At 34.2% G+C, this 125,585-nt stretch overlaps 11 protein-coding genes across 13 annotated transcripts in view; 4 read left to right on the top strand and 7 right to left on the bottom strand.

Annotated features, from left to right (window-relative positions):
- Positions 1-8,948: 8,948 nt before the first annotated feature.
- LOC141661990 (uncharacterized protein At4g14100-like) lies at positions 8,949-12,461 on the bottom strand. The gene is made up of 2 exons (XM_074469030.1): positions 11,916-12,461; positions 8,949-9,399 (listed from the first exon to the last, which is right to left on the bottom strand). The coding sequence occupies exons 1-2, from the start codon at positions 12,379-12,381 to the stop codon at positions 9,182-9,184; spliced, it is 684 nt and encodes a 227-aa protein (XP_074325131.1). The 5' UTR covers positions 12,382-12,461; the 3' UTR covers positions 8,949-9,181.
- Positions 12,462-17,165: 4,704 nt separating this feature from the next.
- Positions 17,166-22,538, top strand: LOC141661989 (glycine--tRNA ligase, mitochondrial 1-like). Its single transcript, XM_074469028.1, has 9 exons — positions 17,166-17,472; positions 18,309-18,691; positions 18,860-18,977; positions 20,043-20,237; positions 20,409-20,633; positions 20,894-20,953; positions 21,074-21,154; positions 21,343-21,748; positions 22,145-22,538. The coding sequence occupies exons 1-9, from the start codon at positions 17,185-17,187 to the stop codon at positions 22,360-22,362; spliced, it is 1,974 nt and encodes a 657-aa protein (XP_074325129.1). The 5' UTR covers positions 17,166-17,184; the 3' UTR covers positions 22,363-22,538.
- Positions 22,539-24,629: 2,091 nt separating this feature from the next.
- On the bottom strand, positions 24,630-27,813 carry LOC141661351 (floricaula/leafy homolog). The gene is made up of 3 exons (XM_074468339.1): positions 27,354-27,813; positions 26,675-27,033; positions 24,630-25,097 (listed from the first exon to the last, which is right to left on the bottom strand). The coding sequence occupies exons 1-3, from the start codon at positions 27,790-27,792 to the stop codon at positions 24,732-24,734; spliced, it is 1,164 nt and encodes a 387-aa protein (XP_074324440.1). The 5' UTR covers positions 27,793-27,813; the 3' UTR covers positions 24,630-24,731.
- Positions 27,814-33,145: 5,332 nt separating this feature from the next.
- Positions 33,146-37,849, top strand: LOC141661986 (pentatricopeptide repeat-containing protein At5g50990). Of its 2 annotated transcripts, XR_012550191.1 has the most exons (6): positions 33,146-33,324; positions 33,494-35,490; positions 35,709-35,760; positions 36,012-36,161; positions 37,218-37,423; positions 37,715-37,849. XR_012550191.1 is itself a non-coding variant. In XM_074469025.1 (2 exons), the coding sequence occupies exons 1-2, from the start codon at positions 33,261-33,263 to the stop codon at positions 35,008-35,010; spliced, it is 1,581 nt and encodes a 526-aa protein (XP_074325126.1). In that variant the 5' UTR covers positions 33,146-33,260; the 3' UTR covers positions 35,011-35,621. The 2 variants fall into 2 exon arrangements, 1 of the variants encoding a protein (XP_074325126.1); XM_074469025.1 differs by lacking the exons at positions 35,709-35,760; positions 36,012-36,161; positions 37,218-37,423; positions 37,715-37,849 and having other exon boundaries at positions 33,494-35,621.
- Positions 36,654-38,202, bottom strand: LOC141661988 (uncharacterized). The gene is made up of 6 exons (XM_074469027.1): positions 38,044-38,202; positions 37,671-37,929; positions 37,509-37,545; positions 37,294-37,399; positions 37,026-37,136; positions 36,654-36,904 (listed from the first exon to the last, which is right to left on the bottom strand). The coding sequence occupies exons 1-6, from the start codon at positions 38,200-38,202 to the stop codon at positions 36,788-36,790; spliced, it is 789 nt and encodes a 262-aa protein (XP_074325128.1). The 3' UTR covers positions 36,654-36,787.
- Positions 38,203-39,289: 1,087 nt separating this feature from the next.
- Positions 39,290-43,638, bottom strand: LOC141661987 (sec14 cytosolic factor-like). Its single transcript, XM_074469026.1, has 6 exons — positions 43,353-43,638; positions 42,647-42,914; positions 42,524-42,560; positions 41,013-41,118; positions 40,646-40,756; positions 39,290-39,786 (listed from the first exon to the last, which is right to left on the bottom strand). Exons 1-6 carry the CDS (start codon positions 43,545-43,547, stop codon positions 39,670-39,672), a joined length of 834 nt encoding a protein of 277 aa, XP_074325127.1. The 5' UTR covers positions 43,548-43,638; the 3' UTR covers positions 39,290-39,669.
- A 6,652-nt stretch (positions 43,639-50,290) lies between these two features.
- Positions 50,291-59,189, bottom strand: LOC141661985 (chromophore lyase CRL, chloroplastic). Its single transcript, XM_074469024.1, has 9 exons — positions 58,802-59,189; positions 58,135-58,184; positions 57,896-57,956; positions 57,764-57,799; positions 57,568-57,618; positions 52,958-53,050; positions 50,963-51,067; positions 50,718-50,810; positions 50,291-50,577 (listed from the first exon to the last, which is right to left on the bottom strand). Exons 1-9 carry the CDS (start codon positions 58,961-58,963, stop codon positions 50,440-50,442), a joined length of 789 nt encoding a protein of 262 aa, XP_074325125.1. The 5' UTR covers positions 58,964-59,189; the 3' UTR covers positions 50,291-50,439.
- A 730-nt stretch (positions 59,190-59,919) lies between these two features.
- On the bottom strand, positions 59,920-67,188 carry LOC141661984 (succinate dehydrogenase assembly factor 2, mitochondrial). Its single transcript, XM_074469023.1, has 5 exons — positions 66,960-67,188; positions 66,754-66,876; positions 66,252-66,378; positions 60,362-60,430; positions 59,920-60,252 (listed from the first exon to the last, which is right to left on the bottom strand). Exons 1-5 carry the CDS (start codon positions 67,067-67,069, stop codon positions 60,106-60,108), a joined length of 576 nt encoding a protein of 191 aa, XP_074325124.1. The 5' UTR covers positions 67,070-67,188; the 3' UTR covers positions 59,920-60,105.
- A 3,436-nt stretch (positions 67,189-70,624) lies between these two features.
- Positions 70,625-71,089, top strand: LOC141659144 (uncharacterized). Its single transcript, XM_074465895.1, has one exon. The coding sequence runs from the start codon at positions 70,625-70,627 to the stop codon at positions 71,087-71,089; it is 465 nt and encodes a 154-aa protein (XP_074321996.1).
- Positions 71,090-81,858: 10,769 nt separating this feature from the next.
- LOC141661493 (uncharacterized) lies at positions 81,859-84,424 on the bottom strand. Its single transcript, XM_074468517.1, has 4 exons — positions 84,103-84,424; positions 83,097-83,355; positions 82,736-82,930; positions 81,859-82,573 (listed from the first exon to the last, which is right to left on the bottom strand). Exons 1-4 carry the CDS (start codon positions 84,309-84,311, stop codon positions 82,178-82,180), a joined length of 1,059 nt encoding a protein of 352 aa, XP_074324618.1. The 5' UTR covers positions 84,312-84,424; the 3' UTR covers positions 81,859-82,177.
- Positions 84,425-121,059: 36,635 nt separating this feature from the next.
- The window catches only part of LOC141661981 (calcium-dependent mitochondrial ATP-magnesium/phosphate carrier protein 2-like), a 4,710-nt gene continuing 184 nt past the window's right edge, over positions 121,060-125,585 (top strand). Inside the window, exons 1-4 of one of the 2 annotated variants that reach the window (XM_074469020.1) lie at positions 121,060-121,746; positions 123,485-124,267; positions 124,379-124,469; positions 125,130-125,585. The exon at positions 125,130-125,585 is cut by the window's right edge and continues 184 nt beyond it. In XM_074469020.1, coding sequence (XP_074325121.1) covers positions 121,299-121,746; positions 123,485-124,267; positions 124,379-124,469; positions 125,130-125,322 — 1,515 coding nt within the window. In that variant the 5' untranslated portion in view covers positions 121,060-121,298 and the 3' untranslated portion in view covers positions 125,323-125,585. Of the gene's footprint in view, positions 121,747-123,470; positions 124,268-124,378; positions 124,470-125,129 lie in introns of both variants that reach the window. The other variant, XM_074469021.1, reaches the window with a different exon arrangement.

Below are 125,585 nucleotides of genomic sequence, written 5' to 3'. Positions count from 1 at the left end.
CTCTAATTGATTAGAAAGTATTTCTACTTTCTTAACAGATTCAGCTAGTTCATTTTCAACAGATATACAATGTAGCTTAATTTTCTCTAGGTCAATCAACTTATCTTCTAACACAGCATTTCTATTACTTAAAAACAAATTGTTCTCTTTAATCATACTATTTTCTTTAGCAAGAGATTTAAGAGACACACGCAAATGATACAGTTCAGTAGACATGTCATTAAAAGCATCATTGCACTCTTCTTTAGTAAGCTGTGTTAAATCAGTAGTGATTACCTAGTTGCTTGATGAACTAACTTCATTTTCCTCAGAATCAGCCATGAGAGCCAAGTTGACATATTCCACATCTTCATCCTCTTCTTCTCCATCAGCTGCCCAGTCTTTTTCTTGAGTAATGAAAGCCCTCTCCTTTTGCTTGAGCAGATCAAAATATTTCTTTTTGTAATCTACTTGGTCAAATTTCTTCTTTTCAGAAGTTGGCTTTCTGCACTCACTTACAAAGTGTCCACTTATACCACAATTGAAACACTTGAACTTGGATTTGTCCACCATGTTCTTATGAGGTTTAGTGGCTCTAGTGTTTTTCCTAAATTTCATCTTTGCAAATCTTCTGGACAGAAATGCAAGATGCTCATCAATACCATCAGAGTCATCTTGGCTGGAGTTGTCTTCATTCTCAGCAACTTGCTCCTTACCCTTGCTTGATTCTGATTTGCTTGTGCCATCTTTGGAGTTTAATGTTGATCTCACAGTTTCTTGTCTGCATTCTTTCTCATTTTCAGCTACCAAGGCAACTGAACCTCCTTTCTTTCTTCCCTTCTCCAATACCTCATCCTGTTCCAGCTCTAGTTCATAAGTCTTCAAGATTTCATATAATCTTTCAAGAGTGAAGTCCTTATAATCTTGAGAGTTTCTCAAGGAGACAGTCATGGGTTTCCATTCCTTTGGTAAGGATCTTAAAAATTTAAGATTTGAATCCTTCACCTGGTACACTCTACCATACAGCTTCAGTCCATTCAACAGCTTTTGGAATCTATTGAATGTGTCATTTAAAGATTCATTTTCTTCAAAATGAAAATACTCATACTGTTGAATGAGAAGCTGCATTTTGTTTTCTTTTACTTGTTCTGTACCTTCACACAGTAGCTGAACTGTGTCCCAAACCTCTTTGGCAGTTGTGCAATTTATCACATTATCAAACATATCCTTGTCAAGACCATTAAACAAAATGTTCATAGCCTTCTTATCCTTGTGGACATCTTCTGTGTCTTCCATTGTCCATTCTGCTCTAGGTTTTGGAATGGATTGACCAACAGCAATTGTGGCCGTAGCAACTGTGGCTACTTTGTGGGGAATGTGAGGACCATTCTCAATGCAGTTTACATAACCTTCATCTTGGGAGAGTAGATGAAGGTGCATTTTCACCTTCCAATGGTGATAACTGTCTTTGTCAAGAACTGGGATTTTTACTCCAATATCCTTCTTACTCATCTTTGTTAGTTTCCAAGATCTTTAAACTCTTTGTGTGTCAAGAGCCTGCTCTGATACCAATTGTTATTCCTAGTGGACTAACAATGAGATTTACAGAAGGGGGGTTGAATGTAAATCTCAAAACTTTTTCAAGTTTTGAGCAGTTTTAAAGGCTTTGTGTTCAAGATAAACAAGTGTGTGAATTGCTTTAAGCTAATACAGACAGATATATATTCAAGCACTAATGTAAAGAACACAACAGACCTTAAAAACTTTTCTGGTGGATTGTTGTTCCACCAGAGATGGTATTTCAGAAAATCTGTGATTCAAGAAGTTGATCACAGCTGCGTCCTAGTACAAACTAGATAATTTTTCTCTCAAGATTTTTCTAAACAGCTCTGGAAAAATTCTTGGTCTAATTACTAGCTGCTACTTGGTTTATATAACACCAAGTGTACAAGTGAAGACAAAGATAAAAAGTACAATAATAAAATAAGTTCTCCACTTGTTTCTTCTCCATTTTACTCCAGTGCATTGTTGACTATTGCCTCTTTATACTAGAGTAGAACGGCTGCTTTTTCTGATGTTCCTGAAATAGGCTACCACATCTCAGTTGTCTCTGTCAACCCATGTGCCTCTGTTTGTAGGTACAACTACCACTTGTCAACTGCTATTTAACAGAACATCCGTTGAAGCCTTCATCCATTGATGGTTTTATCCGTTGATGTGTTAGCAGTTGAAGGTCTATCCGTTGATGTACTCATCCGTTGAAGGATGTTATCCGTTGAAGCTTTAGAGACATCCGTTGAAGCTTTGTTTCTCATCCGTTGAAGGTCTTTAAGTTATCCGTTGACACCATTTCATTTATACAAAATTACAAGGCATGAAATACTTATAATTGGCCTTCCTATCTGCATATCCTCTAGTAGTCAACATGACTTATAATTTCCCTCAACATTTAAGAATTCATATCTCAAATTCAGAGACTGAAATGTGCTACAACACTAGACTTATTTCTAAGTAAAGCTACACCATCAACGGATAGCCAAAATGGTCTTATCCGTTGAGGCTACAAACACTAGATTTCTACTTAAGTGTTTTGTTAAACATATCATCAAACTAATGCACATATATTCCTAACACATTCCTCTCTCGAACTAGGGTTTCTAATCGGGGGTAACATTTTGGAGAAGCTGGTCACATTTTGGAGAAGCGGGTCACAAATTGGAGTTAGGGTTTCTAAATGGATTTCGAGCTAGGGTCAAATCAGCTTTCAGTTCAACATTAAGGTACTAGATCTATCTCTCTCTCTCTCTCTCTCTCTCTCTCTCTCTGATTTTGTGTGCATCTCTCTCTCTCTCTCCCCCTCTATTTCTGTTAGTTTCTTCTCTAATTTGTTACATGCGTATTTTTGTATATTTTATACATGTATGTTACATGCATATTTTTGTGTAATTTTAATTGTAATTGGGGTTTTTTATTTTTGTAGATTTGTAAGTGTGATTTTTGTATTAAATTTGTTTCTCGATATTTGTTTTTATCCGATTGATTTTCATATTAGGCTTTAGTTATAACTTACTTGTAAATCATCGTAGTCAAGTGAATAAAATTGATTGTGTAAATAGATATTTGTTGTCGCTATAATGCAATTGTTTATGAGTATTTACATTTATGTTAATTTGACCTTTATTCCTCAGAGTTTCAACCATTTACGAGTATTTACATTTTTGTTAAACATCAACTGTCACAGTTCAGTAGGTAGGAGGAGTGGGATAATACGGAAATGGGTGTATGCACATGTATATTAATGGTCATATAACATGGATTCGATACGTATAATCTAATATGGATTTACGATTTCAGGGTTGTGTTGTTATGCTGTGTTGTTATTAATACATATAATCTATAATATTGGTTTAGGATTTCACTTCTGCGTTGTTATTAATACGTATATCTAATATGGGTTTAGGGTTTCACGGTTGTGTCGTTATTAGTATGTACAACCAATGAAAAGGAGAACATAAAATATAACCTCGGTCTGCTCAGGGCTTCACGGTTGCGTTGTGTTATTAGAACATATAACCAATATGGGTGTATGGTTTCACGACTACGGTGTTTTCTTTTAGGAATATAACATTATTGTCCTGTTTTAGTGATGGACGATGATCTAAGTCAATAGATAACCCTTCCAAAATACAGTACACCTTACATTAAGGGGATAAAGGATTTTTTAGAAAATGCATTTCCCAAATTTTCCGTAGGCGATGAAATGTTGTGCCCTTGTAAGAATTGTAGAAATGGCAAGTGGCATACTCAAGATCTTATTTATGATCATCTTATTTGCCACGACCCTTGTCCATTGTATGCGAATTGGATTTGTGAGGTTTTGAGCAAAGATCATAGGATAGATATTGAACGGGCAGAAAATATGGGTTTTGAAGATTCCTTTACCTTCGGAGATAATTTGGGCGAGATGTTCCATCGTACTAATGATACTACTGGACCGAATGATGATGCCAAAAAATTTTATGGCCATCTTGAAGAGGGAAAGCAGCCCTTATATCCGGGCTGCAAAAAAATTTCCCGCTTAAGTTTTATCATTAGGTTGTACTCTTTAAAGTGCATTCATGGAATTTCGGAGTCGGGGTTCGGGGATTTATTAGAGCTGATAAAAGATGTTTTTCCAGAAGCACACATTTCTTTGTCTTTTAATGCGACAAAGAATGTTATTAAAGATTTAGGGCTCGATTATCAAAGCATACATGCCTGCCCCAATAATTGTATGCTGTTTTGGGCTGAAAATGAAAAAGAAGAAAATTGTAAAACTTGCGGTGCTTCAAGGTGGGTCGTGGTGGAAAAAAAAATCGCCGTGGACAATAATGATCCAGCTGTGGATCTTGAGGATGGTGGATCGGGAACTCAAATGAAGACTGCTAGTAAGGATGGTGGATCATGAACTGAAAAGGTATGTCATAAATGTCATAAAGCTATCATTTTCATATTTTCTAAATTCTTCCCCAAATGTTTCATCGGGGTTGATAGTTTGTAATACATATATACACAAACATTGAGTTTTACATGATTTATGTTTCAGAGAGGGAAAACTGAGAAAAGCAAGGTGCTTATTGGACGTGGACCAACAACACGGTCACGAGCCAATAGTGTTATATCACAGAAGCAAGGAACTGAGGATGCTACTGAGAAGGAAAATCAGTCATTATCACATATGGAACCTGCAGAACCTCTGATTCAGCTACCGTCTATTGAAGCAAATGGTTCAATGGAGGCTTTTTGGGCTATGCGAAAGCGCTAAAAGGAAGCAGCTGCAGCGACATCGAAGATTTCTCCATGTACAACTGCAACTACAAAGACTGCTACAGAAAATGTTATTGAAGAAAATGTTTTTCCGGACATTGAATAAGAGGAGGAAACATGTATCTTCTTTCCTTTATTTATGAGTACATAAAATGATTATTTATAAAGGAATTATTCCTTTAAGGCCCCTTAAAGAATACTCACTTTGAGGCTGCCCACATTCATATATTTGCCATAATTGATTAATTTGCATCAGTTTAGTAAATTATTAAAAATTGAGGTTAATTGGCATAAGGTTATTTATGTCATTTAAGTTAATGAAATTGAGAAGTTAACCATGGTTACTTATGTGATAGATGTCAAACTTTTTGCATAAATTTAATTAGCATATGTAATCTATAATGCTGTTAATTGTTATTTGTGTTTTTATATAATTATTAAAACACAACCCCCATGAGAATTAATGTATTCTTTATGACAGTAGGTCCTTTAGAGTGTCCATAATCCAAGGTATGTGTTATCTATATTTATCATTTCAAAAATAAGGGCTGCTTATTATAAGGACACCCATTAAAAAAAATAAAAACTAAAAATAAGACATCTTTATATATCAATCTTTGAAATACGACATATTAGAAAAACACCCATAAATATAATCAAATTTATTATAATATTCCTACTTTGTTTGATTTTCCTGCAAGTAATTTTTGCTCATATATAGTTGAAGTTCCTAAAAGGCTGAGAGGACCGACGAGGGTTCATACAAGAAATATGGACCATCGAGTTGTTCTTCAGATGAATGAAAGGTTCCAGCCCGTTTCAGATGAGGACAAAGTAATTTCTGAACTTAGTAACTTCTTGGGGACACTTGCGAAGCGATGCGTGTCATTTACCTATGTTTCTTGGCGTGATGTTCCGAAAACTTTGAAAAATACACTGTGAAATTATGTCAAGGTATCACATACATTGTTTAATTATCATGATTTATTTATCTGCAACATTATCTTTGATTAACTGTACTTGGTGTTCTTTATTTTGTTGACTTTTTCCAGCAAAGATACATTATACCTGATGAATGTGAAACATGAGTGTTGAAAACCATTCAGTCATCTTGGAAGACACGTAAGAGCCGAATTAAGAAGGCGCATTATAAATCATTTAAAACTGATGAAGAATGGATGGAAAATAGGCCAAATGATATTCCCCTTGAGAGTTTCAAGTTGTTGCTGGAGTACTAGAATGATGAAAGCATTAAGGTTTTCTAATTCCCCCTGCACTTTCATATTTAATTCTGTATTTATATTTGATCTAAGTGACATAAAGGTATTTCATATTTTTGTAGAAAAGAGCAGCGACAAATGCAAGAAGTCGATGTCAGTATACAGACACACACACTACTGGTCCAAAGACTTTCGCACAAATTCGAAATAATATGGTATGGTCAGAATCTCAATTACGCAAATTAACCTCAATAAGCTAGTTGTTACGCAAATGTATGAATGTGGGCAACCTTCTGGTTACATATATTACTATATATCTAGAAATTAATTTCTATATTTCTTTTGGCTAACTTGTTCATTTTTTTCAGAAAAAAAGGACAAAGAATCAGCGTCCACCACCTGAAGCAGAGGTTTTTGTTGAGACTCGTGAGCTTACTGATGGTCGTGAGTATAAGACCAACACTGAAGAAATAAAAAACAAAATTGTAAGTGTTTTTTTATTAATCTTAGTGCTTCTGAATATCCGCTAATGTCGCAAGATGGTTAATTAGTTGTGTTTTATGATTTATTTGGTGTTTAGAAGTTTTATTTATGTACTTGCATGCATTTTTTATTTAATGATTACTAATTGTGAATTTAGTTGGATTAAATTGTTCGGTTATTTTGAAATTAGTTAGTGAAGCATTTAAATTATTGTGTGACCGAGTGTTCGTTTGTTTTTCTGGTATGTAGAAAAAGATTAAGGAAAAAATCAGTACGAGCGAAGATCCCAACGAGGAACTACTTTCTGATGGTAAAAAACATGGGCCATCTTGGCTCCATGGAAGATGTCCTGATGCTGCAAAAGGTTACTCCAGTACTGCTGGTTCGACAAATACTTATGTACATGAGTTGGCAGGAAAGATAAAGCAGACTCTGGTGAGTGAAGTCGAGGCATCAATGACGAAGAAGGTACAGGAAGAAGTGGATATGCAAGTCAACAAGAAGGTGCAGGAGAATATGGTCTGGTTACTTAAGAAAATAGCCGACGCAAATCCAGGCATCACAATCAACCATCAAGATTTCTGCACAACCAGCGATGATCACGATTACCTCACACCAGTTACCGGAGGCTCTGGACTTTAGATTTCAGATGTGCACCTTTTTACATATCTTATTTTGCGTACTAGTAACAAGTGTTATCATACTAGCTTTTGGATGTTTATTTATCGTCCTAGACTAAGTACCTGTTCTTTGGAGTATGTGGAGTATGTGGAGTTGGTGAATTGTGTGAAACCGCAGTATTTGGTGGGGGTTTGTGAAAAATGATATGGAGTTTGGTTGAAATTGTTTATTTGGTTGACTTGGATGAAAAACAGATTTTATGGCATGTTGAATTTACAAACCATTCCTGTCAATTTTTTTTGAAAAATATGTTACGTTAGGTACTAAAAATGTTACAAAGAAATTGGTATAATACAAAATATTACTGTTACAATATGCATCAAAGGTAACATTAAAGTATGTCTATAGTATCACATTATGTATGTTACCTTTGCAAACAAATAGGGCACAAAAATGGGGCCCACCAGTGGGGACTACATGTGGGCCCCACCGGTGGGCCCATTTTTTTCGAAAATTCTGAGTCCAAAGGTAACATACATATTATGATACTATAGACATAGATTAATGTTATCTTTGACAGCTATTGTAACACAAAAGTGAATGTTATACCAGGGCAAAAGTAATGTTACCTTAGGGGCCAAAGGTAACTCGAAAAAAAGCAACTTAATTTTTATGTTACCTTAGGTCTTTTTCTGGCTGTGGTAACATTTTTTTGGGCCTCTTGTAACATTTTCTTGGTGTTGCTGTAGGTCATTTATGGTGTAGTGCATAAAACATCCTCTATTTGGTAGTCGGTTGTTCGATACAGTCGTTTGATACGATAAATAACAACCGTCAGATAGATGAGAACCGTTGGATGCAATAATAAAATAATATTATATTAAGATTTAAACTGCTCTCATGGATCCAGAGTTCAAACCCCGTCAACAACTTATTATATTTAAACTTTTATATTCTTTATTTTAACAATTTCCATAGGTTGAGGGTTTGAGTCCCGTGAACAACATATTATATTATATTATTTATTTTCAGTCAAGTCTCAAATTATCACACAACATTTATTATTATAACTTATTATGTTCTTCAATTTATTTTCCAACTATTGAAAATATATATCAAAATATAGTAATTTTAAGATATAATTATATTATTAAAAATCTTGTTAAAAGCAATCCGTGTATCACACGGGTTATATGCTAGTATAAATTATATGTATATATACATTTAATATTACAAAAATATGTATATTTATATAAATGAATATATAAATATCTTATATATATTTAAATAATTATTAATAAATTTATTTATTTCGTGTTATGTCGTGTACAAATCTGTACCCGTTTAGATTTAGCGTCTCATCGTGTCTTGTACTTTTGTGTTCGTATCGTTAAAAACCGAACACATATTCATTTATATTGTGTCGTTTTATTATGTTATATACTAAATTATCCGCCTAGTTATGATATTATATTGCTCATTAGATTTATGAAGAAATGCTAGTGACTTACGAAATAGCAGTCCCTATCGATTTTAACAAAAATATGTTAAATACTACTCCCTCCGTCTCAACCAATTTTTTACACTTTCCTTTTTGGATATCTTATTCTAATTCAATTCTTTACATTTCAAAATTTAATCAAAATAGTCAATGGATCCCACCACTTTCCCACTTTTCCTCCTTTTTCACACTACTTTTACTCCACTATCTCTTTTTTAATATTAAAAATTAACGGATCCCACCATTTCACCTACTTTTCTTTCTATTTTTCACTATTTTATACATATTTCTTAACCTACGTGCTTAAACCAAATGTAAAAAATTGGTCAGGACGGAGAGAGTATAAGTAAGATTGAATTTCAAATATAAAAAAGTATGATTATATGGTTATATGGAGATTACAAATTATTTACAATATTCACTATTCAGTATTATCTTATTTATAGTACCATATTACATATGTACACATCAGGTGTCATTCCGAACACAATTTTTTCAATTTTTCGAATGAGAATAAGGTTGTGTATTTCATATAGTCATACTATTCTCGGCCCCGACAAAGGAGTGACATTTAAAATTCTGCACCAAAATTCATCGCAAGAGATCGTACTGAGGCCCTATCGGAGTTACCAATAAAAGTTGATTCAAGTGTTCTACTAGAACTCTTTTTATCCATTTCTTTCTCCTTCAGCTTAGCAGAATCAGTGAAACAATATACTGGTGCTTGCCAGTAACGATGCTCAAGCACTTTTCCCACCTCAAATGTCATCACATGTTCTATGCCGCCTCCTGCATTTTGCATCCACATCTAAATTTTAACTCTTGATACTGTTAATAACTCAATAAATATATATCATGTTCGAGAACATTTGTTTAATTTGAAATGATATATGATTTGAGTTGTTATTCAAATTCTCAATTTAATACTAATGTATGAATGTTATGGATTTTCAATGAAATTCAAATTCATTTTTTTATTTATTAAAATATATTATTTGACCAAATCCTTAATTTCAAATAAAATCCAAAACTTTTAAACAAGCAGATAAGAGATTGATAAAGAATTCTTTATTTCACCAATTAATCTAACATTTTCAATATCATGTGTTCAACTTTAGTAATCTGCAGTAGTCGATCAGTTACATTACTAATTTGGGCACGAGTTTTAGTGCATATGCAATTTTATAACCTAATCGATGAAATTTGAAGTTTATTAAAATTTGAAGTGACAAGATTATAATATATCAAGTTATGGAAAATGTAAGGGACTCTAATATTTTGTCAAAAAATTTCTCCAACTCTGATGCTTTATATATATATAATTAGTAGGGGCGGATAAAACTGGATATCCGTCCGATTTTACAATACAAACATGATATTTGGTTTTTCATCACTAAAATTACATTCAGTATCCGGATCCGATTTAACCGGATATCCAAATATTCGGATATCCAATGAAATCGAACCGAAAATCGGATTATCCAAATTCATTTAAAACTTTCATTTTTTATGAAAATTACGATTTACGAGATAAGTAATACATATTCGAGTTGTAAAACTAATAATGCATGAAACTATACTTTTTCATTATATTATTACTTGGGAAAAATGGCGACACATAAATTAATTTATTATAAACATCGGTTCTAAATTTGCACACATGATCGATATAAATATATTACTTATTACATATTTCCATTAATTTTGTTGTTATCCAGTTTTAGATTACTCGTCAAACATAAATTATTATTTTTTAGTATCACTTATTCAAATCTGCAAGTATGGTCAATATAAACATATTGATATTAATATTACACACTTATATCAAATTTGTATATGATACTAATGAAAGAATGATAAGTCAATTAGATATTAACGCGAAACTTTGGAAGTCTCAAAGAGAAAGAGTCACGCTGTCACTAAATATTTTTTTAAACAAAATCTAAAAATAAATATAATTTATCATGTATTTATATATAATTTATTTTTATTAAGAAAAATAAAAATCGGATCGGATCTGGATATCCGGTTTTATGATTTTTTTTGATCTGGATCCGAATCTATATAAAAAACGGATCGGATATTCAGTCCGAATTATTCGGATCGAATATCCTAATTATCTAATTTTTTAATCGGATGCCGGGTCGAAAATTCGAATAATCAGTTTTCGAATTTTTATGTTTGCCCCTAATAATTAGTTATTTTCATAATAATATTATAGGAACCAAATGTAAATATATGCGTTCATAAATAAAAAATCCTTCATGTATTAATCACGTCATTTGATACAAATTTTGGAAAATATTTTCGGAACACCTAATATTATTCTTAATTACTCAAGTTATTATTATATATGTTCTTTATTTTTTGACACTTTTACTTTTAAGAAATATATATCGGTGGTTTAACCGTATAACCAAAATTAATATTTTTTGTTGTGAATTAAAATTTTGATTGTTTATTTTTATTCATAACTTTTTTAAAAAATATTTTTTTGATAATTACAACACACATATACCCCGAGGTTCGAACCCATAATCTCCCTTCGGAAAGCCAAGAGCTCGAAATATTACACCACCACACACAAAAAGAAAAAAATGCATAAATGGAAAGTATTAGACCATCTCCATCTCAACTACCAAATTTACACCATTTTAGTATAAAACCAATCCAACTCAAAAAATTACACTATTTTGATGTGACATTAAAAGTTACACTAAATTTGGTCTCACAATAAAGTTTTAGAGCTTTCGTATATTCTTGTACTCATTTATTAAAACAACTTTGTTTCATTTATATCCTATTACTTTATTATTTTTAACTTAACTTTTGTACTCTGATAATAAAATAATCTATATAGTACAAGAATGAGTTATACGATGCACGGTTCCAATTAATATTTTTATATATTTAATATTTTATATAATTTTATTAAAATTTTAGTGTAATAACTAATTACTAAATTAATATTCAATACTTATAATTTAATTGTGTATAATTTTAAGTTTTGATCAAATAATATAATATATGATTGATTATATTTGAACAATTTATCTTATTCATTAATAATAATTAATTTTTTTTTATTGGCGGAATTCGATCATAAAGTACTTTTTTATATTAATAATAATCTAAATATTTGTTGTTGGCGGGATTTGAAACTAAAAATTTTAGCACACATGTGAGATGAACTAGAACTACAACATAAATTATTAACTTTAGCTCTACGGTCAGAAAGTTAAAAGAGTCGAAAATTAAAAAATAGAGCAAGAAACGAGAAACCTATATATAAACACAACACTAACCTTCCAGAAAAATCCAAGCAACGGGTCTTTTAGAAACGACATCCTCGTAGTAAATCATAAACTCAACCTTGTTCCACACGTTACATAAAAACCCATCCATGTACTCTTGTCCAATGTACTTGGCACCCAGAACCCAATCAGGTCTGACAATTCCCACAGAGAACTGCTGAACCAAACATTCTTTACTTGAATCCAAAGTAAAGTGAAAAGAAGTGCCGTTGTTCCATTCCGGACCATAAAGAAGCTGTCCTAATTGTCTCTGAAGTATGCTCATGCTTATGCCACTAGGCCAGTTGTACCATAACTCGATTATTTCGCGTTGAGTTCGGTCTCCATTTTCGGCGATTAGGGTTGCGTGGAATTGTTCTGGCCATGGAGTCGGAGTTGGATCGGTGAGGCTTGTTGATGAGGGTATGGTGGTGGTGAAGAGAATGAGAAAATAGAGGATGGTTATGGTATGTGCCATGGAAAAATGATTATTTTGAATCTGGATGTGAGAATCGAGTTGGGGAAATAGATAAGAAATGATGGGTTCCTGTTTGATGCCGTTGGTATATTTTGATATCGTGTAATTTCGTGTTTCATATAATGAAAAATAAATACATATCCGATCCGTTTAACATTCGTGTACTTGAAGGTAAACACATATTCGTAACACATCGTTTTGTGTACATTTCGTATATAAAAATAAATTAATTAATTAATTAATAAATATATAAAATATTATATAGTTGAATATAATTTTACATATATATATATTTATATATATTAAAAATATATATTTTTACATATAACAGTATATTTTTGGATATATTTTTATAAATATATATGAATTTTATGTATATATATAATATTATAGTAATATGTATATTTATATATATGAATATATAAATATTAAAAAAATATTAATAAATTTATCATTTCGTGTACTTTCGTGTCGTATCGTGTATCCAAGGGTAAACACATATCCGTGAGTAAACACATATTCTTACTCGTTTAGATTTCTTATTCTTTCGTGTTGTGTAATTTCGTGTTCGTTTACCAAAAAACTGAACACATATCCATTTATATCATGTCGTTCTCGTGTCGTTTTATCGTGTCGTATATTAAATTGCCAGCTCTAGGTGTAAGATGTGGTGGCTATGAAAAATGTACATCTTAAATTCTTAATGCATAAATAAATAAAGTATAATAATTGATACGAAGAGATGAACCAGAACTGCGACATAAATAGATACACCCATCTCGGAGACAAGCCCTGCTTCCAAAGTTTAAAAAATAAGGAAAGTTAAAATTATTTTACTTTCATTCATTCCGAGTTTTAAAAAGAAACGAAAGTAACTGATAATAAATACAAATCTGACATATTTTTATTTTAAAAGTTTTCCCCCAAAAATAGAATGAAAGTATTTTATTATCTAATCATTTACTTCATTACCTTTTAAAAACTCAAGAGTATATGTTACATGTGTATTGTCTGCACAATTTGTATGTGTTCATTTTCGTGTATATTTCCTCTGCTAGGTTTTTATTCGAGATATTTTATAAATTATATATATATAGGGTGGCAATCCATGAAGGGCTCGCTTAGATAGAGATTCATAAAGAACCATTATTTAAAAAATGTAAATACTTAATTTATTTCATTTTTCATCATATATAGTTACAAATTTTGATTACCAAATTAAAAACGAAGTTGCACAATTTTTTTATTTAAAAAATCATTGAAATTTGATTAAATAATTTAAAGTGGTTCTGTAGTAGAATCACAGTAAAATCACTTTTATCCAAAATTATTTCACAGTAGAATCAAATTTAAAATCACTTATTTTTTTTTCAAGTTTCAATTGTTAAACGTTTTATTATATTTAAATATAATTATTATTCTACATTAGCAACGAATTTGATGAAATTCTATAATAAAATCAAGGTTCTCAACGGTTTTCTATATAAGAGGGTTCTCTTCTGAAGAAAGGCCTATATATATATTTTAATTTTATACATGTCACTAACATTAATAACACTCTTTTTTCCATCCCCCTAATCCCTTTCTTCCTTCTTTTAATCTTGTAACCTTCTTTCAACATTTTTTTAAATGCCCCTTATTGCTTAAAATCATGGTTGTAAAAATCGGCAATCGGTACTAATCGATTTAAGTACCGATTAGGGATTAATCGGCAAATCGGGGATTAATCGGAGGGATTAATCGGAACAAAATTCGGATATATTTAATTATTCTAATAATATTTAATATATTTACCTTATTTATTATGAAATATATATTTCAAAAATAATTTATAAATATTAATCAGATTTCAAAAAATAGATCGGCCAAATATTTTTTAAAGATTAATCGGGGATTTTTTTAAAAATCGGAGATTTTTAGAACACTGCTTAAAATAAACAACCCGCAATCATCTATTTATCTATTGGATCATGTTTATCTTTTGGCTTTCGGAAGTCTAATTTTTAGACAGAATACATAGATTAGAATGATATCTTCTGTTTATCTCCTTGAAAGTAACAGTTACGTATGATTTTCACTAGTTTGTAGAAGAGTTGCAAATGTAGAAGAGTTTAAATAGACATTTTAGAGCTTACTGCTGACTGGGAAATTATGAAATTTAACTTTAGACAAATAACACTTATCAGCATTAAGATAAGTATCGTGAATGAAAAACTGATAGCGATAAAGAACTTGCAAGTGTTGCTTCGCTACAGAACAGGAGAGCACGAGTATATGGCGCCGGCGGTCTTGTGTACATATTACATGGGTAGAACTTTTAGCAACCATACATTCTTATTTAAATTGTGTACTATTGGTACTCCGTCCCAACAAATATATTAATGAGTTGGGGCAAGGTGTATATACAACCATGAAAACGGGTCACTTCCCTTCATCTCATGTATGCTCATAATGCAGGTTGATGATGTGTTTCTGTTTTCAGGGTGTGGTCCGTAAGATGCCTGTGTTGATTTTCTTTTTAGTTGTCTTGTTGTGTTTCTTTCCTTTTATTCTCCTTTTTATTTCCTATGACTAGTCGGTTGTCCTCTAGTTTGGTAGGGGAGGTAACTATCATAGACTACTTGGACACGTAGAGGGTAGAGAGAAGGAGAGGATATGACATGGTACTTTGGTGAATGACACGAGTAAAAGTTTAGAGGATGAGGTTGAGTTGTGGGGCCTATGGCTTACGGATATTCAGCTTTCGGTGATAACTTCTTATCATTCGTGATTTGTAGACACTATACTTTACGGACTCTGAAGGCGTGTCATGCCTACGAGGTCGTAGGCCTTTTATTATTAATAGATTTCTTACATCCATAATGGAAATGAAATGGGAGAGGCCACATTTTAACTTTAGGGTTTTTACGGCTACAATCGTAGGGAGACTACAAATCTGATGCCATCACAAGTGTTTAAGACAAAATTAACTCTTCGCATAACATCACACTATGACGCTTATCCAATTGTGCTGTATACCTTGTTACACCACATTCAACCAAGTTCATCGTATTATACTACCTTTTGTCCACACCGAATTAGATTCACTAGGACTAGGTTACGAGAATAAAATTAATAGCAATGACTAGAGTAGAGTAACTGAACATTCTAAACAAAATACATATTTCTAGGGAAGATAAAGTGGAATGAGTAACTTCTTTTTTTGCTAAAGAATCGATAACTTTTATGTCTTGTTTTCCTAGTCTAAGGCTGTAATTCGGGCCGAGCGAGCCGAGTTTTGAACTGGGCGTAATTCGAGCCGAAATTAATCGAGTTGAGCTGAGCCGGCTCGTTTAGTTAAACGAGCCTAAACCTCTGCTCGAACTTGACTCGTTTAATTTTACGAGTCGAGCTGACTCGTTTAACTAAACGAGCCGATTTAACGAGTTCGGCGAACCGACACGTTTAATTTTACACTTAATCGAGCCTAAATCTCTACTCGAACTCGACTCGTTTAATTTCACGAGTCGAGTAGAGCCGACTCGAGTAATTAAACGAGCCGGAACCTCTGCCTGAACTCGGCTCGTTTAACTAAACGAGCTGAGTCGAGCCCACTTAAACGAGTTCGAGCCGGGCGAGCTCGCGAGCCGCCCAACCTGAATTACAACCCTATCCCAGTCTATATGAATATCACATTGCTCCAAATTATGTTGTGATCAGGAATTAAATCCACAGGAGGAATTTGGATTTCTTATTTCTAGAACTGTAATCTTGGAAGATCTTGGATTAGTTTGGGGCCATAGATGCTAAATATCTTTTGCTGACATTTGTTTATTGATTAAACATATTGTTTTGGATTGAGATTTCATCGTGACGACCAAATTCTCTGACCCCGAATTTGGGGACGTCTCACTTTTTCTTCCTTCCAAAACCATCGTATTTTAACAAACATCGACTTGCTTTTCCTTAGGCTTATACTCATGCCTTGTATACTGCTGTTTAGGGACAAAATATTAATATCAGACTAAGTATAGTTCTTATATTATTGATCTAAACTAAAACTAAAACTAAAATTCTAATTAAAACATAATTATTTTTTTTTTGCCAGAAAACATAATTATTTTTTAAACATACATATAAACAAATATCAATAAAATTATATCATTAAATCAGTAATATGTTTTTTTCAAACACCTCTTATTAAAAAATCATGAACATATACGTGTATCAATATCATACATCATCCATATCCAGTATATACTGCTTAGATCAGTGTCTGGAGGGGGAAAGATGTACGCAGATGCTATTTCCGTGAAGACCCCAACTTAGTATAATAAATATATAATGTGGCATATATATGTGTGTTTGTGTATATATATGCGTGCAAAAATGAAAAATAATACCCAAAACTCACAAAGAAAATAACAATCATCCCACCTCAACATTCAGTCTCTTAACCCGCCGAGTTGACACATTAAGTTGACATCGTTTGGACATGAGATTTTCCTTCATCCCTGTTTTCTGGAACAGTCATTGACGGCCTGAAACGATCACAATAGAGTTTGAATCTCGACCGGAGACTTTCGAGTGGAGTGTCAAATCAAGAATTTGAGCCTTGAAATTGAGAAAGAGATCAAAGAAAACACTGTGTATCAATATATTTGTATGAAATCATTTTATTCAAAAATTTTAATATTACAAATTTAACAATCAAATTCAATATAAAATATTAAAAAATTACAATTAATATTAAACATACGCTACGTTTTTAAAATCCAGTAAATAGTCACCATAACACACAGCACAAACAAAAAGCCCTACCATATGTTTTTGTTTAGTCCACAAGCGCAGCAGCTGAGGTCACTACTAAACCCCAAAAAATTATCCTCATTTATTCACACACACAAACACAACCGTATGGCGGCGGCGATACCAGCAGCAGCGCAGGATGCGCAGAATCGAGAGGCGTTTCGTCAAGCAGTGGTTAATACTCTAGAACGGCGTTTATTTTATATTCCATCGTTTAAGATCTATAGAGGTGTTGCTGGGCTTTTTGATTATGGGCCTCCTGGTTGCGCTGTCAAGGCTAACGTTCTCGCCTTTTGGCGTCAGGTTTTTTTTTTTTTTTTTACAATTTTGAAATATTTGTATTGATTTGGCTTAATTACCTAGTTTTAAATTGAGTATGGCTCTGTTTGTTTCTCGGAAATTGTTTGGAAGATTTTCAGATTTTTCGATATTAGGAAAATTGCTTTTTAGGTTTTCGTTGTTTGGAATTAGGGAAATTGAATGTTTTTCGAAAGCAGGTGGATTCGATATGTTATATGGTTGTTATTGCATTATAGTTTATGTAGGGAATTTGATTAATTTGTACTGAGGACAGGTAGTCGGGTTTTTGTGAGTAGGATGTGGGATTATCGGAATTGGGAATAGGTAGTGGAGTTGTGTTTATTCCATTGAGTTTGTGCTACTTGCGCAGTTCACGATCTTTAGTCTTGTTTTATTAAAATGTGCTTCCGTGTTACTGGTTCTGTTTTGATTAATTTGTACTAAGGGCAGGTAGTCGGGTTTTTTGTGAGTAGGATGTGTGATTATGGGAAATTCGGAATTGGGAATAGGTAGTGGAGTTGTATTTATTTCATTGAGTTTGTGCTACTTGCGCAGTTCACGATCTTTAGTCTTGTTTAATTAAAATGTGCTTTCGTGTTACTGGTTCTGTTTTGATTAATTTGTACTAAGGGCAGGTAGTCGGGTTTTTTGTGAGTAGAATGTGGGATTATGGGAAATTCGGAATTGAGAATAGGTAGTGGAGTTGTATTTATTTCATTGAGTTTGTGCTACTTGCGCAGTTCACGATTTTTAGTCTTGTTTTATTAAAATGTGCTTCCGTGTTACTGGTTCTGTTTGTATATGGCATAAAATGTTTTGTGTGTGATGTTACATTTCAGCATTTTGTTCTTGAAGAGAACATGCTGGAGGTTGATTGTCCGTCGGTCACACCGGAGATTGTGCTTAAGGCTTCGGGTCATGTCGATAAGTTTACAGACTTGATGGTGAAGGATGAAAAGACCGGTACCTGTTACCGTGCTGATCACTTGCTTAAGGACTTCTGCAAGGAGAAGCTGGAAAGAGATGCTAACCTCACTGAGGAGAAGGGAGCAGAGTATAGACATATCCTTGCCGTATTGGATGATCTTTCACCTGAACAACTGGGTGCAAAGATTAAGGAATACGGGATTACTGCTCCAGATACGAAGAATCCGCTCTCTGATCCCTATCCTTTTAACTTAATGTTTCAGACTTCAATAGGCCCATCTGGTCTGATTCCTGGGTAGGGATATCATTCTGACACACGCTCACACTCACATATATTTATGAGCTTATGATTTTTTGTTACAATAAGTGAATTGGTATTGACACGGTGATTAGGTCGTTTAGGAACTCTGTTTTGTTATTCAAGTCTTTTAGTTGGTTAACTATCTTTAATTACTTGCTGTAGGTACATGAGACCTGAAACCGCACAAGGTATTTTTGTTAACTTTAAGGACCTGTACTATTACAATGGGAGCAAGCTTCCATTTGCTGCTGCTCAAATTGGTCAAGCTTTTAGGAATGAGGTAGCTAATCATCTGACATTATATTGCACGGGCATGAACAGTAGTAGCTATAATTGTTAATAGATATTAATCATATGTTATGATATGATATATAATTTGCTTTCTTGTATCTGATAGTGAATTTGATGGGATCAAATTTGTTGGCCACTATGCTTTTGAGTTTTGAGCACCAAACATCAATTGTGATTTTCTCTGTAATATTAAAATTATGCATTCAGTGGATGTATAGAAAGTTGAATACCATGAGACAAGTTTGTACTTCAAATTATACTTGTGTGGGTTTGAATAAATTACAATGTATATCACACTTGAAGGTGGTCAAAACAATTATAATTTGGTTGGTTCGATACATTATTATTTTGTGGGGGACAGGAGGGTAAATTCTTGCATGAACTTGTAAATTCTGAACTCATAGTTTTAAAATTAAAGATAAAAATGGTTACCGGGAAGTACATGCTGTTCCTAAAGAAGTCCTCAGGCAAGGATAAATAAATAATAAAATGGCCGCTTGCATGTTCTGCTGCTACTTTTTTCATGTTACAATATGTGGGCACTTTTTTTCAGAGTCATGACTGAATCCAAGACCTCTGGCACTCCTCCATGTTCTCGTTGCAGCTTGAGCAATCTCTTAATGCTTCTGCTAAAGGATTGTTAGATAATGTTATTGTTAACAGATTCAATAATTTTGAGGAGGCATGTTGATGAGGAGTTGTCCTGCATCACATGCCATCAAATATTTACATTTTTCTCATCATCATGCACACACACACACACGTTAGTAGTTTGAGTGCACACGCGCTGTTCTGTTGCTCTGCTTCTTGTACAAACAATTAGGGCGTGTCGAGCAGTGCCCCCACATCCTACATTTGTTCTCTATAAAGGTTTTCTTGTACTTAGAGTTCATTTCTCTCCCAAAGATTTTTAATTGACCCATTAGCCCCAGAGTTTATTGTGGGCTTTCTTGTGATATATTTATGTCTAGTGGAGTGTGTTTTTTCCAATCATGTTACTTTAAGCTAGTGCACAAGTATCTATCTTGATTTGGATTAATTTGATTTGTTGTAGATATCACCACGCCAAGGTCTTCTCAGGGTTCGTGAGTTCACACTGGCTGAGATTGAACATTTTGTTGACCCTGAAGATAAGTCTCACCCAAAATTTTCTGAAGTTGCAAGCTTAGAGTTCCTGATGTTTCCGAGGGAAGACCAAGTGTCTGGACAATCTGCAAGGAAAATAGTAATAGGTGAAGCAGTTGCCGAGGTTGGTTTGACTGATCTGATTTCATGTTTCCCAATCCCTTTCATGTGTACATACTAACAATAACACTATATATGTGTGTGTGTGTGTGTGTATGTATGCATGGCACTACTTCTTTGTGTGTGTTCTCATGGTCTTTTGATATCTTCATTAATATATTTGTTTGTTCATTAGGGAATCGTCAACAATGAAACACTAGGCTACTTTATAGGGAGAGTGTATCTGTTCCTGACTCAGTTGGGAATTGATAAAGATCGGTTACGTTTCCGACAGCACCTGGCGAATGAGATGGCACACTATGCTGCAGACTGTTGGGATGCTGAGATTGAATCTTCTTATGGATGGATTGAATGCGTCGGTATCGCTGATAGATCTGCATACGATTTGCGTGCTCACATGGTAAGTCTTTTCAAAGTTCAATGTGGTAATTTATAATGTAAATCTGTTTTATCTGAATGAAGTGGTAAAGGATATTGTTGATGTCGGGTTCTTTTACAATTCTTGTGTTTTTGAGTCGCATGAAAAGTTAATTATGCATGAGGAATTTTAGAAAAGAATAATAATTCGGTATTATGTATCATTTTTACCTGGTTCTTTAATTTTTATTGTGAATATATTGTAATTTATCTGCTAGTTACAGAATCACCATTCCGTTGCAGGATAAAAGTGGCGTGGCTCTTGTGGCTCATGAAAAATATGCAGAGCCTAAAGAAGTGGAGGTTTAATTCCCCCTATCCTTAATCTCCCTTGCCCCCAAAGCTCCCTGTTTGTGTGTGTTAGTTATATTGTGCATTGTGCGAGTATAACAGTGCTCTCCATTCTATGTTTTATTCTTCCAGAAACTTGTTATAACTCCCATTAAAAAGGAGTTAGGCCTTGCATTTAAGGGGAAGCAAAAGATGGTGGTTGAAGCGCTGGAGGTACGCAAGCAAATTTATATTTGTTCAAGTATATATTCAACTTGCATATGGTTTAAAAGGCAAAGATCATAGGAAGAAATGTTTGCACGTTCTTTGGTAAAAGATTAAGTTCTCCGGCTATATGCATGGAAAGAATTGTTTTTGTTTTCCTGAACGATTGATATATGCATAACATGTTCCCTGTGTAGGCCATGGGGGAAAAAGAAGCAATGGAAATGAAAGCTGCTTTGGAGTCCAAAGGAGAGGTGGATTTCCGTGTTTGCACTCTCGAGAAAGATGTCACTATAAAGATGAACATGCTGACAATCTCGAAGGAGAAGAAAAAGGAGCACCAGAGGGTGTTCATCCCTTCGGTGATTGAGCCATCCTTTGGTATAGGAAGGATAATCTACTGTTTGTATGAACACTCATTCTATACAAGACCGGGTAGAGATGGCGATGAACAGTTGAATGTTTTTCGTTTTCCACCACTGGTGGCACCTATAAAGTGTACTGTTTTCCCTTTGGTTCAGAATCAACAGTATGAGGAAATTGCTAAACTCATTGCTAAGTCATTGACCGCTGTTGGGATATCTTATAAAATTGACATAACAGGTATGAACTCTCATTAACATGCAATTATGAAACTGATGATATGTAGTCATATCCTATAAATTTTTCAAATACCGGTGTCTCAACACATGCAACTGGTTGGTCGTTTAATAAGTTGGAGAACTTGAGTTGTGAACAAATTGGCTCAGTCTTTCATCTTCTTGTTTTTCAGAACATATGTAGGAACTTCTTTTTTACTGATACTTTAGGTATAAGCTTTTTGCTATCTGGCCATTATAAACAGGGTTTGGGTTCCATATATCCTCTTGATTGATGTGCTATGGAGTATTATAAATTCATTTTGGTGATAATTTCAATTCCAAACATTTAAAAATAACCTGCAGAAACTTGTGAAGTAAAATAAATTCAGAATGTTAATACTTAAACATTATGTTCCAGGTACATCAATAGGTAAGCGATATGCCAGAACAGATGAATTAGGTGTTCCCTTGGCTATTACAGTAGATTCTACAACCTCAGTGACAATTCGGGAAAGGGACAGCAAGAAGCAGATCCGGGTGAGCATAGAAGAGGTTTCATCTGTGGTGAAGGAGGTGACAGAGGGTCTGAGCACATGGAATGATGTACTATGGAAGTACCCAACCCATTCATCATAATTGGGCTGGCCTAAGCTTATGCTAAAGGGGATTAGGTTCCCTTCTCTTCATTGTAACCCTATAATATCTTGTTTCTTTATTTTGACCCCTACAATACTTTACAAAATGGATATATGTCTAATAGACATTTCATCAACTACTATTCAACTTTAAATCCCATGTTTTTCAGCTTGAAAGTATTGACTCTATTTTGGCCACTAATCTCAAGACAATCTTTAGACTTTTTAGCAATTATGTAGAGTGTGCATTGCAAGTTTAACAAGTGCAAACTGCAAAGTGTGGATTTTAGCTTTAGAACTTTTCAATTTGTACTTCTGTCAAAACCTGTTTAACACTGTTTGTAAGTAAGAAGGTTGAGGTTAATATTATAATTTCTGAATAAATACTATTTATTGTCGGTATATTTTAATGCACCTCTACCCTGTTATTCGATGATCATCGACACCAATCTTTATATTGTAAATCATCATCGCTCTATTCTTTTACCTTTTAAATGTCAAACCCTTTCTACATACAGTATCCCTGGGTTTACGTATATATCATTTCAGTTATAATATTTCCCTTTTATCTACAACTCAATTCCTATCTTGGTTTGGTTTAGGAATTATGCTGATGATGATATACTTTGTTATGAATTACTAAATATCGGTCGGGCAACATGCAAAATGATGTTTAATTTTATCAAGATGCGAGTTTAATGTATGTTAATGTAATAGATAGGTCTGAAACTGGTTCCAGTGTTGTTAGAATTGGCAATATAGATTCAGGGTTCAGAGTTGGATGTCGATAGGAGGTAGATATAGGTTTAGTGATGATGATAGTGGTGGGAACTTGAATGAAGAACGCGAGATGACAATTTTAGTTTGTAAGGGTGCTTTGGAGTGTAGACCTCCAGTTGCAAAGTCTTGGAGAGTATTTTTGTTTTGATTGTTTCAGCACAGGGCATGACTTTGTCAAAAGGATAACAATGTAATTTGTATGGCTTGCAAGGATTGGATTGATGATGAGAGAGGACCAAGAAGTAATTTGTATTCCTTGTAACCATTATTACCATGGAGAATACATTGTTGCCTTGGTTCATTATGATGTGATCTGTGAGCTTCTATGTGAATTCAGTTTACCCTTCATTTTTTCTTCTGATATTTGGAAAAGAATTAGCGTGGAAAATAATCTGGATTCTTGACATCAGTATAGGAGTCTTATGGAGTTGTTCATTAGAATCATTAGTTAACGTGCTCCCAATTTCATGCTAACTTAGGATTCTAGTTCTCTGCTTTAACTTGTTGGATTTTGGTTGTTGGATAGCCAAATGGGCTTAATTTATACTCCTTATGTCTCATTGATTATGATTAGTATACGTAGCAGACGTGACACGAAAGTTAAGAATAAATGTAATTTAGTTTTTTTATTGAAAATGTAATTTAGTTGAGAAAAGTAAAAAAAATGGGTAAGAGCATCTCCAACCATAAGAAGCCCTTATCTAAAAGTCTAGGTGGCATACCAAAAATAAAAATTATAGAGAATATCTAAAAAAATTATCACTCCAATGGAACAAACCCTTATCTATAATTTTAGCCAACTTTTTTATATTGGCTATATTTGTTAAACCCCACCTAGCCTGTAGTGAAATTCCATGTCATCAGTTACCATATAAAATTAATACTTTCTTTTTATAATAACTTCAAATAATAATAACATGCTCTTTTTGAAATATAGCTAATCATTATAGCTAACTCCACCGAGGAAAATCACATTACAGGTTCAACAAATTTTACATATCGATTATTTTAAATTATTTTAGTCAATCATTTTACCTAACACCATTGGAGATGCTCTAAAGTGATGAGACCAATTAATATTTAAAGTACGTTTAGTGGAAAAAAGTAGTGAATATAAGTGGGTGTAGTTATTTTTTATATTATAAAACTTTATCATTTTTTGAACGTACACAATTGAGAGGAACGTCCCAAAAAGGAAACGGTATACACATGACAGAGGGAGTAGTATTTATGATAGGCATAATAAATTTGTTATAGCGCCTTAGGTTTGTACATAAACGATTACGAATCTTTACAAAGATCAAGTATAATTTTGGGCTGTTTTTTTTTGCCAAAATAATTTTAGCGTGTCCCCGTGCCCCTTACTAGATACTCCCTGCTTATTTTCATTTTGGAAGCCTAATTTCTTAAGTAAAGCAATTTCAACAACACAGAATTTAAGTAAAGAATCACATTTTACTCAAAAGTAATACTATATTGAAAGCTCCTTCAAGGGTTACAGGAATAGAAGACATTAAGCGTTCCTTCAAGTGTTACAGGATCAGAAATGCAAGATGTGAATCAGTACACAGGTTTCACTGATCCAACGTTTTAGAAAGGCAGGTGATGAGTACCACCAGTCGTCGCAGCTGCAGAAGCTGCGACGCAGCTGCGCTCAGCATGGCAAAGCTGGCGCAGCTTGGTTGGGACATACCAGATAGAAAGCCGGGGATGTGTGTTAAAGATGAGGTCGATATCCCAGCCTTTTTGAGCTGCAATGGCCACGAGAGGTTTGTAACAAGCCTGCCTCCAAGCTCCAACGTTCTCTCCGCGTTCTTTGTATAATCTTCGTAGTGCATTAGAGGCTTCCTCGTCCAGGCAATGAAGCGCGTAGCAGTGCACATAATGTCGCATTTTGGGCTTGTTAATGTAGCTTGCTCCTGCTTTCTTCGCGTACCTGAACACCTGGTTTGTAACCTGCAGTATTTAAAATGCTCACAAACCAACACAATTCAACCGATTAAACTTCTACTATGTATGCACCTTAATAGCCTGATCCCTCCGTCCCATTCAATTATATACATGTTTTTTTTATCTCAGATATGCATTTGAAGGTGAATTTAAGGTATATTTTTATAATTTGTTATAAAAAAAATTTTGTATTAACTCTAAATATTAAATTTTTATTTAGAAAAAAATAATTTATGGAACTATATATTAAAGGAGCGTTAAAATGCGTGTCGAACCCTCATCCCCAATGTATACATGTGACATAGGGAGTATTATTTTCTGACATGAAAGTTTTTTTTTACACATTTTTATGTTTCGGTCAACTCGTAACGTGAAGATACATTTCCCCGCATAGTGGTAGTATATATTTAAAGTAATACTAGATTTCCCAAATTTTTCCCAGATGACATGACATGACAAATGGCGAATTTTAATTTGAGACGATAATTACATACGCATGGTCCCATATTATAATTAAAAAAATGTTATTATATTTACATTGACACATTATTTGAAAAAAAGTTTGGGTAAATATTTGGGATACATAGTATTTCTCGAATATTTACGTGTTTTAGAATGTACGCCGAGATATATCGTAACTTCCGATGAATATAGATGTTGGGTAAAATCCAGCTCACATGAATTACCTCTACTAAATGTAGGAGTATAGTGACGTTATGCATTGGTACTTTATGATCTGGTATAAAGAGGGTTGCTTTATGGGTTAAAAAAAGAATCTGGCAAGATAAATGCAGGAAGGTCTGAACAGAGGCATGGGACTAGAAAAACTAAATGAAGTGTCGGGTCGGGTCGGGTCTGTAGAAACTCAGGGCTAATAGTGTAAGCCCGTACACCCTATATAGCTAAGCTTCATCAATCCCTTCCTTGCACCAGACTGTATCATGTTGTATCATGTTACCACATTCAATTAAAAGGTGTCCAATCAACAGTAATTTTGAATTTGACAGTTATTGAGGTAGTTAATATTCTAACTCTACTATACTCATTCCACTATTTACTACCCCCTCTACTTTGCAAAAATCCGCCTTTTGCGTTATCGAGTCGATTAGTCACCGTCAAGATTTTAATCCCTTTTAATCACTGATTTTCATAACGTGAACCACTATTTACTACCCTACCCATCTACTGCACAAAAAATGATTCATATCCAATTTTTGCATTATCGAGTCGATTAGTCACCGCCTAGCGATTAATCCATATTAATCACCGATTTTTAGAACAGAGTGAACCACTATCTAGTACCCCATCCGTCTACTGCACCAAAAACAGTTTATTTATGATTTTTCATTATCGAGACGATTATTCACCGTCTAGCGATTAATCCCTACTAATAGCTGATTCTCACAATAGAGTAAACCACTATTTACTACCCCTCTCTCCTGCAAAAAAAACAATTTATATCCGTTTTTTGCATTATCGAGCCGATTAGTCAACGTCTAGCGATTAAGCCCTATTAATCACCGATTTTTAGAACAACGTGAAAGACGTACAAATATTGCATAGGAACTAGTAATTGAGCATACCTTGGTGGGACATTTTTCACCTTTCTCCTTGGCAATGCTCTGGACTTGGACAAGAAAATCGCGGCACTGATCATAGAGATGGAACAAGTAATCCAGGCCGTTCTTTTTTCCCCGAGCCACTTCTCCTGGTTCCGTCACGATAAACGGATGCTCCCTTTGCCTCTCAACGGTTGCGACATTGTCATCATTAGTGTTAGCCGCCTGATCACTATCAGCTTCATCATCCTCCATTGATCCTATCTTCGACTTGGCCTTCTTTCGTCGTTGCTTCTTCTTTCCGGCAGCCACCGCCTCCCAAGCCCCTCCGCCGCCACTCCCCGCTGCTTCCTTCTCTTGTTGAACATGCTCCTCGGATAATCCTATTAGTTAATTTTAGTATTAAGGACTAATAAATAAATTACTACTAAAATCACACTTCTCGGAATTAAGCTTAAATTTGGACACTGAAGTGATTTAGTAATGTTTCGACTAAATTGTACGTAGTCTAACATAACTACTAAAATCACACTGTTTGAAATTAAGCTTAAATTTGTACGCTAAAGTGATTTAATATTTGATTGGACTAAATTGTACGTAGTTTAACATGATTTAACGACATTCACTTTATTGTGGTAAAATTTTCGTCCACGTTAGTTGTTCGACTTGTGATTGTCAAACGGTATAAATTCCAAAAACTCACCTTCTTGAGAGAGCGCATCAACAGCAGTATCATGAAAATGGCGCAACCGGCGAGAATCATCTTCATCATCGAGACGACGACGCTCGGCTCTAACAGAAGCTTTGATGCCATATCTTTCACCAACAAGAAGATCCCAACGAAAAATCTGAGAAAGACTATTCATCATCTCATCTAGCTCCTCATCTCTCATATCAAGAAGTGTGTTGACAGTGAAGCCCAACTCAGCAATCTTCGCAGCCGTGTAATACCTAATGCCGTAGGCCTGAAACAGCTCCACAAGCCCACTCACTTCCCTGCTTTCTCGGCCCACTGAAAACACCGGTGGTGGCGGCGCTTCGTAGAGCCTGTTTGGTTGCATTGCAGGTGGTGGTGGTGGAGGAAGACAGTGGTTTCTTGTGTCCCATTTGATCACAAATGCATCATTGTTAGTACGATCCATAACAATTTTTTTCTTGATTTCCTTGGAGAAATAGTGTGTGTTTTCTTCTTAAATGTCTTCTAGCTAGACAATTTGTGTAGGTTTAAATACACATTTGAGAGATATGAGAAGTTGGACTTTGTCCAGTAGTGATATTACTGTTTTATAAAATTAAAAGAGGCGCTAGTTCACGTTAAGCGATCAGGAATGATAGACTATTCGTAATTTTGATGTCGTTAAAAATTCTAAACAAAAAATTTGAGCGCGGATAAAGTAATGCCACCACTACTAAATTCACATCAATCTCTCGTATTACACCTACTCAGTGAAATTTTTTTGCGGACATATAATTATGGACATCTTTTTTCAGGACAGGGACATAATTAAGATAGGGTTGTTTGAGTAAATGGCCATGTCTTAGTAAATATGCAACAGTAAAACACGTATTGCAGATTAACGTACAAGTACTATTGCCTACTTTTTTGCTTTTCCTGCTCTTACCTGACTTTGGTAATTAAATCTAAAAAAATAATAATAAATTACTAATTATTGGAAATGTATATCCAGCAAGACTGCTAGCATATACAGTTCTTGGGGTCTATTATATGGTCTAGTTGGGTTGGGACTAGCAACTCCCTAACCGGATCATACTTGGGATACAAGTATGCAACACACAAGCATAGAGATATAATTCACCACTAAACAACATCAATCTGCATAACTTACCTAATTTCTAACCGATCCGAACCGAAACTGAGACGTGGTTCACAGTTCCGGTTCAACTACTTTAAAAATCTGCGTGTTACGGTTCAGTTACCTAACATTTTTCTAGCATATTGTTTACAATTATTACTCTCACTATAGAAAAGGTTATATTAACATATTTATCAATCTAACTATTCCAACTGAACTAATTATCCAAGAGACAATCAGGAGTGTACAATTGGAATAGGCGGACTGATATCAATATGTGTATATAAAACTTTTTAGCTAATATTTGTACAGTTGAAACTGAAGGGGGAGAGGGAGAGAGAGAGGGAGGGAGAGCGAGAGAGAGAGAGAGGGAGAGAGGGAGAGAGAGAGAGAGAGAGAGAGAGAGATTTCATAGGTCAACGTGATATGGAAAGAGAGATATATGCATACAGCAAAATATGCTTAGTGTAAAAGAGAGAGATTCTGATGACGAGGGTACAAAACTGCAAAGCCCTAGCTAGCCCTGTTATTAAGCAAATTAAAGCCTGTTATCGTACTTGGTATTAATAAGAGCTCTCTTCATTCATGACATTTGTCATAAGAGTATCTTATTATCCAGTCTCTCCCTAGATCATAGTGCCACCATCAGCTCATCTCTCACTTTCATTTCATACTTTCTTCAAACACTTGTATTATACCCTAGCTACTAAGGAATTTCCAACATAATTTTTGGAAGGTAAATACTACTTTCATAGCAAGATTTTTGTTTCGAGAGCAAAAAAAGTTGGGAAAAGATAAAACTGCTCATTAATGCACACTAAGAGCATCTCCAATGTTAAAAACCCTTAGCTAAAAATATAGGTCAAATACCATTTATACTCTTTATTAATTTGATGATAAAAGTACCAAAGTACCAAATTTTCCTACTTATATAAGTTGACTTCTATTCTCAATAAACTTTATTTTTAACACAAATTGACTTCTATTCTTTTTAAATTTTATTTTCTTTTTAGTTAGTGTTAATCCAATCGTCTATTTACTTTATAAAATAAAAATATTTTTTAAACGATTTGTAAATTATATTAAAAATTTATTAAGTTACGTTAAATTAAGTAAAATAACTTATATTTATTTTTAATTTTAGAAAAACTACAGACAGACTAAGTAAATTATTAATACGAATTGACTTATATTCTCTATAAACTTTATTTATTTATAAATTATATTAAAAATTTATTAAGTTACGTGAAATTAAGTAAAATAACATATATTTACTTTTATTTTGAAAAACTACTGACTACAAAGTAAACTATTAACATGAATCGACTTCTATTCTCAGTAAACTTTATTTTCTATAGTATTATTTTAAAAATAATTAAGTAATAGCAAATGGCTTTAGTAACGTTTATTAACTTTTAAACTGAAAATTATTGATTTAACGATTATATTTATTATTGTCCATCATAACGTTTATTTACTTTAAATTAAAAACATATTTTAAGAGTAACAAATGTATGGGTTGTGTTTAGATTATATTAAGTAATATTAAATTAAGTTTAATAACATCTATTTACTTTTAATTTGTAAATTAATTTTTATCGATAATTAAATAATATTAAATTATCTAAAGAACATATATTTGTTTTATAAGATAGAGATACAATTCGTTTCACAAAAATAAAACTAATATGTTAGATTTCTATATCAAGTAAAACAATTCAAAACTAGAATTATAGTGGAAAATTTCATAATTGATTCGATTCTTTTTAATCACATAACTATTTTTTGCAGGTACCAATTTAATATTAATATTAATATATTAATGTTAATTCATGTTTCACATAGATGATGAATAATTCTCTACAAATATTAATTCGATATTTTTAGTCTTGGGCTATCTATACTAATAAGAAAATAATGTTTAGGTCATAAATATTGGCACTCACTAGAAAATTATACAACTATTTTTAAAATTTTATGTAATAAAATCTCAACCGACAAAAAATAACTTCTACTCTCTGTAAATTATATTTTCCTTCACTTTTTATTTGTTGCTAAACATCCGAGCGTCGGTTTAATTTAAAATAATCGTATTAGTAAATTAACATGTCATATTTATATAAGTAAATAATTAGGTGCATGCATAACTAGAACTATACGGTGAAATTTTAGAGTTATACTTAACTTCAATTTTTTTAATTACATATTTTAACAGCATTTTCTATATTATATTTAGATCTGTATTTTGCACGTATTATGACTTTCAGTTTTATGTAAATAATAATGTGATACTATTACTTTAAATTTCGGACCCGTGCTTCGCACGGGTTACCAACTAGTATATATCAATTATAAATTTTTTATAAAAAAAGTATGCACTCCAATGTTAGCTAAAAATATAGTCAACCGTTGATCATATTTGTTAAAATTCTATATACCTGTAGCCAAATACAACATCATATGTTATTATATTAAAATAAAATATTCTATTTATAACAACGTGAAATAATGATTACATACTATTTTCAAAATATACCTAATCATTATAGCCAACCCCATTGAAGAAAATTTTGTTACAGATTCAATAAATTTTAGATAATCACTATTTCACACTATTTAGCCAGTCATTTTTGTTATTGTATGTACAGCCGATATCCTTCGGCTACGCTCTGGCTAAACCCTATGGGCTCATGTAATAGCCTGCAAACCACGTGAACCAAGTAAACCGCGGAGATGTCGTAAACAAGCATTAAAATAAAAAATCAATATGAGGGTAATTTTATATATTCGTCCTTTTTTTATGTGAAAGTTAAAAATTACTCTTGAAATATAACTTTGTCTTTTTGAATCTCTATTTAAAATTAAATCATACCAACAAAAGAGAAAAGTCCTAGCAGTATATAGTTATGTAGGTGAATATTTAAATTTCTTATAAAAAAGTTTTTTGAACACTTCTTCTCTACATTTAAGATGTGAAGTACTATTATTGCTCTTCATAATCAGTCTTTATAGTAGTAATAAAAGACTGTACTAGTACAGGAACTCTTGGAGAAATTAGGTTTACAGTGAACATAATAAGATAAGCCAATGACATGACGACACATAACTCAATGGCGCGAGGCAGTGTACGATACGCCTCTGAAATTGTCACCGGGAAAGAATGAATGACGTTTACTTGTGCACCGTGAAAAAACGAAGAAAAAAGAGATAAGCTTTACACATTCTTTTCCAGCTCCTTCATTTGTCCGATATCTAAGTTGAATGCAATTTCATCAATACTACTGGGAAGCGGGTACAAGCTAGTTTTCCTTTGGTATCTAGGAGAACTCAATACGGTATAATCTCGATAAATGAATATTCGCTAAACGAATAATCTCGTTAAATAAATATTTTTTTACAGTCTCAATATGATAAAGACAGTATATTTTTAATCTTGATAAATGAATAATTCGTTAAATGAATAAAATTTGAATGTATTCGTTTATCAAGTTTTGACAGTAATAGTTTCGCTATCTAAAAAAATATTATTTATTAGAAATAATATTACATTATTTCTATAAAATTGGAAGGAGGAAAAAAAAAATATTTTTGACGAGATTATTATTTTATCAAATATTACTTCATCTTAGTCGAGAGGTTCAAGTGTATTGCTAATTTATACATAGGGTGAAAAACCAAAATAACAATCATTTGGAGGCTTAGTGCCCAAAATACCATTTGGCGGGACGAAGTGCCCAAATTACTTGTTGAATACGCATGTCCAACATGTGAATTTCGTTTTTTAAAAATTTATGAAGGATACACATGTTTAACATGCGTATTCAGTTGTTTGTTTTTAGTGAATGCGCATGTCCGACATGCGTATTTTTTACAAAAAAACTGAAGGTTGTATACGCACTGCTATAATGCATAATTCATCGGTATTTTGGGTAGTCCGCGCGCATCTGAATATTTTGGACAGTTGAGACTGGAAAATGGGGTATTCTGTACCTTCTTTCTTTATACATATGCCGGTAGATGATTTATTTACCTCTATTAAAATAAGATCTTCTTGTTATTATTTATTCCGTCATACATTAATTAGGGGTTCCAATAATTATACCCAAATCCAAAAACTTTAAGTTCTGAGTTCAAGCTTGACTCAAAAATTGAGCTCCGCCGAAATTCAAAATTTGAATCAAAATATAAAAATTTATTTATCCAAACTCAATTCGCAAGCAACAATACTAAAAATTTATAAAATCTCGAATAAAATGAATTAAACTTTTTTTAGTCCAAATTAATAAAACCATAAATACATTTAATTTTAAAATTTATACCATGTTAAATTTATTATATATGAACAATGTTAAAATTTTAAATTATTTAGATTCACAAGGTAATTTCAACTTCGGACTCAAGTAAAAGTTAAACCTTTATAAATGAATATGTCCGAGACCGAATTTTTTTATTAATTTAACGGGATTATTTATTTATCGAAATTAAAAATACACTGTATTTATTATGTTGAAACCGGAAACAATTATTTATTTGACGAGATTATTCGTTTATCGAGTCCCCGGTAAAAGTTCGAAAAACATACTTTGTAATGACCCATGTTCACGTAATTTCGACCCAATTGGAAGCCCAAACAAGAACTATCAGTCCATGACCCGACTAAGCTCTGTCAATGGAGGTCAGTGTAACATTCATGGCGCCAAGCTCATTTTTTCAGACTTTTACTACAAATTATCTAAACCACTCTATATTTTTACACAAATTAATATATAAATGTAAATAATACTTGTTGAAAAAAAATGCTCACTCGTTTTTTATTTAGGCGTTTCAATCACACAGCTGCAATCATCAACATTTATACAGGTTACTTCTCCCTTTTTAGTTTCTAATTATTTTATTATTGCATAAAATGTTTTAAAATTGCATAAAATGTTTTATTATTATGTTGTTTTCGCTCGGGGTCTTGGTCTCGATTCTGAGTTCGATACTCGCTCACCTATTATTGACGCTGATAAAAGATTAATAATTTCAGATTATGGGACACATTTTAGAGTACTTGAAGAATGCAGAATTTCACCTAATTTAATAACTGCAAGCAGAACTCATTCTAGCATTATTAAACTCGGTTATGGAAGGTGCCCGTCTCTCGTGTCGTTGCTCGTATCGGTTTATATATCTTGTAATAGACCAGTTTTTGCTCGACGATTGTTTGATGAAGTTCATTGTTTGGAATTTGGTGTTGTTGAGTCCAATTTGATGATTGCGAAATTTATGAAGATAGGAGAGTTTGATGTTGCGAAGAAGGTGTTTGAGAAAATGCGTACCCGAGATTTGGTTTCGTGGAATTCAGTAATTGGAGGTTGCGTTAAAAATGCGCATTATGAGGAGGGATTTAGTTACTTTAGGAAGATGTTGAGGTCGAAATTTGAACCTGATGGTTTTACGTTTGCATCCATTATGACTGGATGTTCACGAACTGGAGCTCTTGATCATGCTAAGTGGATTCATAAAATGATGATTGAGAGAAAAGTTGAACTTAATTACATTTTGTCTTCTGCACTGATAGACATGTATTCAAAATGTGGACGAATTGAGGAGGCCAAGGCGATTTTCGACAGTGTTCAGAAAAAAGATGTTTCTGTTTGGAATTCTATGATTAATGGCTTTGCGGTTCATGGGCTTGCTTCTGATGCAATTGCAATATTTGCAATGATGGAGGAGGAAAATATTTCACCAGATGCTATTACTTTTATAGGAATTTTAACAGCATGTAGTCACTCGGGTTTAATTGAGCAAGGTCGCAAATTTTTTGATCTGATGGAAACCCGTTACTTGGTTCATCCACAAATAGAACATTATGGAGCAATGGTTGATCTTTTGGGCCGGGCCGGTCTTTTAGAGGAAGCTTATGATGTAATTAAGAAAATGCTGGTGGAGCCTGATGTTGTAATATGGAGGGCATTCCTTAGTGCTTGCAGAACATACAGAAATTCTGATATGGCTGAAGTTGCAGTAGAAAAGATATCCCGTCTTGAGAGTGGAGATTATGTCTTGCTATCTAACATCTATAGCTCTTTAAGAGATTGGGATAGTGCTGCAAGAGTTAGGGATGGGATGAAAAGGAAAGGGGTTCGTAAAGGTAGTGGAAAGAGTTGGGTTGAAACTGGTGGATTAATACACCACTTCAAGTCCGGTGATCATTCACACCCTGAGACTGCAGCAATATACAAGGTACTAGAACGATTGATATCTCGAACAAAAATGGCGGGGTTTATCCCTAGCACAGACCTTGTTTTAATGGATATATCCGAAGAGGAAAAGGAGCAAAATCTTAATTATCATAGCGAGAAATTGGCAGTGACCTATGCCATACTTAAATCAAGCCCTGGAACTGAAATTCAAATTTCAAAGAACCTTCGTACTTGTATTGATTGCCACTATTGGATGAAGATAGTGTCTCGAATATTAAACAGGGTCATAATTGTAAGGGACCGGATCCGCTTTCACCGGTTTGAAGGTGGTTCATGTACTTGTGGAGATTTTTGGTAGTCACTCTTAATTGCCTACCTGGTATAGCTCAGGATCTCTTGTAAGTTATTCAAAGTGATGCATGAAGGATGTGATAGCATGTTTTGTGACCGGGATGGGTTGTACCCTGTTTGCTCAGATTTTCTATAAGTTAATGCAAACCAGCTGGTTTGGCTTCTTCAGTGAGCAGAGTAACTGAGGTTGGTTTTTGTTAGGAGTCTGGTCTGCACTTAACCATCCATAAGCAAACTTCTTGCATGCTTCGCCTTCTGGTTCTGGGGTTCTCCCTTTTACGTTTTCAACCCTATTGATCCGAGTTTCCTTCAGGCTTGTTGCAGCATAGTGTGTGCAGCGTAGAAATTCAAACCACAATAAATTGATGTAGCATGTACATTTATTTTATACATAAGCATTGCAGCTGCTACTACTAAGTTTTCATTCAGAGTGCGCACTGGAGATGATGTGGAGACCTTTGCGCTGCTTAAGTGATACTTTTGAAAGGTTTCTTCATTATTACGTTATTTTTCAGTCAAGCATTGCACTTGCACTGTTTGTGATTATTAGTTGCTTTTGACTTTTGCATGTATTTGATGGAGCATGTACAATACTAACATGGTGACTTCTCATTTGAATAAGCAGACAGATTCTAAACTTTTGTTTAAACAAAGATGTATGAAAATATATTGTTTTTATGAAAGAATTTTAAAAAATATTTGCAGAAATTTGGAGTACTGTTAGTCAGGAACAAAGGGACTCTTATGAAGTACAAAGGTTTGTTACTTGTGCTTGACTTACTTTTAGTATATCACTGACCACAATTGCACTCAGTACTTTGTTAAAAATATATTTTATCTTTTACCATATTCAGATGTAGTTTCCCCCACAAACTAGGTTGTGATTGTATTCCAAACTCTGATAAAAAAGGTTTCCTAACAGAAAATGAAAAAGAATAATAGACTATTAGACCATTACTCTATCAAGAAAATCATCCAAGAGGACTAACTACTGCATGGCTATTTCAGTTCTACGGGATATCAGTATATCACGAGTGGAATGCTAAACCTGTTGCTCTGCAATTATTAATCCCCAGAGGCATCTAAAATAGTTGCAGTGCCAAAAGACTCTTTCTTTCATATTTTTGCACTAGAGGTTGCCAGCTGCGTGGCTATAAGGTAAATAATTTTATTACTCATATTATTCTAATTTTTCAGTCATATCTACAGGATTAACCATCTTATTAGTTAATAATCTGAACTTATCTAAAAATTGGTTTCTTACTAAATTTTTTGTAGCTATTGATCCTTGTATGGTTTTGTTTTGATCAGACAATTCTAGGCCATGATATCTCTATCTTTGGTCAATACTAGATCATGAGAAGTCGTAATTGCACTAGCTAAATTAACAGTAGGGAAAAACAATTGCAACATAAGTTTGGCGCTTGTTGGTCAAGTGGCATCATGGCTGATATATACGAGGAAAACCTGCAAATTACTTTCGACACCAAACATCCCCAGAAGATGGTTAATTCTGCATTTTCTGCAATTGCTAAAATGACTGCAATTGTCGAAATCCAGATGTGTGAAAAGTTATAATTAAGAAAGGAGGAATTTTAAACCCTTAAAATTTCTTAAACTTTGGTGGTGCGTTTGCAGTATGCCCTGATATGAGGTTGTAAAGAGTGTATCATTTAACATGTCCGATGATACTATTTTGCTTAAGTTTAATGTATATAACTGCATTGCTGAAAGAAAGGGACCAAAACATAGTGCCAAAGAACAAACTTAATAGTTCTTTAAAGTTAGCTCTCCTGGATAGGAATGAGGGGCAATCTGCCTCCATAAGTCTGTGGAAGCTGGCTTTCCTCAATGTCCTCAAGCAGCGTTGCTTTCAGTTGCTTATTTTCCACAAATACAATCTGTATTTAAATTAACCAACATGAGAATATAATAACTAGCTATGCTGTATATGCGCAATTTGTGCTTAACAGAACCTTCTTCCTTTGAGCTACTCGAACACACGTTAATCTTTGATATTACCTTCTTTTTTGTATTATTGTCAATGAATGGATAGACCATCTTCCAAACTTTCATGAAGACATATGGCACATGGACAATATACAGTTTCCCCAGTCTTTCAGGGTAGCAATCCTGCCATTAACACAAGTTAATTAACTATACATAATGTCAAATGTGATTAACATGTAATAATATCATTTTGTATGACTGCAGGAGCTCCCAGATTTTTAAACAGTGTCATTAATGTGCTGATGGTGCAAAAATATCGGAGTAAAGCTGATGACCAGACCTGCAATATGGAGAGAGAACCAAGCATTCCTCGAACATCACAATTTGAGTATCCCCATCCTTTGAGATCTGCAATGACTACAAACTTTTCCTGCCCCGTCGGCATTCTGGTTTGCCAAAGATTGACTTTGGTAAGTATGTTATTCGATCAAAATTATTCGTGTCTGTTTGAGATGAGTATTGTGTGTGTTTGAGATGAGTGTTAAAATGATATACCTTGAGCATAACTTTTCAAGTGCAAATACTGCAAAACCTGAAGTTTGAAGAGACTACAGAATGAGATTTTAGAACTAGCCGATTTAATCTAAGCAGAAAGGTTTTATCTTAAGCTTAGAAAACTGAAGTAATATAATCAGAATAGTGGAAAGATAAACATACGCTTCAACTCATCAACGCCTTTTTTGTTTTGGAAATGTTTGCAGCCAAAAATGACAGTTATTGGACGTCCTTGTTTATCAAAACCCTGCATAAACTGCTTATTCTGCGCAATCTCATTTTGGATTTCATGTATGGATATACGACCATTTGGGATGAATGATCTTTTCCATGCCAGATATTTTAGAAGCATGGTAGAACCTTTTTCTACATCATGGTCGCGCGCTCTTAAAAATCTTCTGAGCGTTAAGTTGTCTACATCCTGAAAACCAATCAATTTTAACTGAAACTTTGATAAAAATGCTAGTAAACACAAGTTATTACACAACTGCATATAGGAAAAGGTTCATATTTGTGCAATAGTTGGACTCAGAACCTTCACGGAGGGATCATGCTTTTCAGCAAAGTTTCTCATGGCATCCACTTTGCTTTGCTCCACCATATCATTTTTTCCATCATATTTGACAGTCATCTCTGCTGCTGCTCCTTCCTTTCTCGTTATTTGTTCAGAATCGTAGCCAATTCTTTGCTCCATCAGTACTTTTATCGCTTCCTGAACTGTCTAATACCGAAAAATATGTTCAGTGTATGTGTTTATAAACTTGGTCACAGACTAGGTGTATCTGTGTGTTAGAAGTTTGATGGTGGATGCATAAGAAGAAGATCTAGCTCAAGTAGAAGAGAAGGAAGGAGGTATAAATGCAGAATAAATAACTATAGATAGCCAGCTTTCTATCTAGCTTGTAAATAAATTTCCATTTGAAGAGTCAAAAATGGCTTACATTGTCAGGGTCTCAGGGAGACTTGGAATGTAGAATTTTATAATATCACATGATAGCACCAGTATGCATGTACTAGTAAAAAAATTCAAAGCTCATGTTACAACTACATGCTATGTAACCCGGACTCTTCATTTTATCTTGGAGTGCCCGTGTCAGACACTTGACACTCGGACATAAACAGTCGGATTTGGATACTTATTTTAAGCCAAGAACATGTACATTTTTCAAAATGTTGCCGAGTTTGACACTTGCACACGTATCCATATCGGACACTTACGCCGAGTCCGAGAAACATAGACTACAAGTGATATATGTCTGATTCATTGTTGGTCAACTACTTATATTAGCTGTTTGTTAGTTACTTGCTATAGCTACATAAAGTCAGATCAATCATCTAGAAGAGTAGAACTAAAATATCCAGATCATGTTAATGCCGACTCACATTTCTGATTTCACTCTAGTGTACAGTCTGAACAATAATTGAATTAAAATTTTTTCCCAGCTTGTGCAAATTATTTATGGGTCCTATGATGTGAAGTGAACAGAGTCGAATCCAGATGTGATATTGTTTTCAACTTTGTTTATTATGAGCAAGAATTTAACATGTGATGTTGCAGACACTTATGGATTTTATAAAAAACATGAAATTATTCGCAGGTAAGTTCAAACTCTCAGATTTAAATTATTATTCTTGGTAGAAAGACAACTTTTGGAGGGTCTGTTTGTCATATGTTTTTCTTAAATTCTGGTTAGAAAGCAGGTAATTTGGAGTTAATCTAGTATTATACGCGGTCTGGTCAGGAGCAATCACAGGAGCAATCGCTGAAAGTTTCCACGATACACAGTAGGATTTTTGATGCGAATACATAGAGGGTTCATCGCAATCACTTAAAATTTCCGCGATACACAGTAGGATTTTTGATGCGCATAGATAGAGGGTTCATTGCAATCACTGAAAATTTCCGCGATACACAGTAGGATTTTTTATGCGCATACACAGAGGATACATCGCAATCACTGAAAATTTTCGCGATACATGATAGGATTTTTGATGCGCATACATAGAGGGTCCATCGTAATCACTGAAAGTTTCCACGATACACACTAGGATTCTTGATGCGCATACATAGAGGGTCCATCTTTATACGTACAGCTAACATTTCTGCTAACTAATGAAAAGAAAGCATGAACATGTTGGATCTGCAAGCAGATGAGTAAGACTAGGCATGTTGGATAGGAACTAATGGCAGTTTGCCTCCATAGATTGCTGGAATCTGGCTCTCTTCAATGTCTTCCATTAGTGTCTCTTTCAATCTCTTGTTTTCCACAAACACCAGCTATGTATCATTAACCAACCAAATTACTCAGCATTAGTACTTTAATTTCAAATTAACATTTCATTCAAACAACTCATGATCAGTAACTTTCTTTTACCTACCGCAAAAGTTTGTTGTAGATGCACATGCTTTAAACGTTTTAGAGAGATTTTAGCCTAACAAAACTTTAAAAATCAAAGCTTAAATTCTTGATGATTATGTGAATGAAGGACTTCTCCAAATATTCCTTTGCAGAATATTTAGTGATAAAATTTCAGTTTCAAAATTATTTCACTTAGTTTAATAGATTAATGCATGAATTATCAAATAAGGTAATCTAGACACACGTTGGTGTAGTAGTATCTCCCTCATTTCCTCTACGAAATAAAGAACAGTTAAACCTCTTTAGAGTAATGAGTCGGAATAAAAAAAAAATATTACTTTAATTAGTTCATTACTTTACCGGGAGTAAAATACACTGTGTCCATTATATTGGGACCGGAGAAAAATACTCCCTCCGTCCCACTAGATTCTTAACATTTCAAATTAAAAGTTCGGCACGCATTTTAAGGCTCTTATTTAGTATAGTTTCATAACTTATTTTTAAAATTTTCTTTTTCTGAATAAAAGTTCAAACATTAAATTTTTATTCAAAAAAAAAAAATCTTAAAAATAAGTTATGGAACTATACTAAATAACTGCCTTAAAATGCGTGTCGAACTACCTACCGGGACGGAGGGAATATTATTTTAGCGAGCTTATTATTTTATCGGTTATGATTTCATCGAGGTAATATAGACAAGATGAGTCGAGTGTGTGAGTGTGTTTGATTAGTTAAAATAACGAAAGTAGTAATATAAACAGTGTTAGGAAATCATACTTTTTTCTTGGAATTATTGTCGATGAAGGGATACACCAGCTTCCATACAGTCATGAATATGTAAGGCACATGGACTATAAACAATTTCCCCAATCTCTCCGGGTAGTAGTCCTGCAATTTAACAACCATTTTGTCAAATTTTAAAATTCAAAGATTTCAAACTTTTGATCTCTTTTCATTTCTTGAACCTTCAATTTCAATTTTCTACAGAACATCAAATTAATAAAATAATGAAAGAGTAATTCAGTCGAAATGTCAGTTTTGACGTAACATCGCAAATAATTAAAAAGGTAAGCACAAACACTAAAATTTTGTGTCGTGTAAATCGTATTGTTTCCGAAATTGCCGAGCACAGGGAGACGGATACCTGCAAGATGGAGAGGGCAGCAATGTAGCTCCTGATGTCAGTATTAGAGTATCCCCATCCTTCTAGATCAGATATCACTACAAACTTTTCCTGTCCTGCTGGCATCCTGTTTTTTTATAGGAAGTTAAGGTTCTGTTTGGGATTGCTGTTAAAAATTGTTGTGCTGTTAGAAAAAGTGCTGGTGAGAAAAGTGCTGTTGTAAAAATTAGGTAATTTTTTTGATACGTATATGTGTTGATGCAAAAAATTAAAAATAATGATGTTTTTAGTAAGGTTTGATGGTGAAATCAGCATCTGCTTCTCGCAACACCTGAAAAGCAGTTTTTTGCTAAAAGCATGGGAGACTTGCTTTCTCTAACAACAGCTTTTAGGCCAAAAGCACTTTTCCGAAAAGCAGGTTTTAAATTTTAACAAACAATTTTTTAACTGTTTTTCAGTGAAAAGCTGCTGTTGCTGCTGCAACAACAATACCAAACACACCATAAATACCATTTACATTATTAATCAAAATTATAATAATATTATAATCATAATTGTGAGGTTTAAAATTAATATTATATTATAATAAAAGTTAATCTTATGACATTAATATATTTTTTGTTAGTTAAACACACTTACGTACCTAGATTCAGACAAAAAAAATTAATGTTAAATATATCCACGAAAAATTATGGACAAATGATTACAATAATCACTTATCATGCATTGACTTAGCCCCATTTGTTTAGCCATGAATGCTCATAAATGATTTCTTATGTGACCGAATCATACATTTAGTTTATTTGTTTATCATTTTGTTTAAATGATTCATGTGCTGCTACCTACCTTTTTATCATCCTTTATATTTCACATTTATATTTTATTATTATTCCTCTATTTTATAATATGTCGATTGATTTTTTTGCATATAATTCTAAGTTATTTAGCCGCATAGATAATATATATCTTTTAATTTTTTTTTTTCTAAATTAAAGTTTTAGTTATTTATTTTTATTAAAAAAAATGTTGAAAACTATTATTTTAAGTATGCGATCAAAACACTTAGAAGTGTGTGCATAAAAATCAAACGTCATATTAAAAAAAAAGAATGAGTAGCTCAATATTTCTTCATACATTCTTATATGGTGCTACACTTAAATTTAATATTCAATACTACATAGATTCTAATATTGTAAATATTCAGTCTTAATTTTTCAATATATAATCGCAATGTTAATCATTAAGAAATCATGAAAAAAATTATATACTAAACAATCTTATTCATTTAACATTCAGATTTTCGATTCATTTAGATTATTCAGAAATATTAATAATTCACATATAAATGTTTCAGATATGCCAAATGACCCTTAGTATGAGCCAGATTAGTATTAGAAATTTAGAATATTAACCGCTATTACAATTGTTTTAAGTTTTAAGCTAGTTTCAAACTTTTTATCAATTGAAGTTTAATATTAATTACTACTAATCTAAAAATTAGTGTTGCACTACTGATATCAAACTTCTGTTACCTGGAACATGTTTTTTCAAGCGCATAGACTACGAAACCTGCAATACATCAAAGCTGATGAGCTCATATACATTGCATTTACGGGACTGTAAAGGTGATGGAAGAGAAGTGATGATGAACATACGCTTGAGTTCTTCAACACCACCGCCAGGTATCTTTTTCGGAAAATGTCTGCCGCCTAATAACACGGTGATGGGGCGTCCTTGCTTGTCTTCTCCCTGTAAAAACTGCTTGTTTTGTGCCAGGTGATTTGATATTTCTGATTCTGATATGTAGCCTTTTGGCATGAACGTTTGTTTCCAGTTCAGATACTTTAGAAACATTGCATTGCCTTTTTCTATGTCATGATCTCTTGCCCTGAGGAACCTCCTCAGTGTAGAATTGTCTACTTCCTTCAATCACAAAAAAAAACAAAAAAATTCTGCATACTTATCGGCAGCGAGTTGAATAACATAAGATCATGTTGAGGACTGTAAGGTTTTAAAGCGACTCGTCACTTCATGGTATCAAAGCTTGGTTTGAGGAGGTTCTGAGTCCTCCCACCGTAATTTGTTTCATGTTATGATATCAAAATTCGGTTTAAGGAGGTTATGAGTCCTCCCACCGTAATTTGTTTCATGTTATGATATCAAAGCTCAGTTTAAGGAGGTTCTGAGTCCTCCCACCGTCATTAGTTTCATGTTGGGGCATTCGTCTTTCTGTGACATCTTAAGGTTAGCGAACGAGAGTTAAGCTAGAGAAAGATTTGTTAATTACCTTAACAGATGGATCATGCTTTTCGACAAGCTTTTCTCATACAGAGTTAAGTTAGAGTAAGATTAGTTAATTACCTTAACAGATGGATCATGCTTTTCGACAAGCTTTCTCATAAGATCAACTTTGAAATCCTCTTCCTGGTTGATATGGCTACCAATATTGTAGTGCATGACTAATTTGTTATCTTCATCTTGTTTATCTTCCTGGACTGTTTTATCAGAATCCATTCCAATATTACTTATTGGCTTCTTCATCACTTGCCCTTCCATTTTTTGCAGGGTTTTCTGGGATATATATTACTACTAAAGCTTGCTATATGCATGAACAAAATGAATATGGTACCACATACTGCAAATATATGTAGGCAAATTATCCAAGACCAATTTGGTTGGGATATGTTAAATATATGATCTTATTGGGGTAGATGAACTGGTTACTCAATATGATATCAGATTTTAGGCTGGCGGACAATTATACCCCAAAGATGGGCGCTGATGTTCCACTCTTCGACCCATAAATGGGCCTTCGAGTGAGGGGAGTGTTAAATATATGATCATATCGGGGACTTCCTCTAACACATTAAAATTTTAATTTTAGATGAAACTGATTACTCAACAGGATAGACAGCCGCAATATTTCATTACGGCTGACGCAAATCGCAATATCGCAATAAAAATTGGGTAAAAACTATCGTAATAAAATATTGTGACTGGTATATCCATCCAATGAAAGTTCCCATATATATAGAATAATATGTATTATTGTAACTCAAATATATGAAAGAGATGGAGAGGGCTCTAAGGAGCTGACATGGGGCTGCAAGAAGTCTGAAGACTTTAATATGTCAATATATTGACGATGATGTTACATAAATATATCTACACAAGATAGGATTTATTTTGATGAGCGACCAAGTTTTCCAGGCCACCGGGTCATGCAGCATTAAAAATCTCTGGACTCTCCCTCTACACAAGTTTTGTCTGTTTTCTAGTAGCAGTAAAAGAACAAAAACAGTTTAATCAATTATTTTACACGTTTAGGGTCATATATATATAAATCTCTGAATTTGACCTAACATGGTGGGACAAGTGATCTGACAATATTAAAAAACAGGCAAAAATAATTGAAAGTAATTTACAAGCGAAAATGTTAAATCGAGAGTTTTTTTTAATTTTTAGAGCAAACATGTTGTGAAAGGACATTATTACCCCCACATTAAATTTCCAGGGGTTATTGATGTACATTCAGAGTGGGCAGTTTAATCATTTTACGGTTTATTTTTGGCTTAATGACTTTTTGGCCCTTAAAGTACGGGTCGTTGTACTTAACAGCCCCAAAAGTATGAACTCATACCCTTTGGCCCTTAAATTATTATGTATCGTTCCCTTTAGCCCGTATCGGTATTTAAACGACATCTAGGCCCATATCGGAGGGTAAAAATATTTTTTACTAAATTTGCTCCCTGACGATTGATGTCTTTGTATACTCTTTGAACCCTAGAGTTGCGAAGACTTCAGTTCCTCTCAAATTAAACTTCATAAACTCAATATTAGTAGTGATTATAGTGGCGATTAACAATTTTCGAGCTTGGATTGTGCGGATCATTCAATACATATAGCGGTGACACTTCTGTTGGTATTTCTCTTATCCTCCTATTATGTTTTACTGATAAATAACGTATATTTTGATCGATTGGTTCAATATAATGCCTAAAACTCTTAGTATGTGTGTTCTTGTGAATGTTTATCCAGTTATTATGTTGACCCAATCTTTGTTTTCCTTTGATTTGTTTGTGTGTTATACCTAAAGACTAAATAATGTAGTCGGATATATATATTTGTGTGTTAAATGTGTTTACATCCATTTATTTTATGTTAAAGGTGATGATGTTGTAAGTTTATCTTTGTTTCATGGGGGGAAGTTAAAGTGGGTTCCAAGAACTGAATATGTAAGAGGTAAAGTCACTGTGTATCATATCCGAGACCTTGATGAAATTAGTTTAGAAAATTTTAGAGCGGGGACTAAGGCGTTGGGTTATGAGGGCTTTGGTTCTTTGTATTTCAGACTGCCTATGAGAGAGTTGGAAGTGGGGTTAGTGTTAGTAAAAAATGAAATAGATGTATCTACAATGAAGTCTTATGCTTTAGAGAATGTTAATAAGATAGATGTGTATGTCCATCATTCGAATGAGGAAGAATCGGTGTCATTTGAAGATCAAATTGTTCAAAGGGGTGAAGGAGATGACATCAATGATGTTGGAGATTGGAGTGATGAAATTGATGATTATGACTTTGTTGATAGTGACTACTCAACTGGCAGATGATGACCTTCTTTTTTCTAAGAATGTTGATGAGGAAGTGGAATGGATTGGTAGACTTAGGCAAGGACTTGGTCTAAGTGAAGAGAGACAGGTTGAGAGGGATGTGGACATGGAGGGTGAATATGACAGTGATGACCTGGAAACCATGAAAATGAAGATGCCAGTATGACTGAGAAGAGGAGAAAAGCATTTCCAGTGTTCAAAGAGAAAGAAAACCCAAAGTGGAGAGTTGGAATGATATTCACTGATCATAGACAGTGCAGGGAGGCAATATAGAATCATAGTGCTACTGAGGGGAGGGTCATAAGATTCAGGAAATGTGACAGAACTAGGGCCAGGGCTGTGTGTCAACCACCATGTCCTTGGACCTTATTTGTTTCATTAAATTTTGACAAAAGCATGCAAATAAAAACTGTGGGACCAGGTATATTTTATTCCTTTTTCTTTGTCTTCTCTATTGTACCTTTTGGATTGTGTATAGAAACTATGTATAATGTAATACATTATTGACCATTTCTTTATTGTAATTGTAGACCATTTGTTGGGAAAACACAACTGAAATCTGCACCTTTCTTGTCTCATGGTAGATCTGTAATCAACCAGGTGCTCTTGCAGAAGCACTACAGAAGATCAAGAATGAGAAAAAGACAAAGATGCAGGACCTTCAACAAAGGGGAAAAAGGACCCATGAGATGCAACTCTTTAACTTTTATCTAGTTATGCATTTATGCAGTTTGAAATGTTGCTAAAACAATTTATGTTTTGATGGTATTGATGTTTTCTATCTTTTGCTTAGAACTATGTAATGGGATGTAATGTTGGATGATGAACTTAGTAATGAAATCACTTTCTTTTGCAACTGTGATACATTTTCATTATAATATTTCAGTACAATGTTGGAAAATTTGAACTGCATAGTCATACATCAAGAGCTTCATTACTACGACAACAGATTTATTTAGGGAGTTCATATCCCTTAGTCTTCGATTCCACTTCATTGTTCAGCAACACAAACAACAAGATCACTGCAATGATGAGCATATACACCGAAACGGGGATTCTCTTCTTCACCTTCATTTCAGCAATAACATCTAATTTTGCCAAATCATCCTCTAACTTCTCTATTTTTCTCAACAATCCGGGAATTATGGTTCTGGACCTTGGGCACATAGGGGGATCGAACTAGAGATGGAAGTTACAAGAATTCCTCCTATCATCCTGCAAAAATTTGGGGGAAGAACTTAAATAACCTTTAAGCAAAGTTAACTTCATGTCATGTACAAACTTGATTACCATGAATCGAAAATAACCCCAGAAACGCCTTCCCGGATTCGCATCTGTCCATGAGGTTCTTAGGATTGTTGTGGCACCGCACTAACAATGGGGATTCATGTTCATGACCTTTTCCACAAAATATATACTGATACATACATTTATCAGTCTATTATATAACAACAGGGGCTATTGGGTTTGGCGGGAGATTATTCTGTGTTTTGGAGGGAAGCAAATTTAGTAAACGACGTTTTTACCCTCTGGGTTTGGCCGATATATCGTTTTACTGCCGAAAAGGATTAAAGGGAACGATACATAATAATTTAGAGGCCAAAGGGTATGAGTTCATATTTTTTGGGTTGGTAGGTACAACCGCCCATACTTTAAGGGTCAAAAAGTTATTAAGCCTTTATTATTTTTGGAAGTTAAAAATTAGCTCTGAACTTTACATTTTTTTATAAAAAGAATAGAAAAATAATCAAAATACACCATTTCTGGTCTCCAACTACCCAAAATACTCAAAGACGGAATTAACATTCAAAATACTCACTTAGTACATATATGAGGGATGCATAAATATGTTTTTATTTTTTACAAAAAAATATGCACGCATGACAAGCGTATCCGTTTTTTTTAATTGAGTACGCATGTTTACATTGCTTATGATATATTTTGTCAATATGTGAAGCATGTAGTCAAATTATAAGCATGATAATATTAGGCATTAAATATATAAGAAAAATATGAATTATGACCCTTATTCTCACAATTTGGAAGGAGAAGTATAAGCATGATAATATTAGGCATTAAATATATAAGAAAAATATGAATTATGACCCTTATTCTCATAATTTGGAGGGAGAAGTCCCAAAATCTCACAAGTGCTGTGATATGACCTTTTCAATCACTCAAAAACGTTACTAATACTTGCGTTTCTAGTTATTACAAAATAATATTGCTAGTTCAGTGGTTGAGTGGAGGATTTGGAAGCTCTCTGTGCTAAATAAGTAGGGTTCAAACCCCCAAACACCAAATTAATTTTTTGAACCACCAGGTGTTTTCTTTTAGACAAATGCATGAAACAAATGCGTTTAACTCTTAACGCAAAATTTAAATGTGTTTTCTTCCTTAATTCATACATTAATAAATTTAGTTTACAATAGTAAACGCATTAAATAATTGCGTTATTTATTATGGATAGAAAACGCAAAAAAAAAGTTGTGTTTCAGAGTGATAAAAAAGACCATATGCCCGAACTTGTGAGATTTTGGGTCTTTTATTCCCAAATTGTGATACTAAGGGTCATCACCCGAAAAATATTGAACACACATGTTTAAAATGCGTGTCCATATTTCTAATTAGTAAAAATGTTGAATACGCATGTTCAGGATGCGTGTTCATTATACGGTGGTGTCGACATGTATTTTAATTTTTTTTGAAAGAAGTATCAATATTTTGATATAACATTCATTAGACCGGAATTTTTTTTAATTAGTATACATCTCAAATGCAATAATATATTAAAATGATTAATTTGATAGTTTAACCATAAAATTATAAAATGCGTGCCTGAATGACAATGTACACAGATGAAGTAATATATAATAATGATTATTTTGGAAAATAAACCATAAAATAATATTAGAGTTTCAAAAACATTCTCAAATTGGTTACCAAATTCTAATAGGTGAACATTTCGAGGATACATGTAGTTCGAATAATAACATCATGCATTAATATATTATTTATAAACATGGATCTGTTTTAAATAGCATGATATAATATAATGAATATTTTGGTACATGAATTCCTTTCTTTTTTTGACATACTATAAATGAATTCTAATTTATCTAAAAAACAGCATTTTTGTGCTTGATGTCTCAAATTACAGGTAAGCTTTATTTATTTAAATAAAAAATAAATCTAAATATTAGGAGACAGGTCACGGGATCCCTATGACCTGATATTTTCTTTTTCTTGAAAGGACCGGACCTCATGGGTATGTTTCCTTTTTATTTTACAATGCGAAGGCGGATTCATGTTGGGGTAAAGTAGTTAAAAATGAAAAAATGTCCAAAATATACTATTTTTCAATTTCAAGTGCCCAAAAAAACCACCGGCGGAAGGACTGTCCAAAATACCGACGAACTGCGCATTTTACAGATACTTATTTCGTTTTTTAAAATTTTTGCAAAGAATATGCATGTCTGACATGCGTATTCACTATTTACTGTAGTAGTGAATACGCATAAAAAAAGGAATGCGTATAATCATGCGCATTCAGTCGGTAAAATGGGCACTCCCTCCCGCCAAATGGTATTTTGGGCACCAGCCCCCTAAATGTTGGGTATTTTGATTTTTTACCCGTTAAAAATTAGTGATTTTTATTAAAATTTTAAATTATAAATACATAGTTTTTATGAAGTGTTTTTACTAGAAAGTGATAAACGTCCCTATAATCCTTGTAATTTTTTATAATTTGAGTCATATTAAATTTTTTTATAGCTATATAATTACTAATTGAAGATTAAATGATTGAAATACTAATTTTGAACACATAAATATCAAAAAAAATTGAAAAGTCCAGTAAAAATGAAAATTTTTTTTTAAAAAAAATTGAAATACCAACTTGTAACTTAATCACTTAAGTACATGGTGCCGTCTCCGAATCCGCCCAGACTATGCAATAATAGTGCAGCATTATTGGGGACGTACACATTTCTTACTCATGTACTACTAAAAAAGCAGGGCCAGAAGGCAAAAAATATCAATGAAACGTACCAATACCGGTAGATATTTTTCCGATAATAGGGATATTTCAATAACACAATTTTACATGTTTTTCTCTGTGCTTCAATTTCTATAGATACTGAGTAGGTACATTTATAAATGCATATGGCTCAAGCCCATGTGGGTTTGTTTTAGCTGAGCTCACAAGCAATTTCGCACTCTCACAAAATCATACCCCATCATTTACACCACATTTTGTACTCTAATATTTATCAGTAATCTGCCAACAACTTTCTAATAACCTTCAATATAATTTTGGTGGTCAGTAGCTCAACTCTCATAAATGCGACCTTATTTAAGTTCATCATAATTATTTCTGGAAATTAATCTGCCAATTCAAAATTCCTCAACTTATCATAATTAAGTTTCATTATGTGGAGAGCGTGAGACGGTTCGGCTCGGTTTCTCGATAAAACCGGAACCGCAACTATAAATCTAATCGTTTTTTGCTCAGCCTCACTAAGGATGCATCATTTTTCTTCTTCGACAAAATTCTCACTGTCGATATATACAAGGTACACACTGGACCAGTTGTTAGGACTCTAGAGCCCTTTCGAGAAACATGAATGATGCAGCTTGTAATCGCAGCCCAGAATAAACAGCTCGAACTAACGTACTTGCTAACTCGCGTACAATCTTTACTAGCTTGCCAGTAAATTAGTAAAATCAGACTGCAGATTAGTTTTATACTTACAGTTGCAGATGTAAACCACTTAGATACGTTTATTCCAAAAAGAATTAGAGTTTGATTTTACATTCTATTTTCAGGATACTGCTGATCATTCTTGAAGGACAAAAGAACCCTCGATCCTTTTTTCCATAGACTGAGTATTAAAATTTAAAGGAGAGAACATGCCTACAAAACTCGAGGAGGGTGCAGGCCGGAACTCATAAGGACCGCCTTTTACTCCCCAAACCTGCAAGGTTAGTGAACAAGAAGATCATGACAAGTCTACGAAAAAAGGCCATAACAAAAACTTTTCCCATTTAGTGTACTACTACTCTACTAGGTAATTCAACTATTTATGGGGATGGAAGCCTATAGGCATTTACTAACTTGATTTCCGTCGTCATCATAACCCCTGTCCCATGAATGTATTTCATTGTTTTTCAAGACTGCAAGTTCTGATGTGCAATATGCTGCCCCATTCTGTTAGACACGAGACCATAATATAATGCAACTAGATAAATAAGAACTTGTTCTCAATACAACTCAAAGTAGTGTGCACAGCAGATATCATGTTCAGGAAGAGGTCAACTGCATAAAAAGTCAAAAAAAAATTGCAATTAACAGCTACGTACCCATGAATTGGGGAAACCATCTGGGGGAGTGGAGCCTTCGTATAAGCAGGACTTCCCTCGGTCACATCGTTTCAGATGTATGGTGGTCAAATGTTCTGCAATATCCTGCTTATAACGCAAAATTAACATAGCACACCTTTATACAAAGGATCAGTGAAACAATCTTGTGCACACTTCTAAAAGTGTCCCAAATCCCAGATAATTATCTATAGAAACCGTAAGAAACTTGGTTTTATTAAATTAACAAGACTCTGAATTTAGAAATATTGAGTACACTGGTAAGCATTATTGCTAACCACAATGATGACCACATAATGTCCTAGCTATATTTACAAATCAAGGGTTTAAAGGTAGTTCTGATCTAGGTTTACCTTTTTGTGGTAGAAAAGAATTCATCTGGATTGCTAACCATTACAAACAAAGATGACCAAAGGCAATAAACTAGTGTTTAGTGTTGCCTACTCTAGGGGGGTCGGGGATATTATTGTGCATACTTAGGTCTGGCACCATGATGCCATCCTGGTCATGGAATGACAATTTCAACAGTGGAGCAAAAGATGTGGATTCTAGTGATATGTATGCACTAAACTGTTAGCGGGTTGGGGTGGCTTCATTATAGGGTGGTGGATTAAAATTGGTAACAGAGACAAAGCTGCAATTGACTGGGATTTTAGGTACTAATAGAAAACTAACAATGACACCATACCTACGGTAAGAAAAGGTACGCTTCGTGCTTAGACAAACGAAAAAATGTTTCTTTCCTGTTGCATATTACTTGCACATAGCGCAAGCAAAGAACAGTTGTTCTAAGAGACCAAATTTCCCACTTAACAGCTTTGAGATTGATAGCATTTCTCTACGTAGCCATCTGAGTTTCATATTTTTAATATCACCATACTGTACAATTCCAAAATCAAGTGTCGATTTTTATTTCCAGAGCTTGGTTTGAGATATAATTATCCAAACAATTATAGCAAAACAAACAATTATAGCAAAACTACACATTTGACATGATAACAAAAGATATTAAACCATAAAAAATAAATGCAATTTGTGTGTAGGCTGGTGCACTGGTACAAAAACCACAAAAAAATCTGATACGAACCTCGTTACCACACACCAGCATATGTGAATTTTAACGTGATCTGGGAATGTGAAAAGGAGAGAGGGTAGAAAAGGTTGAAATGTTCAAGTACACAACAGATTAAGATTACAAGCCATCACAGCCTTACTTTTCACCAGCTACCTAATCTCCCAAGATCTAATATTTCAAGCAACATTTTATGCAAAGGGCAGTAAACACATAATAGAAACCTGGCCTTTGAACGCACTACATTGCAAGTCATATCGAGATGGACTTTTCATATTGTATACCTAAATGAAAATGGGAGCTGAAACTATTAATTACTTCAAATATATCCTAAATGATTTGGACTTTGGACAATCGAATACCAGATATTTCCTATAACACGAGTGCAAGTAAATAACAGGAGATCAAAATTTAAAAAGATTATAACAGGCTCAAGAAAGAAAGATGTCACTGCGCTTAGGATTACTAAAAAGTACAAGAGCCACAAAAGGATTTGAAATAATGGAGACCAACCCAGATATCAAGTATCTAGTCACACGTGTTCAATATATCGAAACAGATTCCAGTAGCTCCACTTTGTACCTTCTTCTAGTTTGGCTTCAGACTTTGAATTCATACTTAAAAAGTTTATACCTTGACATCTGGTAACACACTAGTATTAGTTCGATAAGAAGAGAACATCTGTACTTTAGGCCTATGAACTCAGGTAATTCCGTTGTGCCATATAAGGCTCTTGCCAATTTATCTAATATTGGACATGTTACTTAGGTTGCCACAATGAATGCAGTGTTTCTATCCATTTGGTACATACAGTTTCTTCAATGCCCACTCTTTGTAAAATCTAGGTGCCAGTACATGGATATAGGAAAACCAAAATTTGAAAGTTCAATGAACCTAAAACTTACCCCGATGACTTCTTCAGGCTGTGGCCTCTGGTCCTTTGGCCGATCACAGAAGTTTTTGTACTCCTCCGCATCTCGAATGGCATACGTACTTAACTGAAGAAAACAGAGATATTTGCATATTGCTTGTTAAGAACAAATATACAGAAATCCACTTGCAAAAATATAGAAACAAAACAAAAGGTTTCTTTTCAGGTTTTTGTGGGAGGTGAAACAATTCTCTACTGCTTGTTACTATGAAGTCTATAACTGGAATGCAAATTCACGCAGCAATACTTTTAACATTAAGAGCAAAATAAATTTATTCAATATACAACAGATAAGAATGGTCTCCTAAGATAGAGTCATGGATGATGTATCAAGTTATAGCTATTGTAAATTATCATTTTTAGAGTTAATTTCATTCTATACTTATTTATCTTCTTTTTCCAAATCCATATGCATGGCAGTTTTATTTTTATAATTGTGCAGTATAGGGAGAGTGGGTCTGATATTATAGTATTAGTAAATTCAAAGATGTTTAAAGAAAAAAGTAAAAAAGCACATGATTTGGAGAAATGTCTTTTCCTTAACGAACAAACCATGTGGCTAAGAACAATTACCAAGCATATCTTATTCACTCATTGTTCAAGTAATTTCGACACAAGTAAAGTTGGGAGTTGAAAATCGCTACGATAAAGGCACTCCTAGTCCTAGTGGTAGAAGTGATCTAGAGTTAGGAGATAATAGTCAGGGCTATTAAAATTATAGCATTTGTCTTAATATTGTCTTAATATTAGTAATATATTTTCAAAAATATATATATGAACTTGATTTTATGAATTAGTGCATATTTCTCTTCCAGTCTGGACCCGTTGATGCATGACAAGTTGACAATTACAATAACATTGATAAAAACTATACCAAAGATAAATTGGGTAGATTAACTGCAGAAAATCCACTATACCAAGGAAATCTCAACTAAACACACAAGGGTAAAAACCTATGTATAGCAACCCGAGACAAGGACTAAGTCAATATTCAATAACTATCTAATATTTCAATAATAACTAAGACTTAGATACTATGTTAGGGTTACATGGCTTATACAAGGAATAGAAACTCTAAAACATAACCTAACTTAATGGACCAAGGCCCAAAACAATGGGACCTATTATTTATTAGCTACATTTTTAATAACTTTTAACCCCACAAAAAAACAAACATGTAAATACACTAATCCTCTGCCAAGTTTAATTAAAATATTTACTATTAAAATAATGTTCCTTTTTCCATTTCCCAACACCCATACTTGCCGACATACGTTAAATAAGCCCATGATTTTCAGTTAAAATTGCTACAAGGAATTCAATCCTCAACATTATACATTATGCACTTTGATAAAACTACAGATACTTAACATGGAGCTAGAAATTAAAAAAAGAAGAAGTTATATTTATAAATTAAGTTATATTAAGGAAGGTGACTGATTTTAAACTCCTGGTTATGTTTTACACTTTCACTTCATAATATCTGTAGATTATAATTAATCAAGCTCATGTACTAGAAAAGCTGTTTATTTAGTACTACTGAACTAGTATAGAGCAAAAGATATTGATCAAGATAGTTTCCTTTTCATTAGCATAGGTTTAGGGTTCTACATTTATACAAGGCGATTAAATCTTTTAATATTTACTGTGATAATCTCTCTTTTTTTAAGGAAATGTTTTTCAATCTGGGATATCCTTATGCAAGGTTCACTTTCCTGGACAGAAAGAGGACAAGAACTAACAACTAAACAAGCGAAACGGAGGGATTAAATGTGCTATAAAAGAAGAAGGTCAATTGTCGGGCGAACCATATGGCCCCCAAAAGAACTGCTGTAATCGCTTCAACCCGGAAAGATAAAGAGCCGCTTCGCTTGTAACCGGTAAAAAGCCGGTTCTTAAGCAGGGGAGGTCAAAAAGCTTTAGCTTTCTGGTCAAAAGCTTTATTTTTTGCTTAGCGCTAACAACTATATTGAACTTATGAGATTTTAGTTCTTAGGTTGTGATCAGTTATCCATTCTTTATTCTCCAGGTGGAAGTTCCTAGGGATAACAATTTATTTGCAGTTGAAACACCCTAGTTTCTATCCGTGGTAAAAAAATTCCTAAAGTTAATCCACCCAAGTCATCTCATTTGACTGTTTTTGTTCCATATTTCTTTTTATTCAATCATTTTCCTGTAGCACACTTGCACTTAATTATTTTAATCAGGAATTTATATATTGATAACATGCAGTATAAATCTGATTGGTCGGTATCTATACTCTTACTCTTACTCTTTAATCTCGGGTCCAATTCCCTACACCTACATAATTAAATAAAATTTATTTACTTGGTTTCGCATCAATCTCGGGTTTGATTCCCTATAACTACATAACTAAACAAGATTTATTAACTTGGTTTCACTTCTTTGGTTTAACAACAAGCTCGAGTTCAATTATAGTTTCATCCAATTTTAGATACAATTCTTCCCATAAGTTGTGTTTTTTGAAATATGCTGTTATTCTAAATTAATTAGTAGATGGATAACTGTCTCATTTACATGATTTCTTTTATTATTTGCTCAAAACCTGAGGCCTTCTTTTATTACTAACTGGAGATTGCATAAGAGCTTCTATGCTGATTTGAGTATACACCTTTATCTCAATACCCTTTCGCCTGTCCTTCATTTTTAGGGTTGTTTTTGTGGTTGCAAAGTGAAATACATGGCAAAGGAAGATTTTTGGAAGGAGGACTCCAATGATCAACTTTATGTTCCTCCAAAGTCAAAGAGAATAGCTAAAACTAAGAAGATGGAAAATGATGGGTGGGGATCAAAACCCCTTATTGAATTTTTAAAAGAAATTGGCAAGGATACTGACAAGAAGATTTCTCAACAGGATTTGACAACCATTGTCAATGAATATGTCAGCAAAAATAACCTTATTAAGCCATCAAAGAAAAAGAGAGTTGAGTGTGATAGATGGCTTCATTATCAGTTTGGAAAGATGTTTGTGCTTCGCATAAAAATTTATGAATTGCTGTTTCCACACCTTGCTGAAAACCGAGATGAGTCATCATAGGATGAAGATTCTGCCAACTCTGAGGAGTAAATTGAGAGGACAGCGTCTCGGAAGCGAAAAGCTTTGGTTCTGGCGAATAAAGTTGCCCCGAGCTCAACAAAGGTTCCCGAGACTCCAAAAAGCTGCTTTGCATCTATAATTCCTGAAAAATCAAGCTTTTTTATTTGACGAGAAGTTTGATTCAAGAGCTTCTGAAGGATCCTGTAGCATTTGAGAGTAAAGTAGTGGGAAGCTGCGTGAGGATTAAATCTGACCCACGTGACTTATCCCAGAAAAACTCCCATCAGCTTCAAGTAACAGGTACTGCTTATTATTTGTATATAGGTGTTTTGGTGCTTATGCTATATGTTGTGTTTCCAAGTACTGCTTGTATTTTCACTTTAGTATAATCTTTCAACACATTCACTTGACTCATAAGGCACAGCTGGCAAACAGCACCAACCCAAGTTATGCAAAGGAACTCTTGTTGAAGGATTATGGTCATGTGGACTGATAGTGTTCTGTTTTGAATGTTTGATAGGATATTGATCAACATAAAACTCTGTCTATGCTTCCAAGGGATAATAATCAGCAGATAATTAATGAATTGATTTGTTCCCAACGTCTAACTGAGCTTACACTTGAAGCCTTTCGAGATTGTGATCTACATATACTTATTAGTTATATCCATTCTCAGCTACATACTTAAATAATATTTACTTATTATTAACTCATTACTCTTAATTAAGAAGATACTACATGTTATTGTGTTCTGAAATTTATAATATACAAGTATGTTAATATCAATTATTTATCTATTATACATATTATAACTACACCTTCAATATTAATATTGATACCTTTTTACGAAGTTTCTTAGATTCTTAATAATTGACTTTTTCTTTGAGATTACAGCCTAGTATTTTTTATTATCTACACCATTATAAATAAGTTATATAATTCTCAATGTGAAATACTATAAAATTGTAAATCATTTGTACTCAAAATAGAGGTAATAGACTGTTCACATCTAAAGTTCAATATCAGGACCGACTAGTATTTTTAATAATTTAATAAAATAAGTATTTAAACTCCACCATGCTTCGCACGGGTATATCAAGTTATCATAAAGGGCCAACATAGAATAACATCCCAAAAAATGTTCATATAGAGGGATAATGGCACACTGAAACTTAAATAAAAAGGTAAGGCAATGAAATAGACCGCAATGCAAACTTTAATCGTAGATTAAGAATTCTTTCTTTAATAACCTGGCACAATACACAATTACTCCGATTCCAGATAACTAATATGTGAGCTGTTAGTTACATAAATATAATATTAATTGTTTGGGAAAAGAAGCAACTAGCTACTGATGAAATGTGAGATAATTTTGTAGAAATCCCCCAAGTCAAAAAACCAAGCACAGGATCAAGTTAAAATCACATATTTGAGATAAACAAAAAAAATTGACAATCTTAGTAACAATTATTAATGAAAGAAAATTAGCATGTGGGAAAAAAAAAACGAATGATGAATTATGTCACCTCAACATCGCATTTCATCTCCTTTGGACAAGGCTTCACCATTACAAATCTCTGCAATGAGATAAATGTCAACTAACATTAGCCATTAGGGACAATGTTTTGGATAAATGCTGATACTTATAATTTCTATTCAGGTATATACATATATAAGAAACAAACAAGCAATATCGAAACATGATTAATATACAAGGTGTACCTGCCGAAAAGGTTTATTAGGAGTTCTCCAAAATGCCTGCAACCAAAACAGATATGCCTCCCAATCAATCAAGCAAAACAATCTTATTAATTATTACAAAGAAAAGAAACGAACAAACAACGCAATACTAACTTGCTCAAAATACAGGACTTTTGAACCATCGACCATATCTGCAGCCGGGCATGAAAGCCATCTCCAACAAATTAAACAATCAATTGTAAATATCTAATCAATATCCAAGCCAACAGAGCAATAAAAGAACTTAAAAACAAAATGAAGACATTAAAAGCTCAACTAATTATATCGTAAACAGCACAGGTAAATGCTAATAACTCAACTAATTTTAATATACAAAAACCAAAAGTACATACCTTAAATTGAAGAAATTATCAGGATCTCTAGAAGCCTGGTCCTTCGAAAACTACGCAAAACAAGGCATCCGATTACAGAAATGCAGTGACAACAGTTTTATCAAGACAAGAATTAGTAACAATAGTAGAATTTAGCCAACGAAATGTTGGTGCAGTGGCTGAGCTCTTGTACCCCTTGAGGAAGTTCAGGAGTCCGACTTCTGCGTGCGTGTGCTTGTGTAATCAATTAGCAAAAAATATAGTAGAATTTGTCCCCTGCCCCAACAATTGTTAATAAAACTACGAAAGTGAAACGAAACAACTAAATAGGGACGGAGGGAGTAATATTTATAAAATAAAGAAATTATCAGGATCTCTAGAAGCCCGGTCTTTCGAAAACTACGAAAACAAGGCATCCGATTACAGAAATGCAGTGCCAACAGTTTTATCAAGACAGGAATTAGTAACAATAGTAGAATTTAGCCAACGAAGTGTTGGTGAGCTCTTGTATCATTTGCGGGAGGTCAGGCTCCTCGTGCGTGTGTGTAATCAATTAGCAAAAAAAATACAAGAATTTACTACCCTGCCCCAACAATTGTTAATAAAACCACGAAAGCGAAACGAGACAACTAAAAAGGGACGGAGGGAGCAATATTTACGAAACGATATAAAATAGAAATGAAGAGACCTTTTCGCCGTTGAGAGATTGAGCAACGAGACGAGCGTGGTCCCAGCGAGTGGTGGACTTGGTGAAACGCTTAACCAAAACAGCGCCTCCGATTAGAAGCAGCGCCTTCACTACTAAACCACTGGCTCGGCCCCACCCTTTGTTATCTGACCCCACACACATCCTTCTCGTTTGCTGCTAGTACAATTCTACTTTAATTACACATTGAAAATCAGTAGAAATGATGGACTAGATTTAATTAGTTCAGTTTGTCAAATTGTTATATTGAAATTTTGAAGCTAAAAATAATCAGAATGAGAAAAGAGGGATTTTTAAACTGTTGAGATTATAGAACATAGTTACACGCATAAAATGGCCTATACATGATGATATATGCTTTGTCTTTTTGTTTATCGATTGCAACTGGATTTTAGACGTGTGATTCTGGATAATTCAATATTACTTGTACTCTGGCCCTATTTGCAGCTGGACTGGATTTCAAATTTACACGAAAACTAGGGACGGACTCCCAGTTAACCCGAAAATTTATTTGAACGTATACTCAATTTTTTAGGCTCCAAGAGTGTTGTTGAAAAATGTTGTGCAATTAGAAAAAGTGCTGGCGAAAAAAGTACTGTCTGTTAGGTAAATTTTTTTAATTTATGCATATTTTTAGATATTATATATAAAAATAATGTTTTTGAGAAGATTTGATGGTGAACTGATAGATACTTTCTGTAAAAGCTGAGACAGCTTTTGCTAAAAGTATGGGGGACATATTTTTGCTAACAACAGCAGACAGCAGTTTTTAGAATTTACAAACATTTTTCTGACAGTTTTTCAGCAAAAAACTGTTATAGTTATCTGTAACAGTAGCAAACGGGGGCTTAGCCATATTAGTAAAAAAACAATATTTTTCAAACTAGATTAAACGGAAACGAAATTTATTTGTGTTAATTTTATACAGGTTACAAAACTGAAAAGAACAAATGTTCAATAAATGTTTTAAGTTTGTTTTTTCATTGTTTTGAGTTTGTTGTGCATGTGTTTCGTATGTTCTTACCAACGTCTTCAATATTTATATTTTGATCATCAAACTCGTTCCTCTTATCACTGGTGTTTTTGCACATCAGCATAAATATAGGGTAATTCAGTCCAATAGTAATTCAGTATTAGCTATTTAGCTTATAAGTTGTACTGTGCCATCTACAGCTTATTTTTGGAGCTGTCTTATTTATACTCTACGTACAAATACAGATTACGGTTCACAATTTTATTCTTTCTTTGCTACACAAGAACTAGAAATTTCCCAGTAGAGGAACCGGCTACTGATTCCCAACTATGGGGCTGTCTTTACCCTTCTTGAAATCATCCCAGCCTCGCACCCATGGCTTCCCAGCAGTTGCTCTCGTTTCAGGAGAAGCATAGCTGTCAAGGTTGCTCATAACTTTCTTGTGTACTGCTTTAAACACCTACAGTACAGTGCAAACAGATGAGCAACTATTATAACAATTATCAAACAAACACACACACACACACCACACGAGGAAAAAAGACTATTCTGACAGTTGGATGTCTCACAGGATTGTTGCGAATTGCCTCAGGGGGTTGCTCCTGCCCAGACAGCCACCTCCAAAGATCAGGGTTTTCCTACAACAAAATGTAGAAGATGATATAATAACTATGCAGTGACAACTGACAAAGCTAACTTTTATTGCATATGTAGAGACAATTATATTATAATCTAATTGTTATTGCTGCTTTTAAACCCAGTTAGAAGGTGACATGCTCAGCCGCAATCACCCATGACAGGATTTACAGTCTACACATAATTATGTTTGTCTGCGTAGTTCTTTTAGTGGGGTAGAGGAGACGGGGAGAGACAATGGTTTGCCATTAGGATCAATCAAGTGCAGTATGATATTTGACCATCAATGATTTGATTAAATAATGCATTGCTGATCGCCATTTGAGACTCTTTAGTCTTTAATCTAGTAGGGGCAATATGCCAAAACAGTACAAACCGCCATTTTCATAAAACTACAAGGACACGATTATTTGAGCACATACATAATATTTTTTATTTATACAGAGAAAACCTGGATCTGGACCACACTTGATGCTTTCCTTTTGGTTGAAGATATAAAAGTTTAAGTAGAAAGGCTTTAAGATTGGATGATAAGCATCTCACTCTCAAAAAATTATTACTGCAGTCTCAGCAATGTTTTTGTGTCTTTGAACGGTCAATGATGTTTATGTTTATTATTGTTAATTTTTCATGATATGTTGAGCTGTTATAGATCCATCAGCTCATCACCTCTCTTTTAACTCAATATTAATAAACAAGCGCAAGCCATAACTCTGGTTAAACTTGGACTTGTAAAAACTGTGTCCTTGTAAAGCTAAAACAGATGCGAGATAATTTTAACATAACCGAATGACCACAACCTTGGTTCTCACTTGATGGTCCCTAATTAACTTAGCAGCTTCATTTCCCTTCAAGGAGACATGTATTTTTCCTAATTTGCATATCTTATTATTTTGTAACTTCCTCAGAGAACTACATTCTCAAGTTTGGCCTTAGCAGGGGGGATTGTTATTTAGCTTATGCAATTAGGGTCTTTTAAATGTTTTAACTAATTTTCACAGTGATTTTTAAAAATAAATTTCTTTTCAAGATAGCTAAAATTATATTTTTTTTGTCTTTTCTAGTTTTATTTATAATATTTTTTTCTTCAATTTTGGAACCTAAGAAATATTTACTATGTATTATACTAGTATAGAGAGTAACCAGTTTAATTAAAATTTGTAGTTCCCTAACATTTCTATAGTGGTGTGAATAACTTTGGTCAACAGATCAGCAGTAACATTGGTCATCAATATATACTAAAACTCAGAAATATTGAATTTGCATACAATGAAATTACTATCAGTACTGCTCTTAATGTTCTGTCTTCTTCCCAATGCTGCAGCAATACATGGCTCATCTGAATTCCCATGGACAACTTAAGAGAAGCGGCTATAGCAAATGTTGACCATCTGATGGAGAAACTAGTGGAATTCTTTCTTTTGTATAATTGTTAATTGGGCCATACATATAGTTGTAATACTTCTTTGTTTAAATAATTAAATATATGATTAAATAGACCTCATACTCAATAGTAAATTTATTTTTCAAGATGCACATTTTATAGCATTTAGTTCAGATTTCATTTGTTTGCAATTAGATTATGGTGTTTTCTTAATATATAGTAGAGAGGGAAAGGGAGTGTGTATAATAATTTATTATAAAATATAAGATAGGGCAAGGAAAGAGGTGACTTATAAATAAGGCTCCAAGAGCTTGTCCTAGTGATACAAGGCATCACTAGGACATTGTTGGATCAATTGTTTTGTCAAATGCCCCATATTATAACTTAGGACATCAGATTAGACATCTCTTGAACTTGCTCTTAGTCAACAACACATGTTATACCATTTTATGTTGGTTGAATGCTTCTCATCCTAGAGGCTTGAGATTATAGCTGGTTGAATGAACATTTCCTGTGATGTGTGATGAGCAAAAAAACGATAGAAGGCCAAGGAAATTAGAAGTTTCTTGTACATGGCAAGTTTGTATTAGATAATTGTCCAAAATGGGTGGAATGTGAACCAATAATGTTCCCCCAAAACGATAAAGACTTGGGTCATAGACAATATCCAATTTTGAACCATCAAAGAAAATTGTTGCTTCAGTTCATTTTTCCAGCTGATAACTACAGCTTTAGAACATCACCCTCACTGGTTGCAATTCACAACTAGCTGGAGATGGAGAAAAGGGGATCTAGGGTTCCGGAAAAAGGTTTTCAATCTAGGAAGGAGGTCGAACAAGGACACACAAACGCCAAGGAGAAAGAAAGGCAGAGGGTTAATGAAGTGTAAAAATATTGGTTTCTTATGGACAAGGAGGTGACCAAAGCGATCTCACTGGGTAGTTACCAGTTACTAGATTTGGCACAAGCTAGAATTAATTTTCCTCTTAAAAGTATAGATCCAGTATTGATTCATGAGGGGCTTAAAGGAGAGGAGGAAGCACTCTGGAACATACATATCTATCTGCATAATATCGGATGGTGGGAAAGGGCAAATAACTTGAATATTAGAGAGCTTGGGTTCGCAAAGAAAAGTTCAGAGTGAGGATGGTAGCACAGAGGAAGCAATTCTTAGCTTCATCATGGAAAATAAGAGATTGGTTCACCCAAATATCATCAAAAGTCTCAACATCAAGAACAATGAAGACATCTGGATGGTGTTACCAAATTCACTATGGGTCACTCAAGGTTCCCGGAGAGGTCAAGGAATTAGCAGAGGCAGCATCACTAATTAAATTCAAGGAGGATAAAACATAAAAGAGCTCATACCCTACAAAGGAGAATAAAAACACGGTGATATTAGAGTTCTTAGAATCAATTAAGCATCTAGTTGAACCGGGAGTTCTAGCAGATGAGTCAAAGGGGGATGAGAATGCACTCTCGCTGGCGTTGAGGTAAATACACCATAAAACACTAAATAGATGTAATTCTTCGACAACGGAGGATCAGTACAAACAAGGGACTTATAAATCGGCTTTGTTGACAAAAACGTAAACAAAACTGGGAGTGAAGCCTAGTGTTAGACCTTTAAATTGAAAGATACAGGAAAGCAGGACCATCTTCATCACAGGCTTCAAGGAAGGTACTCAGGCAAAAGAACTCTAGCAATTTCTGAAAGGGAAAGGCAAAATAAAAGATCTGATATGGCCAAGGAAAAGAGACAGAAACAATAGGAGATATGGCTTTGTAGTGATGGAAAGTGAGGTAGCGGCCAGCTCACTGATTAGAGCAACAATTGAGGAACAATTTGGAGGGCCAAGACTGTTCTTATCGCTGGCAACGGGTGGCAACAAGAAAGAAGTTCGCATTACGAAGCAAGTAAACAAACACGAAAACACATCAGTCACGAACAAAAGGCCAGGGCAGGGAAAAGATCATGAGCATGTACCAATTCACTCTACAAACAGAGAACACTTACAAGACCAGAAATTAGCCAGTACAGAGGTATCAACCGATGAGGGAAAACGGGAAATGAACAAAGATAGGAATATTAACCTGAGAGGGCGTTTGGAAACTTGCATTTCATCTCAAATGAGGGATTTCAAATGATAGGATTTGAGTTGTCATTTCAAATTCTCATGTTTATACTAATATTTGAATTTCCTGAATTTCAAATGAAATCCAAATTCTCAAATAGCTTATTTGATCAAATCCAGAATTTTAAATCAAATCCAGTTTCTCAAACGGGCCATGAAGGTAAATGAGTCATTTCTTGAGGAGATTGAGAACAGTGTTATCTTAGAGACGGTGAACAAAGAGACGATTGAATCTGTTGGTTTAATAGTAGAGGGTCTGGGATTTGATAACGTGATAATATGAGGTTTGAGCAGCAACACTTTCCTGGCAATTTTTTACTTGGAGAAAAATCTTTAAAGGTGGATTTAGATTTTTAAAAGTGGGTTTCAGGAAGGTACGAAAAGTGGGTTTCACTAATATTTTTTTTGGAGAAACTTCGCGGTCAGTGATATCAACTGGCACATGTTTGGGAAGTTCCTGATGAGGGCTTCGCTAAACTTAATATTCACTACGTTGAGGTTGAAGAGCCCATTCCAAATTGTAATCGCAATGGGCTGGTGATTGTTCTTAGGAATGCAGGTGGTGAAAAATTGTGGGGAGCACTAGGTCTGGTAAGAGGGATGTCAGAGCTTCCTGCTATTCCCTGGGGTGCACAAGCTGATTTACTAGCTGCTTTGGCGCTGGGTTTTCAAAAAACTCATATTCAAACGGACAACAGGGAGGCATACGAAGCAATACGTGTACAAGAATCTATTATCATCCCACCTGAGCTGGAAGATGCATTCGGCCAGTTTAATACTCTCTTTGATAATCACTTCCAGGAGGACATCACGGTGCGGAGAATCTCTTTCATACCACTGGAGTTCTATAGTACAGCTCAGTACATGGCTGCCTATGGCATGGAGAGAATGGATGCTTTGGTACTGGCACCTGGTTTCTTTGGCATGGAAAGATATGGGAATGGCACTTCCATATCCTGAGTTTGAGCTGCTGGAAAACTTTGGAGAAGGGGAGGTCATTGATCCTCCCTCCCTTTCCCCCCGGTTATCACCATTGCAGTCAGACAGGGCGCAGGATTTGAACGCAATGGATGTGGAGGAGGAGTTCTTTGATGCTCCATCAGATTTTATCATGAATGCTATTAAAGAGGACTTAGTGATTCAACAGTATTTCAACTCTCACATTTCTGCAACTAGGTTTGAGCTTGGAGAGGCATCAGCTCGTAATAAGGGGAAAGTGAAGGCCTACACTGAATATTCTTTCATGGAAAACGGTCTCAAAAGTAAACAAGCTATTCAAATCTTAGAAGAGGGCAGGCTTGCTCATGTTCACAAGGCCTTTAAATTTCCGTAGATTGATCTCGATAGGGAAATATTCAAAGGTATTTATGCTAAGGACGTACTTGAAAGTGCAATCAGAAGGAAAATTGGAAGCCGGCTCAGTTCAGTGGAGTTTAAGAAAGCAAAAACAAAAATGGAACCCTCACAATAATTGAATAGTTGACAAATCTGAACAGGTATTAATGGAAATGGATAAGTACGATGAGGAGGCACTGTCAAAGCAAGGGAACATCTTATTTATGGCAACATCAGAGTAGTAATTGTTAGGTCTGGATTTCAATACTTTTGTGTCAAATTGCAGTCATATGGCTGGGGTTTAAGTGGTGCGTTGTGTCTTGCAATGTCGCAGGGTAGTATTTTTTATTTTCATGTCTAAGTAGTAGTAGTAGTAGTAGTAGTATTGACTCTAAGGTTTGTAGTGTCTCTGTTGTATGTCAAGGTGACAGGTTTACCCTGCTACTCCTATCTACGAAATTTTATTGCTTTCCAAAAAAAGTACAGCTTTAGAAACAATAAGCATTATTGTTACAAATCCTGCTACTCTCTGCTTTACTCACGACTCACGAGCTTACGTCGAGAACAATAAAAGCTACGTTAAAGCTTTGTGGAAGAAACAGTGCCAAATTCTGGTACCACGTGACCAGGTTTACATAAACTAGCAAGAGGATTGTCATTCAATTCTAGATGAATTTACACCTAAAGGTCTGATCATATCATAATTTAGGTCAGGGGTCGATCTTCAATTCCCAAGCGACTAAACCAGTTAGTTCAACTACTAATACGTGCAAAATATTGTGTTTGCTATTCAAATTGTTGGACATAAGGGACACTTTGAAATCTCAATAGTACTTGAAGAGGATCTATATCATAAATTTCAAATTTAAGCAAATAATCCCAATTATTACTCGTCCACACAACAATCAGAACTTCAAAAAACACACAACGTCAAATACAAACAAAGTAATGTATTAATGTAATACATACCAGGTTGAGAACATCAATAAGAGACTTAACAGCAGTTTCGTCCATCGAGTAAATATTTTCATCCACCCATTTCCCCAAAACAAGGTCCAGCTCAAGAAACCCTCTTTGTTTGCTCCTATATGAAAGCCTATTCACACATAACACATCAACACAACGGTATATAACAATACATATATACTAATTATACATTCTTAAAAATCTAAGCCCAAAATAAATAAAAGCAATAATAAGAAACTATGTTCCTCAGACTAACTCAGCTATAGCCTATAAGTGTCCGACATGTATTCGTGTCCAAGTGTCATACTCCACATATTTTAAAAATGTACATAACCTATAAGTGTCCTACATGTATACGTGTCCAAGTATCATACTCTACATATTTTAAAACATGTACATATTTAAATAAGTGTCTGATTCCGAGTGTTCATGTCAGAGTGCAAGTCTCGAACACCGTAAAAGAGTCCGAGTAACATAGATCAGAAATATATATTAAAAAAGGAACCTGTTAAACAAGCGGCGTTTGCTTTCTTCAGTGGACATATCAATGTTAGTTTCGAATGATTGAATCGTGTAATTTTCTCGAGTAGTCGATGAATAGAATCGAAAAACTGAACCAACAAATGGCCTGGTTCACCACAAAATAATCAGCAAAAATCCACCGCAAAATATGTAACAAAAAACAAAATAAAAATTAAATAGATACAAAACCTGTATGTATTGTGGGAAGATATCGGAGAGAAGTGAATAGGATTAGCAGGCTTTGAAGTATTGAGAATTCGAGGAATCGCAGACATCAAAACTCTTCTCATATTCGACATGATTTCTCTCTTTAGCACTTCTCCTTTACTCAATTTATTAGTTTATATACAGAGAGAGAGAGAGAGAGAGAGAGAGAGAGAGAGAGAGAGAGAGAGAGAGAGAGAGAGAGAGATTTATTTTTCCGGTTTTGTTGTCAGCTGTGTATCCAAGTGTTTTAAGCGGCAGAGGAATGGGAAAATGGTTAGGTTTTTAATTAATGTTTTTTTTGAATAATAATCTTTGTTCTGTTTTCCTAGCAATTTTTGTTTTAAATAATTAATTAACGATTAAAATTTTAGTGTTATACAAAAAATTATTTAATCTAGTTAAAATTTAGAGGTGTATTAAATTGGGATTTTAAAATATTTTTTTTTATTCATGAAATTTAGGTGTATTCGACTGGAATTTTAAAAAATGTATTAGAAATTTATGGTATTCAACTAGGATTTTAAACTATTCTACAAAATCCGGTGGCATTCAATTAGAATTTTAAATTATGCTTAAAAATACGATGATATTCAACTGAGATTATTTAAAATACATTAAATTATGATTGTATTCACATGCTCACGGATTTTTTTGGACTTAATAGAATGGTGAATTTAGTGGAATTGTTCAATGTATTTTATGTTTTTTGAAATCCGACCATAATTTATGAGATTTTGAAGGATTGTGTTTAAATCCTAAATACTCTTCATCAACTCTACAACATTTTATCTAGAATCCGCATAAAATCGAAATAAGATGTTTTTGATGATTCATTTATTTTATCTTGTAATGTTAACAATATTTTATAGAAAATCTTGTCTAAAGAGTATTTTATAGATTGTGAAATCGATTTTTTTTTTTAAACAAATTATATGCTTTGTCAAAATGGGTTTCTAATTTTTCAGAGATCAATTTATTACGCTGTATACCAACCAAAATAAAATGAGAAATGTTATTTTCCCAACTACTTTTTTATTTATTTTTTTTATTTTTATTTTTTTATCGTAGGTAACCCGCAGCCGCTATCCTTCGGGTGCGCACTGGGTAAACCCTACGGGTTCACGTAATACTTTTTTATTTTATTTAAGAGCAACTTATACTAGAAATGCATGCTTTTTGTGTGCACCTGGGAGGAAAAGATAGCTTAATTTGTTCTGCAAATAACATTTTCAGAATGAAATTCCAATACATCTTGTAATCAAAATAGTGAGTTAATCTCACAAGAGAAACAACCAGGGGCAAGGCCATTTTAGCTTAGCTAATGGAAAGAGCATTTGCAAAAGTCTAATGACCAGAATGATGTAGGGAAATGCTATTTTCAGAGCTTCCGGAGCAAACAAAGCATGAAAAGACAAAATTGCCCTGCGCATACACAATAACAGCAAAAAAAAATGTGAGGGTTAAATTTCGTCATATTTTTTCAGTTCTGTAAATAAAAAATTTGTTCTGGAAATAATATTTCCCATGATGTAATGTCTTGATTTCTGCTGTCAGATCATCCCAGCGCAGCCTACTTCGCTGCCTGGGGACACGTGAAATGGTATCTGGCGGGGAGAGAAGCGTCGGAGCAAATCAAAAAAAGAGGTCAAGCCTGGTAAGGTAGCTCGGCCCGAGTGAATAAGAAGCAGCACTTTATCACTTGCTTCTTCCTTTTACTTTTTTCTTGCTTTGCTTTATTCATTGAATGGTAACGTAAACATTACCGTTTGAATTTTAATTATATATATGCAATCTAAACGTTAGAAATATAAGGGTTAGATTTAAAATTTTCTATAAATACTAACTCTTCATAATATGTCTCTCCCACTTCTATCACTCTCCAAAAAATATTTCTGAAATTATTTTGTCAAAAACAAAATAATGAATCCAAATAATCCTCCCTCTTCGGACCAAAATTCTGAAGTCCCAAATACCCAATTTCCATATTATTTTCCAAATCCAAATTCTCAAGTTCCAAATACACAATTTTCTAGCCCACAAAATTTTACTTTAAATGTTCAATATCTCAATTCTCAATTTCCGTTTTTAAATCCATTTTTCCTGGGTGCTCAAAATCCTCAATATCAATTTCCATTTGTTTCAAATTTTTAAACACCCGTCGATAATCAATCTCCAAATTCGAATGTTCAATCTCCAAATTCACAATTTTCAGATTTTGGTGGCACTAATACAATCGATCTGAACGATGATTGTCATGAGGTTGAAGACATACGAGAAGCTATTGGTCAATGGAAATGAGATGAAGACAAGCTCTTAATAAGTGTGTGGTTAAATGTATCAACCGATCTCATGATCGGTACCGATCAAAAAGGTGAAACATTTTGAGAGCGAATTCGTGAATATTGTGAAGAAAGTATTCCCGGTCTCATCAAGAGAGGAGGTATTGCAATTAAAAAAAGGTGGCAATGGATAAATGAAGGGGCTCAACGATATGGAGCGTGTTACGATCAAGCCGAGCGAAAAGTAAGGAGTGGTTCAAATTTGGACAACATAACTCGGCTAGCTCATGAACTCCACATAGCAAAATACAAAAAGAAGTCCAATTTTGATAAGCTTTTGAATGCGTTTCGGAGACAACCCAAGTGGAGAGTTCCTTCAACAAATAGTGAAAGCATGAAGAAAACTAAATTGAGTGATTCTGGAGCCTATTCATCATCTACAAATACTGAAACGCCAACATCTACAAATGTTGTGGAATCACCTATTCGTCCCAAAGGTACAAAAGCGACGAAGCGAAAGGGAAAAGGAAAAGTGACAGAGGCATGTGAAGAGTTAGAAATACTGAAGTCCTCTACTTGTAAGAGATTGTCTTTGATGGAGGAATTTGTTACTAACGAACAGAAGAAGGAAGAAAGAAGGGCGAAAGAGCAAGATTTAAAAATCATCATTGAATGAGACTCAACGAGAGATTCATGTCAAGCTGCTGCAAGACATTTATTTCAGGAGAATGTAGTTTATAAACTAGCCGTTGGAAGCTAGTAGTGTCTTGTAGTGTTTATCATTTAATATTTGTAAACTAGCCGTTGGAAGCTAGTAGTGTCTTGTAGTATTTGTCATTTGATATATGTCATGTCATCTTTGTACACTAGCCGTTGGAAGTTAATCAGTGTCTTGTAGTGTTTATCATGCCATCTTTGTAAACTAGCCGTTGAAATATATTCATTTTACCTTCTATATAAGTTGTGACTTATTCCTCCAATATCACATCCCAATCTCACATCACTTGTTTCTTCTTTCATATTACTTCTCATCTAAATATTCAATATGTCTGATTCAGATAACTCCTCTGATGGAGCTCAAGAATTTATTCAATAAATTATATCCAATGATTCATTGATTGCATGCATTGTCAATGAAAAAATTGCCCAAAAGCGTGGAAAGGGATGTTCATGCACGGTCACAAAGGAGTTCCAACACTTTTACTTGAAGCGGTTGTCTCGTCTGACTTATGGATATGGCATGCCTTTTTCGGAGTTGCTAGTTCTAACAATGATATCAATGTGTTAGATCGGTCACCGATATTTGATGATATTTTAGAAGGCCGTGCTCCATAGGTAAATTACAATATTAATGGCAACAACTATAACATGGGGTATTATTTGGCAGATGGAATTTATCCCGAATGTGCAACATTCGTTAAGACAATCCCACGTCCACAGGGAGAGAAGAGAAAATTATTTTCTAAATACCAAGAAGGACAAAGAAAAGATGTGAAAAGAGCATTTGGTGTGTTGCAGTCTCGCTTCGCAATTATACGTGGTCCGGCTCGATTCTGGGACAAAGGAGATTTCGCTAGAATAATGAGAGCATGTATCATATTACACAATATGATTGTTGAGGATGAGAGAGACACGCATGCCACTCCCTTTGGTCCGCTTCCATCTTACGATGACATTGAGAATGGTTTATCACAATCGAAGTTAGGTGAGGAACCTTTTGCTCCTTATGAAGACTACGTTCAAAAAAATATCAGAATTCGTGATAAACCAAAACACCGTCAACTACAAGCGGACTTGGTTGATCTTATCTCGCAGTTCCACATTACCCGTTAATTTATTTAAGTTTTAACATGTTTATTTTTTTTTCCTGTTGTGTTTTATTATTTTGTTCTTGTAATGTTCTTTTTCCAAATTATGTAATACATTTTAATTATGAATCGAATATAATATTTTTATTGAAATTAAATATTTTTTAATATGTTCATAATTTTTATTTATTTAAATTAACTATAATTATATAATCATAAGACATTTATAATTATATTATAAATTGAAACAAGTATTATATAAAGAAAGATAAGATTTGATTAAGTGGAAGTGGGCTTGTGCATTGGAATAGTGTGACCCCTTTTTTTTAAAGTCCACTTAATGCTTATGTGGCATTAAAAAGGACCCACGTGTAAGTGGACTTGGGTTACTTAATGCTTATGTAGCATTAAAAAGGACCCATGTGTAAGTGGACTTGGGCTCCCCCATTGAGGATGCTCTTGAAGGTTCAAGTTTAGTATAGTAGCATCAAATCCCTGACCCTGTCTCCATGATTTCATAATCCTACAAGTCTGGAGTTGTGCTATTACCATCTGAAAAAATGATTTCGTAATCCTACAGGTCTGTAGTAGTGTTATTACCATCCGAAAAAATGATTTCGTAATCCTACAAGTCTATAGTTGTTATGGATAAAAAACCAAGGTTATTACTTGCTGTATTTACTACTAAGATTCGGGAGCTCAAGGCCTTTAATGGCTGCTCTCGTGCTTCGTGGCTCAATCTGCCTTTACGAGATGCCTACGTATCTCTGTGAATTAGAGAATCAAGCCAAAAAACGTAGTTCTGATTGGTGGGGGTGAGACCCCTTATATAGATGTTGGGAGTCCTTGAATTGGACTTGGTATAGGAGACTTGGTGGGCAAGTCTCATAATTAGAATGGACTTTGGAGTCCTAGGTAGTAGAAAACTGATTCCTTATCTTTTTAGGTCCTCTTGAGGCTAATCTCCAAGGATTTATATCCTTATCGGGACTCTTTTCAACATCTGATTTGTCCCTTATTAATTAATTACGAAATTAATTAATAATCAGGGCTTTTGGGCCTTTTTTATTCCATCAGGCCTGATCTGGTCCATCAGGCTTTATCTTTCTGGTCTGAGTATCATATATCTTTTTATTGGGCCTAACAGCCCACAGTTTGTACAATTAATGCAGTATTTAATTATACAATCATAATTTATTTATCCCTATCATTTGCCCCCCAACTTTTGGGAAACATTGATTAGGTTTCGCAGAAGTTAAATCTACTCGTTCCCTTACAGGGTTTTGTTTTTGCGTAAAGTGTGGAGAGACCTACACATTTACAATGAATCTTCCTTTTATTCAGAAATCATCTTAATTTCCAGGAATTTTTCCCTAATTTTCTGGGATTTTCCCTAATTTTCTGGAATTTATCCTTAATTTCTGGATTTTTCCCTTAATTTCTGGGATTTGTCCTTAAATTTTCTGGATTTATTCCTTATTTCTGAAAATATTAACACTTTTCAGAAAATATTTAAGGAATTTCCTTATTTCTGAATTTTTTCCCTAATTTCTGGGATTTATCCTTTAATTTTCTGGATTTATTCCTTATTTCTGAAAATATTAACATTTTTCAGAAATTATTTAAGGAATTTCCTTATTTTTTTGGATTTTTTCCCTAATTTCTGGGATTTATCCTTTAATTTTCTGGATTTATTCCTTATTTCTAAAAATATTAACATTTTTCAGAAATTATTTAAGGAATTTCCTTATTTTTCTAGATTTTTTCCCTAATTTCTGGGATTTATCCTTTAATTTTCTGGATTTATTCCTTATTTCTGAAAATATTAACATTTTTCAGAAATTATTTAAGGAATTTCCTTATTTTTCTGGATTTTTTCCCTAATTTCTGGGATTTATCCTTTAATTTTCTGGATTTATTCCTTATTTCTGAAAATATTAACATTTTTCAGAAATTATTTAAGGAATTTTCTTATTTTTTTTGTAATTTTCCAGGATTTTTTCTTCCCTTTTTCTTCTAATTTCTGGGATTTATCCTTTAATTTTCTGGATTTATTCCTTATTTCTGAAAATATTAACATTTTTCAGAAATTATTTAAGGAATTTCCTTATTTTTCTGGATTTTTTCCCTAATTTCTGGGATTTATCCTTTAATTTTCTGGATTTATTCCTTATTTCTGAAAATATTAACATTTTTCAGAAATTATTTAAGGAATTTCCTTATTTTTCTGGATTTTTTCCCTAATTTCTGGGATTTATCCTTTAATTTTCTGGATTTATTCCTTAATTCTGAAAATATTAACATTTTTCAGAAATTATTTAAGGAATTTCCTTTTTCTTTTTTTTTTGTAATTTTCCAGGATTTTTTCTTCCCTTTTTCTTCTAATTTCTGGGATTTATCCTTTAATTTTCTGGATTTATTCCTTATTTCTGAAAATATTAACATTTTTCAGAAATTATTTAAGAAATTTTCTTATTTTTCTGGATTTTTTCCCTAATTTCTGGGATTTATCCTTTAATTTTCTTCCTTTTTTTTTATACAATTTTCGACCAGGAATCCATTCGACCAGGATCCTGGTCGAATTAACCTCCATATTGTCCTGGTCGACAGCCTTTCGAGCAGGAGTATTTCGAGCAGAAGTCCTGGTCGAATTTCGGCCAGGATTTTTTCCCTTTTTTTGTTTTGTTTTTTTTTTTAATACAATTTTCGACCAGGATCCTGGTCGAATTAACCTCCATATTGTCCTGGTCGACAACCTTTCGAGCAGGAGTATTTCGAGCAGAAGTCCTGGTCGAATTTCGGCCAGGATTTTTTTCCCTTTTTTTGTTTTTTTTTGTTTTTTTTTGTTGTTTTTTTTTTGAAATATTTCCACTAGGAATTTTCGAGTAGGAAACTTCTGTTTCGGTCAAGATTCCATTTTTGACCGAATTAGCCCCCTTTTAGATGCCCAGGTCAACGATATTTCGAGCTCGAGGATTTCGACCAGGAATTCTTCACACTTTTTGGTCGAATTGGTCCTGGTCCTGGTCGAATTAAGGCCTTTATTTACCCTGATCGACAGGATTTCGACCTCAAGCAATTCGACCAGGACTTCTTTGTGTTTTCTGGTCGAACGGGTCAGGAATATACACATGGATTTGGGACTTTAAAACTGGGCTGATCTTTGGGCCTTAATTTAGTGGGCCTTATCCCTGGGCCTCCCACATCAATTATATAGGCCCTTTACTGGGCTTGTTTCTTTTTGGGTTAACTTTTGTTTTTAACTGGGCTTCTTTTTTATTGGGCTTCAGAGGCCTTTCAATTGGGCTCCCAACTCTGGGCTTTCAATTTGGGCCAAAAATTTAGCTGGGCTTCTTTTCACCCTTTTTTCCTAAAAATCAAGTGGGATTCATACAAGGCTTTTCAAACACTTGGGTTGTCAACTGGGCATGATTATTTCCTCAGGAACATTTTGGTCTTGATAACTATTTTTGACCGAATTAACCTCCTTTTCCAGCCTTGGTCGAAGCCTTTTCGATCTCAACTAATTCGACGATGAATACAACATGAAACCTGATCGAATTGGGTCTGGAATTTGGGATATATTACTTTCTGTGACTCCATATATTTGATTTGGGCCCTAAGTCTGGGCTGGATTTTTTCCAATCTCAAATTTGAGCCTAAGATTTGGGTCTGAATTCTTTTATGGGTACTTTATTTTTGACCCTGGGCCTTTTCTAAACCAGGCCTTTACCTTGGGCCTTCCCCTTTTTTGACTGAGTTTTTGTATTAGGCCCCTTACTTTTAACTGGGCTTCTTTGGTCCACCCTAAATTGGTCTTTAATTTGGGGCCACTTAATTTTCAGCTAATTGGGCCCTTTTCTGGGCTTACCTCTTATTGGGTTGATCTTTGCCCTAAACCTGGGCTAGATTTATGAAACCTTGTATTGGGTTTCAACTTGGGCCCTTAGTATTGACCCTGGGCTTGATTTATTGATCCCTATACTGGGTTTTTTCCTAATTCAAGTAGGATTAGGCCTTGTTTTTAGGCCTTCATTTATCCAAATCCTTTTTGGGTTTGGGACTTATTTCTGGTTTTTGAAGATAATCCTCATATATATTTTCTTCCAGTTTTTGGACCCCGGGTGCTGGGCTTTGAATATTTGGGGCCCTTATCTGGGCTTGACATACTTTCAGGCCCAACAAGATTTAACCTCTTTTTTTTGAATTGGGCCTTTTTATAGGGCTTTCATATCATGCATCTAATTTACTTGCCATGCCATAGAGATTCAAACATATTTCGAAAAATTCTCTGAGCTTCAAAAATTATTTGGGATTCATCCCTTACACAAGTCTTAATAAACTTTATAATAAGACATATAAATCCTAAGCAAGCAAAGCTTCAAGGTGCTTTTCAACCTACTCTCCATCATGACAAGTGAGAATCGTATCCAACTGTCCTACACATAGTAAACCTTCAGGTTTTGTGCATGCCAAGTTCTCGGGACTTCAAAACCATCCATAGTCTCCAGCTTGTAGGTTCCTCTACCCTGAACACTCTTAACTTTGTATGGCCCTTCCCAATTTGGGGCAAGCTTCCCTTTCTGCCCTACACCAGAAGCTTCCACCTTTCTAAGGACCAAATCTCCTTGCTTGAAGAACCTTTCCTTAACCCTTAGGTTGTAATAGAACGAGGCTTTCTTCTGATAGTCCACTATCTTTGCATGTGCTTCGTCCCGTACCTCATCAATTAAGTCCAAGGCTAATTTTTGCCCTTCCTCATTTTCTTCAGCATTAAAAGCCTGGATTCTTGGAGAGGAATGTGATATTTCCACTGGAACTACTGCTTCTGCCCCATATGCCAACATGAAGGGAGTTGCTCCTGTCGTGACTCTACAGGTGGTCCTATAGGCCCATAATATGGGAAGTATCTCATCCACCCAATTATTTCTTGACTTTTCGATCCTCTTCTTTAGTCCATCCAGGATTATTCGATTTGCTACTTCCGCTTGCCCATTGGCTTGTGGGTGAGCCACAGAGGTGAATCGTAACTCAATTTCATTTTCTTCGCAATACTTCTTGAATTCCTCGTTGTTGAATTGTGTTCCATTGTCAGTGACGAGGATACGGGGAATTCCATATCGGCACATAATGTTTTCCCACAGGAATTGTGCAACCTGCTTAGTTGTGATTTTGGCCAAGGGTTTGGCTTCGATCCACTTGGTGAAATAATCAATGGCTACAATCAGAAATTTCCTTTGTGCCGTGGCCATAGGAAAAGGCCCTAGAATATCCATCCCCCACATGGCAAAGGGGATTGGGGAGTTGATAGAGGTCAGCATCTCGGGGGGTTGTCTAACAACTGGTGCATGCTTCTGACAGCGATCACACTTCTTCACATATTCTTTGGCATCAGCCATCATTTCTGGCCAATAGAAGCCTAAACGGGTTATTTTATGAGCCAAGGCCCTGCCCCCAGGTGTTGTCCTCAAATACCTTCATGCACTTCTTCAAGAGCCAAGCGTGCCTCATCGGGCCTGAGACACCTCAAGTAGGGAACCACGAAAGATCTTTTGTAAAGAATCCCATCTATCAAAGAGTACCTCAGTGCCCGAACAGTTAACTTCCGTGCTTCAGTTGCATCACTTGGCAACCAACTGGTCTGAATGTGAGCCTTGATGGGATCAATCCATGACGTCCCCAAGCCTATGGGAGCCAACAGCTTAACATCTATGCTTCGTGTCTTCAAAACACGGAAATACACACTTCCTGAACTTTCTTCAACCTCAGACGAAGCGAACTTTGATAGCGCATCTGCCTTAACATTTTCTTCCCTTGGAATGTGTTCAACATGGCACTCATTAAATTGGGTCATCACAGCCCTTACTAGGCGGACATACTTAGCCATCGTATCATCCCTTGCCTCAAATTCTCCCTTTATCTGGGATATGATCAGCTTCGAGTCTCCACGGACCTTTAAGTTTTTGACTCTAAGTGTCCCAGCTAGACCAAGGCCAGCTATTAGGGCTTCATACTCTGCCTCATTGTTTGTGGTTGGAAAATCTAGCTTCATAGCATACTCAATCAAGAACCCATCAGGGCTTTGCAAAACCAACCCTGCTCCACTGGAGTTTGTTTTTGATGCTCCATCAAAATAGAGAACCCAATACTCTTTACCATCCTTCTCTTTGCTTTCATTATCAACTCCCTTGTCTTGAGGTATGGTATCTTCCTGCCCCCCGACTTCTTGGTTGGGTATGGTACATTCCACCATGAAGTCAGCTAGTGCCTGGGCTTTTATCGCCGTACGTGGCTTATACTTGAGATCGAACTCTCCCAGCTCTATTGCCCACTTAATCAATCTCCCACTTGCCTTGGGACTGTGAATGATATTCCTCAGGGGCTGATTCGTTAGCACCTCAATCTGGTGAGCCTGAAAATAAGGACGCAGTTTTCTCGAAGCCATTACCAAGGCTAGAGCGAATTTCTCAATGGCTGAATAATTCAACTCAGCACCATGCAAAATTTTGCTGACATAGTATACGGTTTTCTGGACTTTCAGTTCCTCCTTAACCAACACGGCGCTCAAGGTGCTCTCTGAAACAGCCAAGTACAAAAATAAAACTTCATTCAGAACTGGCTTGGCCAACAACGGGGCCTGGCCCATATACTTCTTTAACTCTTCAAATGCCTTCTGATTTTCCTCACTCCATACAAAGTCTTTGATGTTCTTTAGTGACTTGAAAAATGACAAGCACTTGTCTCCTGACTTGGAGATGAATCGTCCTAACGCAGCAACCCTTCCTGTGAGCTTCTGAACATCCTTGACAGTTTTGGGGGGTTCCATGTCCAGGATTGCCTTTATTTTATCGGGGTTTGCCTCAATTCCCCTCTTCGAGACCATCAATCCCAAGAATTTTCCAGATCCTACTCCGAAAGCACACTTCGTCGGATTCAACATCATCTTGTGGTACATCAGGACCTCAAAAGCTTCCCTTAAATGGGCTATATGATCAGTCTTTACTAGACTCTTGACTAACATGTCATCAACATAGACTTCCATAGTCTTACCAATAAGATCCTTAAAAATTCTATTCACCAACCTTTGATAGGTGGCTCCTGCATTCTTGAGATCAAACGCCATAACAAGATAACAATAAACACCAAAGTCAGTGATAAATGATACCTTTGGAATGTCATCCTTATGCATTTTGATCTGGTTGTATCCGCTAAACCCATCCATGAAACTCAGCATCTCATGTCCAGCGGTGGCATCAATCAAAGTATCAATTCTAGGCAGCGGAAAACAGTCTTTGGGGCATGCATCATTCAGATCGGTGAAGTCTATACACATCCTCCACTTTCCATTAGCCTTCTTCACCATTACAGGGTTTGCTAACCACTCCGGAAATTGAATCTCCTCAATGAAACCAGCCTCTAAGAGCTTTTCCACTTCCTGCTTTATAGCCTCTTGTCTTTCCGGGGCAAAATTTCTTTTCTTTTGTTTCACTGTCTTCCGGCTTGGATCTACGTTTAGCTTGTGAGTAATTAACTCCGGGTCTATGCCTGGCATATCAGCTGCTAACCATGCAAACACATCACTATTTTCTTGCAAAAATTTCACTAACTTCCCTCTAAGGGGCTCCTCTAATGTGGCTCCAATGAAAGTCGTCCTCTCAGGATTCTCGGGGTCTAAAGGAACCGAAACCAATTCTTCTGCTGGCCTTCCTCTATTCTCATCATTTTCTCGAACATCCATATCTTCAATAGGAAGAACCTGCACCCCGACTCCATCTGCCCTCAAAGAGGCCACATAACAGCTTCTAGCCATTTTTTGATCTCCTCTCTCTTCTCCAATCCCGTTTCGGGTGGGAAACTTCATGACTGAATGGTAGGAAGAGGGGACTGCCTTGAAGGCATGTATCCCTGTTCTCCCCATGATAGCATTATAAGTTGAACTAGCCTTTACCACCACGAAATCCAGCATCTGCGTTGCTTGCCTTGGCTCCGTACCTATGGTGGTTGGCAATTTGATTATCCCTTCCACAGGACATTCTACTCCAGCAAATCCATATATCGGCATGTCGGTTGGTGTCAACTGGGAGTCGTTATACCCCATCCTTAGAAAGGTGTCGTGGAGCAAGATATCCACAGAAGCACCATTATCCACAAGGACCCTCTTAACCGGGCTATTTACTATTATTGGTGTTATGACCAGCGGGTCGTCATGGGGAAACTTCACACCCTCTAGGTCGGAATCATCAAAAGCCAATGTTACTTCTGTCCTGGCCCTCTTCGGGGCTTCTCCAACAATATGCATAACCTCTCTAGTATATGCCTTTCTGGAATTTTTGGACAATCCAGCAGCAGTTGGACCTCCAAAGATCGTGTTTATCACAGGCCCTCGAGGTCTCGGCCCTCCATAAATGGTGTTTATAACTGGTCCTCTAGGCTGGGGGTTTCGCCCCTGATCGTCTTGGTCCCTCCTATGATCTTCAAAGTTCTTCCTTCCATTATTATTTCTGTCCCCTGCATCTCCAGTATACTTGTTCAATCTTCCTTTTCGAATCAAAAACTCAATTTCATCTTTCAATTGCCTACACTCATCGGTGTCATGGCCAACATCTTTGAGAAACCTGCAATACTTGCCCTTATCTAGCTTGGCGGGATCAGCCTTCAAGGGCTTAGGCCAGCGAATATCTCTGTCTTTCTCAATCTCCATCAAAATCTGACTTCTGGGAGCATTCAGCTTAGCGTATTCAGTGAACTTTTGCCCAGGTCCTCCCTTCTTGGGGGTTGAATCAGGATTTTGTTCGGTTCTAGGATATTTGTCCTTAGCAATATACTCCAAATCAGTTTTTCGTTTCTTGCCTCCAGTGGGCTCATTACTTACTACGGTCTTCCTCATACTTTCTTCAACCTTGATATACTTCCCTGCCCTCTCTTGGAGCTGCAACATGCTCTCAGGGGGTCGTTTGGCCAAAGACATCTTGAAAAACTCATCCCTAGTTCCTTGTTGCAGTGCTATCATGGCTACCTTATCATCAAGGTCTGGGACTTTTATAGCCTCCTTTGTAAAACAATTCAGGTAATCTCTTAAGGATTCCTTAGCTCCCTGTACAAGACTCATAAGAGATGCTGAACTTTTCTCATGGACTCTTCCACTGATGAATTGCTTAATAAAAGCCTGACTTAATTCTCTGAATGATCCAATAGAATTTGGGGGTAGGCGACTGTACCATCTTTGAGCCATACCCGACAGGGTTTGAGGGAAGGCCCGACATTTTATAGCATCATTCACGGACTGCAGCAGCAGTGCATTAGAGAATGTCCTAACATGATTAGCGGGGTCTCCCGTGCCATCATAGGCTTTGATAGTGGGCATCTTGAATTTCCTTGAGATATGGGCATTCATTATCTCTTCTGTGAAGGGTGGAGTTGGATCATCAGGATCTCCAAGGGGAAGGAGATTGCTTGGATCAGTTCTTGGGACAGCAGCCCTTCTTCTTACCGGACCATCCAGGTCTATGATAGGAGGAGGATTTCTCCCCCTAGGAGGTATGTGGGGTCTGGTGGCTTGGTGAGCCTCCAAATCACGCCTCAGCCTTTGGATTTCAGCCTCATGAGCCCTGATCTTTTCCTGCACTTCTTGGGGATTCGCCCCTGGGGTGCTTTGGGGCGTTGCCTTCCATCGGCCATTGGCTCTTTTCCAGGACGCCTCCTTCTCGGGGCCACTTCATCACCCAAAGATTCGGAGTCTCTCTCAGTGTATGGACCAGAAAATTCCCGATCCTCAGGGATAGGATCCAAACCTCGTATATAGGGGGGCGACCGCCCTCGTGCTTCGCTTCGCCCAGCATATCCGCTTCCTCGAACCTCAGGGTGAAGGGGCATCCCATAAGGGGGGTTAGTAGTAACAATAGTTGAATATTCATACCCGACGGGTCGAGAATTCACAGGTATATGTATTTGTTGAACTTGAGGATTCATACCTTGAATAGTCGGGGGAGTTGTCCCTTGTGGCTGAGGATGAGTTGCCCCTGTCTGAGCTTCCCCCTGAGTAGATGCATAAGTTGAATGGGGAGGAACTTCCACGGCTGATGAAATCACCTGGGTTGCCTCTAATGGTGTTCCTTCCTCTAGAGCTCCAATTGTTCTCCGTGTTCTCGCCATGGTTGTTGTTGTGTTTCCCACAGACGGCGCCAAATGTTATGGATAAAAAACCAAGGTTATTACTTGCTGTATTTACTACTAAGATTCGGGAGCTCAAGGCCTTTAATGGCTGCTCTCGTGCTTCGTGGCTCAATCTGCCTTTACGAGATGCCTACGTATCTCTGTGAATTAGAGAATCAAGCCAAAAAACGTAGTTCTGATTGGTGGGGGTGAGACCCCTTATATAGATGTTGGGAGTCCTTGAATTGGACTTGGTATAGGAGACTTGGTGGGCAAGTCTCATAATTAGAATGGACTTTGGAGTCCTAGGTAGTAGGAAACTGATTCCTTATCTTTTTAGGTCCCCTTGAGGCTAATCTCCAAGGATTTATATCCTTATCGGGACTCTTTTCAACATCTGATTTGTCCCTTATTAATTAATTACGAAATTAATTAATAATCAGGGCTTTTGGGCCTTTTTTATTCCATCAGGCCTGATCTGGTCCATCAGGCTTTATCTTTCTGGTCTGAGTATTATATATCTTTTTATTGGGCCTAGCAGCCCACAGTTTGTACAATTAATGCAGTATTTAATTATACAATCATAATTTATTTATCCCTATCAATAGTAGTGCTATTACCATCCGAAAAATGCTTGAACGCTGATGTAATTAATGAATTTTCATATAGAATAGAACTGAATGTCACAGAATTTGCACAAATTAAGAATCTGGGAGTATCATTGACAAAAGTTACATTTCAATCTCCCTCACCTCACACTTTGGTATTTTGATGTATCCACAAGATATGGGATTCAACAGGCTAGCAATTTTTCCTATGTAAGCCAGGTATCATGTAGTCATCATAACATGACACTGTTTTCCTGGACAAAGTGAACTTTATTTTAGCTGTTAGCAGTCTTTGTCGAAAGGGCTGAAATAGAACCATGTACCTTACAATTAGTCTTTAAGTTATACTGGATTCAAAAATGTGTCTCGCGCCTTTCAAAGAAAAACTTTCCAGTCACAAGGTGGTCTGGTAGCAGTGCAAGCCAGACTGCAGTATCCGCTCCCTCTTCAGGAGATAGACCTGCTGCCCAACCAGTCATTGCAGTCTTCACCCAACCTGGACAATAGCAATTGATGTATATTTTCTGTCCTTCAGGTCTCTCAGAAAGTATCCTCGCCATTAGCCTGGTGTAACAGTTAACTGCAAGTTTTGATACCGAGTACTCAGTATTAGTCTGAGGCCATCCACCGGATTCCCAAGTCCCATCTTTTGTTTGTTCAATGAAAGTGTTCACAGTGTTATCGATGAGCTCCTCGGATAGGGAGTTAGTGTCTGATAGTTGTTCTCTTAATGCGACGTCTTCAATTTTCTGAAACAAAGAAATATTACGTTCATCATCTTCAGGCAAGATCACAAGTACAATGCCAGAACTTCTTTTATTGCTAAATTAGAATGCCAGAACTTCTAATCTTATATACTTGTTATATTTTTCGTGACAACTAGGCAACTGAAAGTAAATACAGTCACATACATTTCGTCTGCTATGGAGTTTCCCCAGCTTTGAGCTCACATTAACGATACGTGCACCAACATCAGAATGCCTCATTATAGGAACCATAGCTTGGGTCACATTTTTGGTTCCATAATAGTTAGTCTGAATAACTTGCTCAGCATGTTCCACAGAATTCTCTGATCCGCAATTATAATTAGCCCCTGCATTATTAACCTGCAAAGCTTTGCCTGTGTTAGAAGCATGGATGAAGAGCTTAGGACATCAAAACCAACTAAGACAACTTACACACATAGAACTGGTTTCAGAAATCTACCCTACAAATTTTATTCATAAACAATCTATAAACAAGTCACAACAGCATTGCAGCATTGTGTCTTACCAGAATATCTAAACCACCATAAGTTTCTTGCACCCAATCAGCACATGCTTGGATAGATGAAGGATCGACGATATCTAACTGATGAAAAACCACATTCAGACCGCCTTCTTGTAATACCTTGGCTGCTTCTTCACCAACTCCAGTCTCTCTTGATGTCAAAATAATTGTCAATCCGTGTTGTGCGAGCTGGTGTGCAATTTCAAATCCAATCCCTCTGTTTGCCCCAGTCACCAAGGCAATAGTTTCTGAAGACCACCACCTAAATTTATCCAGTAAGAAATAAATAGTAAGGCTTAAAATACATGGAGACAATTTTTACTATGAGTAGTAACAATATTAATTCATCCATATCAACTAGTCTGGGCAAGCTATGTGCTGGTAAAAGCCTAATGAGAGATCTCTCCGGATAATTTTTGATGATTTGAAGATATAAATTGCAGGATATAAAATCGAAAACCTTGCTCCAAAACAGGCCCATGGTATCATCACCTTACAATATAATTCTCATCACTAGCTTATACAAAAGCATAAATGCTACTAGCACATTGGGGGACAAAAACACACAACATTCATAGTAATCAATGAATCAAGACCAATAAAGGGTTGGTGCACTGGTTGAGGCCTACTTCTCTAATGAAGGTCAAGAGTCCGATTTCTGATGTGTGCAGGGGAAGATCAAGTAAGGGGCACGGGGAACACGTATCCCTTAATATAAAATTTTAGGTTTTTTTATCAATAATTTTTTTAAAAAAATATGAAAGTGCCCCCGAAAATTGAAAAATATAAAGGTGTATTCACAAAATATGGTCAGTGTCCCCCGGAATTTAAATCCTGGATCCGCCCCTGGTGTGTGCGTTATTAAAAAAAATGCATCAAGGTTAATGAAACATGTGCCTATTATGTTGGGACGAGAAAAATGTATCGATTTGACAAGTGGATTCATAATATATCGAACATTCATTTATCGAGATTCGACATGCACGAGAGAATATGAGATGCATGATACTTTTGGTGGTCGGAATAAGGAATAGTGCGGAGGAGAGAGATCTCTTGGCGTCTCTTCTCTCTTCTTTCCCTGGCTCTCTCCTTCTTGTCCTTTTTGTCTTTGTCAGTGTGGCTCTTTCCATGGCCGCTGCTCTCCTGTTCTGCTTCATTTTCAACCTGGCTTTCTTCATTTTCCACCTGGCTTTCTTCTTCAGCCGGTACGCTTTCCATTATTTTTGCTTTGTTTCTTTTTCTCTGTCTTGATGATGTTGTTGAGGATGTTTGTTTGGTTTCAGGTTAAATGTGGTGTAACAGATTTAGCGCTGTTTTGGCGTATTATTTGGACAAAATAGACTTGTGAAATTAACTGGGCGATCTTAACTACTTGGTCAACCTTTTTTACATCTTCTACGTTTTTATTGTATCCTTGCAAAAAAAATGCTTGCATACCCCCTACAGTTTTTTTTTTTTTTTTTTGACTAATTTTGGCTTATAGCCTTACAAATGAGTATCTGTTCTCAACAATTCTCGGGGTGAGCCAGGATCGAACCCAGGATCTGGGACGACAGAGGATAAGCCCTTTACCACTTGAGCTATCCAACCGTGCTCCCCCTACAGTTAATAGTATACAAGTCTTTTAAACTTTTTATCTGAAATTTACGGTGTATAAAAGTCATACCTCCATATAATTTTTTTAATTTTTTTATTGAAATTAAAATTTAATATGGGTACTTGTATTTAGACAAAAAAATGAATTTTGTTTATAAAGCTATCTTTTTTATTTATCTTAAAATACACGTAAAAAATCAAATATACTTACATTTTAGCACAGAGAGAATACTCCCTCTGTTTTTTATTATATGACGTTTGACTTTTTTGCACACATTTCTAAGTGTTTTGACCGCATAGGTATAATAATATTTTTTATTTTTTTCTTTTTGTGAATAAAAATATATAACTAAAACTTTAATTTACAAAAAAAAAATATTATTTTATCTATGCGGTCAAAAAATTTAAAATTGTGTGCACGAGACGTATAAAGAAAACAGAGGGAGTATGTTATTTTTGTTGTTATTGATCAAGAAGATAGACTTGTATTTACATTAAAACTAGATCTAAAAGTTTGTTACAGGAGAGAGAAAATGTGTATAAAGTTTGTATTTATACTAGTACTGTATTCATTTCTTTTTTTTTCAGAAACTATATAACTAACTTCTATAAATAGGAATGTGAAAGTTGTCAAGTGAGATGATCCTCCGTTGTGCTGGTGACCTTACGTGTAACAGACTCCTCAATACCCCCATCAAGTTCGGAAGGGTAGAATACATGCCCAACTTGGAGAGCAGCAACTGAAATTGAGGTAATGTGAATCTTTGTAAAAGCATCAGCAAGCTGATTCTGAGTGGGCAAATATGTGAGACTAAGAAGGCCTTCGAGAACTTTATCTCGAGTGAAATGACAATCAATATCGATATGTTTAGTTCGCTCGTGGAAGACAGGGTTCTTGGCGATATGAATGGCAGACTGGTTGTCACAATGTAAAGTGACAGGCTTGAGATCATGAACACCAAGTTCCTCTAATAAACGCACAGTCCAGGTAACTTCAGCTGCAGCTGAAGCCATAGCGCGGTACTCAGATTCAGACGATGAACGTGAAATGGTTGCCTGTTTCTTAGACTTCCGGGCTATAGGGGAATTCCCAAATAAGAGGATGTAACCTGTTATAGATCGTCGAGACATGGGGCAAGCAACCCAATCACTGTCGGAATAAGCTTGTAGAGTTAAAGAATTAGAGGTTTGAAGAACGATACCCTGATTAGGAGATGCAGAAACATATTTTAATGTATGAAGGAGAGCATCAAGATGACACGAACGGGGTGATTGCATGAACTGACTTAGGACTTGGACAGCATAGTTCAAATCAGGACGAGTATTGGTGAGGTAATTGAGCTTACCAACCAAAGATCGATACAAATCTGGACTCGACAGTAGTGTACCATCATCAGAGGTGAGTTTAAGGTTCAATGGTAAAGGTGTGGAAGCCTTTCGTGGTAAGTCATAAGGACAATCAAGCAGGAGCTCTTTAGTGAATTTGTTTTGGCTGAGGGTAATCCCATTATCGTAATAACCAACTTCGAGTCCCAGAAAATAATGCAGGAGACCAAGGTCTTTTATACTGAATACCCGATGAAGATGATTCTTGATAGAAATAATGGAAGAGAGGTCATTACCCGTAATTATGATATCGTCAACGTAAACAGCCATAATTGTGATTAATTGGCCAGATCATTTGATGAATAAACTATAGTCATTTTTAGATTGGATAAACCCCTGTGTTGTAAGTTCAAAAACAAGTTTGGAAAACCATTCACGTGAGGCTTGTTTAAGGCCATAAAGTGACTTAACCAGACGACAAACTAAACTAGGAGGAACGTGTAAGCCAGGTGGAGGTCTCATATAAACCTCTTCTTTGAGATCACCGTGGAGGAAGGCGTTATTAACGTCAAGCTGAAATAAATCCCACTTTCGACTAGCTGTCAATGCAATCAAACAACGAACTGTTACCATCTTTACAACAAGAGAAAATGTTTCTTCGTAATCGATACCAAACTGTTGTGTAAATCCCTCGGCCACAAGACGAGCTTTGCAGCGTTCTAAAGACCCATCAGATTTAAGTTTAACTTTGTAAACCTTTGCAACCAATGGGCCGCTTACCAGGTGGAAGGGGTACCAAATCCCATATATGGTTATTTTCTAGTGCCAATAATTCCTTATTCATAGCATCGAGCCATAATGGATAAGTAGATGCCTCATAAAATGAAGTCGGTTTAGAAATATTACATAACTGGGAAATATGTGCTTTGTGTGCAATATTAAAAGAATCAGAATAAACGAAATTGCAATGATGAGATGGAGTGGAAATCGTAACAATGTGGCATTGATAGTCTTTTAAGTAAGAAGGCGCATTACGTTGTCTGGTAGACATTCGAACTGGTTGTGGAATTTGAGAAGAAACACTATGATTAGTGTCAGAAGAATTAGTAGGAGAATGAACACGAGGTGAAGGAATATCAGGCTGATCAGTAAATGAAGAAGATGTAGTAGATTGATCAGTAAATGAAGAAGATGTAGTATGAGTGTTAGTAATATGAATATCATCAATATCAATAGAAGAATTTGTGACAGTTGGAAGAAAGATCGAATCTAAGTAAGGCTGTGAATGAGATTTTGTAGAAATGATATGAAATGGGAAATGAAACTCGTGAAAGATAACATCTCGTGATACTGTTACTTGATTATCAGTTAAACTCAAAATTTTATAACCCTTCTGGTTGAGAGGATAACCAAGAAAAACCCCAGGGTTAGTTCGTGGTTGAAATTTAGATCGATGAACCTTGGATGTTGAAAAATAGCATAAACAATCAAAAATTCTAAGATTATCAATGATTGGAACAGACTTGTATAATTGGAAGTAAGGAGAAATGTTACCAAGACTATGCAGTGGCATACGATTGATGAGGTAAGTAGCACAAAGAATACTATCACCCCAATATTGAGATGGAAGTTTTAACTGTAAGAATAAAGCACTGGTTGTTTCCAACAAATGACGGTGTTTGCGTTCAACAATCCCATTTTGTTGAGGGGTATGGACGTAACTAGTCTGATTCACAATTCCTCTGGACAAATAAAAATGTTTCAGAGCACCTGCTGTAAGTTCCAAAGCGTTATCTGATCGAAAACAAAGAATTTTTGTCTAAAATTGGGTCTCGGCATAGTTAACAAAAGACTCTAAAATGATAGGTTTCTCAGACTTGTGCTTCATGAGATGAACCCACGTATATCGACTAAAATCATCTACAATTGTCAGGAAAAATGTACAATTTGTATAAGTTTTGGTCTTATAAGGACCCCATATATCAATGTGTAACAGCTGAAGTACATTTGTTGTTTTATTAGAGCTATGAGGAAATGACTGCCTACACTGTCTAGCTGCTGGACAAATCTGGCATATAATAGAGTTTGAAAGAGATGAAACATTAAGTTTAGGTAACAACATCTTTATTTGAGAAAAAGGTAAGTGGCCCAGCCTCATGTGCCACAACTTGAGTGCATCTGAGTTGTGAGATTGAGAAGCGTTGCAGAGAACATGTGTATGTGAGTTATCTTTATTCTTTATGCCAGGATACACAGTGTACAATCCATCACTCAGTTTACCAAGAAGCATCAGTGGTTCTTTCTGAGAATGGGCATGTAAAACACATTGTTTGTCAGAGAAAATCATTTTGCAATTTAGATCTTTGCAAAGCTTGGTGACAGAAATAAGATAAAATTTGAAATCTGACACATGTAGTACATATGTCAGAGTGCTTTTATCATTAAGAATGATTGTTCCTCTGTGTAAAATAGGAATTTTAGTCCCATCTGGTATTGTGATATGAACATCAGAATCCGATTTGTAATTCAAAAATTGTCCTATATCAGGACAGATGTGGTCAGTGGCACCACAATCCACCAACCAATTATTCCTGGAAGAAACCATTAAACATATACCTGCTAGAAGTGCATGACTTGAAGTAGTTTCAGATGACTGATCAGTAGAAGAAAACTGCTTGTTAAGCAAATTCAGCAGTTGATTATATTGTTCATCTGTGAAATTTCCATAATGAGAATCAGAATTAGAGACTTGAGAAACAGTCTGATCACTCTCATTAGAAGCTTGAATCTGATTCTGAAAAGTAGTCGCAGCAGCAGCAGTAGTAGGAGACATTTTCTTGTCCTTAAACCCTTTAAATCCTGGTGGACAATGGGTGCAAAAGTAATTAGCTTCTGGTTTAGAAGGCCTTCTAGGTGAAAAAGTTGGATTCCGAGGCCTTAAATTGTAGGCAAAAGCTAGATTCTGGGGTTTCGAGTTGTAGGTTGAACCAATATGTGCTTGCGTCTGAAAGAATTGGTTATTACTGGATACAAAGGGTTTCTGATTATTACTGTAATGTCTTCTATCTGAAACAAAAGCCACATTCTCAATGTGTGAATTCTGATAAATTTCTTTATGGTTTTCCTCCTGAGCTACCATTCTATAAGCTTGAGATACATATGGCAATGTGTGCATCATCATAATGTGACCCCTGACTGCACTGTACTTATCATCCAATTTGAGCAAAAACTGCAGTAACCTCTGTTCTTGTTGCTTCTTAATGAATTTGTGCCCCAATTCACAAGTACACTTCTCACAAGTACATACAGGAACGGGATTTACATCATCAATACTATCCCATACTGTTTTGATCTTAGTATAGAACTCAGACACAGTTTGATTATTCTGAGTAATCTCTATCAGTTCTTGCTCCAGAGAATACAATTCAGTAATAGAAGAACATCCAAAGCGTTCCTCTAGATCTTTCCAAATTGATCTTACAGTTTTGAGAAATAAAACACTTCGGGAAATGATTTCATCAAGATTAAACAAAATCCAAGAAATCACTAACGAATTGAAGGGTTTTTAGCACATAAACGCAGCGAAAACGTAAATTTAAATCTTAAAAAAAACGAAACCCTCCGCAGGATCCATGCGAAAAATATTATTTAATTCGTAGTTCAGTATGTTTATCTTAAGAAGCTTTACGTTAATGGAAAGATGGAGGTCTTTAATGGCGATCCAAAAATGATGAACGGAGATCCTTAGCAGCTGCTCCTCAAGTGTGAAACACTTCACCGGTATCCACCAAGAAAACGATGTAATGAAGGAGGAGGAGATGGAGAGAATTAGGGTTTTGTAAATCTTTTTGGTTGAGGCAAAAATAGGGTCTATAATAGTATATTTATAGGCAAAATTTTCAGCTGAAAATTTTCCCATAAAATATTATTATTATTAACCCTTTATTATTCTCACTAATAATTAAAACATCTTTTAATTATTAATCATTTTTCTAAACTCTTTAGAAATAATTCTCTCACTTGATTTAATTTCCAAAAATTAAATTCTTAATTAATAATATTAAGAACCTTTTCTTAATTAATTTATAATCAATTAAATCTCATTTAATCAATTATTAAATTTGTCAATTAATTATTTATTTCATAAATAAATAATTATCAGCCATTATTAATTAATTCCTCCACCATTAAATCATTCTCTTTTATGGTGTGACCCTGTAGGTTCAATATTAAGTCGGTAGTATAAATAAATAATAATAAAACTATTTTATCATTATTTATATAAATTCTCTAATTCATTAAATATGATTAATTAATTAATCATATTTATTCTATATCGTAAGGGATACTTCTCAGCATATCGCGACTATCCGGATAATACGAATTCACTGCTTAGAATACCAAGAACCTATTCAGTGAGTAGTTACCGTACAATCAATTCTTTCTGCCCTGCAATGTCATGATTAAATACAAGGCATGGAACTTGTGTCAAGCCTATCTTATTTAATCACTTGCTTTCCCATTCACTATGCTTACTTCTATTTAATATAAATTAGAAACTCCTTTCTAATTTCATTCACTCTGGCCAGAGATTCCTGAACTAGCATAAGTGGATCAGCATTGAACATTCTCTTCCTTCACTGGAAGGGGTAGATCCTTTATTGATCATACACTATCTTCGTGTACAAATTCCTATACCCAGTAGAGCCCTTATAATTGTCCCTTGATTCTAAGAACTAAACCAAAGCATAATTCAGTGTACACAAGATGACTATGATGACCTCAAGTCTAAGGATACTTGTACAACTATCACTATGTGAACAATTACTGACACGTGAGTGAACTCCATCAGTTGTTCAGCTATGTGAGTCATGTTCAGTGAACATATTCTATAATAAGCACCTACATACTAGCTATAGTGCCACCACACAAATGTCTATAAGAACAGACAATTTTCATAATGAAGCAAGCATAGTATGTATCAATCTTTGAGGATTATTAATTACCAGTTAGTAATCCTACGACCAGGAACTATTTAAGTTTAGAGTTATCATCTTTTAGGTCTCATTATTATGATCTCATCACAATCCATAAGAAGCTTTACTCTAAACTGTGGTATATCTTATTTAAACATTTAAATAGATAGAGCCCGCAATAAAAACAAAACAAGTCTTTTATTAATATCAATAAAATCAAAACATATTACATAAAATTTATTCCTAAATCCTCATACATGATTGGACTTAGGACATATTTCTTTCACGAATTACATCGTTCCCAAGCAGCATAATCAGGTGAATTTGATTCAGGTGGAGTCAATATTCCGTTACTAAACCCTAACTTGTTCTTCGCTGATAAAATCAACATCATTGATCTCTTCCAGTTATTAAAATTGCTACCACTAAATTTAACCAAAACTAACTGAGTCATATTCGCATCAGAAGGGTGAATGTAATATACGCTTGAAGGATCTAGATTAGAAAGATGTTGAGTTGTTAAATCGTTATCAGTTTGATTCGACATTTTTCAGAACTAGATGATTCGTAATAATCGATCGATCAGGTTAACAATTTGACTAAGAAAATTGCAGTAATCGAAGCAACAAATAGATCAGCAGCTATCAACAATCGAATCACAATCTTGCAATTGAACTAAACATCTAAATTGTAAAATTTAGAAGATAAAACCTCGAAAGATGCAGATTCCGGTAAAAAAAATGCAGATTCTGGCGAAAAAACAATGAACACCGCGAAATCAATCGTTGATGAAGATCGTAATCATGATGACAAGCTCTGATACCATGTTATTTTTGCTGTTATTGATCAAGAAGATAGACTTGTATTTACACTAAAACTAGATCTGAAAGTTTGTTACAGGAGAGAAAATGTGTATAAAATGTCTCAGCGGGAGAATGGCTACTGATTGTATCATATTTATACTAGTACCGTATTCATTTTTTTTCAGAAACTATATAACTAACTTCTATAAATAGGAATGTGAAAGTTGTCAAGTGGGATGATCCTCCGTTGTGCTGGTGACCTTGTGACGTGTGACAGACTGCTCAATAGAGTATTATGCAAGGCAAACAACATTATGATTTTTCATATTAAATCATCACAAACACTAGCAACCACCTCTTAGTTTTACTATTATTTGTCGGGACTCGGAAGTGCAATAATTTAACGGGATTGAAATTTGAAACTAACCGATTATGTGAAAATTAGTCGCATAAATTTCTTAAAAATGACCAATAACATCAAAATACACCTAATTATAATAATAATAATAAAAAAAGACATCAAAATACACCAAGCTGGATACAACAGTACTATAATTTATTATTTAAATTTTCTTGTAAGAAAATGTCATCCCTACCATGTTTTTTACAAAATATAGACAACCACCACGAACCAATTATTTATCCGAAGTCACCAAGGACAATTAATATGAATGTTCACTGGACCACCACGACATACCAAATTATATCGTAAAATGCGGATCGTGACACCGTTGTGGCTTAGAACTTTACAACCCGTGAACGTAATTGTGATGTTTATATTTAAGTTGTGTGGTTCATACTGCGCCATATCTAATATTATAATATTAAATATAACTAAAATTTTAATTTGCAAAAAGAAAATTTTGAAAATTATTATTCAAACTATGCGGTGAAAAAAAAATTAAAAATTATAATTTTAACTATGCGGTCAAATAAGTTAGAAGTGTGTGCAGAAAAGTCAAACGACATATAAATAAAAAGAAAGGGAGTATGATTTTTTTTATATTAAATCATCTCAAACACCCGCAACATCCTCTTAGTTTTACCACTATTTGTCGGGACTCGGGAGTGCAATAATTAACGGGATTGAAACTAACTGATTATGTGAAAATTAGTCACATAAATTTCTTAAAAATGAGCAATAACATCAATATATACCTAATTATAAAAAAGACATCAAAATACACAAGTCACCAAGTTGGATACAACAATACTATAATTTATTATTTAAATTTTCTTGTAAGAAAATGTCACCCTTACCATGGTTTTTAAAAAATATAGACAACCACCGCGAAACAATTATTTACCCAAAGTCACCAAGAATAATTAATACGGATGTTCACCAGACCACCACGACCAGAGACGGAGACAGGGGTCCAGAGGGAGCCCTGCCCCCCTATATTTTCAATTATCATCTTTGTAGTATCAATTTTGTAGCATATGTACTTGCAGATAGAGCCGGCCATACGAACGGGCTGAATTTTGGACGGCCCGGTTTTTTAACAACTGAAATCGTGAACGGCACGCGAAGATATACGAGCCGGGCCGAGCCAGGTCGATTATAGAATTGGGGACTCGTGAACGACATGCGAATAAACCGAATAAAACGGTTCAGGCGAATAGGCGGTTAACAAATGAATAATTTGATTAAACATAATAAAGAAATCTGGTAGGTAGGCGGTTAACCGCTCGGCCCGCATAATTGCATATTTCTATTATTTTTTTTAATAAGTTGTTGTAACTTGTAATGAATCAGAGTTGTTGTAATATAAAAAAACATAAAATCTTCTCACTTTGATTTGCAAATTGATTGTAAAGATTAAAGTTACAATATTGTACACATAAATTGATCTTTTTTGTGATTGTAAGATTAGAGCGACAGCAGAAGCAGGATTAAAATCTTTTTTCTTTTTTTCAACTTCATTTTTTCGGTTGAAAATATATTTCTGAATTTAAAAAATTAATATGTATTAAAATAAGGAAAAGAGGACGTTGGTTCTTTGAATTATTAAATGCGGGTACAAGTTGCGCTCCAAAAATGATTTGAAAATTTTGAAAATTTTATTTTATTAGTTTCGAGATTTTTAGAGAATTTTAAGGACTATTTTGGCTATTTTTCACGTTTATTTTATGTGTAACTTGGTTCGTGAAATTACGAAACGCGGGCCAAAACGGGAAAATAGACTGTCAAAAAAGGGAAAGGGACACGTGTTTAGTCCTCAGTAATATGTTATGTGCGTGTCAATTACTGGTTGGAGGAAATAATTAAAAAAAATAGAAACAGCAGGAGATAGATACAACCTCTGTGTCCATATTTCCCTCGACCACGGTTTCTCTCATCTCTCTTAAACTCTCCGTCTTTGTTTTCTCTGCTTCGTGCGCCTTTTTCTTTGGTGATGCCGCTTGTTCCTGGTAATTGCCCTACACCGCCCTGTTTTCCGTCGTTGCCTTCCTCGCTTTTCCGACGAAGAGTGGTGGTGGCGCGTGGTCTGCGTCAGGTGTATATTTAGTGTGTGTATATGCATGTGTATACACGCATAAGTGTGTGTGAAGTTGTGATGTTGTTGTGCTCTTGTGTATTTTCCGATTACCTTTCTTTTCCTCCGGTCACCAGCGCGCGAATGTGCGTGTGAAAGATTTTATCGATTCTGATCTTTTTGCAGCGAGTTGTGATGATAATTGTTCGATATCTGCTGAATTAAATTTTATTTATTGGTAGGATTCGCGATTGGAAACCCGAATAAATGGGTACCCGCGACTTTTACCGCCGTCGGCGATGAGCCTCGGCGAGCCGACGGTGGACTGTGATGTTTCGTTGAGTCCCATAAATTATAAAATATTATTTAGTAAATCTTTTATTTTGAAATTCATTCAATCATTCCGGTGAGTGATAACTAAGTATCGTTGGATTAGTTAGTTTGTGCTGAATTGATTGGTTGTTGTTGTTGATTTGACGTCGAATTAGTTTGACGAGATAGTCCGATAAATAAAGGAAGTGCTGCCCGATTTCCGGGAAATCAAATTACGGAAACACGGGAGCGTATCCGGTAATTATCGGGACGTCGAGCGAGTATATATAAATACATACATATGTTTTATATGAAACCTGATTGTATGTTGTGGTTAAATATTTTCCAAAACCAATAATCCTAATTTCGTAAAATGACGAATGTACGTATTTTCTGAAAATAAACACTGAACCGCCTTTCGAGAATGTGAACCCTAACTGATACGTGTATTACATTAATACGTATGTTACGAGTCGGGTTTTGTTAACGTGTGGGTAGATTGTTAGCGAGGATATGTCAAGCATAATCGAATGTCTAAATTAGGGTATTTCGACTCTGTAGGTTATAGTCGGAAGGCCCGAGAGTTGACGTGGGACTAAAGATAGCCTAGTGATCAGTCGACAAGCTCAGCAAGGTTCCAAGCGAAGGACCTGAGTGTTGAAGTCGGATACAGGATAGTCTGATAGTAAGGCGATAAAGCTGAGCGTCCAAGTCAGTCCAAGGTCAACCAAAGATAGTTGTAAGCTCTGCAAGGCAAGTACCCCTGACCATTCTTTTATGGTTCAGTATATATGAATGAAATGTTGTTTTATTCTCGAACAGGAACAGAAACGTTTTAAGTTGCGTATCCCTTGTATTTAAAAATGTTGTTTAAATATGTTTTTGGGGAAAAGTTGTAGGATTTTATACATCACGGAAGCATGGTAAAACAATTTTCTTGATATAAAATCCAAATAAAGACATACAAATCGTGATAAAATCATATGTGGTCGTTTCTAAACTTTAAAGGTGATCCAAGAACGATGAGCGGAGATCCCTATCAGCTGCTCCTCAAGTGTGAAGCACTCCACCAGTAACCACCAAGAGATCAATGTGATGGAGGAGGAAAGGGTTGGGAGGATTAGGGTTTGCTTAACTTTTTTAGGTTGAGGCAAATAGGGTTTATAATAGTATATTTATAGACAAAATTTTCAGCTGAAAATTTTCCCATAAAATATTATTATTATTAACCCTTTAATTGATTATTCTTATTAACCAATTAACTAATAATTAAAACACCTTTTAATCATTAATCCCTTTTCTAAACACTTTAGAAAAATAATTCTCTCACTTGATTTAATTTCCAAAATTAAATTCTTAATTAATAATATTAAGAACTTTTCTTAATTAATTTATAATTAATTGAATCTCATTTAATCAATTATTAAATTTACTAATTACTTATTTATTTCACAAATAAATAATTACCATCCATTATTAATTAATTCCTCCACCATTAAATCATTCTCTTTTATGGTGTGACCCTGTAGGTTCAATATTAAGCCGGTAGTATAAATAAATAATAATAAAACTATTTTATCATTATTTATATAAATTCTCTAATTCATTAAATATGATTAATTAATAAATTAATCATATTTATTCTACATCGTGAGGGATACTTCTCAGCATATCGCGACTATCCGGATAATACCCATTCACTGCTTAGAATACCAAGAACCTATTCAGTGAATAGTTACCGTACAATTAATTCCTTCTACCCTACAATGTCACGATTAAATACAAGACATGGAACTTGTGTCAAGCCTATCTAATTTAATCATATGCTTTCCCATTCACTATGCTTAGTTCTAATTAATGTAAATTAGAAACTCCTTTCTAATTTCATTCACTCTGGCCAGAGATTTCTGAACTAGCATAAGTGGATCAGCATTGAACATTCTCTTCCTTCACTGGAAGGGGTAGATCCTTTATTGATCATACACTATCTTCGTGTACAAATTCCTATACCCAGTAGAGCCCTTATAATTATCCCTGGAGACTAAGAACTATACCAAAGCATAGTTCAGTGTACACAAGATGAATATGATGACCTCAAGTCTAAGGATACTTGTATAACTATCACTATGTGAACAACTGCTGACACGTGAGTGAACTCCATCAGTTGTTCAGCTGTGTGAGTCATGTTCAGTGAACTTATTCTATAATAAGTACCTACATACTAGCTATAGTGTCACCACACAAATGTCTATGAGAACAGACAGTCTTCATAATGAAACAATCATAGTATGTACCGATCTTTGCGGATTATTAATTACCAATTAGTAATCCTACGACCAGGAACTATTTAAGTTTAGAGTTATCATCTTTTAGGTCTCATTATTATGATTTCATCATAATCCATAAAAAATCTTTACTCTAAAGTGTGGTATATCTTATTTAAACACTTAAAATAGATAAAGCCCGTGACAAAAACAAAACAAGTCTTTTATTAGTATTAATGAAATCAAAACAGATTACATAAAAGTTATTCATAAATCCTCATACATGATTGGACTTAGGACACATCTCTTTCAATCTCCCACTTGTACTAAAGCCAATCACTCTCATATCTCATACCCATCTTGTCTTTATGACGATCAAAGTGACTTTGAGAAAGTGGATTTATTAAAGGGTATGCTATGTTGTTATGTGTGTCAACTTTCTTGACGTTGACTTCTCCTCTTTCAACAATCTCCCTAATCAGATGAAAGCGTTGCAAAACATTTCCTATAAGAAGTATGTCATCCACATACAATACAAGAAATGTTATCGCGTTCCCACTTTCTTGTAGACGCATGGTTCATCTTTGTTTTTGATAAAACCAAACTCTTTGATTGTCTCATCAAAACGGATGTCATCTACGAGAAGCTTGCTTTAAACTATATATGGTTCGTAGCATCTTACACACTAGGTGTTCATTTCCCTTGGAAAGAAAACCCTTTGGCTGTGTCATATACACTTCCTCTACAAGTTTCCCATTGAGGAAGGGCATTTTCACGTCCATTTTCCAGATCTCATAGTCGTAGTAAGCAGCAATCGCAAGCAAAATCCGAATTGATTTTAACAGGGCTACAGGCGAGAAAATTTCATCAAAGTCAATCTCTTGCCTTTGTTTGAATCCTTTTACCACGAGCCTGGCCTTATAGGTATCCACCTGGCCATCTGCTCCAATCTTTCTCGTGTATACCCATTTGCACTCAATAGGCTTCACACCCTCAGGTGCTTCAACCAAAGTCCATACTTGGTTGGTATACATAGATTCCATTTCGGATTTCATGGCACTTTGCCATTTCTCTGAGTAAACACTACTCAATGATTGACAACTCATTGTCATTCTCAATGACAAGGCCATAATACCTCTCAGGTTGGCGAGACACTCTTCCTGTCCTACGAATGGGCTGTTCCACAGAAGGTTGTTCAGTCTGAATAGGTGTTTCCACTTGAACCGTAGTAGTTTGTGCTTCTTGAACTTCATCAAGTTCAATTTTGCTCTCAGTGTTTCCTTCAAGGATAAACAGCTTTTCCAAGAAGGTAGCAAGTCTGGAGATAAACACCCCATGATCGGTGTAAAAGTAATACCCTAAAGTCTCTTTAGGATATCCCACAAAATTATATTTTATGGATCGAGATTCCAGCTTATCTGGGTCAACTTTCTTGACATAAGCTGGAAATCCCCAAATCTTAACGTGTTTAAGACTCAGTTTCCTTTCTTTCCATATCTCATATGGAGTTTGAGGAACAGATTTGGAAGACACCTTATTCAGTAAATATGCTGAGGTTTCCAATGCATAACCCCATAGGAATACTGGAAGATTCGCATATCTCATAATGGACCGAACCATGTATAACAAAGTTCGATTTCTCCTTTCAGATACCCCATTCAACTGTGGAGTATATGGAGGAGTCCACTGGGAGACTATACCATTTTCTTTGAGATAATCTAGAAACTCTCCACTCAAGTATTCACCACCTCGATCTGATCGAAGAGTTATAATACTATGTTTGGTTTGTTTCTCCACTTCATGCTTATATTCTTTGAACTTTTCAAAGGCTTCAGACTTGTGTTTCATCAAATACACATATCTGAATCTAGATCGATCATCTATGAAAGTAATAAAGTATGAATATTCACCCATGGCTTGCGTAGACATTGGTCCACATAGATTTATCCAATGGACAAGACTCGCATGTAGGATATGATTCAAAATCAAAGGGGTCAAGTTGTTGGATTTTAATCGCAGCGGAGGCATGGTAAAACACTTTTACACATACAAAATCCAAATAAAAGCATATAAATCGTGGTAATAATATAGGGAACGAATACTAACCTTTAATATGCGATCCAAAAGCAACGATCGGAGATCCTTAGCAGCTGCTCCTCAAACGTGAAGCACTCCACCGGTATCCACCAAGAAAACGACGTTAAAGAGGAGGAGGAGGTGGAGAGAATTAGGTTTTATAAAATTTTGGGGTTTTGGGTTAGAATGAAAATAGGGTTTATAATAGTATATTTATAGGCAAAATTTTAAGCTGAAATTTTCCCATAAATATTATTATTATTATCCCATTTATTATTCTCATTAATAATTAAAACACCTTTTAATTATTAATCCTTTTTCTAAACACTTTAGAAATAATTCTCTCTCTTGATTTAATTTTCAAAAATTAAATCCTTTAATTAATAATATTAAGAACTTTTCTTAATTAATTTATAATAAATTAAATCTCATTTAATCAATTATTAAATTTGCCAATTAATTATTTATTTCATAAATAAATAATTATTAGCCATTATTAATTAATTCCTCCATAATTAAATCATTCTCTTTTTATGGTGTGACCCTGTAGGTTCAATATTAAGCCGGTAGTAAAAATAAATAATAATAAAACTATTTTATCATTATTTATATAAATTCTCTAATTTATTAAATATGATTAATTAATTAATCACATTTATTCTACATCGTGAGGGATACTTCTCAGCATATCGCGACTATCCGGATAATATGAATTCACTGCTTAGAATACCAAGAACCTATTCAGTGAATAGTTACCGTACAATAAACTCCTTCTACCCTACAATGTCCCGATTAAATACAAGGCATGGATCTCGTGTCAAGCCTGTCTAATTTAATCACTTGCTTACAATTTACTATGCTTAGTTCTATGCAAATTAGAAACTCCTTTCTAATTTCATTTACTCTGGCCAGAGATTCTTGAACTAGCATAAGTGGATCAGCCTTGAACATTCGCTTCCTTCACTGGAAGGGGTAGATCCTTTATTGATCATACACTATCTTCGTGTACAAATTCCTATACCCGGTAGAGCCCTAATAATTATCCCTGGAGACTAAGAACTAAACCAAAGCATAGTTCAGTGTACACAAGATGACTATGATGACCTCAAGTCTAAGGATACTTGTACAACTATCACTATGTGAACAACTGTTGACACGTGAGTGAACTCCATCAGTTGTTCAGCTGGACGAGTCATGTTCAGCGAACTTATTCTATAATAAACACCTACATACTAGCTATAGTGTCATCACACAAATGTCTATGAGAACAGACATCCTTCATAATGAAGCAAGCATAGTATGTACCGATCTTTGCGGATTATTAATTACCAGTTAGTAATCCTACGACCAGGAACTATTTAAGTTTAGAGTTATCATCTTTTAGGTCTCACTATTATGATCTCATCATAATCCATAAAAAGTTTTACTCTAAACTATGGTATATCTTATTTAAACACTTAAATAGATAAAGCCCGTAATAAAAACAAAACAAGTATTTTATTAATATCAATGAAATCAAAACAGATTACATAAAAAGTTATTCCTAAATCCTAATACATGATTGGACTTAGGACATATTCCTTTCAATCTCCCAGTTGTACTAAAGCCAATCACTCTGGTATCTAATACCCATCTTGTCTTTATGACGATCAAAGTGACTTTCAGAAAGTAGCTTTGTGAGTGGGTCTGCTATGTTGTTATGTGTGTCAACTCTATTTCAATACAATACAAGAAATGTTACCGCGCTCCCGCTGACCCTTTTATAGACGCATGGTTCATCTACGTTTTTGATAAAATCAAACTCTTTGATTGTCTCATCAAAACGAATGTTCCATTTTTCGAGAAGCTTGCTTTAAACCACATATGGTTCACAGCAGCTTACACACTAGGTTTTTATTTCTCTTGGAAAGAAAACCATCTGGCCATTTTCTAGATCTCATAGTCGTAGTAAGCAGCAATCGCAAGCAAAATCCGAACTGATTTTAACAGGGCTACAGGTAAAAGGTTTCATCAAAGTCAATCCATTGCCTTTGTTTGAATCCTTTTGCCACAAGCCTGGCCTTATAGGTCTCCACCTGGCCCATCTGCTCTAATCATTCTTTCGTATACCGTATACATAGATTCCTTTTCGGATTTCATGGCACTATGCCATTTCTCTGAGTCAACACTACTCATAGCCTCATTATAGGTCACAGGGTCGTCATCATCAATGATCGACAACTCATTGTCATTCTTAATGACAAGGCCATATTACCTCTCAGGTTGGCGAGACACTCTCCCTGACCTACGAATGGGCTGTTCCACAGAAGGTTGTTCAGTCAGAACAGGTGTTTCCACTTGATCCGTAGTAGTTTATGCTTCTTGATCTTCATCAAGTTCAATTTTGCTCCCACTGTTTCCTTCAAGGATAAACTCCTTTTCCAAGAAGGTAGCATGTCTGGAGACAAACACCCGATGATCGGTGTAAAAGTAATACCCTAAAGTCTCTTTAGGATATCCCACAAAACTACATTTTACGGATCGATATTCCAGCTTATCTAGGTCAACTTTCTTGACATAAGCTGGACATCCCCAAATCTTAACGTGTTTAAGACTCGGTTTACTTTCTTTCCATATCTCATATGGTGTTTGAGGAACAGATTTGGAAGGCACCTTATTCAGTAAATATGTTGAGGTTTCCAATGCATAACCCCATAGGAATACTGGAAGATTTGCATAGCTCATCATGGACCGAACTATGTCTAACAAAGTTCGATTTCTCCTTTCAGATACCAATCTGGAGGCGTCCACAGGGAGACTATACCATTTACTTTGAGATAATCCAGAAACTCTCCATTCAAGTATTCACCACCTCGATCTAATCGAAGAATTATAATACTATGTTTGGTTTGTTTCTCCACTTCATACTTATATTCTTTGAACTTTTCAAAGGCCTTAGACTTGTGTTTCATCAAATACATATCTGAATCTAGATCTATTATCCATGAAAGTAATGAAGTATGAAAATCCACCCATGGCTTGCGTAGACATTGGTCCACATACATTTGTGTGTACCAATCCTAGCAAATCTGCAACCCTCTCTCCATATCCACTAAATGGAGATTGCAGTGCCACAATAAAGTGAGATTTTCATCATCCCTTTTCTTTTATTAGTTTGTTCAATCTGAATTAAATTATGTCACATATATACAGACCATTATTTAAAGTACCACGTCCATAAGAATATTATCTCTAAGAATAGAACATTCATTATTCTCAATAATAAATGAAAATCCAGCCAAGTCTAACATGGGAATAATATTCCTGACAATCGAGGGAACAAAATAACAGTTATTTAAAACAATAGTCTTGCCCGTAGGCATATGTAAATGAAATGATTCTACATCTTCAGCAGCAACTCTTGCTCCATTTTCCATCAGTAGAATCACCTCCTCCTCTTCAAGAGTCCTACTTCTCCTTAGTCCCTGCAACAAATTGCATATATGAGAACCACAGGCGGTATTTAATACCCAAGTAGAAATTTGATTTAATGACATATTCACTTCTATCATGAACATACCTGAATCAGAAGCGGTAGTCTCACTACCCTTCTTCTTCTTCAATTCTGCAAGGTAAACCTTGCAGTTCCTCTTCCAGTGTCCCACCTTGTTACAGTGAAAGCAAACAACTTTGCTCTTGGGGTCTTCAGCTTTTGGTGGAACCGGCTTTTCTTCACCTACTTTCTTCTTCTTGGAAGAGTTCCTCTTCCTTTTCTTAGGATTGGAACCTTCACCAATTAGAAGAACAGAACTCTTCTTAGGGGTAAAATTCGATTCCGCAGTCTTCAACATGTTGTGGAGTTCAGGCAGGCTGACATCCAACTTATTCATGTGAAAGTTCACAACAAACTGCGAGAACGAACTCGGAAGCGATTGCAAGACCAAGTCTTGGCTCAGCTCCCCATCCATGGCAAAACCAAGTTATCCAAGACGTTCAATCAAATTGATCATCTTCAGTAATGGTCATTCACAGATGATCCCTCAGACATCCTACAACCGAACAGCTCCTTCGATATCTCATATCGAGCCGTCCTCCCTGCCATATCATACAACTCTTGTAGATGCATGAGGATAGTGTGAGCATCCATATGCTCATGTTGCTTCTGTAGCTCAATGTTCATGGAAGCTAGCATGATGCATTGAGCAACATTTGCATCACCTATCCACCTACGATACACAACATGTTCATCATTATGTGCATCACTAGCAGGTTCACTAGGCTTAGGTGAGTCAATCACGTATTCCTGCTTCTCAATCCTGAGAACAATTCTCAAGTTTCGAAGCCAGTCAGCATAATTAGGACCAGTCAATTTGTGAGCATCCAGTATGCTCCTGAGTGATAGTGCAGAAGACATAATGTATATTGTAAATCTGTAAATGATAAACACATAACAACACTTAGCAAATATTCGATTTCATTTTAAAACACTATATGAATCGGGTCTTTATTCATAAGTGGCTCTCACTAGTTTACCTAATTTATTCAACCCCCTACGTGAAAAATTAAGCATTCATAATGCTAGTGGGAATAGGGATCCTACATTCCATCACACAACCCCGGCTGTGGCACGAAACGCCATGTAATGTTCAATAGGCAGACAACTTTTGTCAATTACATCTTATGTTATTCCCTAATCAAACTTTAGCCTCTTGAATAATTGAGTCTCGGTTGTGGCACGACAAACTCAATATTCTAAGTCAAGTCTAACCCAACATTCCGTACAGTCGAATTAGTCTCCAACGGCCCACGGCTGTGGCACGTACCGACCTTTAGATTCTAATTCAATGCACACATCTCTATGTAATAGACAAGTATTTCTTATTTCGAAATCAAAGCCCTCGGATGTAGCACGAAACGACAACGATTCAAAAATAAGAACTACTTTCTACCATGTTGGAAGGCTTTGACCGACACAAGCCCGTTGTGACATTGGCCAATTACTACTTGATATCATTTAATTTTAGAGGAATTATATTACGTTACAATCATAATCATATTATAAAGAGATTCTTCCTTTTAAATTAAATATTTCAAATCAATAATCGATAATCAGATGATTCCCAGATCGGGGGGAGCATTGTCAAGAGGCGTCACCTAATACCCCTTTCTTATAGATAGAAATCTGTTGTTGACAGAATCATCCTTTCTCTCAATATTGAAAATTCATATTTAATTACGTGTTTCATAAACATAAGAATCTCATGATTGTATTCATAATATTTATATTAAGGTCATGAAACAATTTCACAATACTAGATTGTCTAACATACGCCTTATGTTAATTAAGTTCACCTAAATCTATCATCGCATGATAAGTTAAGCATATATCACATATATAAGCATGAATAAACGTAAAGGTAGGCATGTTAAATCATGTAGCATATTACTCTAAGCATTATACATCTCTATGCATCACATAAAGAATTTAAAAGCAATTAAAACAGTTAAAAATAGCTTTAATACACTACTGTTAGCTATAAACAGTCCGAAACAATTTCAGAAAATACAATACAATATACCATTAGATGTGTCTCGAAAAGACGAATCCAACGGCACCAAGCACGCCCCAATCTGACCAACCACGCGCCCTCACGCGCCCCGAGAAGCTAAGCCACGTGCCCCCACGCGCACACGCGCTGTCAGGCGCGTGTCTGACAGTCGCCACGCGCCCCAACGCGCACACGCGCCCCAACGCGCACACGCGCCCCGGATCTGATCACGTCAACATGACGTCATCTGATCACGTCAGCATGACATCATCTGATGACATCAGCATGACGTCAACACAAGCTCTGACCGTTGACCGCGCATGTCTGCCACGTGCCGCGCGTTGGCCAGGAGCGCGTGACCCTCACGCGCGCTAGCCAGCCGCGCGGTCCTCCCCCTGTTTCTGACAGTCGCCGATTTTTATTTTATTTTATTTTTAAGCAGCCGCCGCCGCCGCCTTTGGAACTCCGTGCCACCATCAACATCAGTAAACCATTGATGTTTCAGCAGCAAACAAATATATATATATTTATATACAACAGATTACTAATATATATACATATTTAATTACGAATTTTAATAAAAACAACTTCAAAAAATCATAATAATTAATCCACACATCAGAAAATTATGAAAAAAATACCCAGACGATCTACAACACTTGTAGAACCCAGATCTACAGTCAAAACAATTTTGAGAAACAATTTCTAATCAATCATAATTAATCCATGATATAACTTGCAAAAATCATAATAAATTCATACAAGATCATAAAAATCCAAATAAAGGCATACAAATTTTATGATTTTATACATCACGGAAGCATGGTAAAATAATTTTCTTGATATAAAATCCAAATAAAGGCATACAAATCGTGATTAAATCATATGGGATCATTTTTAACCTTTAAAAACGATCCAAGAACGATGAGCGAAGATCCCAAGCAACTGATCCTTAAATATGAAGCACTCCACCGGTATCCACCAAGAGATCAATGTGATGGAGGAGGAAGGGGTTGGGAGAATTAGGGTTTGCTTAACTTTTTTAGGTTGAGGCAAATAGGGTTTATAATAGTATATTTATAGGCAAAATTTTCAGCTGAAAATTTTCCCATAAAATATTATTATTATAAACCCTTTAATTGATTATTCTTATTAACCAATTAACTAATAATTAAAACACCTTTTAATCATTAATCCCTTTTCTAAACACTTTAAAAAATAATTCTCTCACTTGATTCAATTTCCAAAATTAAATTCTTAATTAATAATATTAATAACTTTTCTTAATTAATTTATAATTAATTGAATCTCATTTAATCAATTATTAAATTTGCTAATTAATTATTTATTTCACAAATAAATAATTACCAGCCATTATTAATTAATTCCTCCACCATTAAATCATTCTCTTTTATGGTGTGACCTGTAGGTTCAATATTAAGCCGGTAGTATAAATAAATAATAATAAAACTATTTTATCATTATTTATATAAATTCTCTAATTCATTAAATATGATTAATTAATAAATTAATCATATTTATTGTACATCGTGAGGGATACTTCTCAGCATATCGCGACTATCCGGATAATACCAATTCACTGCTTAGAATACCAAGAACTTATTCAGTGAATAGTTACCGTACAATTAATTCCTTCTACCCTACAATGTCACGATTAAATACAAGGCATGGAACTTGTGTCAAGCCTATCTAATTTAATCACATGCTTTCTAATTCACTATGCTTAGTTTTAATTAATGTAAATTAGAAACTCCTTTCTAATTTCATTCACTCTGGCCAGAGATTCCTGAACTAGCATAAGTGGATCAGCATTGAACATTCTCTTCCTTCATGGAAAGGGTAGATCCTTTATTGATCATACAATATCTTCGTGTACAAATTCCTATACCCAGTAGAGCCCTTATAATTGTCCCTGGAGACTAAGAACTAAACCAAAACATAGTTCAGTGTACACAAGATGACTATGATGACCTCAAGTTGTACAACTATCACTATGTGAACAATTGCTGACATGTGAGTGAACTCCATCAGTTGTTTAGCTGTGTGAGTCATGTTCAGTGAACTTATTCTATAATAAGCACCTACATACTAGCTATAGTATCACCATACAAATGTCTATGAGAACATACATCCTTCATAATGAAGCAAGCATAGTATGTACCGATCTTTGCGGATTATTAATTACCAGTTAGTAATCCTACGACCGGAAACTATTTAAGTTTAGAGTTATCATCTTTTAAGTCTCATTATTATGATCTCATCACAATCCATAAAAAAGCTTTACTCTAAACTGTGGCATATCTTATTTAAACACTTAAAATAGATAAAGCCCGCAATAAAAATAAAACAAGTCTCTTATTAATATCAATGAAATCAAAATAGATTACATAAAAGTTATTCCTAAATCCTCATACATGATTGGACTTAGGACATATCTTTTTCAAAAGTAACTTCTGAAAGTCCCTATCTCTAAAATGTGATTAAATGAAAGGAAGTTTTAAATAGTGTGTTGTGACATAATGGTTTTTAACAAGAGATAGGTATATGCGTCGGGTGTATGATTAGTGTGTCTATATGTGTTTGTATACACGCATAAGTGTGTGTGTGAAGTTGTGATGTTGTTGTGCTCTTGTGTATTTTCCGATTACCTTTCTTTTCCTCCGGTCACCAGCGCGCGAATGTGCGTATGAATGATTTTATCGATTCTGATCTTTTTGCAGCGAGTTGTGATGATAATTGTTCAATATCTGCTGAATTAAATTTTAATTATTGGTAGGATTAGTGATTGGAAACCCGAATAAATGGGTACCCACGAATTTTACCGTCGTCGGCGATGAGCCGACGGTGGACTGTGATGTTTCGCTGAGTCCCGTTAATTATAAAATATTTTTTAGTAAATCTTTTATTTTGAAATTCAGTCAATCGTTCCGGTGAATGATAAATAAGTATCGTTGGATTAGTTAGTTTGTGCTGAATTGATTGGTTGTTGTTGTTGATTTGACGTCGAATTGGTTTGACCGGATAGTCCGATAAATAAAGGAAGTGCTGCCCGATTTCCGGGAAATCAAATTACAGAAACACGGGAGCGTATCCGGTAATTATCGGGACGTCGAGCGAGTATATATAAATACATCATATGTTTTATATGAAACCTGATTGTATGTTGTGGTGAATGTTGTTTTATTCTCGAATAGGAACAGAAACGTTTTAAGTTGCGTATCCCCTGTATTCGAAAATGTTATTTAAATATGTTTTTGGGGAAAAGTAACTTCTGAAAGTACCTATCTCTAAAATGTGATTAAATGAAAGGAAGTTTTGAATAGTGTGCTGTGACCGAATGGTTTTTAACAAGAGATAGGTAAAAGTGAATTTAAAAACTGGATAAAACGAATCAGATATTGGATAACGTTGCGTAAGTGGCTAATTCGATTGCGCACCCTATCTTCACCGATTAGTCCAACATAGTTAATCAGAGACCTAGCTAATCTCTTCCGATCCGGTTAATTTGTGTGAAAGCCCGATCAGCTTTCCTAGACAATTTGTGTGATAGCCCGACCAACTATCTTAGATAACTTGTGTGGAGGCCTGATCAGCCGTCCCTAGATAACATCCAATACATATCTGATTGTGATTATGGTTCTAGTAATAGAATAAATGGTTTTATGGTCCCCGTAACGGGACGGATGGTTTGATGGTTCCTATAATGGAACAGTGGTTTTGGAAATGAAAATAGCATGCTAAAATTTGACTATGGTATTTATATACAGCACACGGCTGATGATATTATTTTACAGAGCATGCTAGTTTTGAATATCTAGTTTATACATGTTTTACTTGTTTTCTAACGAGTTATGAATTCTGTTCCTATAACTGATTTACTTTAAATCATTTACTTGGTATTCATTTAGTGGTACTGTGGAGCAATTGATTGCTCACCCTTGCATAATGTTTTGAATATATGTATTGCAGATGCTTAGGAGACTCTTCCGTCGTAGTCAGGGCAGGGTTTCGGTTCCTTCCGTTCCAGACTCCTCTGAGGTAGTTGTGTTGGACCAAAGATGGTCTGTTGAGTTGTTATATTAAGTTAATTATGTCAGAATGGTTTATTATAAGTTAGTCTTGTAATAGTTGTAACCTAGGTCATACTTAAACCTGGAAAAGGTCTTGGTAAAGGGGTTGTGGTTATGTATTATTAATGATTTGGATTATATTATGTTTGTTATGATTGTTGTTGGTGACGTCAACTCCTGACCCCGGGGTTGAGGCCGTCACACTACCTCTATAAATTTTATTAATTAAAAAAAATGTTACAATTGATTTGAAAGGACTCCTCTCTAAAAAATCGGAACAAACCGTGTTTATATTTTAAATAAAATATAAAACATAACAAATTCAAAAAATACATGGCAAAAATATTTTATAAGCTATTCAAATTCTTCTTGTTCTTGTGGATCGTTCGCTGACGTGCCCGATTCCGATGAAGTGTCCATCTTCATCCAGGTATCCTATTCGCCGTCCGAATCATATCCCAATCCTTTTTGCAAACACATATCTTGACCACATCTGCTGCAAGACTTGATCTCTTCTCGTCCAACACTCTTCTACCGACACTAAAAGCGGACTCAGATGCAATTGTAGAGGCGGGAATGACTAAAATGTCCCTTGCAATCTCTTCTATATATAATAATAGAACATGATGATAATTTTCATGAGATTAAAAAGTCTCATTGAAATGACTAATTTACCCTTGTACTTTAAATTTATATAAAAAAGGTTGTTGGGAGGAATTGAACCTGAGTCTTTACATTCACAAGCACATCAACTTACCACTACACCACACTGTTACTTAATTTTTTTATTATACATATATATGTCAGTGTCATAAATATCGACAATTTATTTAACTTTAAACATGATTACTAAAATATTTTTAGAGTTAGTTTTGAAGAATTTAATTTGAGATATAAAGTTAAGCATAGTACATAAACGGATCATTCCCTTATTTATTAAATAATTTTTAATTTGAAAAGTATGTCTCATACATTTTTAATATATATTTTTTTTAATAAAAAATAAATTGTACATATAATTAATTTTTTTTATATGTTGAAAAGAGATACACTTATATAAATAATATATATGTGTACTACATATTTAGATAAAGTTATAATTAGCGTATTTTGATTTATTTCGAATTCAAAATTAGAACTTGACCCATTTTTCAAAAAATACTCGAAATTTGACAAAATGACATGCCCGTAAATACCACGTCACTACCTATGTTTAATATAAATTACGAGTTCGACTAAAAAATCTTACCAACAAAAAAAAGTTTTGTGATATCTCATGTTGGTAAAAATTAATATCTTTGAAGTCTTTATATAATCAAGTCAATTGATAATATGTATCAAAATTACTAGTTTCAAAATCAGAATTTTACCCATTTTGAAAAAATACTCGAAATTTGACTACATGACCCAGCCGAAAATACATCATCACTATCTAGGTTTAATAAATTTAAATTACGAGCTCGACGAGATTATCTTACCAATAAGGATAAATTTTATAATATATTATATTAATAAAAATTTATATATTTAAGGTGTTTATACGATCAAGTTAATTGATATTATGTATCAAAATTACTAACTGACCGCTTTTACATTATTACATCTCGAACTTGACCCAATATTTAAATATATTCAAAATTTGACATGAGATGTCATAAGCTCCGTTAAAACAATAAAGATATACTAAATCGATTTATTTATTAATGTTTCACTTTAAAAAATTAGGTTTAAAATATTATTCAATGATGGTGAATTTATAAAGAGGTGCTCCTAAAATCCTATTTTTTCATTCTCTTTAGAAAAAATTAAACTACAACTATAAAATAAAATTAATATTTTTCATTAACATGTTATTTGACAAATGGTAAGACATTTGATGCTTCTTCATAAAAAAAATAGTTTATTTATTGCATTATTTAATTAAAAATATATTTATATTCAAATATTTGTGAGACAAATCCTAAATTTTATATTATTCAATTTGATATTGTTATTATAAGTAATCATATACATAAAGTCCTTATTTTTTGTGGAGTTCTGGTGTCCAAAATCCTAACTTGGTATTACAATCCAATCTAATAGTTCAGGTTTTATGTTTCTAATAATTTAAAAACTAAAATAATAAACTACATGATATAAACCTGTGTGATGGTGTTATATCATTAATGTTCAGCAAGTTGAATATTTACGTGTTCTACAACATGAATACATATGTTCTTCAAACTGATCATGTTCTAGAAAATCATATGTTCTGCAATGTTCAACTTGTCAAATGTATGAGATTTGCTAGATGTTTATTAAAATAATGATATTTATAGAACATGATTCACATTATAATACGTTTTACAAAAAAATTTATACTATTTTACTTGCATATGGACTCCCGTACTTAACTAAAAACAAGGACTCAACAGAACTTAACTTATATATATATACATAAGAAACTTAAAAAATTATAGAATTCAATATTTTGAAAAAATATATTTAAAATTAGCAATAATAAATTTTTAAAAAAATATTTAGTGTTGGAAAATATTGTACAACTATTTTATATTATTTGAAAAAAAGGTCAAAATTATAATGTATTGTACTAATTGATTTAATCCATGTTATGATATCTAAATAAAAAAATTTAATATTAGTCGATATTTTGAAAGGATTAACAAGTTCAACTAATATATAAAAAAAATCATCAAATTGAAAATATTTAATTTTAGAAAAATAATATACAATGTTATCATGTTCCTATAAAAAAATATTAGAATCATAAATGAAAGAAACTTCAAAATGATTTAAATGATGATGTTAGTACAAATTTATCTTTAGATTCTTGAAAAAAGAACTTCTGTATATCAGTAGTTAGTCTTTACGATATATGAATTATTTTTATGTCACACCCATGACTGATGCTTTGTTGAGTAAAAATAGATATTGTTTGATTGTCAGTGCTACTACGACTACGATATATAAACAATTATAATTTATTTATTAGATAATTATAATTATTGAATAATCATAAATAAATGTTATTTGAGTAATATACTGAATAACAATTAGATATATACATGACCAAGATATCTAGCATATAAATAAACGAGACCAACATAATTTACTCGAAAATATAATAAATAATAATTTACATACATACACACACATGTGACTTTATCTTTACCAATATTAAAAGATTCAATTTTAATGGTGTATTTTAGAGTTATTAATATATATACTAGAAGAACATAACATAAGTCTTTTATGTTCTTAAAATAATAATAATCAATTAAATTTAAGTTTTTTCAATGTGTTAAAAACTAAATAGATTATGTCAATTTTAATTTATGAATTGACAATTATCTCACATCTTGTAAAAATAACTTTGTATAATAGAGAGGATTAAAAGTTAAGTTCATGGCCGAGATCAACTTTAGTTAATGAATTAAGACATTAGCAATGATATTAAATCAACATAAACGTTGAATTAAAAAAATAATATTTTTCTTAAAAAATAAACTTATATTAATTGTAGTGTAAATTTTACATTGTTGAATATTACGATTGCAGGTCTTAACCACTTTAATTATGCATTACTAATTCTTTTAAATTAAGTAAGGTTATTATAAATTAGTAATTACTTTAGTAATAAAATATCTCATTACTCCGGATTTATTTGACTAAAACTCAAAAAATTTACTCGACTTTGCAATATACATATATGTTAATTTTTGGTTTCTTTTTATAAACATATTGACAATATTTGATGGATTAACTTCAATCTTTTCCTTTTACACGTACAATGACTACCCTGCTTGTATTCATTTAGTAAATACAAATTACACGACACAAATAAGAAAATATGTATTATGATTAATGAAATATTTTAAAAAGTTATGAACGTTATTAATGTTTTACAAGAAAAATATACACATTGATAGATACTAAACTTGTATTTGATATGTTTTAGATGTTATACAATATTTATCGATAAGAAAATGAACAAGAATTTTACTAATACAATTAATATAATTGTATGGTGTATAAGAAAAATCTAGAAAATGACCCGTGTCTCGCACGAATTATTATGCTAGTTTTAACTAATACCGGAAATTGGTTCTCATGATTCTTCCACCATTTTAGTATTGAAAAATCCTCATCCAACTCATAGTTATATGAAAAAACTCTCTAGTTATGCTAAATGAAGTGTAGGTGTAGATGATGCGGTGGAAACTTTACACTTTTGTTTTTTAGTTAGGATACCAAGTATTGTACTATTAGACCTACTAGAATAACTAGTCTTAGGTGGTATAAAATTTTGAGTTCTAGGAGTATATAGATATATAAGACGGTGTGATAAGTCTAAACAATTTTGCACATAAAACACGTGATTATATGAAACTACTAACACCGAGTAATAATGTTCTAACATATTTACTAAACCTTCTTTTCTAACACCGGGATCAATAAGACATGCAACACCATAAATAAAAGGAAATTCGGAAAAATATTCTATCAACTTTTTATTCATATCAACAATAATTGCACCAAAACAATTATCAGTTTCATATGCTTTTAAAGTAGTAATAATATTAACACACTCAATAATAACAAGATGTACATTTGGCTCGTATACGTACCCGTACCAACCCCTTTAGAGTGAAGAAAATGAGATTGATTCCGGCCACTTTGAATACAAAGCAAACAAAAATATTAAAATTTGTTGGGTTCTTCGGGTATTGCTTTCTCGAAAAATAATTCCAAGCGTGCGAGGAATGTCTCGAAGAACAAGAGGTGCCTGCAAATTTTTAATATAAAAAAATTAATAAAGTATTCGAATACAAGAAATCACAAAGAAGCTTCGAACATAAAATAAAAAAAATCGAACATTAAATTTGAACATAAAAATTAACATTTCTTTCTTGTGTTTAAAAAAAATCACAAAATACAGAAAAATTTAAAAAAACATAAATTTATAATTAACTGAAACAAAAACATTATATCCTATATATAATTAGTGTAAGTGACTTAAAATGGTACGGTTAGATGGTTTGGTCGTCAGGGTTAATAAGGTCATTTACTATATATAAAAACTGAAAGGGAGTTAAAATGGTACGGTTAGATGGTTTGGTCGTTAGGGTTAATAAGGTCATTTAAGAAATAAAGCTAGCTATCTATTTTACACAGGTTTGGGTTGTACATAAGTTGAAATTACCCTAAAAAAACTACTCAATTAAGAACTAAATATACAAGTACAAAAAATAAAAAATTTTAAAAAATATATTATCCATGAAAAACATAATACAATTGATTAGTAAAAAAATAAAATAAAGATACAAAAGAGATATAAAAAAACTTGAAAATATATTTCACACGGGCTTAGATGGTACCGTTAGATGGTTTGGTCGTCAGGGTTAATAAGGTCATTTAAGAAATAAAGTTAGCTATCTATTTCACACAGGGTTGGGTTGTACATAAGTTGAAAGTACCTTAAAAAAACTACTCAATTAAGAACTAAATATACAAGTACAAAAAATAAAAATTTAAAAAAAATATATTATCCATGAAAAACATAATACAATTGATTAGTAAAAAAATAAAATAAACATACAAAAGAGATATAAAAAAACTTGAAAATATATTATAAATTAATTAACATGTTTAAAAATATATTTCATACAATATTATTTTGAAAAATATAAATAAGAGAAAATAATAATAATAAACATGTAAAAATAAATTTCATTACACTTTTTTTGGTAAAATAATAATCACATTTGTTATGAAAAAAAGTTTTAAAATAATTATATAATTATATCATATATATAATTAGTATAAGCCATTTAAATAATAAAATAAAGATGTAGTTTTTTCAATAAAACTCATTCTAATTATTTATATATATAATTATTTTAAATAATAAATATACAAGTACAAAAAATATTTTTTTTAAAAATATATTATCCATGAAAAACATAATACAATTGATTACTAAAAAAATAAAATAAACATACAAAAGAGATATAAAAAACTTGAAAATATATTATAAATTAATTAACATTTTTAAAAATATATTTCATACAATATTATTTTGAAAAATATAAATAAGAGAAAATAATAATAATAAACATGTAAAAATAAATTTCATTACACTTTTTTTGGTAAAATAATAATCACATTTGTTATGAATTTTTTCTTAAATAATTATATAATTATATCATATATATAATTAGTATAAGTCACTTAAATCATGAAATAAAGATGTGGTTTGTTCAATAAAACACATTCTTATTATTTATATATATAATTATTTTAAATAAAAACCCTAAATAAATAACAAAAATCTATAGAAACACACAAATAAATATAACGAACTAATATATAAATAAAAAAAATAAAAAAATGTGCAAACAAACTACATAATTTAACTAATAAATAGTTCAAAGTGCAACAAAAAACTAATTTTTTTAAAAAGTAGTTTGCCTAATCAATTCAAGAAATAAATATGTAATTTGTTTAATAAAACTCATTCTAATTATTTATGATATGAAATTAATTTAAATGAAAACTAAAAACAATTATAAAAAAAATATACAAAATAATAGAAAAAATAATAAGAACAAATACATAAACAAAAAAGTATAAAAAATGTACAAATAAGTTATATCAATTAATTAAAATATTAGATATTACAATAAACAAACATTCCATCAAAAAATAAATTAAAAACTTGAATGGACAAGATACACATTGAGCATTTAATGTAAGAAATTTAATTATAATAATATTTTAGAAAAAAATGAAATAACTAAAAGATAAATAAACATATGAAATATAACTATCGATAAAATAATTTAAAAATTTAAATAAAAATATCATTTTGAAATCACAACATAAACTAAAATATTACACGTAATTTATGAGATATATTATTAATTTTAATTTATAAATTAACCATAGTTAAATTTAGTTAGAATAATATTTTCGGTTAAATAAAATTAAAATTAAAATATTTATATTAACAATTTACAAATAGCCCGTGTATCGCACGGGTACAAAACTAGTAACATATAAATACACGAAATTTAGAAATTTTACCAGTTTCTATATTGGGTCGAGGGGGTCGCACAACATTTTCTTGACTCGAGCCTTGAGATGAATGAATGCCTCTACCTTCTTCCATTTGCTAGAAAATGCTTGCCTGAAAACTTATGAGGTTACCAGAATTTTTTACAGTTCGCCGGAAAATAAGTAAACTCGTCGAAAATTTTATTGTGGGTCTGTGACTGTGTGATTTTCTTCTTGAAATTGTTGTTGTGAGTGTGTGAATGTGAGACTGAGTTGACTTGTGAGTTGCAGTGAATACTGAGTTGTAATATATATTCGCCGAAAGTGTTGAAGTTAGAAAGGAAGATAGAGATCGAGAGAGAGATTAAGAGTGAAGAGAGATTTAAGAGCGGGATTATATATATAGGCAACAAGGATTGAACGTTGTAATATTAACGTTGCAATATTAACGTTGCAATTGATCGTTGCAATTGTAGAGGAGACATACAACAACAGATAAGCTTTGCAGGTGACCGTTGACGGAGAACAGAGGCGCGTGCGGAAACTCGCGGGCCGAGCGGTTAACAGCGTGCCGAGCGGGCCGTTCGTGACCTGTTAATCGTTGGCGAATAATGCGGGCCGGGCCGGTTCAGTTACGGCCCGGCCCCGGTTTCAGAGTTTTGGATTCGTGTTCGGTTCGTTAAAATGCACAGTTTGGGCGAATTATGAACCGGCACGTGGCGAGCCGAATTATACGATTTTTTTACGAGCCGAATTGTCATCGGGTCGAGCTAAATCGTTCGTTTGGTCGGCTCTACTGGTAGATCAGCTGGTTCAGGATCATGCATACCATCAAATATACCGGGGCTTGAACCTCATGTTTTTTTAGAACAGTTTTTCTCAATTTTTCAACTTTTACCGTTATTTGTTGTAATTTTTTTAGTTTTCATCTCTAATGGTTTAAAAATTAGAGATAAATGCCATTAAGTATGACTTAGCGGACTTACATAGTATATTTTTAGTGGCAAAGATGTAATGTTTTAAATAAAATCTATAATTACAGTAATACTTCTCCTGCATTTACATTAAAAAAGACTTTATACTCACCTAAGTTACGTGATTACGTACTTAGGGAGCATTAATCTCTAGAAAAATATATGTATCTTTACTAATTATATTTTAATCATTATTCTAGTAAATTTTATCCTTCATAATAAAGTAATGTAAGTTAAATTTTTGTTAATTATATATTTATTTATATTAAACTTTATTTTTTTTTATTTTTAAACTATAAGCTGAAACCCGCTCCCTCTAAATTTCCCGTCTGGCTCGATCACTGACCATGACATACAAAATTATATCGTAAAATGCGGGTTGTGACACGGTTAAGACTTAGAACTTTATAAACCACACACGTAATTATGATGTTTATATTTAAGTCGTGTGGTTCAAACCGCGCCATATATAATATTATAATATTAATTTTACTTAATATTTTTATATTATGTATTTATATATATTAAATTATATAATTTTATTTATATATTCATTAATAACGTGATAATTGATATATAGAAAATAAAAAGAAATTTGATAAGTCTATTTGAAATATTATATCAATTATTAATTTTACAATTTATTAAAATTTTTAGGGTGATATTTTTATATCACATGAACCGCATAGACTACATCACAATGCATTTGTATGATGTGGCTTATGTGTTTTTTGAATTACGCGGTGTGATAACGATATGAAAATTTAATCAAATCGCATGTATGGGTGGTCCGTGATTTTGAAGAAAAATTATACCGATTTGCACCACCAACAGCCCCTGTCAATACCATTAGTTTATGTCAAATAAAGTGTTTATCTAAATTTTCAAGGTGTTTTTGGCAAAAAATAATAATATTCAAGGTAATATATGTCCAAAAATTTCAATGTGCTAGAGATCCTTCATTTTTGTATCATAATTAAATAATTTCATTAATAAAAAATTTATTCTCAAGTCGAATAATAGAACACAAATACCCATTTTTGAAATAATAATTCACCTTCACATTCATAACTTGATTTTTTCGACGATCAAAATGATCACTTCATCTAAAATCGAATCGTATATTATTAAAAGAGATTATTAAATTATAAATTGTTTGACTAATCGTTACTCCCTCCGTCCCAATATACGTTTCCTCTTTTGACTTTCGGTACTGTTCACGGTAATTGATTGACTATTAATTTACGTCTAATCTATAATATCAAACATAGTCACGAGTGATATCGTTGGATTCGTATTTATCAGTACTTTAATACAGTGAAATTTTTATATTTAATACTAATACGAATTTAAAGATAATAATGATCAAAAGTGTGCATTGACAAACGTGTCCAACACAACAAAGAAGAAACGTTTTTAGGGACGGAGGGAGTACTCTTTTTTAGCTAATTATAGGGGACCGCTACTTGAATTGTACTAATGTAACTTGAGCTCCATGTTGGGAATTCCGGTAACTAGTGGGTCCTTGGAGGAAAGTAATATATTGTTGACCTGATATGCCACCATGTGTCGTAAAGTAAAGCCAGTCAAGAACAGCATAGGCAAGGCATGTTATTCATGCCAATATTAGTTGTGTAAACTGACGTCTCATTCAGATACACAAAATTGAAAATAACGAAACGTGTGTGAAATGAAACGAGTGTCAATGCAAGACTGCATTTATTTCCTCTATATTTGAACCTAATCCCCGCCCATCACACCGGACACACCCAATACCCCCTCTTCTAGAGTTCTAGGGCCTCTTTGGTCACAGCTTATAAGTCACTTATTGACTTATAAGTCCGTAAGTACTTATCGAGGACTGTTTGTGTACCTAACTTATAAGTCAGATTTTCAATTTATAAGCTGATAAGTTGAATGTTAGTAATGACGTACTTTTTCTCAACTTAATTTGATTTTTTGCGTTTTTATTAACTTTAATTTTAAAAATTATATTTTTAAATGTTAATCTAATCTAAAATTCAGGAAATAATATGATTATATTTAAAAATTATTTATTTTGATTTATTAAATTAAAAAAATTCTGACTTATAAGTGAAATTATCCAAACATTTATATAACTTATAAGTATTTATTTACTTATCACTTATAAATTACTTATTCATTTTAAGTCATAAGTTACTTATTTTAAGATTTCCCAAACGGGCACCTAGTATTATCATCTGCCATCCAACTTTTTTTCCGTGTACGGGGTATTATTTTATATGTAGTTTGATTTTCCGGCATATAATTCTAAGTAATTTGACCGTATAAATAAAATAATATTTTTTAAAATTTTCTTTTTCTAAGTTAAAGTTTTAGTTATATATTTTTATTCACAAAAAGAAAAAATTAGAAAATATTATTCTAACTATGCGGTCAAAGCACTTTAAAGTGTGTGCACAAAAGTCAAACGCCATATAACAAAAAACAGAGGAAGTAATTCTTAGCCCCAATTCCTTAAATTCCGGAAAATATTTCATGTTATGTTGTGTGTGCATTATTTTAAAAAGCGGGAATTAATATTATTCAATAAAATAATTTTTTTAGTGATTAATCGGATAATTGGTGATTAGTTGAATTAATTAATCAGATGTGTTTAATAAAATTTAAAATAATTAATTTCATTAAACTAAATATATTAATTTAAGAAAAATGCAATGATTAATCGAATTATAAAATCAAAACGAAAACGTATATTGAAATGATTAGTCGGGTGATTAATCGATAAAATCTGTGATTCTAGGAAGAGAGTGTGAAGGTCATAAATCATTATTTTGAAATTACTTTGACATACTCCATCCGTCCTTCCCATTTGTTTACATTTGAGATGGGCACGGAGGTTAAGAAAAAAAATAAAGTAGTGGGTGAAAGTTAAAAAAGTGAGTAAAATAATGAGACCGAATAATATTATATGTATAAAGTGAGTATAATTGAGAGAACTAAGTAGTGGATATAATTACTTTTTATATTATAAAAAATTCACTATTTATGAAATTTTTTAAAATGTAAATAATTGGAAGAAATATTTCAAAAAGTAAAGTATAAACAAAGCACTACTTGAAAATTTGAGGTAAACAGTTTTGTATCTTTACGAGTACTCAGAGAATGAAATGAGTACTCGAACAATCAAACAATTAATCAGATTTGAAAAACGAGACTCATGTGTTGGATTTTTGAGTTTTATAAATTTCATTTGTTGTGATGATTCATCACCTGTCTGTGGTGTTTATGGGTTCGTCAACCCGATCAAACTAATCAAATTCGACCTTTTTTTAGGTTGATTCAAATCACATTAAATGGGTTGTGTACGTGTTAAGATTTTTTCGACCAATCCAACCCTATTTAACTTAAGTCTCGGTTGATAATTTAAATATAATCTATATATTGTATGCATTTGTATATTATATAATATAAATATTTTCATTTATAGTTAATTTTTTTTTATCGTAGGTAACCCGCGGCCGCTACCTTTCGGGTGCGCACTGGGTAAATCCTACGGACTCACGCAATAGTTAAATTTCGTGTATGCGTATATGATTTACGACATTATATACATTACTAAAATTTCAATTTAATCAGATTTAAAGAATAATACTATAATCGTAAGTTCTACTATTCGAAATTAGCAATAATATATAATATTGAAACTTTTTTTTATAAAATCATTTAATCCGTTCAAACCAACTAAAACCGACCCAATCCGATGTACGATGGGTATGGTTGGGTTACGATTTTATATTTTACGGGTTGGGTCGAAAAATTTCATACCGATTTAATTTGGGTTGGGTCGTAAAAACGCCTCTAACCCGACCAACCTGACCCATGAACGCCCCTATCACCCGGTATGATTGGAAAAATATTAAATCTTATTTTTCTTTTTTAGAATAATTTAATTTATATGCCTTACAAATTAGTATATGTTCTAACAAATAACGAAGCAGAACCATACGGTATGATTGAAAAGATATGATTTTTTTTTAATTATTTTAAATAATTAAATTTATATGTCCAATTCAGGGGACAATAGGAGGCAAGTCCACTTGAACCATCCGATCGCATTACGTTTTTGCTGTATTGGCGCATCGAGAGGATACGCATTGTCATATTAAAACAGCGATATTTAAATTTGTATTACAATTTACACACACGCATATATTGACCCACTTTTTCAAATAAAATAACACAAAATTTGAGTCACAAAAACGGAAGATCCTCTTATTATTCCCCTCATCCTCTATAATTTATTCATAATATTTTCTCATAGATAGTGTCTGTTTTTTCAAAAAAACATCTAAAAATTATTTAGGGCTTGCTCCCAAGTTACCATTTTTAGAGCGACACTTGTTTTTGCTCCTTTTAATAACTCGGAAGTAGATTACGGAAGTAAATGACCCTTCACCTATTTTCATTCCATTTTAGAAACTCGGGAGCACGTTGTTGAAGAATTTAACCGATTCAAAAATTTGTTCCGATTTCCGAAAAATGTAATAAAATCGCGTTTGTGCGTAACAACGGAAGATCCTCTTATTATTCCCCTCATCCTCCAGGACCTCTACTACCTCGCTTTCCAAATTTCCCCGAATCCAATTCCTCTAATCTATACATACAATCTCCCTGTGTCTATCTATACTTTTAGATCTACTCTCTTTTCTATGCTTTTCTCATCTCTCCTTTTCTAACCACCATGACCGACGCTCACCAGGTCACCGCCGCCGCCGATCACCGCCGCCCGGCGCCGCCGCAGCAACGCTCCGCCTGTTGCAATCCGGTGACAAAACCAGGCCCAGTGTCGATGGAACACGTGTTATCAGCATTGGGAGAGACGAGAGAGGAGAGAGAGGGGAGAATTAAAAGCTTGTTCAATTTTTTTGATGGTACAAATGGAGGTTATTTGGATTATACTGCGATTGAGACCGGTTTATCGGCGTTGCAAATACCTGCGGAGTATAAGTATGCTAAGGATTTGCTTAGAGTTTGCGATGCGAATCGCGATGGAAGAGTTGATTATTGCGAGTTTAGGAAGTATATGGATGATAAGGAGCTGGAACTTTATCGGATTTTTCAGGCGATTGATGTTGAGCATAATGGATGTATTTTGCCCGAGGAGCTTTGGGATGCGCTTGTTAAGGCTGGTATAACTTAATTCTCCTTCATTTGTTGCGTGATTTTGTTGTATTTTGATTGTGTGATTTGATTGACTTGTGTTGGGCTTTTACGGGGAATTTTTTGGATATTTACGGATAATGTAGTGGATTAGTAGTGTGTTTGTTGTTTAAGTTATTGACAGATTTTGAAAGAAGAATTTAGGTTTTTCGGATATGATTTTGCTAAGTATAAATAATTTGTTTAGTTGATTTCACGGGGAGAATGTCGAGGGAGAAAAAGATATGCTGTGATTTTAGTAATTTGGAGGAACATTGTCATCATGGTTGAGATGCGAGTTTTAGTGCTGCGTGTAGTGGATCTACTTTGCCCAATGTTCGAGACTGAATCGTTTTTGTTTTGCGTCATTAAATAACATAGTTCCCAAATTTGAAGTTTTAAAATATTACCGTTAGATACCTTAGTTGTAGAGAGTCTAATAAGATAATTTGCATTGTTGTTTTGCTGTTTGTCAGTCCTATAGCAGCAGATTGTCATTTGAAGCTCTTAAAGCAGGATTTTATGATTTTGTCACTCCTAAATCAGATGTTGTCAAACTCTCTCATAAATTTTACCTATTTTAATTGCACATTAATTTAAGTCACAAGGGTAAAGTCGTCAAAAAAAAGTCACAAGGGTAAAGTGATCAATCATGAAGTGACTCGCCAAAGTATTCAGTAAGATAATTCTAACTTTGGGCCATAGGCCATTGAAGACTTATTTTTTCACCTTTACTTAGTGAGCATAGATTGAATTGATAATTGGAATCGTAATGTAATGCGATTTTTCAAGTTTGAAGAATCTAATTGTTGGCCCATCAAGATCTTCTTATCATCGAGTTGAGGTGTGTCATTAGATAAATAAAAATGATTCAAGCTGGTTATCTAAATATGATACACAATCCTTTCTCTTGTATGCTGGGTTATAATTGTTATTATTTTGAAATACGAATAACGAGTATGCAAGAGCCAGTTCACTAAAATAAACCAACATATAAACTTTTAAACCTCTAGCTGTCCAGCACCCCCTGTACCATACACCCCAACCCCCGATTACTGAATATCTCAACCCTACAGAAATATCAAGATCGTATCTCTGGAGATTATTCGCTATATCAAGGTAACAATTCATATCATGTAGACCATTTTATCCTCTATCTTCCCTAACATGCCTTCTAGGGAAACCCCGCCCCAAATAGTGCAACTTTTTTATCCTTTGATTGTTTTTTAATAGAATCCTCGATCTAGCCTCTTTTCTTTTTCTCTCTAATACACTATATCTCAGCTATTCTATCCTTAGATTTTAAAAAAATACACTTTAATCCCTTTGACTTCTATGTTCTACATTTTCTCCCAAAAGACTAATGAACTATATAACTGTCATTTGAAATCTTTTCGAACTTATTACCTTGACTGTCAGCCAATTTCATCTTCACAAGCATCTTATATATTTTGGCGGCGTAGATTATTGTCAATACCGTTTAGTTTTTTCACGACTACTTGTGAACTTGCTTGCTTGCCTCATAAATCTTTTGTTTTATCGTGTTTTGTGCACTACTCTTTTTGCTGATCTTGTACAAAGTATCAATAACTTGTAATTTTGTATTATCGAAAGGCTTATTAGCTTATATCCCCTTCAAACAATTCTTCACATAATCTTTTTTTAAGCTGTCATCTTCTTTAATGAGTTGTCTTCGTCTTATAAGCCATTGCAGTTTTTCTTTTGCAGGTATAGAAATGGATGATGAAGAACTAGCTCGATTTGTGGAGCATGTTGACAAAGATAATAATGGAATAATCACATTTGAGGAGTGGAGAGATTTTCTTCTTCTTTATCCACACGAAGCAACTATAGAAAACATATATCAGTACTGGGAAAGGGTTTATCTTGTTGACATTGGAGAACAAGCTGTTATTCCTGATGGCATCAGCAAGCATGTCCATGCTAGCAAGTATTTGATTGCTGGTGGAGTCGCCGGTGCTGCTTCTCGCACAGCAACAGCTCCTTTAGATCGTCTTAAGGTTGTATTACAAGTTCAGACCAGTCGTGCGTCTATACTTTCTGCTGTTAAAAATATATGGAAGGAAGGTGGTGTTTTGGGATTTTTCCGAGGAAATGGGTTAAATGTTGTGAAGGTTGCACCTGAGAGTGCCATCAAGTTCTACACTTACGAAATTTTAAAAAATTTCATTGGAGATATTAACGGAGAAGCTAAAGGTGACATCGGGACTTCGGGGAGGCTTATTGCTGGTGGTTTGGCTGGTGCGGTGGCACAAACTGCCATCTATCCTATGGATCTTGTAAAAACACGATTACAAACTTATGTTTGTGAGAGTGGAAAGGTCCCAAACTTGGGAAAGCTATCGAGGGATATATTGGTGCATGAAGGGCCTCGAGCATTCTACAAAGGGATTGTTCCATCTCTGCTTGGGATTATCCCTTATGCTGGAATCGACTTAGCTGCATATGAAACCCTGAAAGATATGTCTAAAACATACATTGCCAGCGATGGTATGAATATTTGTTCTCTCGTGTTTATATTTATGAGTTGTTTGTACTCAATTTCTTAACATATACTGTATGTAACAATTGTTGTTTATTAAAATTTCTATTTTTTTGTAGAACCTGGCCCTCTTGTGCAACTAGGTTGTGGGACAGTTTCGGGAGCACTGGGGGCAACATGTGTTTATCCCTTGCAAGTTGTCAGAACAAGGTAATGTCAATTAATGTTAATAGTATACTAGCTTTTTGTAGGCTTGGAAAAAGTTTTTATTTCCGTTTGTTTGCCGGAAAATAACTTACTTTTGGAAAAATATTATCTGGAAATATATATATATTTTGAGAACTAACTTTCCGGTAAATGAATTCAGGAAAATAATTTTCAAATTTCAACTATCATGGGGAAAATAATGAAATAATGGTTAAATTTGGAAAATATTTTTTATTTTAGAAAAGGGAAAGTTAATTTTCGAAAACTGGTCAAGGAACTTTACTATGGAAGATAAATAATTTTCCTGTTTAGGAAAATGTTTTCCAGAACAAACACGGGAAAATTTGATTTATTGAAAATACATCCAAACAAACACAGAAAACTGATAACCGGAGGCTTAATTGAGAAATGGTTAAATTTGGAATATGTTTTCCATTTTAGAAAAGGTAAAGTTAATTTTCGAAAACTGGTTAAGGAACTTTACTTTGGAATATAAATAATTTTCCTGAAACCAAACAAACAGGAAAATTAGGAAAATGTTTTCCAGAACAAACACAGGAAAATTTGATTTAAACTGAAAATACATCCAAACAAACACAGGAAACTGATAACCGGAGGCTTAATGTCTAATTGATGTTTCTTTTAACTGTTTGGACTTTGCAGGATGCAGGCCCAACATTCTAGTTCAACTACAGCGTATTCTGGAATGTCTGATGTATTTAGGAAAACTTTTCAGCATGAGGGTTTAAGAGGTTTCTACAAAGGGCTTTTTCCGAATCTTCTCAAAGTTGTACCAGCGGCTAGTATTACATATCTGGTTTATGAAACTATGAAAAAAAGCCTGGATCTTGATTGATTTTAGGTGCTCACATTAAAGAGTGCTGCCACACATTTAAAGGTATAAACTGGTAATGGTGGTGATTGATGATCATGACGAAGAATTGAATAAAGAAACAACTAATCAATAGGCGATACCATTGTTTTATATATGATAATAGATATAACTCTTTTTAGGATCCTGCGAGAGTCAGCAGGAGATTTTTTCTGGTATTTGCCTGACCATACTGAGGATAGAATCATGTTTTGAGGTCTATCCGTTGAGAAATGTAAGATTTACTT

Source organism: Apium graveolens, chromosome 5, assembly GCF_009905375.1.
Source record: "Apium graveolens cultivar Ventura chromosome 5, ASM990537v1, whole genome shotgun sequence".
Lineage (NCBI taxonomy): Eukaryota > Viridiplantae > Streptophyta > Magnoliopsida > Apiales > Apiaceae > Apium > Apium graveolens.
Note: the sequence above shows the minus strand (reverse complement) of the source record. Positions and strands in the feature narration are given on the sequence as shown.

Excerpts from the sequence above, each read along its gene's own strand:
- LOC141659144 (XM_074465895.1), top strand. The coding sequence starts at position 70,625 with ATGGGGTATTATTTGGCAGATGGAATTTATCCCGAATGTGCAACATTC.
- LOC141661986 (XM_074469025.1), top strand. The coding sequence starts at position 33,261 with ATGCTCACTCGTTTTTTATTTAGGCGTTTCAATCACACAGCTGCAATC. Across the intron at positions 33,325-33,493 it reads AATCATCAACATTTATACAG|ATTATGGGACACATTTTAGA; the intron begins GTTACTTCTCCC and ends TAATAATTTCAG.
- LOC141661987 (XM_074469026.1), bottom strand. The coding sequence starts at position 43,547 with ATGGAAGGGCAAGTGATGAAGAAGCCAATAAGTAATATTGGAATGGAT. Across the intron at positions 42,915-43,352 it reads AGCATGATCCATCTGTTAAG|GAAGTAGACAATTCTACACT; the intron begins GTAATTAACTAA and ends TTGTGATTGAAG. Across the intron at positions 41,119-42,523 it reads CTTGAAAAAACATGTTCCAG|GATGCCAGCAGGACAGGAAA; the intron begins GTAACAGAAGTT and ends ATAAAAAAACAG.
- LOC141661351 (XM_074468339.1), bottom strand. The coding sequence starts at position 27,792 with ATGGATCGTACTAACAATGATGCATTTGTGATCAAATGGGACACAAGA. Across the intron at positions 27,034-27,353 it reads TGATGCGCTCTCTCAAGAAG|GATTATCCGAGGAGCATGTT; the intron begins GTGAGTTTTTGG and ends ATTAACTAATAG. Across the intron at positions 25,098-26,674 it reads GTGAAAAATGTCCCACCAAG|GTTACAAACCAGGTGTTCAG; the intron begins GTATGCTCAATT and ends TAAATACTGCAG.
- LOC141661988 (XM_074469027.1), bottom strand. The coding sequence starts at position 38,202 with ATGGAGCAAAGAATTGGCTACGATTCTGAACAAATAACGAGAAAGGAA. Across the intron at positions 37,400-37,508 it reads CTTGAAAAGTTATGCTCAAG|AATGCCGACGGGGCAGGAAA; the intron begins GTATATCATTTT and ends TTGGCAAACCAG. Across the intron at positions 37,137-37,293 it reads GTTCTCTCTCCATATTGCAG|GATTGCTACCCTGAAAGACT; the intron begins GTCTGGTCATCA and ends TGTTAATGGCAG.
- LOC141661493 (XM_074468517.1), bottom strand. The coding sequence starts at position 84,311 with ATGGAAAGCGTACCGGCTGAAGAAGAAAGCCAGGTGGAAAATGAAGAA. Across the intron at positions 83,356-84,102 it reads CCTTATTCCGACCACCAAAA|GTGGTGGTCTTCAGAAACTA; the intron begins GTATCATGCATC and ends GGATAAATTTAG. Across the intron at positions 82,931-83,096 it reads ATGGTGGTTTAGATATTCTG|GTTAATAATGCAGGGGCTAA; the intron begins GTAAGACACAAT and ends AAAGCTTTGCAG.
- LOC141661989 (XM_074469028.1), top strand. The coding sequence starts at position 17,185 with ATGTTTTTGTTTAGTCCACAAGCGCAGCAGCTGAGGTCACTACTAAAC. Across the intron at positions 17,473-18,308 it reads TTCTCGCCTTTTGGCGTCAG|CATTTTGTTCTTGAAGAGAA; the intron begins GTTTTTTTTTTT and ends GTTACATTTCAG. Across the intron at positions 18,978-20,042 it reads GTCAAGCTTTTAGGAATGAG|ATATCACCACGCCAAGGTCT; the intron begins GTAGCTAATCAT and ends GATTTGTTGTAG.
- LOC141661990 (XM_074469030.1), bottom strand. The coding sequence starts at position 12,381 with ATGGCACATACCATAACCATCCTCTATTTTCTCATTCTCTTCACCACC. Across the intron at positions 9,400-11,915 it reads TGCTTGGATTTTTCTGGAAG|GAGGCGGCATAGAACATGTG; the intron begins GTTAGTGTTGTG and ends TGCAAAATGCAG.
- LOC141661984 (XM_074469023.1), bottom strand. The coding sequence starts at position 67,069 with ATGTCGAATATGAGAAGAGTTTTGATGTCTGCGATTCCTCGAATTCTC. Across the intron at positions 66,379-66,753 it reads AAACGCCGCTTGTTTAACAG|GCTTTCATATAGGAGCAAAC; the intron begins GTTCCTTTTTTA and ends ATGTGTGAATAG. Across the intron at positions 60,253-60,361 it reads AGGCAATTCGCAACAATCCT|GTGTTTAAAGCAGTACACAA; the intron begins GTGAGACATCCA and ends ACTGTACTGTAG.
- LOC141661985 (XM_074469024.1), bottom strand. The coding sequence starts at position 58,963 with ATGTGTGTGGGGTCAGATAACAAAGGGTGGGGCCGAGCCAGTGGTTTA. Across the intron at positions 57,800-57,895 it reads AAGTCCTGTATTTTGAGCAA|GCATTTTGGAGAACTCCTAA; the intron begins GTTAGTATTGCG and ends TTTTGGTTGCAG. Across the intron at positions 53,051-57,567 it reads AGATGAAATGCGATGTTGAG|TTAAGTACGTATGCCATTCG; the intron begins GTGACATAATTC and ends TGTTTTCTTCAG.